The sequence below is a fragment of the Brassica napus genome, chromosome A5 (genome assembly GCF_020379485.1).
Source record: "Brassica napus cultivar Da-Ae chromosome A5, Da-Ae, whole genome shotgun sequence".
Classification (NCBI taxonomy): Eukaryota; Viridiplantae; Streptophyta; class Magnoliopsida; order Brassicales; family Brassicaceae; genus Brassica; species Brassica napus.
In genome coordinates this window covers 28,195,824-28,327,332 of record NC_063438.1, presented here as the reverse complement: position 1 = coordinate 28,327,332, position 131,509 = coordinate 28,195,824, and the positions used below count along the sequence as shown (strand labels likewise).

Sequence of the window (131,509 nt, the reverse complement as noted above, 5' to 3'; positions counted from 1 at the left end):
TATGATCTTTTACTATTGTTTTAAAATGTCGAACACATTTAAAATTTGCAGTAATTTATAATTAACTCTCTTTCATGGTACATGGGTATCGTTTAGTTTTTTGTCAATTAATTTAGTAAACTTCATAATACTCCCTAAATTGGTTGACTACCACTATAAAATCGCTATTCTCTAGAAAAACGGAAACAACAAAGGTTTTCAAACCTCTTTGACCTTATCATATGTTAGTGAAGGATGCAATTATGCATTAAAAAATTTCAACAATTTTTTTAAATTTTTCTCAAAATCTATGGGTTCCCTACGAAAATATTGAATTTTCGGTAAATCTTTATATACTGAAGCATATGATCTTTAGTGTTGTTTAAATTTCTAAACACATTTTACATTTGTATTAATGTATATTAAACTCTCTTTCATGGTACATGGCGTCGTTTAAATTTTTTGTCAATTAATTTAGTAAAACTTCATAATACTCCTAAATTGTTGACTAACCACTATAAAATCGCTATTCTCTAAAAAACGGAGACAACAAAGGTTCCAAAACCTCTTTGACCTTCATCATATGTTAGTGGGATGCAACTATGCATTAAAATAGAATTTTATTTTTTTAAAATTTTTCTCAAAATCTATGGTTAACTCTACGAAATATTAATTTTCGGTAAATGCTCTATATACTGAAGTCTATGATCTTTACTGTTGTTTTAAAATTTCTAAACACATTCTATATTTGTATTAATTATATTAAACTCTCTTTCATGGTACATGGGCATCGTTTAAATTTTTTGTCAATTAATTTAGTAAAACTTCATAATACTCCCTAAATTGGTTGACTAACCACTATAAAATCGCTATTATCTAGAAAAACGGAGACAACAAAGGTTCCAAACCTCTTTGACCTTCATCATATGTTAGTGAAGGATGCAACTATGCATTAAAATAGAATTTTCAATTTTTTAATTTTTCTCAAAATCTATGGGTTAACCCTACGAAAAAATTGAATTTTCTGGTAATGCTCTATATACTGAAGCCTATGATCTTTAGTGTTGTTTAAATTTCTAAACACATTCTGCATTTTTATTAATGTATATTAAACTCTCTTTCATGGTACATGTGCGTCGTTTAAATTTTTTGTCAATTAATTTAGTAAAACTTCATAATACTCCCTAAATTGGTTGACTAACCACTATAAAATCGCTATTATCTAGAAAAACGGAGACAACAAAGGTTCAAACAAACCTCTTTGACCTTCATCATATTAGTGAAGGATGCAACTATGCATTAAATAGAATTTTAAATTTTTTAATTTTTTCTCAAAATCTATGGGTTAACCCCTACGAAATATTAATTTTCGGTAAATGCTCTATATACTGAAGCCTATGATCTTTAGTGTTGTTTTAAAATTTCTAAACACTTCTATATTTGTATTAATTTATATTAAACTCTCTTTCATGGTACATGGGCATCGTTTAATTTTTTGTCAATTAATTTAGTAAATTCATAATACTCCCTAAATTGGTTGACTAACCACTATAAAATCGCTATTATCTAGAAAAACGGAGACAACAAAGGTTCCAAACCTCTTTGACCTTCATCATATGTTAGTGAAGGATGCAACTATGCATTAAAATAGAATTTTCATTTTTTTTATTTTCTCAAAATCTATGGGTTAACCCTTACGAAAAAATTATTTTCGGTAAATGCTCTATATACTGAAGCCTATGATCTTTAGTGTTGTTTTAAAATTTCTAAACACATTCTACATTTGTATTAATGTATATTAAACTCTCTTTCATGGTACATGGGCATCGTTTAAATTTTTGTCAATTAATTTAGTAAAACTTCATAATACTCTATAAATTGTTGACTAACCACTATAAAATCGCTATTCTCTAGAAAAACGGAGACAACAAAGGTTCCAAACCTCTTTGACCTTCATCATATGTTAGTGAAGATGCAACTATGCATTATATTAAATAGAATTTTCATTTTTTTTAATTTTTCCTACAAAATCTATGGTAAATGCTCTATATACTGAAGCCTATGATCTTTACTGTTGTTTTAAAATTTCTAAACACATTCTAAATTTGCAGTAATGTATATTAAACTCTCTTTCATGGTACATGGGTATCGTTTAAATTTTTTGTCAATTAATTTAGTAAAACTTCATAATACTCCCTAAATTGGTTGACTAACCACTATAAAATCGCTATTCTCTAGAAAAACGGAGACAACAAAGGTTCCAAACCTCTTTGACCTTTATCATATATTAGTGAAGGATGCAATTATGCATTAAAGTAGAATTTTAATTTTTTAAAAATTTTCTCCCTACGAAATATTTAACTTTTCGGTAAATGCTCTATACACTAAAGCCTATGATCTTTACTGTTGTTTTAAATTTCTAAACACTTTCTATATTTGTATTCTGTATATTAACTCTCTTTCATGGTACATGGGCATCGTTTAATTTTTTGTCAATTAATTTAGTAAAACTTCATAATACTCCCTAAATTGGTTGACTAACCACTATAAAATCGCTATTCTCTAGAAAACGGAGACAACAAAGGTTCCAAACCTCTTTGACCTTCATCATATGTTAGTGAAGGATGCAACTATGCATTAAAATAGAATTTTCAATTTTTTAATTTTTCTCAAAATCTATGGTTCCCCTACGAAATATTGAATTTTCGGTAAATGCTCTATATACTGAAGCCTATGATCTTTAGTGTTGTTTTAAAATTTCTAAACACATTTTACATTTGTATTAATGTATATTAAACTCTATTTCATGGTACATGGCATCGTTTAAATTTTTGTCATTAATTTAGTAAACTTCATAATACTTCATAATACTCCCTATTGGTTGACTAACCACTATAAAATCGCTATTCTCTAAAAAACGGAGACAACAAAGTTTCAAACCTCTTTGACCTTCATCATATGTTAGTGAAGGATGCAACTATGCATTAAAATAGAATTTTCATTTTTTAAAAATTTTCTCAAAATCTATGGGTTAACCCCTACGAAATATTTAATTTTTCGGTAAATGCTCTATATACTGAAGCCTATGATCTTTACTGTTGTTTTAAATTTCTAAACACATTCTACATTTGTATAATGTATATTAAACTCTCTTTCATGGTACATTGGGCATCGTTTAAATTTTTTGTCAATTAATTTAGTAAAACTTCATAATACTCCCTAAATTGGTTGACTAACCACTATAAAATCGCTATTCTCTAGAAAAAACGAGACAACAAAGGTTCCAAACCTCTTTGACCTTCATCATATGTTAGTGAAGGATGCAACTATGCATTAAAATAGAATTTTCATTTTTTAATTTTTCTCAAAATCTATGGGTTACTAAAAAATTTAATTTTTCGGTAAATGCTCTATATACTGAAGCCTATGATCTTTAGTGTTGTTTTAAAATTTCTAACACATTCTACATTTGTATTAATGTATATTAAACTCTCTTTCATGGTACATGGGCATCGTTTAAATTTTTTGTCAATTAATTTAGTAAACTTCATAATACTCCCTAAATTGGTTGACTAACCACTATAAAATCGCTATTCTCTAGAAAACGGAGACAACAAAGGTTCCAAACCTCTTTGACCTTCATCATATGTTAGTGAAGATGCAACTATGCATTAAAATAGAATTTTCATTTTTTTTGAATTTTTCTCAAAATCTATGGGTTAACCCCTACGAAATATTTAATTTTTCGGTAAACTGCTATATACTGAAGCCTATGATTTTAGTGTTGTTTTAAAATTTCTAAACACATTCTACATTTGTATTAATGTATATTAAACTCTCTTTCATGGTACATGGCATCGTTTAAATTTTTTGTCAATTAATTTAGTAAAACTTCATAATACTCCCTAAATTGGTTGACTAACCACTATAAAATCGCTATTCTCTAGAAAAACGGAGACAACAAAGGTTCCAAACCTCTTTGACCTTCATCATATGTTAGTGAAGATGCAACTATGCATTAAAATAGAATTTTCATTTTTTTGAATTTTTTCAAAATCTATGGGTTAACCCCTACGAATATTTAATTTTTCGGTAAATGCTCTATATACTGAAGCCTATGATCTTTACTGTTGTTTTAAATTTTCTAAACACATTCTACATTTGTATAATGTATATTAAACTCTCTTTCATGGTACATGGGTATCGTTTAAATTTTTTGTCAATTAATTTAGTAAAACTTCATAATACTCCCTAATTGGTTGACCAACCACTATAAAATCGCTATTCTCTAGAAAAACGGAGACAACAAAGGTTTCAAACCTCTTTGACCTTCATCATATGTTAGTGAAGGATGCAACTATGCATTAAAATAGAATTTTAATTTTTTAAATTTTTCTCAAAATCTATGGGTTAACCCCTACGAAAATTTAATTTTTCGGTAAATGCTCTATATACTGAAGCTATGATCTTTACTGTTGTTTTAATATTTCTAAACACTTTCTATATTTGTATTAATGTTATATTAACTCTCTTTCATGGTACATGGGCATCGTTTAAATTTTTTGTCAATTAATTTAGTAAAACTTCATAATACTCCCTAAATTGGTTGACTAACCACTATAAAATCGCTATTATCTAGAAAAACGGAGACAACAAGGTTCCAAACCTCTTTGACCTTCATCATATGTTAGTGAAGGATGAAACTATGCATTAAAATAGAATTTTCATTTTTTAATTTTTTATCAAAATCTATGGGTAACCCCTTACGAAAATTATTTTTTTTTCGGTAAATGCTCTATATACTGAAGCCTATGATTTTTAGTGTTGTTTTAAAATTTCTAAACACATTCTACATTTGTATTAATGTATATTAAACTCTCTTTCATGGTACATGGGCATCGTTTAAATTTTTTGTCAATTAATTTAGTAAAACTTCATAATACTCCCTAAATTGGTTGACTAACCACTATAAAATCGCTATTCTCTAGAAAAACGGAGACAACAAAGGTTCCAAACCTCTTTGACCTTCATCATATGTTAGTGAAGATGCAACTATGCATAAAATAGAATTTTCATTTTTTTAAATTTTTTCTCAAAATCTATGGGTTAACCCGTACAAAATATTTAATTTTTCGGTAAATGCTCTATATACTGAAGCCTATGATCTTTAGTGTTGTTTTAAAATTTCTAAACACATTCTACATTTGCAGTAATGTATATTAAACTCTCTTTCATGGTACATGGGTATCGTTTAAATTTTTTGTCAATTAATTTAGTAAAACTTCATAATACTCCCTAAATTGGTTGACCAACCACTATAAAATCGCTATTCTCTAGAAAAACGGAGACAACAAATGTTTCAAACCTCTTTGACCTTTATCATATATTAGTAAACGATGCAATTATGCATTAAATAGAATTTTGATTATTTTAAATTTTTCTCAAAATCTATGGGTTAACCCCCACAAAATATTTAATTTTCAAGAATTGCTCTATATACTGAAGCCTATGATCTTTACTGTTGTTTTAATATTTCTAAACACATTCTACATTTTTATTCATGTATATTAAACTCTCTTTCATGGTACATGGGCATCGTTTAAATTCTTTATATACTGAAGCATATGATCTTTAGTGTTGTTTTAAAATTTCTAAACACATTTTGCATTTGTATTAATGTATATTAAACTCTCTTTCATGGTACATGTGCGTCGTTTAAATTTTTTGTCAATTAATTTAGTAAAACTTCATAATACTCCCTAAATTGGTTGACCAACCACTATAAAATCGCTATTCTCTAGAAAAACGGAACAACAAAGTTTCAAACCTCTTTGACCTTTATCATATATTAGTGAAGGAAGCAATTATGCATTAAAATAGAATTTTAATTTTTTAAATTTTTCTCAAAATCTATGGGTTAACCCCTACGAAATATTTAATTTTTCGGTAAATGCTCTATATACTGAAGCTTGTTATCTTTACTGTTGTTTTAATATTTCTAAACACTTTCTATATTTGTATTCATTTATATTAAACTCTCTTTCATGGTACATGAGCATCGTTTAAATTTTTTGTCAATTAATTTAGTAAAACTTCATAATACTCCCTAAATTGGTTGAATAACCACTATAAAATCGCTATTATCTAGAAAAACGGAGACAAAAGGTTCCAAACCTCTTTGACCTTCATCATATGTTCAGTGAAGGATACAACTATGCATTAAAATAGAATTTTCAATTTTTTAAATTTTTCTCAAAATCTATGGGTTAACCCTACGAAAATATTGAATTTTCAGGTAAATGCTCTATATATTGAAGCCTATGATCTTTACTGTTGTTTTAATATTTCTAAACACTTTCTATATTTGTATTCAATTATATTAAACTATCTTTCATGGTACATGGGCATCGTTTAAATTTTTGTCAATTAATTTAGTAAAACTTCATAATACTCCCTAAATTGGTTGACTAACCACTATAAAATCGCTATTTTCTAGAAAAACGGTGACAACAAAGGTTCCAAACCTCTTTGACCTTCATCATATGTTAGTGAGGGATGCAACTATGCATTAAAATATAATTTTCATTTTTTTGAATTTTTCTCAAAATCTATGGGTTAACTAACCCCTACGAAATATTTATTTTTTCGGTAAATGCTCTATATACTGAAGCCTATGATCTTTACTGTTGTTTTAAAATTTCTAAACACATTCTACATTTGCAGTAATGTATATTAAACTCTCTTTCATGGTACATGGGTATCGTTTAAAATTTTTGCCAATTAATTTAGTAAAACTTCATAATACTCCCTAAAATTGTTGACCAACCACTATAAAATCGCTATTCTCTAGAAAAACGGAGACAACACAGGTTTCAAACCTCTTTGACCTTCATCATATGTTAGTGAAGGATGCAACTATGCATTAAAATAGAATTTTACTTTTTTAAATTTTTCTCAAAATCTATGGGTTAACCCCCTACGAAATATTTAATTTTTTGGTAAATGCTCTATATACTGAAGCCTATGATCTTTACTATTGTTTTAAAATTTCTAAACACACTTTACATTTGCAGTAATGTATATTAAACTCTCTTTCATAGTACATGGGTATCGTTTCATTTTTTGTCAATTAATTTAGTAAAACTTCATAATACTCCCTAAATTGGTTGACAAACCACTATAAAATCGCTATTCTCTAGAAAAACGGAGATAGCAAATGTTTCAAACCTCTTTGACCTTTGTCATATATTAGTGAAGGATGCAATTATGCATTAAAATAGAATTTTAATTTTTTAAAATTTTTCTCAAAATCTATGGGTTAACCCCTACGAAATATTTAATTTTTCGGTAAATGCTCTATATACTGAAGCCTATGATCCTTACTGTTGTTTTAATATTTCTAAACACTTTCTATATTTGTATTCATGTATATTAAACTCTCTTTCATGGTACATGGGTATCGTTTAAATTTTTTGTCAGTTAATTTAGTAAAACTTCATAATACTCTCTAAATTGGTTGACTAACCACTATAAAATCGCTATTATCTAAAAAAACGGATACAACAAAGGTTCCAAATCTCTTTAACCTTCATCATATGTTCGTGAAGGATGAAACTATGCATTAAAATAGAATTTTCAGTTTTTTTAATTTTTATCAAAATCTATGGGCTAACCCTTACGAAAAAACTTATTTTTCGGTAAATGCTGTATATACTGAAGCCTATGATTTTTAGTGTTGTTTTAAAATTTCAAAACACATTCTACATTTGCAGTAATGTATATTAAACTCTTTTTCATGGTACATGGGTATCGTTTAAATTTTTTGCCAATTAATTTAGTAAAACTTCATAATACTCCCTAAATTGGTTGACCAACCACTATAAAATCGCTATTCTCTAGAAAAACGGATACAACAAATGTTTCAAACCTCTTTGACCTTTATCATATATTAGTGAAGGATGCAATTATGCATTAAAATAGAATTTTAATTTTTTAAATTTTTTTTCAAAATCTATGGGTTAACCACCCTACGAAATATTTAATTTTTCTGTAAATGCTCTATATACTGAAGCCTATGATCTTTACTGTTGTTTTAAAATTTCTAAACACTTTCTATATTTGTATTCATTTATATTAAACTCTCTTTCATGGTACTTGAGCATCGTTTAAATTTGTTGTCAATTAATTTAGTAAAACTTCATAATACTCACTAAATTGGTTGACTAACCATTATAAAATCGCTATTATCTAGAGAAACGGAGACAACAAAGGTTTCAAACCTCTTTGACCTTCATCATAAGGATGAAACTATGCATTAAAATAGAATTTTCAGTTTTTTTAATTTTTATCAAAATCTATGGGCTAACCCTTACGAAAAAACTTATTTTTCGGTAAATGCTCTATATACTGAAGCCTATGATTTTTAGTGTTGTTTTAAAATTTCTAAACACATTCTACATTTGTATTAATGTATATTAAACTCTCTTTCATGGTACATGGGCATTGTTTAAATTTTTTGTCAATTAATTTGTTAAAACTTCATAATACTCCCTAAATTAATTGACTTAACCACTATAAAATCGCTATTCTCTAGAAAAACGGAGACAACAAAGGTTCCAAACCTCTTTGACCTTCATCATATGTTAGTGAAAGATACAACTATGCATTAAAATAGAATTTTCATTTTTTTGAATTTTTATCAAAATCTATGGGCTAACCCTTACGAAAAAACTTATTTTTTCGGTAAATGCTCTATATACTGAAGCCTATGATTTTTAGTGTTGTTTTAAAATTTCTAACACATTCTACATTTGTATTAATGTATATTAAACTCTCTTTCACGGTACATGGGTATCGTTTAAATGTTTTGCCAATTAATTTGGTAAAACTTCATAATACTCCCTAAATTGGTTGACTTAACCACTATAAAATCACTATTCTCTAGAACAACGGAGACAACACAGGTTTCAAACCTCTTTGACCTTCATCATATGTTAGTGAGAGATGCAACTATGCATTAAAATAGAATTTTCATTTTTTTTGAATTTTTCTCAAAATCTATGGGTTAACCCCTATGAAATATTTAATTTTTCGGTAAATGCTCTATATACTGAAGCCTATGATCTTTACTGTTGTTTGAAAATTTCTAAACACATTCTACATTTGCAGTAATGTATATTAAACTCTCTTTCATGGTACATGGGTATCGTTTAAATTTTTTGCCAATTAATTTAGTAAAACTTCATAATACTCCCTAAATTGGTTGACCAACCACTATAAAATCGCTATTCTCTAGAAAAACGGAGACAACACAGGTTTCAAACCTCTTTGACCTTCATCATATGTTAGTGAAGGATGCAACTATGCATTAAAATAGATATGCATTAAAATAGAATTTTAATTTTTTTAAATTTTTCTCAAAATCTATGGGTTAACAACCCCTACGAAATATTTAATTTTTCGGTAAATGCTCTATATACTGAAGCCTATGATCTTTACTGTTGTTTTAAAATTTCTAAACACATTCTACATTTGTAGTATTGTATATTAAACTCTCTTTCATGGTACATGGGTATCGTTTAATTTTTTTGTCAATTAATTTAGTAAAACTTCATAATACTCCCTAAATTGGTTGACCAACCACTATAAAATCGCTATTCTCTAGAAAAACGGAGACAACAAATGTTTCAAACCTCTTTGGCCTTTATCATATATTAGTGAAGGATGCAATTATGCATTAAAATAGAATTTTAATTTTTTTAAATTTTTTTCAAAATCTATGGGTTAACCCCTACGAAATATTTAATTTTTCGGTAAATGCTCTACATACTGAAGCCTATGATCTTTACTGTTGTTTTAATATTTCTAAACACTTTCTATATTTGTATTCATTTATATTAAACTCTCTTTCATGGTACTTGGGCATCGTTTAAATTTTTTGTCAATTAATTTAGTAAAACTTCATAATACTCTCTAAATTGGTTGACTAACCACTATAAAATCGCTATTATCTAGAGAAACGGAGACAACAAAGGTTTCAAACCTCTTTGACCTTCATCATATGTTCGTGAAGGATGAAACTATGCATTAAAATAGAATTTTCAGTTTTTTAATTTTTATCAAAATCTATGGGCCCCTTACAAAAAAACTTATTTTTTCGGTAAATGCTCTATATACTGAAGCCTATGATTTTTAGTGTTGTTTTAAAATTTCAAAACATATTCTACATTTGTATTAATGTATATTAAACTCTCTTTCATGGTACATGGGCATCGTTTAAATTTTTTGCCAATTAATTTGGTAAAACTTCATAATACTCCCTAAATTGATTGACTTAACCACTATAAAATCGTTATTCTCTAGAAAAACGGAGACAACAAAGGTTCCAAACCTCTTTGACCTTCATCATATGTTAGTGAAAGATACAACTATGCATGAAAATATAATTTTCATTTTTTTGAATTTTTATCAAAATTTATGGGTACCCTACGAAAATATTGAATTTTTCGGTAAATGCTCTATATACTGAAGCATATGATCTTTAGTGTTGTTTTAAAATTTGTAAACACATTCTGCATTTTTATTAATGTATATTTAACTCTATTTCACGGTACATGTGCGTCGTTTAAGTTTTTTGTCAATTAATTTAGTAAAACTTCATAATACTACCTAAATTGGTTGACTAACCACTATAAAATCGTTATTCTCTAGAAAAACAGAGACAACAAAGGTGTCAAACCTCTTTGACCTTCATCATATATTAGTGAGGGATGAAATTATGCATTAAAATAGAATTTTCATTTTTTAAAATTTTTCTCAAAATCAATGGGTTAACAACCCCTACAAAAATATTAAATTTTTCGGTAAATGCTCTATATACTGAAGCATATGATCTTTAGTGTTGTTTTAAAATTTCTAAACACATTTTGCTTTTTTATTAATGTATAGTAAACTATATTTCATGTTACATGGGCGTCGTTTAAAGTTTTTGTCAATTAATTTAGTAAGACTTCATCATACTCCGTAAATTGGTTGACTAACCACTATAAAATTGCTATTCTCTAGAAAAACGGAGACAACAAAGGTTCCAAACCTCTTTGACCTTCATCATAAAATCGCTATTCTCAGGTTAGTCTACCAATTTTAACCACTAAAAAATCGCTATTCTTTGGATTTACTTTTTCGTTTTATTCTTGGTTTCTTGTGATGATGGTTCATGTTTTCTTAATGGTTCATAACATTTCTAAGCCAGTGTGGGTTTTAGCTGAATGTTTACACCTTTTAAACTCTTTTTCATGAGCAATTTGCTAAATGTGTCTTTGATGATAAGTTCCATATCGGTCCTTATCCACATTACAACTATATGGTTAATGAATTTGGTTTGAGAGATTTTGGATAGATACTATAAATCATGCAAATATGGTATAACTGCGATTCTGGACCCAAACTAAATGACTTATGCAAGGTTGAATCTGTATATATATATTGTTTGGTAAAAGGTTAAATAATTATGTCAATTTTTAATTTGTGACAGAAATTACAAAGATAATTTATATCATAGAGCGAAAATTTAAACTAAACATCAAACACTAAGATGACAATGAAACAAACATGTAGTAATAGCGGAACAAAGTCGAAAAAGGCAGCTAAGAAATGTCTTCGGACCAACGAATCTGTATATATTTGTTGTAAAAAAAGAACATGTACAAAGCGTGAATTTTTTTTTTTTGCTTTGGATTGATCGGTAACAAGATGCGATGACGGTTGTTGGCTCAGAAAAATGAGGAGCAAAGGCTTAAGTAAGAACAAGATGCGATGACGGTTGTTGTCAAGTCATGGTCTGGTCCTCCTCCTGGATGGGCTCAAAAATGCAATATCGGCATCTATCGTGATAAGAGTCAAAAAAGAAGTGGGGCGGCTTGGGTTTTGAGAAATTAACAAGGCAAGGTCTTAATACATAGTCGTCGTGCCTTCTCGAACATCCTATCTAAAGAAGAAGCGAGTTTACATGGTCTTAGATGGGCTATCGAGAGTATGCACGATCATAAACTCAACAGACTTATCTTTGCGCTGGATGATGACACTTTCACGAAGGTGATTCTAAGACCCAAGGCGTGGTCAAACTTTAGATGCCAGCAGTTGGAGCTTATGGAAAAATTAAGCAAATTGGAGTGGTGGAAATTGGTGAAAGAGGATAGAGTAATTAATAGAGGAGCTTTACTCATTGCTCAATGTGTGATACAACTTGTTATGCTTAATCTTATGTAGCTGCAGGTTCGCCGTTTTGGATGGCAGGCTTCTTTGAGAATGAGGAAATTGATCCCTCTATTTAGTTGGAACTTTGAGTGGATGGCTGTCAAGATTTTTTTGGGATGCATCAATGGTAGTTTGTGATTGATCTTGGATATGGCTTTATTTTTTAGTGGAAGTTTTAGTATGCTTGGCTGTTTTGAGCATCTTAATCTGGATATATTTTGTTTATGTCACTCTTCCTTTATGTTTCAAGCTTTCAAATTAATCTATCAGATGACCAAAAAAAAGGATTGATTGGTAACATTCCAATTCCCAAATGTAGATTCAAGTAAGGTCTATGAGCATGCGTATGGGTAAATTTACATCCGGATCCGTGGCGCAATGGTAGCGCGTCTGACTCCAGATCAGAAGGTTGCGTGTTCGATTCACGTCGGGTTCAAACCCCCTGAAACTAATTCCGGAATATCTTTTTGCTATGTCTTGTTTTGAGGTGACTGATCTCATCTCTGTTCCTCCTATCTGTAGCTTCCATAATTCTTCCACTTCAGTTCCCTGAGCATAACGATGGACCGGTTTTGGGCTGATAAAGGGCCTTTGGTACTCTCATAGGCCCGTATGTTTCTTAAACCCTTCAACTAGTTACGGAACCCCCTTGATTAATACGCAAAGGCCTTTTTTTTCTTTACAAAGAACCACCGTGATCATCTGTTGACTTCTTGATTTCAAAAAAAAAAAAATCTACTTACTAAATTCGATAGATTGAAATACTAATAATTATATTAAATTTCAATCTCATCCACTTGCAGTAAAAGATAATGTTAAACAAGTAAAAATATTTGGATAAAAAAATAAAATAAAATACAAACTTTCCTTTGCGCAATGCAGAGAATTAAATGAAAAAAATTTAAGATCGGTTTGTATGAAAATAACTCTTTAAATCCCAACATCAGAAGAACAAAAAAAAAAAAAAAAAGACAAACAAACACATCGGAGGAGACGAATAGGCATTTGTAATAAAAAAACAACAGAGTTCGGACATTTTTGCGATCTCTTGTTTTCCTGTCCAAAAGGTAGCAAGTTTGTGGGTTTCTCGGATCTGGGATTCGCCCCCCCCCCCCCCCCCCCCCACCCAATTTGATGTTTCTGATTCTTCTTCTTCAGACATTAAATTAGGTTCTGTTCTTCGCCGTTTTTGCTTGTAATAATAATCATTCGGTTAGAATTTTGCGACAAAATATTCCAACCTTGAAGTTTCCTATGGATTTGCGGGTTCCGATTCTCTTCTTCTTCTTGAGTACAATATGCTTTCCTTCTGTCTTGGCTTCATCTTCCCCTGTGGACTTTTCCGTCTGCAATCACGAATTCGAGCTCTTCCGCTTCGATTTAGACTCCAAATGTCCTTCTTCTCTCCATCCAGCTCCTCCTATCCAGGTACTACTACGATTAAAAAAGATTGAGGCTTTGCTTTGAGACAAAATGTTTATGTGTTGTAGTAAGCAAATTATGATGATAGCATAATCAAAGTAGGTGTCTTTGGCTCTCCCAAGTGGGTAAAAATTGGATTTGAAGCTTTGTTTGTAACTAATAGCTGTGTCTCAATTGCCAGGTAGATGGAGAGACACTTGACAGGTTAATGGGTTTGAACTATGATGGGAATGGTTATATGTCTGTTCTCTTTTATGCTTCCTGGTGCCCTTTCTCACGTGTTGTGCGTCCTAAGTTTGATATGTTGAGTTCCATGTTCCCTCAAATACAGCACTTAGCTGTCGAGCATTCTCAAGCACTCCCATCGTAAGCCACCCTTCTCTTTCTTGAAACCACACTACATACTCTCCTCCATACTACTTAGTATAGATAAGGAAGTTGATTAAGTGACTCACATTGAGAAAATGGTTATTTAATCTTATATATTATTATTGCTTCTCAGATTATTCATAATTTTTGCAGCATATAGGATCAGTATGTTCACAAGATTATTATGTTAAATGAATGTTATATGTGTTTCCTGTTACTTTATCTTACATTTTCATTGCATTTGATTTATATCTGTTGATTACAAATCTAGGTTAGCTAATTCATCATTACCCTCTCTGCCTTGTTTAATTTTCTCATTAGTGGTTTTTTATAGGTTTCATCATGTGTTTGGTGTTTTCGTTTGTCTTGCTAACTGATTTCACTAATTAATTTTGTTGCAGTGTGTTTTCAAGGTATGGTATCCACAGCTTACCTTCAATCCTGATTGTTAATCGAACTTCAAAGGCACGTTACCATGGTCAAAAGGATCTTACATCCCTCATTGAGTTTTATGAGGAATCTACAGGTGAGATTCACCACACCAAGTCTTTGCTTGTGCTATTTTTTATCTCAGTCAATAATAACTGAATGGCTCTTTCGGTTTTGCCAGGTCTCAAGCCTGTCCAGTACGTGGCAGAAGCTGAACCAACAACCAGCTTAGACTCCACCGATGGTAACCTGATCACATGGTTACGCAAAGGGACATCGATCAGTGAAATATTCAGACAAGATCCGTTCTTGGTTCTATCTCTGCTGTTTATCTGTTTACAAATGGCAATCCTCGTCTTCCCCATAGCAGAATCACGAATGAAAGCGTTGTGGGCTTCTTACGTTTCCAATCTAAACCTGGAAAGGTTTGGAGAGATTAGTCAACTGTTCAGCCGTGCTCTCCACATGGTCGATGTGAGGAGGCTATGGTTGAAACTTAGACTCGTCAAAACAAGGAACTTTCATGAAAGAGCAATGAACGCTCAAGCCTGGGCGTCATCGCTTGCATCTGTGTCTCTTGGCCAAACTTCATCAGACCAATCCTGATCCCTTGAAGAGATCCTTCTAGTATTTAAGCGTGTTCTTGAAACCTGAGAGTTTCCCTTTACGTGGAATGTTATATTGACTTTCTGAGTTAATTTGTCTGCATCAAAAGCATGTAAATCCAGGAACAGCTTTGCTTCTGCCTGTGAATATCTTTCTTTCTCTCTTTTTTTGTTTTGTTTATGAATCTGAGATGTATGTTTTGGCCTCATTTCTTTTACTGAATAATTTTTGTTGAGTCAGCTAAAGTTTATCTGAATCTTCAGGGCAACTTTCTTTTGTAATGTTTGTCAGAGTTCGGTTGGCTTCTCAATAGACACATGGTATGGTAAGCCATGATCATGTGCAATGGAACATTACTATACAAAGGTGCAATATTATCAACAGTAGGATGAGATGAAACACGTCAAAGACGAGTTATTCCCAAAACTATAGAACTCAAAAATAATATAGTTTGATCTATGGGTAGTGTGTTCACATCAAACTATGTAATTCATCCATTCTTTTATTACTAGTGGCATTAAGCACACAAGATTCTTAGTAATCCCCTTATAGCCTTATTACAAACATGATATCATCAGCAAAACTTAAACCTTATCCAAAACTAATTAACTTTCTAGCTAAGATTTGAAAACATACTGATTTAACAAACTATTATTAAGAAAGTAACAAATGGTTATCAAAATCAGTTGGAGAAGTAAGAAAGGGAAAAGATATGTTTTACTGTTATTAACAGGAAAATCTAGGATAAAAACTATTTGATTGATTGACTAGTAATAATAATATGATGCACTAACTGAAAATCCAGTGATCCGAAGGATAGTTTTGAGTTTATCAAAACATTAAAATAGTGGAGAAGACTTGATCATGGAGGAAGGATTAAAGGAGCTTGTCAAAGAAGGCAAATCAATAGCTCTTGAAACAGGTCCCAAGTGGACCACTTGTTGCTTTGTCATCACTTCATTGCGTTAGATAAGTTCCAATTCACTTTCGTCACCCACATCTCCAAAATAATGCATTCAAAAATAAATCCATTTACATCTCTTGTATAATATATGTATGTCAACTTCAACTAATATCAACCCATGTCTATATACATGATATTTTTGTCCCATAATTAAGAGGTTACTGATAATACTATCATACGCGTTTTCAAGAAGCTTTTTCAAAGCATTTTGTGTGTATTTATAAAACATCCTATATACGTGTAACTTGGAAGAAAAAAATTAAAGAAGAGTCTCAAATCTTGATTCATTTTCTAGTGAACATATTTCTCAATAATTAATATTTTTAATTATGCATCCAAAATTCTCAAATCTATTAAAGGATCTTGAAACCACTTCCACAAGGGAGAAAATACCTAAGCCCACTTGGCTCCAATAATTCAAAAGATCTCATTTTCTCACATTAATGTCAAACAAATAAAATCTTCTCTTTCTCTCTAGAACTCCTGGAAACCCTGATCAAAGCTCCAATGACATCATCTCAAGGAGACATGGATCTTGAGGAGTGGGAGTTACTCCCAAAAAGCTATTTAAAGGATCTTGATCATGATGAGGATCATCAAGAAGCCATGATACTGGATTGCTTCCTCTCCCCATCTACTCAAGATCCTCTCCATAAGATAGAGTCTCCTCCAATATCCAGAGTTGTCCCCACAAAGCTCCTCCAAGTCCCCATAGCTTGGGAACCCGTGTTGGATCACGAGAATAAGAAGATGCCCGGTCTTGACCCGGATCCAACACAGACCCTTTGATGGAGTCTGTCCCGTCACCAAGAGTATCCTTCAAGAAAACGAAGGAAACTGAATTTGCCGACATGAAAATTGACCCACCAGCGAGGATCATGAGTCCTGTGCCTTTGATAGATGCTGCGAAGCCCTCTGATTGCGAAGGAAGCGATGACTTGCGAGTTAAGAAAGAAAATGATGATGTGACGAGTGAACATGGTGGTGAGAAACTGAACTTATGGAAGATTGGTCTTAATGGGATCGGAGCTGTTTGCTCTTTTGGCGTTGCAGCAGCTGCTGCTACAGTATGTGTCTTGTTCCTCGGACACAACAACATCAAAGTTTGTAAGAACAAGAACCATAAGCTTAGGTTCCAGATTTACTCCGATGATCACAAGGTAACTTGAACATTTTATGAAAATTATATTAATTAATTAATTAAATGGAGTTTTGTATATTAATAAGGTAACTCCACAAGCTTAGGTTCCAGATATGATGCATCTTGATTAATTATTAGAGATGTGAAAGCTAAGGGAGTGGTAGATTTGGATAAAAACCTATAATTATTTTTGTGATGTTAGTGATATATGAGGATTATAGTTGGTAATTGTCTGCTGGTTATAATTGGGTAATTGTTGTTCTAGAAACTTTGATTAGATTAGATGATTGTTAACTTTTTGATTAAACTATAGAAATAGGTTTTGGATATTTTAAATCCAAGTAAATGAATATTGATAAGGTGAAGCTTACGTGTTTAAGTGAACAATTATCTGTAGTTGAAAAAGACAGATTCTTCTTTGTAGCTTTATACGTTTCGTAATCCGATTGTTTCTAACTTTATAGCTTGTGCCAAACGTCAAAGTTTACTTTTAAGAAGAAAATTTCTTCGTTTATTAAATGCTAACAACAGACCCAAATACCTATAACACGTATCAAACTTTTTGATTAAAAATGTGTTACTTATTTAATGGTGGTTGTAGAGGATGAATGAAGCTGTGAATCAAGCAACAAAGGTTAATGAAGCAATCTTTGCAATGAAAGGTGTTCCTGTCGTAAGAGCTCAAATATCTTTTGGAGGTTACTATGGACTTTGAATCCCAACCGTTCATAATTCTCTTTCGAATCAAGGGATGAGATCGAGTCTACCCTCATCTACCAGCTTCATAAGTTCAACGTGCATGCATGGTCATTGTCAATACATTTTGTAAATTTTGTTAAAATCCAATCTGTTGATAGATCATTGTAAAATTTCATGTAATATTTTAATCGTTGTGAAATAATTTAAATATCTTTTGTGATTTGTTTGATTTAGTATTTCGATTCACGTAGTTTTTTTTTTGTTCTCTCCAAACGAAAGCATTTCATGACTAGATGAGAAAGTTTGCTATTCTATATGCCATAGTAGGGCTGTGAGTTTGAACTTAACATAACCAAAATTTCCGGTTAGTTCAGTTTGATTTGGTAGTTTTTTTTTTAAATTCGGAGTTCGGTTACCAAATTAACCAAATTTTAAACCGAATTTCAACAAAATTAAACCAAAATATAACTGAAATCAAAAAATTTGGTCGAATTTAAAATAAAACCGAACTAACTGAATAATAGCGAATCGAACCAAATTTTATTTTGGGTTAGTTAAGATTTATATTGAATTGAACTTATCAAAAACTAAATTATCCGAACCGAATTTACCTAACGCCGCAGGCCTAGCCATATGGTGTGCCAGACGGGTTAAAAGTTAAAACTTTGTGTTTAGAAAATTCCGAAAAATTGGAGGGTCGTTCTCAAGGAGGCCCAACCACACCCCCTTGTTAGGTCCATTACCAATCCTTACAACAGCACAATAACTTAAAAAAGAAAAATAGTGAGCAGTGAAAAAAATTCATTACCATTTGCCCACTGGTCGGGAAAAAGGACAGAAAAGTAAAATTTTAACTGGTCTAAAAATCGTACCGTCGATTTTTATAATCGAACGGTTCACAAAGACCGCTCCATTGACTGCCATAGAGATGAAATATAAGACAGAGATGCCCTAAGCCGTGAAGTCACAGAGAGAGAGAGACACACACAAAGGTTTCGCCAGACTCGCCGGAGAAATTAGCGACTACGGTGGTCAGAATCTCCAGTCCCTTCTTCGCCGGAAAAATCATTGATCTCTGTGAGTAAATTGCATCTTCTCAGTCTAAATTAATTTCTCTTTTGAATTTCCAGTTCTTGAATAAGTTTTAAAAATCCTCTCTTTATTACACTAATAAACTCTGTTTCGTTTCAGACAAATTCTTCAGCTGAGACAAATCGGACAAGAAGCTCCAAAAATGTCGTCGTTAGAACAAGAAATGTTCTTACAGTGGGGAAACAAGAAGAGAATGAGACGTCTAAGAGCCTCCGCCAACAAGGACAACAAACACATCTCGCAACGCCAATCTAACTCATCATCTCACGAGACCTTCCTCTTCCACTCCTCAAGATTCTCCAGGTACACAAAGGTTTCATCTTTTTCCCTTAATCGAAGCCAAGACTCAATTTTTTTTAATTGGGTTTCTTTCTTTGTTAGAGGATCAGAAGGGGCAATACTCAGATCCGGAGGATCACTACCAGAGAAAGAGAAAGAGGAGAGGTATTACACTACGAGAGGCGTTGTTGATACCAACGGAGAAGACAGCAACGGCAAGGGAGAGGAGAGCATGTGGCCGAAGCTGTTTGTGACGCTGTCGAGCAAAGAGAAGGAAGAAGACTTCATGGCTATGAAAGGCTGCAAACCTTCGCATAGGCCTAAGAAGAGAGCCAAACTCATCCAAAAAAGCTTACTTGTAAGTTTTTTCGAAGTTCAATTTTGTCCTTTCAAAAAAAGAGTTTCTTATCGTTTTGTGTTTACAGTTGGTGAGTCCTGGAACATGGTTGGCTGATATGTGTCCAGATAGATACGATGTTAGGGTCAAGAAGAGCTCTAAGAAGGTATTAACATCATAAAACGTTTTTATTTCAGCATTTTACAGACAATCCTCTATAATTTAATATTATAATAGCTTAAGAAATGATGTTATGTGTGTTTGTGTTGCAGAGGAGAGCAAGAGGATTAAAAGCAATGGGGAATAATATTGATAGCGATTCAGATTGAGGAGGAGCTTGAAGATTATTTTAGCTAATAGATATCTTTTGCGTATTGACTTTAGATTAACTTTTGCTTTGTGGTGTTCACTTAAAGCAATCTCTTATAAAAGTAGTTTCTCTCAGTTTGATCATTTTGAACTACAAGGAAGCATTATTTCTTTGTGGGCAATGTATGTATGCGCTTGTTGTTGTTGTAACTTGCACACAATCTTATTGTAACTTACTACTGTTTCAAATAATGTATTTTTGGTCCCATCTTTTGACATAATGTTCTTTTATTTTACGTGGAACATTGACAAGTATGCGGTTGTTTGTGCTGTATTCTAAGAATCAATCTAAGCTTTGACCGGAAAAGGATTAAAGAAGCTTATAAAAATGGCTTTTCCTTGTCTTCTACTGGTACCATAAGCATATGCTGAATTGAAAATCATACATGAGTTCCATCTAATACAAACTTCACAAATCTACAATTATAAACCTTTTTCATGTATCAAGTTTTGTTCTAGTCTTCTTAAGATATTTACAAGACTGAAGAGTTGTTCATAACAAGATGAAAGAGTGTGTAAAGAAGAAAGAAAGCCTTCTTTGTACTAGTAGTAGCTGCAGAAAGCTTATACTTCTTTGTTTCAGCAAAAACTAATTGGAAACAGACTTGGCAGCTTGAAGCATTTCCACTATCAGTGTCTTCACATCCCTGTAAACATCAAAGAGTTACTCCATGAGTTTTGGATCGCTATGATAGTAAAACAGTATCAGTAGTTTTAACAAAAATGTAACACATGGCAGTCTTACTTTCTGTCTTGTGCGCGTCTTGGGAACGGAACTCGGAGCTTGAAGGTGTTCCCTTGAAGAGTAGCCTGTCACGGAGAAGAGAACATATGTTTATGAACTAAAGGATGAAAAAAGGGTTTTGGTGTTTAGAAAACACACCTTAACATTGAAACCAAGGCTGTCCAAATCAAGCATCAAGGCGCTCTCCACCTGATATTTAAGAAGGTTTTATTGTGTATGTATATGAACATATCAATCTGGTAAAGATGGTGGCGTCTAAGACAAACAGCACTAGGCTCAACTAGATCACATAGAATTAAAAGGCATTTTCATATGGTTATGCATGACTAAGGTTAAGATACTGAGAATTACTTACAGGTATGGATGTCGTATGGTGTACAATGGCTATGGTATCCTCTTCATGGTCCTTGTTCATGTGTGACTACCGAAATGAAAAATGAGTTGTTAGTATGCATCCACTGCTATATGTTGATGAGATAATGTGATTGAGATATACCGTTACAGGCTTTGCAAACTGAGCTATAGGATCTACTTTGGCTGCTTGGTACTCCTCTTTGTTGAATTCTAAAAAAAAAGGAGATTTCAGAGAGAAAGCAAAATCATATAAACTGGATTTGCATAAGACAGTATATATTAAGAGGATGAAGCAACCTCCAGATCCTAGAAAAGCAGTTGCAACCCCTGAGACAAATCTGACAACTTTTGGTTCAATTCGCATAAAGCTGAAGTCTCCAAAATCAACCTTCACAAGAAAAAGTTCCGTTCACTTATTGAGAGATGTTATATTACATTGTCACTTTCTAGACATTGCAAGATAGGATGTTTACCCAGAAAGCATTGGGATGCTTGGCTAAATAGGCAGATCGAACAGCCGCTTGGTCTTTGTCAGAAACCTACATAATGCACACAACAACCATTGAAGCTTAAATTTAGATGTGTATAAACTTATAAAGCAACAAGGCAGAAACACATACCAACACTGCATCACCGTGTAGGGTGATCCTCAAACCGGTCCTATCCTCTGGGTCTCTAGCAACCAGTAGTGAGCATTTTGGATTAGCTATCAGATCCTGCAATCAGAGAAGCTGAGTCACTAATCCACACATTGTAAGTTTGTAAACTACAGCTCCAAAATGCAGCAAAACAGAAATGAATGATCTGATACATGGTTAAAATAAGCAACAAAACCTTTGTATGGACAGCCAAGCTACTAACTGCTAGAATCGGAGAACCATCAGCATCACATGCAAAATCAACCATTGATCCTGAAGGATAACCCTCATACTTCTGCACCATAGGAGGATTACACATTAACTATATTATTCTGCATCAGTAATTAGAATCCTAGAACCTCAAATCTGATAAACCAATGTTCATATAAGAATAGAAACTAATTGCTCACCTGAGAGAAAGTGGAAAGCATACCACAAACACTACCGTTAAGCACTGTTCGTATTTCCTCAACAGGAGAAAGACGAGCAGCCTTAGCCTGGAAAGGAAACGAGACAAAACCGCTTATCAACTTGTTTTAACAACACATTCACATCCACGCCTTGATACTAAAATATGTGCATTACTGTGTTACCTCATGAGCTTGAATCAATTTGAAAACATCTGTCTCACCGCTCACACTCCCCGGTGATACAGCCTGATTGATATATGATACAAAGTTTACAACTTTTTCCGAATATTGAGCTCAAAAGCTACCCAAATACATGAAATCATCAGACAAATCATCATTCACCCGATCTACTCAATCATAAAAATGTTATTTTTGCATAAAAATTCAAACTTTTCTGTCTCTAATCATAAAAATGTTATTTTTGCAGAAAAATTCAAAATTTTCTGTCTCTAATAACGAAAAGATGAACCTGGGAAGAAGACTGAGCTGCTGAGGCCATCACGGTGAGAGAGGAGGAGAACTTTCTACGGCGAACGGTGGAGATCGATTTTGGATGGATAAGACATGTAGGAGAGAAGAATCTAGCTCCTGTGATTAAAGGCGTTGAGAAATGAGCAACCACCGACTTCATCTTCTTCTCCCCCACGAAACCTTCGATGGTTCGTTTGGTTTACACGTCTTCTCTACTGTGCGATGAGACACAACAACAACCCCTCACAGTCCGGTTTGGTTTCAATCTTCAAATTTCCGGTTTAATTTGGTATTAATTTTTTTTTATCAATGTTCCTTTCGGTTTACAAACAAACAACGTTCTTTTTGGTTTACACTTCTCTACAGTGCGATGAGACAAGAAGTCACAACCCCTTACAGTCCGGTTTGGTTTCAATCTATTTCTAAATTTCCGGTTTGTTCTGGTATTCAAATTTTAATGATGTTCCTTTCGGTTTACAAACAAACAAATTACACAAACTGAAAAAAAAAACAATAATCAAACGAAGAGACGTGTAATATATAATCAAATCAAAAGGAGTAAATTTGACGATCATCGCCGTAAAAGTTAATCGGAGTGAGTATTGCTGCGATCGGAATCGAAGCAGAGGTAAGAGCCGAGAGAGGAAGCGAGGCGGCGGAGCTGGAGGAGAGGGATGCAGAAGATGAAACGGAGGACGGTGGCGCGAGGGAGTCTCTCCGGGTTACAAGCTACGTATTGCCATAGATCCGTCGATATGTTCACTGTTGTCTCCACCAACCTACTGTTCAGCACCATCTCTATCTCTCAAAATCTCAAAAGTTGATCGAGTTCTGTTCTGTTTTTTTTTGTTTAATTACCGAACTCACGGTCTGAAAACAGAGGAAAATAACAAATAAACCCCTCTATTTTTGCAAACCTTTCAAATAAGTCCTTAAAGAAATTAAAGTTAATTCTGAAACCCATTTATCCACTATTCTAAAATAAAAATTAATCAGTTTGGGCTAATCTTTGAAGGTACTACATATTGTTCAGTTCCAAATATCAGCCAACAAGGATCAAGATGATCTACTTCAATGGTCTTCAGCTCAACACAGGAAAACTAGGTTTGTTTATTTGAAAAAATAATATCGTTTGAATTGTTAATTTTTATATCTTATGTCATGTATAGTCAATGAAAGCTTGAAAAGAAACAATAATATAATAACAGTTTGATTTAATAAATTAAATGAAGAAGTTGGTATACATGTCATAATTAGAGTGTGCGTTAATGAATAAAAGCTAAAGCACATAGAATCTTATATATATAAGTTTTTTTTATCAAAAATTATGTCAGTTTTGTTGTATAAAATATATAATAGATAATATATTGAATAACTTCGTCAATATGATAACTTATTCGTCAATGTAATCATGTCAATTACTACTTGATCCATAAAGACTATATTTGTGACAAAAACTTTTTAAAAGATATCCTAGAAAATTTTTCTTTGTAAAATATAACATTTTTCTTTTAGAAAAAATCCTAACTAAGACTCACACTCTCTTTTTTCCTCTGCTTGCTTATGCTCTGCAATATATTGATGAACTCTTAATAATAGTCTCTATCATCTTTCCTGGCTCATCGAGTGTCCTCCCATAATTGTAAGTGACTTCAAATCTCTATAAAAAAAATGTGGCCATGTAATGTGGTATTATTATCTAAAATTACCTAAGACATGTTATAAGGAAGTCAAATTTCTTTTACTAGACCTACAAAGCTACTAACAGTTTTGAAAACTATGGTCCAAATTTTGTTTTTATATTATGTGTCCTGAAAGTAATGTTTTACCTGCTTTAATACAAGGACGAGCCTGGTCTCATCCACTATTTGTTTTTGCTTCCATGTATTTAAACCAGTCTGCTTTGCTCCAACCAAAAAAAAAAGAACCAGTCTCCTAATGTTATCTTCTGTAAATCTATTTTTTTCTATGATCAAAACAATTTGATACGAAAACAGGAAACAAGGATCCAAGAGAGAAAAATAAAAACATTATATTACAAATAATTAATGATATATAATCGTCATTATTATTAGATAAATAATAATCCTTTCGTTTCAGAAAGATCTATATTCTAGAAAAAAATATTATTAAGCAAAAAATAGTGATATATAATCGTCATTATTATTATTAGATAAATAAAACTCCATCCATTTCAGAAATATCTATATTCTAGAAAAAAAAATATTATTTCAAAAAGATACATGTTTTACCATTTCAAATTTTCAATGTATTATTTAATGAAAAATTATAAATTTTAAAAACGTTAATGATGTTTATTGAATTTTTGTCGGCTAAAAGTTATGAGAAATTATTATTCACAAAAACAATGCATTTCAATAAAACTTTAATGTATTTTTTTAATATATGTGAAAATTCTTAAATATGTATCTTTTTGAAACGGAGAGAGTATTTTTTACAATTGTTTATACCTAAGGATGTCGTATTTAACACTCCTATCTATCGTTTGTTAACTCTAAATATGCTAATTGCTATTTATATTTTGGTTAGGATTTAGGAAAGAAAAATAAAAATACTTTTTTACAAAATAAAAGTGTTGAGAATTTTAGGAAAAAAAAAGAGAGATTATTATCACATAATTTTGTTTGGGAAAAAAAATTGGGGACTCACATCAGTTAGAGAGACACTATGTGCTCAATATTATTGGCAATGCTGCCTTCACATCGTATACTGGCCCTACATCACCTGTGGACACTCAGTCCAGCATCCAATATGATATATAAAGACACACAAAACACTTCAAGTAACTGATGTGGGATAAATGTAGGAGAGATTAATGAGAATTGAGTTGCTTTCTGCTGGGCTGGGCTGGGCCGATTTGGTTTCATTTCAATTTTTTCATCCAATTAGGATGAACAAGGCATGATTGATTCAGTTTCCAGAGGAACGAGAGAGTCAATGGCTGCTACTACTTTCAATTTAATGTTCTCCGTAGTAATCGTTTTCAACTCAAAGGAGTAATCAATCCTCCGAAGAGATTTGATAGAACAGTGTATTCGAGGATAAACCTAAATAAGATTCGATTAGATCCAATATGCTTAAAATATTCCAAAAGAAGCAATCGATCAAAGAAACTTATTATTTTAAGAGTTAGCTAGATCTTGATACGTGCATCCACACAGATTATTTTAAGATTTAACTAGTTGTAAGTATTTTAGTATTGTTTCCTAACTCTATAATAGATGTTATTTGATATAATTTTATATAATATTTGAATTATAAATTTTGATTGCCTCACTTATTAACCGGTAAATTTGGTTCAAACATTGAATAGACCATTACTTTCAATCTAGAATTGTATAGATTGTTTAAATGTTGTATCTTAAGAAAGATTAAGAGATTGTACAAATTTTGTCATTAGCATCCATGATAAACGAATAACTGATATATAACTTATTGAATTCATCATTTTATAAATGTTATGTCATCTGAATTATAATTTTCTCAGGTTGTTTATTTGGAAAAGTAATGGGCGGTTGGATTGTTAGTTTTTATATCTTATGTTATGTATAGTCAATGAAAGCTTGAAAAGAAACAATTATATAATAACAATTTGATTTAATAAATTAAATGAAGTAGTTGGTCAATATGTCATAATTAGAGTGTATGTTAATGAATAAAAGTTAAAGCACATAGAATCTTATATATGTAAGTTTTTTTTTGCTAAAAATCATGTCAGTTTTGTTGTTTAAAATAAATAATAGATAATATATTGAATAACCCATTTATTCACTATTCTAAGATAAAAAAAAATAATCAGTTTGGGCTAATCTTTGAAGGTACTACATATTTTCAGTTCCAAATATAGCCAAGAAGGTTCAAGATGATGTACTTCAATGGTCTTCAGCTCAAATAATTGATTCTCAGAATCCTTATTGCTGGTTTCTCTTGGGTCTTTAAGGAATGATCAAAGCTTTGTTCCTATTCATAGCAGACGTTCTAGCTATTCAGTTCATTCTGACATGAAGGCTTATCTTCAAGGCTGCATTTGGGCAGTTCAAAGCTAATTATAGTCTCAGTTTTTTTATAATACTATACTTGATGTTGAAGATAGAGATCTCATTGCTGCGGTTAACTGGCCTCCTACTTAGCCTCCTGCTTAACGGTTTAATGGTAATGAAAGTATTATTTTCAGGGAAAAAAAAAAGATTCTCCTCCACAGGTACTCTAAAAAGGATTGATACTGTTGAATGACTTGTTTGCTTTTATTATATCAAAAAATAAACGTTGCAAAGGAAGAAAACTGTAACATATCTTTCATAGTTCAAACTTCTTTGCATTTGCATTGTTTCAGGAGAGTGAAGAAACATAAAGAAAGCAGCCAACACTTATTAAAAAAAAGGAAAATCAAATGTGACTTGGTTGGATTCTGGTGGTGGTTACTGGTTTTGAAGGAAGCCTTTGGCTTCTAAATAAGCGATGACTTCCTCTGCCATAGCTACAGGGGAAGGACACTCTCCTTCCTTCTCTTTCAGCTCTATCTATTTCATTTGTTTCAAAACATACCAACAAACAAAAGAAACATATTCACACACGTGGATTTTGAGTGATCCTTGGTGAATAATTATATATATTCACATGGATCATACCTCACAATTCAAGGGAGATTCATATGGATCATCAATCCCTGTGAAGCCTGCACAAGAAGCCTTTTGTTAAAATATTCAAATGATATGGCAGCAATGTGCTATCTTCTGTTACTCTATGGAAGCTTCTGTTAACTCACCTTTGATCTTTCCTGCACGTGCAAGCTTATATAAGCCTTTAGGGTCTCTTGCTTCACACAATTGTAGAGACATATTCATGTAAACCTAAAGAGTTTATGCCACACAACATCAAATAATATGTTTTTTAAGCTGAAAAGTCTGAATGTGAATGGCTTGCCTCGATAAAAGATGAGCCCCGCATCATTTCCCTACAAGCGTCACGGTCTTTCCTATATGGCGATATGAGGCTAGCAATGCAGATCAAACCAGCATCAGCAAAGAGTTTCGCTACTTCTCCTGCGTTTAATACACATAATGGTTTGGTTTACAAATACTATGAGAGCCCTTTTAAGTATTTTTATTTGTGCTCATAACCTTCTTAGGATTCAGACTTACATATAAACCTAATTCAAATGATAATATGCAACTATGTACTTACCAACTCTGCGTATATTTTCCACTCTATCCTCTGCCTTGAAACCGAGATCTTTGTTCAAGCCATGACGAAGGTTATCCCCATCAAGGATGTAAGATAGCTTTCCCCGGGTGTACAACTCTCTACTTAGCGAGCAAGCCAACGTGCTTTTTCCTGCGTAAGTTTTACGCTTAGATTTTAAATATGGAGAAAGATTATATGTAACATAAGAATTAACTTTAGACATTTACAAAGCATCTTAGGTTATTCAAAGATAAGATTGCTGTTAAGGAGATTGACCTGAGCCACTCAGCCCTGTGATCCACACCACACAACCCTTCTGGTTCAGCAGCTTCTGCCTTTCAGTTTTCCCAATGGGTGATTCTTGCCAAAATATGTTTGTCGACATTCTCAAAACCCTTTCCTAATGATCTGATCTACCACCAGAAACTGCTATTAAGCTGCAAAGACACGTTCAAAAACAATTAAACATGACCAGTCTTCTTGAAATTTCACAAAGATATAATAATGTTGTTCCTTTGTTTACCTTTTGCTTTGTTCCTTCTCTATTTTTTTGGGGGTCATTGCGAGTGGGAAAACGAGAACCGACATTAACGGGAGTGGCAGACAGTTGGAGACAACAGTGGGACACATGGCAGTAACAAAGACTCGGTCCCTCGAGACTTGTTACGTTATTGGGCACATTATTTGGGAAAATAATAGGCTAAAGCCCATTCAAGGCTGCAGTCAAGTTTCCTAAATTGTTACGGTCAATGTTCTTACCATATATTTTTTTCTTTTTGTAAAAATGTTCTTACCATATTTAATGGATTTAATATCTTCTTTTGGAAAGTGCAAGGGAAATAAATCTTGGTGGAAATCTACGTAAAATTCAATTAATTAGTGGAAGCATAAATCATGGAGGAATCTTTTTCCAAAAGATTCTTTGATGGTGGAATCTTGTAATTCTTAACTAATTCTCTAAAGATTTTGATTCGATTACTTAGAAAGAATGTACATATGGGAAGAATATTTACAATAAAAGCTGAATATTATATGTGTAAGAAATGTATACGTTTTTCTTTCGTTTTGCTACAAGCTCACTAAGTGTATACGTTTATTTTGTCACTGCTCACAGAAGTGTATACTTTATATAGATGTAGGGGGGACTAATATAAGTTAATAACACGTAAAGATCTCATTTACAAAAAAAGACACGTAAAGATCTCATGACATGCAAGATTCATTACTATGAACTATGTTCAAGTGTATGGATATAGAAATACTTTATACTGAATTCTACAATATTTATGTATATATATGTATGTGTGTTTGTGATAATTGTTTACTTAAAAAAAGACATACTGCTGTGACAATTCAAAATCAGGATCAGTTATGGGGTTACCATATCATTTGGATTATTCATTTTCCTTATACAAATTCTCATTTATGTGCCACCATAAACAGTATCATTTTCTTCTTCTAGTTTATGAAGCATATATACACAAACACAAACACGAAGTGTGTAGGTATCTCTCTCTATATATATACACACTTGCAATACCAAGAATCACATTTTCCAGTAGCTTTCTTTTCAAAGTCGAATAAACCAAAAATTAAGAACACCATGAACGCTTTAGCGGCAACCAACAGAAACTTCAAGCTTGCTTCTAGGCTTCTTGGTTTGGACTCAAAGCTCGAGCAAAGTCTTCTCATTCCCTTCAGAGAAATCAAGGTCCGTTTTCTGTTTTCTAACCGGTCTGATTAAAGATCACTAAACCGGAATATAACCAATTGTTGCAGGTGGAATGTACCATACCAAAAGACGATGGAACTCTTGCATCATTCGTTGGATTCAGAGTCCAGCATGACAATGCAAGAGGTCCCATGAAAGGTGGCATCAGATATCATCCAGAGGTTTGCTTTCATTTAAACCAAAATAATTAACTTCGATTATGGTATGAACTAAACCGGATTTTGGTTATTGACAAGGTGGAACCGGATGAAGTAAACGCATTGGCACAGCTCATGACATGGAAAACAGCTGTGGCTAAGATACCTTACGGTGGAGCCAAAGGAGGGATTGGTTGTGACCCGAGCGAGCTAAGCATCTCAGAGCTCGAACGTTTGACACGAGTTTTCACACAGAAGATCCATGACCTCATTGGTATTCATACCGATGTTCCTGCTCCTGATATGGGAACCGGTCCTCAGGTTTTGTAAATACCATCATTTAAAATCTTATTTCTTGTACTTATGTGTTGATGTTGTCTGAATATAATCATGCATTGTGTTAAAGACAATGGCGTGGATTCTTGATGAATACTCGAAATTTCACGGACATTCTCCAGCTATTGTGACCGGCAAACCCATTGTAAGTGCCTGTTCTAACAAGATTTAGGTCTGTTTGGTTTATATGGTTATTGAGGATGGATGTTTTGAGCAGGATCTTGGTGGATCACTGGGGAGAGATGCTGCTACAGGAAGAGGAGTGTTATTCGCAACAGAAGCTCTACTCAATGAACATGGAAAGAGCATAGCTGGACAGAGATTCGCCATCCAAGTACTTAAAGATGATAAGTTTTCAGTTGCTTGCGTAGGAAGGCACTCATATATTCTCTGTTTTTTAGGGTTTTGGAAATGTTGGTTCTTGGGCGGCGAAGTTGATAAATGAGAAAGGTGGGAAGATTGTGGCAGTGAACGATGTGACAGGAGCAATCAAGAACAAGGATGGAATCAATATCTCTGGTTTGCTTGAGCATACCGAAGAAAACATAGGAGTCAAAGGGTTTGATGGTGCTGATGCCATCGATGCTGATTCAGTTCTTGTTGAAGATTGTGATATTCTTGTCCCTGCAGCTCTAGGTGGCGTCATCCACAGGTCTTTGATAGTTTCTTGCTACACAAGTTAACCTTTTTCTATGGACCTTCATTTTGAAACTCTGAGTTTGTTTGCGTGTAGGGAAAATGCAAATGAGATTAAAGCAAAGTTCATCATTGAAGGTGCTAATCATCCAACTGATCCTGAAGCTGACGAGGTTTGCAAATGTGATTCTTTGTTCTAACTCTGTGACAGAGACTAAATGTGTTATCCTTCTCTGCAGATATTGAGGAAGAAAGGTGTTGTGATTCTTCCAGACATATACGCAAACTCAGGAGGAGTCATTGTAAGTTACTTCGAGTGGGTTCAGGTACGACACTCAAACCAATAAGGCAGAACATATAACTCAATCGATCAAAACACTGATTCTCGTACTGTCTGTGTGTGTATGTGCAGAACATACAAGGATTCATGTGGGATGAGGAAAAGGTGAACAAGGAGCTAAAGAGTTACATGACTCGTGGCTTTAAAGATCTGAAAGATATGTGTAAGACTCACTCATGTGATCTCCGTATGGGAGCTTTCTCCCTAGGTGTTAACCGTGTGGCTCAAGCTACCGTTATCAGAGGCTGGGGATCATGAGACCCCCCTTGGGAGTTCAGTAATAAGAACTCATACAATCCTTACCTATTGTTGATTTTCTCTGTAATCTTTAAAAAAATTCTATCAGTGGAAGCTAATTAGATGCATTTTTTAAAAAACTCCATTGGTTAAAGCAAATAGAGTATGAGAAGAATTTAGAAACTAAAAACAAAAAAAAAAACTTTAGAGTATGGAAGTTTGATTTTTGATGACTCTTGGCTGGTGTTTGCTTGATTTAATCTTTCTGTCCAGTCTCATGTAATATTTCAAATGTTTAGTAGTAGTCTTAGATCATTTCTTATTGGAGTTGAAACATGTGTGCACCCATTTTTTCTATGTCATTTTGAGTTTTGACTTGACTAAAATAAGTTCTTGTTATGTACAAGACTGGCCGAAGACCAAGTGCAAGCAGTGCACCCGCTCCATGGCCCAGTGAGCACATAAGGTTTTTTTTTATCATTTGTATAACTTTTCACCAATTTATAATTAACAAATAAAATATTATAATTAATATTAAATAGTAGTTAATATGAGTCAATGAATATATTTATCAAACTTCTTCTTTCTCTTCAAAAATTGTTCATATTTCCAAGTGACAATGCAATTTCAAATATCTCAAAATCGTTGATTCTTCGAAGATTATTGAATACGTGCATCTTCAACTGAAAATTGACATAAACAAGATTATTTTCTGTAAATGATCTGCTGTTTTGTTTACTGTCCTATTGTATTTTTTCTATTGAAAAAACTCAAGATTTTTTTTGTTTGGTTCTTTGATTCTTCCAAAAGAAGATGATTACACGTATTAATCCAATGCAAGAGCATATAAATAAAGGTCTGAAACTGATAGAACATTATTCTTTAACTTAAAGCAAAGATTAAATAACATACCCAATAATACTTAACTAGTACTACTTGAGAGACAGAACGACAAACAACCCTAATGACTTATTGATAATAACACTATACCGAAGAAAACAAAAGAATCAAATTTCTCTATTGGAATCACAAAATAGCAAGAGCACAACTACTTGACATGTAGTCGTTATAGAGGACAGTCTTTAATTTGGTGCATGCAAGCACATATGGCTTAGCTTCAATCTATTAAACATTGGACTCAGTTTCTCTTCATTCTCCTCTTTGACAAATAATCGATACACTCTTTTTCCATCGGGAAGGTCGAAACAGTTGTCGTATTTCACCAAACAGGCTTTTCCTCGATACTTAACCAATCTATCAACAACTGGATTTACTTGGAGTTCGTCAGGTAGGTCGATTAGACCAAACCGTACCGAACCCAAATTGAATGTCACAACCTTATATTTGTTGGGATCGACAAAGGACCAAACCGTTCCGAACCCAAATTGTATGTTTGGGCCCTAATATTAAGTAAAAACCTCAGTTAAAATAAAATTGATTACCATTTTACTGAAACGTATATAAACATGTTCTACTACAAGTATATTACATGTACGATTTAAAACGGTTACAATCATTACTGTGATAAATATATAATCGTTTCAACTTAATCTAAGTAATTATACATTTCATGTTTGATGCCTCTTTTTATAGAATAGATAGATGATTATGTATATAGTTTTTTTTTTTTAACTTTTATATTATGTTTATAAAATGATGATAAATTCTTTTTAATAATATTTGGAAAAAAAAAGTATTTAACCCAGCAAAAAAATAAAATAAAAGGCAATTTAATTTTTTTTTACATCTCTTTATTTTGGAAACACTTATAATTTTAAAGTTTCAAAAGTGTGTGCGCCAAAATGGGGTTTACAACCTGAGTGGACATGCGTTTAACTTTTAATGAATTCAAATATAATTAATTGGGCCATGTATTGGGCCGTATAATTAATCAATTCTCAAAGCCCGCGGCCCATTGTGAAAGCATCGATTCCACCTCATCTCTCTCCCCATCCCTTTCTCCGCCGCTCACACTTTCGAATTTACCTCTTATACTTTAAATGGAATCGCCGGAGGAGGAGCGGAGGATTTGGCTCAGCTACAATCTACCGTGCGCGCGATTGAACTTACATTCAGGTTTCGCTTCTTCCTTTATACTTACGCATCAACCTTTGTTTCCTCGCTGATCTGTTTGGATTCCTAATACATCGAAGGAAGCTTAGGATGTGCGTGCGTTTGCATTTCAAATTGAAGTGTTTATGAGTTTTTGTGAATTGATAGCGTATACACAAGTAACTTGACGTTAAGTTACAGCTGTTTGACTCAAAATGTGTGTGTTTTTGTACTTCCAGAGAATTCTCAGGTGGCGTCTGCTAGGTTTCAGGCTGCTGCAGCTATTAAAGAAGCAGCTATTAGGGAATTGAGTTTTCTTTCTATTAGGTGAGCAATCATGCTTCGCAATGTAGTATTTTTAGGTTAATGCCTTTCAGTGAGTCTTGGTTTGATGAGCCATCTCTATGCTTTCGGGTTTTGCAGGCTTAAATCCTCTCAGACTCAGTCCACACTCTCAAGCCTATTCGAATCTTATTTGCGATGAAGCATCGTTCACTATTCTTGTCTCCGAAGTGGTAAGTAAGCACTCGGTAAAGCTGTGCTTACACTACTGTGTCTTACGAGTGATTAGGTTTATAACAATGTCACTGCAACTGTATTTGTGTATACAGGGACTCTAGTGATGGTGATGACCTGGATGAAAGAAGGGCCAGTGAGGTAGCTGTAGGTGGTGGTGGAGTAACGCTCAAAGTCACCGCCAGAATATGGGAACCAGAAAAAAAAAAGGGAAAAGCTAGCGATCTTCAATGGTATCTGATCATTCAAATGAAGATCTTGGAGACACCAAGAAAGAAAAGGAGTAGATTAAGAAGAAAGGTGTGTTGCATGAGATGAAGAGTGAGTTACAAGAAAGGATTATGACCGGTCTTGTGGGTTAGCACCAGACTTTCCTATTACAACAGAAGAGCTTATTACCACATTATTATCTAATCAAGTTAAAGCCATTGGGAGACTCAGAAAGCTTCTTACAAACTAAACTTCCACTAGGCACATTCCCCGTGAAGGTAAAATACTCTCTGTTACTGTCAATTCTACGTTCTATTCTGGTATAACGAGTGTGCGGTTAATGACTGACGTTCATGTTTTTTCTCAGGCCATTCGAGGAGGAAGGTAATACATCTTTGCCGCTGCATTTTTTTATTTATGTAAAAAATTGATAATCAGCTGACATCTTGTTCTTTCCATCTACAAGTGTTAAGCAGGTGAAGTTTTATGACGATGATGTGCGTTACTGGCAACTGTGGCGCAAACGCTCTGCAGCTGCTGAATCTCCATCTGCTGTCAATCTTCTCACGTCCGGTTTCACCTCTCTGGTAAGTTCATTGCCCTTTCTCTAATTTTGGATCATGGCTTGTTTGACATATTGAATCCTGGAAAGACCTCCTTAGTTACTAGTGCTGGAAATGTGTAGACTATGACAAGTTAATATCTCTGTGTGTGTGTTCAAACAGGCTTCTACTTTTCCGAATTATTCTGCTCCAACGTTCCTCCTTTCTTTGCAGCAGGGAGTTCCTTTCAAGATCATCTGGTAATGATGGCCCTTGAGTTGCATTTGGTTCAATTGACGGTGTCATTAGGGTTCCAAAATTGAATGTTTATTTTGTTTTTTTCTGCTGATTTTAAGGTTAGAGCTATAGGTGCTGATCTGTGTTAATTTCCCTGAATGTTTACCGTCTTGTAGCTTGCACGTAGATATACAGGTGGCCATAAATGATCAATTTATTGCTTGATTAATTTCATGGCATCATCTGGCGAGGTAACTACATATTCTCTCAACTTCCCATTCTTTAGTTTAGAGAAAACATACGCAAGGTCACCTGCGATGCTTGACTGACATGTTAAAAAAAAACGGTATATTGGAACATTTTCTTTTCGTTTCGTTTCTTAACATCGATTTCTATTAAGTGAGGAGTCATACAATTTAAAGATCTACCCTTACTTTGACATATGATAAATTACTCAATAGAAGTTCATTTGTCTTTCATAATATGTCTTTCATAATTCTCTGTTATTCATATTCAATACATGATACCAGCCATTCTCTATCTACTTGCAATTGCTATTCATGCAGCCCGTGGGAGTCAGAGAAGGCTGATTTGTACGAGAGGCAGACATACTACAGAGATAAGAGGATATCACGTTAGAGAGGAGAAGTAACAAGCACACAGCAAAAGTCACTTGTGCCAGATAAGAAGGGGTGGCTTGTGGAAGAGGTCATGACTCTCCACGGAGACTATTTCAATCTCCATCTTAGATACCAGATGGAAGAAGTGGCAGCGTCAAAACCAAATACAACTTATGTGCGAGTATACTTTGGGATTGAATGGCTAAAGAGCAGCAGTAGACATCAGAAAAGAGTGACAAAGAAGGAATATAGCAGCAGGCAGACAACAGCAGAAGCATGTAGCATAATATATATATATATATAGACTTTGGTCTGAGAAATGGAGGAGGGCCATTGTAGCGCTCAAGCTCAAAGCAACCCTTATTCTTCTTTACGTCATATAAATAGCTGACGTGTTGTTTGTAGAGTTTTTTCTTTTTTTTTTGTGATTATTGTGGTGATGCTCTGCCTTCGAAAGTGATCAAAATTGTAGTCACCTCGTGTGTTTGTTGTTCAATGCTAGGGCTTCTTGTAATTTTATCTCGGCCTATCTTGTAATAACCCAATCTTGTAATAACCCAATACCAGATTGTATTGCCCATTGGGCCAGTTTCTAATGAAACAATGTTAACAAAAAAAAAAAGTGCTAGGGTTAACGGTGGTCTAGTATTTCAAATTTGGAACTTGAGCTCCTCTTTCTCCACCTCCATTTCACAGATCCTCTCCACCTCTATCTTTAGAAAATTCTTCGAGATGGGATCAGCTCACAGCCAGGACGATCTAAAGATCTATGAATCAGACGAGGAAGAAGAAGAGTTGGTGGATGGTGATCGTCGTCTAAAATCTCCTTCATCACTAGACGAAGTTGAATCAAAGCTCAGAGCCTTGAAGCTGAAATACCCATCAACGGAGCAAGCACCTCCGAACTCCTCGGTTGATCTTTTGCGCTACATCAATGGAAACACTCCCAAAGCCAAATGGGTCGCAGCTGAAAATTCCACCTCTTACTGCTTCGTCAAGTCATCCCCAGAAGATGGAGGAGGAGATTCGGAGAAGGAATGGTGGGTTCTGAAGGTCGGGAGTAAGATCCGAGAGAAGGTCTCCAATGAAATGCGATTGAAGGCATATAAAGATCAAAGAGTTGAATTCGTTGCTAATGGTGGATACTGGGCGTTGCGCTTCACCAGCAGAGGAGAAGACCTCACCACCGCCTTTGTAAGCAGCTTTAACAGTTGCTTGTTTGAGAACAATCATGGTGTTGAGTTGAACGAAGCCGGTTTAGCTAGCATCTTTGAGGAAGATTTCATTGGGTGGGCCAATCCTGAAGCTGCTGATGATGATTCCATGTGGGAAGAAGCTGATGATATTTTGCTTAAGAGCCCACAATCCGCAACTCCACTGGACCTTACTAAGGCTTTTGAGGAAGCTGCTACGACAAGGAGTGAGGAGGGCATACATAGCTTAGCTCTAGGTGCTTTGGATCATAGCTTTCTTGTGGGTGATTCTGGTATTCAGGTTTTCAAGAACATGAGGCAAGGGGTGCATGGGACAGGTGTTTCTGTTAACTTTGAGGCTGCTTACGGCTCAGCACGGAAGAATAAGAAGGCTCTTCTCATGAGAGCTGAGACCAACTTGTTGCTCATGAGTCAACAAGCCCCAGGAATCCATCAGCTTGATATTGAAACTGGCAAGGTTATTTCGGAATGGAAGTTTGAGAAAGATGGAGTGGACATCTCTATGAGTGACATTACTAATGATGGTAAAGCTGCTCAATTAGACCCATCTGGATCTACCTTTCTTGGTTTGGATAAAAATAGGCTTTGCAGATGGGATATGCGTGACCCATATGGGAGGGTTCAAGATCTCGCTACTGCTACTGCGAATAATGCCCCCATAGTCTTGACTTGGGCTCAGGGGCATCAGTTTTCTAGAGGGACTAGGTTCAGTTGCTTTGCAGCTACTGGTGATGGCTCAATTGTTGCTGGCAGTTTTGATGGACAGATTAGACTCTACTCAGAAAGCAGCGCTTTTAGGAGGGCTATGACGGCTTTCCCTGGACTTGGTGCGCCTGTGACTCATGTGGACGCTACTTACGATGGGAAATGGATAGTTGGTACAACTGATACATATCTGATTGTTATCTCTACCCTTTTCACTGATAAGGCTGGTAAGACAAAGACTGGCTTTGAGGGTTCCATGGGAAATAAGATGGCTGCACCAAGGTTGCTGAAGCTAACACCTCTCCACGCCCATTTAGCTGGATCCAACAACAAGTTCCGCAATGCTCAGTTTTCATGGGTAAGCAAAACTCTAGTTGATGTTTATATTTCTCTTATATTTCTGACATTCTTGCTTTGCATGTCTTGTTCATAGTAAAGTGCAAGTCTTTACTAAAACCACAGCTGTCTATGTGATTTTTGCCTCTTTTCACTTGAAAGAGTAGGTGTCTTTTTGCTGGAATGCGTAGCTGGATTTGTGACTATGAAAGTGTTTCTGTCTAAATTAACTGTTGAGGAAGTTTATTACTTAGTTGAAGTATAGTTTCCCAACATTTGACTTGTCTTTTTCAGTTTGTCCCACAGTTTTCAAATTACAGGTTATAGTGTTTTTTTAGTCCATCTTAGGTTTATCCTCTGGTGGTAAAATTCAATATTTATACAGGTCACGGAGGATGGAAAAGAAGAGCGTCATGTGGTGGCAACTGTTGGCAAATTCAGTGTGATATGGAACTTTCAGCAAGTGAAGGATGGATCTCACGAATGCTACCATGAGCAGGAAGGGCTGAAGAAATGCTATTGCTACAAGATAGTCCCTCGAAATGAATCTATTGTGGACAGCCGTTTCATGAACGACAACTCTGCAGTCTCTGGTTCACCTGAAGCGCCTCTGGTCATTGCAACTCCCATGAAAGTCAGCTCTTTCAGTTTATCCAGCAAGAGAGGAAGGAAGCAAGCAAGTGCTTGACCATCAGTTTATAAAAATTATTATAATTGTAATAACTTGGTATAAACAAGAGTTTGTTGTTAATTATTAATAATGTAATACAAAAAAATATAATATATTAAAACAATGGACAATATAAATGAGATAACTAAAAAAATCAGTTTTTTTGTTTTTGTTTTTGAAAAAAATACATATAGTGCTTATGACACAAAATTGCCAAATAGCTAAAATATATAAATGGGATATATCTTAAAGATATATATATATATATATATATATATATATATATATATATATATATATATATATATAATAAGAGCCTATTCAAAAAGAAAATAAATATATCACATAGAACTGTTTGCCAATAAGAGATTGGTTAATGGAAGATTATCTTAAGGCAAATATATGCAAAAAAACAATATAAACAACTAGAATGAATTTTAAAATATGGCTTACATATTCTTAAGAATTAAATCCAATTATAAAATATTGTCAAAGACTAAATTACATTATTTTATAATTTTCGAATTTTTTTTATTAAATTTAAACAACACTTAATTAAAATATTATATTTTATTAGTTAGAGTGTATGTTATAAAATCACCTAGTAGTGTTTTGCTAACCTCACTTTTTAAAAGATAAAAACTCTTCTATGTTCCTGTCACATTTGCAATACAAAACTAACGTTAACAAACATAAAGAAAATGATTAATATTAAATCAAAATTTAAAATTACGTGATATAGAAAAATATTAAATCAAATAAAAAATAAAATAGAAACATCTTTAATAAACGACAAATATAACAACTGAAATATACAATTCGCGCATATCGCCTAAAAATCTATAGTTATGTTCTAAACTCCAAATTTTTATATAATATTTTTTTTCCTTTTTTGTAAATATGATTTCATTTTCTATTATATGAATATTTCTTTTTTATTATATATGTTACTGAAAAAGTTTAGAAAAAAAACTAAATTTAAAATTTTAATTGACATAATTTTATATGAAATGGGGTTGTATTATATGAAAATTTGGAGATATGTTGTCTACTTGTATTTATGATTCCTCGGTGGAGATATGTTGCTGGGGATCTACTTGTTCATTTGAAAGGTACCTCTGAAAACGGCGAGCTTGTGTTTCGCAATCACTTCTGATTCTAATCACTTTAGTACAATCACAGTTCAGATTCAACAACCTTAAGGATAGCTTAAAGATAGAGGGATGTTCACATGGAGATGTTGAGACCTACGTACCTTGATCACTATGATTCTCTCTTGCTTTCGTGAGCTAGTCTTTTCATGTTCATTGTGTTACCGGATTTATCAATTTCGGTTAAGTTATTAAATATTTTTTAATAATGATAATTATGTATGATATTTTAATTCAATAAAGTAGTTTTGTAATTAATCATTGTAAAAATTAACGTGAGTGCAACACGTAAAAACTCACTTTCTCAAATAACATTATAGAGATTTTACTAAGGTCAATATATAATAAAATTTTGAGCAAAATAAGATTTTACCAAGGTCAATATATAATAAAATTTTGAGCAAAATAAATTTTAAGGATTCTAATTATTGATGCATGGCTATATCTCATTTACCGTAATTTTGGATCTAGTGCAGAAGAACGAGGGTTATCCTTCAGGGTCAATGGTTGATTTTGCATGTGATACTGATGATTCTCCAATTATGGCATTCATTAGCTCCTCGATCCACTCACTAAAAAGTTTGGGAAAAAGTTCGGGAAAATCAAGATTCAGAAGAAATGCAGTGTGTATATCACATGGTATAGAGATTTAATAAAAAAGAATGGCGTGAAAATGACGGACAAAATGGTATGGGAGTTAGAGAAGGAGCGTAATAACAACATGGTTCACACTATCAAGTTCCATGTTATCAAGTAGTCTTACACGTAGTTGACATGGTGTTACCTGTTTAAAACTAGTGTTTATGTTATCTTATATGGTTAAGCTGTCGAGTCTAAATCAAGACTTTGTGGTGGTTTGTTGAGTCAATATTTAGCTGTTGTTATGTGTTATTCAAGTTAAATCAAGACTTTGTGAAAGAGTATGTAGTTTCTGAATCTTTTCATCCATTCTTTTCAATCTAGTATTTGTTAAGTATTCAAGTTAATATAAATTTAGAATATCTACATGAGCATATATGAGATGAAAATAAATCATGATCAAAGTGCTTACGATTGAGCTAAAGAATTCCAAACATCCCAAAGGCTAGGACCAAGCATGTCCATGACCTGGAAATAATATAAATAGTTCTTAATGAAAAATACCTTATTAATCTAAACGTGTAACGAGGCTCTCGTACTAAAAGCTTACCAGGATGTAAAAATCTCCTTGACGACCCTTATGATGTACAGCAGGAATTCCATAACAGCTATTGAGCGTACTTTACAGCAGATTAAAAAGGAGAAAGAACAGATCAGTAGTGACGAATAAGGAGAAGAGAAAATTTAGAGAATGCAACTCTTACTTGTACACTTGCCACTCGTAAGGTGGGCCAAAATTGCATCCTTTACTATTTCGGTGTTCAAGTTTCAGAGCTACCTGAACAGGTTTTCAAAATATCACACTTTTGGTCTAACACCCATGATTTTGAAAAGGTTTTTTCTACTAATACCTCAATTGCATCTGCTCCAATCCTACCACTGCCACCACTCACCCTCCTGCCAACATAAACTTGACCAAGTCCACCCTTACCGAGTTTCCTCTCCGTCTTATAAACAGGAGAATTTCCAACTTGTACCTATATATATATAAACGTTATACATTTTACAATAAATATAATAACAAAACTAATTATGAAAAATGTTCAACATAAATGTTATCTAAAGAAAAATGTCTAACACTAATTGTTAACAAAAAAACTAAACCGATTTTAATATAAATTAATTAACAAAATAAATTACACAAAATAATTATAATAAAATTAATTAAGGGAGAAATATGATCAAGACATATTTAGAGTTCTTAATTATTTTATAGTTATCATTTTCTCTATCAGAGTTACGTAGAAACGTCATAATTTCATAAAAATTGTAAAACAATGAACTTTAAAATTTGGATTAAAAAGTGACAAATTATGAAACTATAACAATTTAAAATCAAATTGAATTACATATTGATAATCCATCGGTTCAATTGGTTAGTTTCGGTTTTAATATTTTTTAAAATATGGATACTTTTAAAAGCCTAAATCGAATTATCAGATACCGCAGATTCGGATCGAATTTAAAAACATGGATTTAAATGCAAAAATATTTTAAATACACAAAATTCTTTAAAAAAAAAAAATAATTTTGAACCAACATATTCAGAACCCATAGTTGTTTTCCTCTGAATAAGAATATATCCAATTCGAGATGACACTTACATTGTTCTTCTGTTTAGTAGGATTTGACAATATTAGAAAATCAAACAGCTGTTTTGGCTGTGATGGATGATAAATAAAAATCAATAACTTGAGACCAAAAGATTAAAGCCTTTTCTCCGATTTATATGTTCATTAAAACAATAAGGTATTAAACAATATGCTCTTCAATTCTATTAATAATAATGTATCTCATCTGTTTTATTTTTCATGTTACTTTTATCTTGTACTTGCTACATACATACAAGAGAGAAGTTTCATTTCAATACACATAAGGTTGGCTCCTGGTTGAGGTTTTACCTTTGGATTGTACTGAAACTAAAGCTTCACGTAGTAATAAGGCTTCATAGAGAAAATCATCCCTGAAACCTATAGCAAGGGCGAGAGTAGACTCGGCGTTTACTCAACAAACGGTCCGACCATAGCATATTGATGCAATGTACAGATTTTTCGCCCATTTGTCCTGAAAGTCACAAGTAAAAGATTCAAGTCAGTACATTGAGCAAACCAATGGGGGAAAGAAACCAACATTAGCTTTTTTATGTGTCTTTGTTTATTGTAAAGAGTTATATGGCTAAGAACAAACCTTGACATGGGTGCTTGGGAAAGCAGAAGTGCGAAGAGTCTCTTGGGTTTCATCGGTTATTTTTCGTTTAGGTATGCTCAATATGAGAGCTGCTTGATCCGCTGTTGCAGCCATTGATGTTATCCTGAATCCACTCTCCCACCTTCTATGGATTCCTTCACTTGGGTACAAAAAGTCCAGCTCCACAACCTTATAACATAAACAACATTAATACATTATACCGCTTCAGAAAAAAAGAAAGTGCCTCAGGGGTTATAAAGAGATTGGAACCTGTTCGGAATAGCCTGAGTTTCTGGACATTACTATACCCCAACGACTCCCAGCAGTGGTCATGGAGGTTACATGAAACCCTTCTTTCCACTTTTTGTTTATCCATTTGAATGGGAATGAGTCGCTGACTTTGTAAGATTGCTGGGTATATGGAGTTCCTATCACATTTACATGAAGTAGAATTAAGTAAAACGGATTCATGTCCCATAAGGAACACTAAGACACCAGGTATGGATACCAACCTTTTGACATAACGACCAACGAGCTCCCGTTATTAGCACCAGCTATGGAACTGATATAGTAGTTCTTTTCCCATTGTTCCATGATCCAGTCCTGCGACACAAACAGTTAGGTGGTGGATTCAGAGCATAGGTCTTAAAGATTAATGCTATTTACCTTGTGCAAGAAGACTGTGGACAATTCATACACTTGAGAGCTGAACCCAGTCCCAGCATCCATGATAAGGGCCCAGAGATTAGCTGCTGATGCTACACAGCTGATGTAAAGGCCATCCTCGTTACCTTTCTCTACATGCTGAGGCAGCCTTGTCTCCGCAACATTGTAATGATATCTACCAAAGAAGGAACTCAATTAACGAAGCTTTCAAAAACCTTTATACTCCAGATATGAGTGATGAGCAATCACTCAAATGTGTAGTAGTTACCTCTGTTTCATAGGACGACGTGCATTATAGACTGAAATCCACTGAGTAGCAGGACTGCCGATTCTGATTTTCTTCCTCGGCTGTTCATCCTCTTCCAAATTGATAAGCAATCTTCCTCGTTTTTGGCCAACCTATTCATCCAAAAGCAAACGTGATAAAATACTTAACAATAGTGATAATAAGCATAGGAGCCAAAGAAAGCCCCACCTTCAGAGCCCCATCAATTCTAATCGGTCTAGATACAGCACACGGCTCGATGAGAGAATCAAAAATCGAGATAAGCTTGGCGTAGTTAGGCTCCTCGTCAAACTTCATGTTGGTAACTACCTCGAGGAAAAGCTTGAACGGGGGAGGACAGAAACAGCACATCAGTTCAGGAGATGTTGACATCTTTTTCTTGCACACAAGAAAGCTCTTGTTGTCACCCTGCGTACAAAGACCATATAAAATTGAGTAGAACTGAAACTTCAAAGGCTTTTTGGTTGTGAACATAGCGATAGAAAACTCACCTGGTACCCTTGCCATGGCAACCTCCCCCGCATCAAAAATATTAATGTATAGGCCAATGATTCCAGATCATCCCTCCGACTTCCGGTACGACCAAGATGTGCATGACAACTTGCATACCGTATCGTTCCCCTGAATTTGAAGTAAAATATAGATGTAAGCAATATGAATTTGTGTGTACAAAACAAGTAGGAGGCAAGATGCAGCAACCAACAATACCTGAATACATCAGGTCTTTGATCATATTCAACATGCGGGCCAGAGTGTGAATCTTTCCATCTTGATGCTGAAATAAATGATTATATATGTTAATAACGATTACAAATATTTCACGCACATACAAAATAAGTTGAGAAACAAAACATATCAAGATGTTTGTAAGCATATTGCAGAAACTCACCTAGACCAAGATCGATAAGGTATAGTTTCTTCTCGTCTGCTGTTCCAGGCTGACCAAGTAAAAAGTTTTCTGGTTTCACATCTCCATGCACAAACCTTGTTTGATGTAGGGATTCAACATGGCATGACAGTCGGCTCAACGGTAGTAACTGTAAGGAATTCTTTGGAAACAACAAAAAAATCACACTAACCCCTTCATATGCAGTTTCTCAAGAATAGATATCGCTTCCACTGCAATGCACGCTACCATGTTTGGTGACATCCTACACATACGACAATAAATTCAGAATATCTAATGAAAATAAATCATGATCAAAGTGCTTACGATTGAGCTAAAGAATTCCAAACATCCCAAAGGCTAGGACCAAGCATGTCCATGACCTGAAAATAATATAAATAGTTCTTAATGAAAGATACTTTATTAATCTCAACTTGTAACAAGGCTCTCGTACTAAAAGCTTACCAGGATGTAAAAATCTCCTTGACGACCCTTATGATGCACAGCAGGAATTCCATAACAGCTATTAAGCGTACTTTACAGCAGATAAAAAAGGAGAAAGAAGAGATAAGTGGAGACAAATAAGAAGAAGAGAAAATTTAGAGAATGCGAGTCTTACTTGTACACTTGCCACTCGTAAGGTGGGCCAAAGTTGCATCCTTTACTATTTCTGTGTTCAAGTTTCAGAGCTACCTGAACAGGAAAAGAAGAAAAAAAACGTTTTAAGAATATCACACTTTTGGTCTAACACCCATGATTTTAAACAGGCTTTTTTTTCTACTATACCTCAATTGCATCAGCTCCAATCCTGTCACTGCCACCACTCACCCTTCTGCCAACATAAACTTGACCAAAGCCACCCTTACCGAGTTTCCTCTCCGTCTTATAAACAGGAGAGTTTCCAACTTGTACCTATACAAAGTCAGTAAATTAATTAGCATAGCTAGCAAACCACATACCAACAAAAGATCTAAAGAGTTCCAAGATGATGAATGAAGGTGAAAAAAAAAAACAATATAATGAACTGAAAAACATATGATGTCACAAGGTTAACAGAAGTTACCCTTTCAGGGACAGGACCCATACTGGAATCTTCTTCCATGCCTGCTATTTTCTCTGGACTGCCGCCTTCAGCAGCAAGATCCTTATCAGCTGCCCCTAAGACACCAGCAGCTGGAAGAACCTCACAAGGCTCAGGCTCTAAGTCAGTCAACCTGATACCCCTCCCCCTACCGGCAGCAGCAGTTGTTGGTCTAGGAGGTACAGCCGCGGCTTTAGCTAAAGCAGCATTCCCTCTTCCTCTACCACCACCTCTTCTCCTTGTTGTAGCAGTCTGAGGAGGAGGAGGAGGAAGTAGGATGTTTTGAAGTAGCTGAGGGTTAGGCTGATGATCTTCAATGCGTCTCGATCTCCTAGCTCCACTTCTTAACTCTCGCATTCTTACTCCATGTCACAAAAATCTTATTTTTTTCTGTCATTGAGTTGTGTAAATAAACAGTTCATCAGATGTTACAATCTACAAACAAAAGATGGACCAACACAAAATCCACAGACATATATACAAAACTTAACATAGATTCGAGGAGAAGCTATCTGTAACACAATTTGATCAGTATCATAAAAATAAGCTCGATCATCTTCCAAAGTCACGATCTTTCGAATCGAAGATGCCAAAAGTCTATTTTACCAGAAGATCGATTCTAGATTAGATTATACTTCGATTGATAAAGACGATCGGGCGATGAAGAGAGTGGAAGAGGATCGATCCAGAAGAAACAAAAGAAGAACTTTCAGATCTCCTCCTTGAGTTTTAAAAAGTGAGAAACCGATTGATTAGCTTCCTTGTCAATCAATCCTGGAGTGACGATTTTGAATGTGAGAAAGAAAGCTTCTGAGCTGTTATGAAGTGAGACAGGTAGAGAGAGAGAGAGAGAGAGAGAGAGGTGGTTGCCTTGCCGCTAGATTTAGTTAGGGGCTGTTAATAATGAAGAAGAAGAGGATTGATGAATTTTTGGTTTAAAAATACGGTAACTACATGAGAGGAGCCTTAACCGGGTTCCTGAACCGGCTTCAGCCCATTTTGACTTCCTTAACCAAAAAAAAACAATACAACTTCTTTAGCAATTAGCATAATACAAGTGGTATACAATACATCCTTCTAACAAAATCACCACAATCTCAATCTTGCTTACGGTTTTAAACCGTGTGTACGTACGTACATGTTACAAACATCATCAAGATCAATGCATATGCTTAAACAAAATTGATATTCATGATAATTACTCTTAAGCAAAAAAACATGAGGGACATACATAAGTTTGTATGTAGTGTTTTAAGTAAAAAAATCATAATTCATATGTACTAATAAGTTTAGTGGCAAATTAGCAAATCCTTTTTTTATTTTAATTTATTACAAAAGGACCTCTTAGCATAAAAAGGCAAATCAACGTCGGTTTCAAAATCTAGTGCGAGGAAAAAACTGCCCATTAAGGAGAGAAAGAGCCTTATCTTGTTTGGTTTGATTTGGTTTGCATTTTGTCGCCTTATGTTTAAGGAAGAAGACGAAGAATCCAAACAAAAGAAGTGAACTTTCTTTCTAAACCTCCCACAAGGCTCTCTCTGGGTTTTTCGAGGTTGCGTTTTGCTTCATCTCCCGATAGCTATCAGACGTTTTCTCTAAGGCTTTTACTGCTTTAAAGCTTTTACCTTTTCGTTTTGTTGATACTCTCGAAATGGCTGGAGCCTCCTCTTCTTCTGATAGCTTCCCTCTTCTTGGTATGTTCATTTTTCACTCAAAGACAACTCTTTTTTTTTTTCATCATAGAACTTGTCTTAAGCTATTGATTTTTGTATCATTGGATTGTTTGTTTGGAACTATTGATTTTGATGATGGGGATTGTATTGTCATCAGCACCTTTCATAGCTTGTCTTTTTGGATTGATTGGTGTCCACTGATGATAAAAGAAAATATATGTTTTTTTTTTTTGCTCCTTATATACTGACTTGGCTCTTGTATCTAATGATCGGCGCAGAAACATCAGATTGGTTCCAGGAGTTGTCTTTAGGTTCTGATGCAAGTGAAGTCCCTAGGAACCATTATAAGGTTCTACCTTGCTGCTGTTTTGATGCTCATTTAATGCAATAATTGCATATGAGGGTGAGCTTATTTTTTTTTGTTGTTCACTGACCTGACTGTGTTTTGTGAGAAGGGTTCTCTTCAGCAACAGTATGGACATGTACCTTCTGGTGCGTATACTGCTCCATCTTCTCATGGAAACGAGAGAAGGCCTAGCATGAATGGTGGAGACCCGTTTGGTTCATACCCTTGGGGTTACCATACTTCTGTTGGCTACCAGGATCAGAGTTTTGGTTATGGCGACAACAACAATTCAAATACCCTTTCACATCTCATGATGGTATGTTGTTTCTGTTTCATCTCACCTTACAGATCTTCTAGAATGTATGTTTTGTTCCCTTCTTCCTTTAGGGTTGAGGCAATGTTCTTTCTTACTTACAGGATCCACACAATTCAAGTTTTGACCAGTTTGGATACAATGATCATTTGTATTCAAACCATGGATTGTATGGACTTTACGGTAACGTAATCGACTCTGGTCATGCTTATGGAACGTTTGGTTATGACTCGTGGAAGCTCGGGAGAGGATGGTATCCTGTTGATGGTTATAGAAAGACCAGAAGCTTCAACTACGGTCGTGGCTACACTGAAGAGAAAGCAGATAGGCTAAATGAGCTTTGTAGAGGACCAAGAAACAGTGATGTTAAAAAGAAAGACGCTCCAGTGGCAGTAGATCTCCATCGCTTCAACGGAGAGAACTTCCCTGAAACATTCACCAAAGAGAGGTTCTTTGTGATTAAGTCATACAGCGAAGACGATGTTCACAACAGTATCAAGCATGGCGTGTGGTCCAGCACGCCAACTGGCAACAAGAAGTTGAACGCTGCGTATTACGAAGCACAAGAGTGTTGTCCTGTGTATCTTCTCTTCTCGGTGAGTAACGAGGAGAGTTCATGCTAATGTGTTATTCTCTGTTGATTGGTTTTTATCTTGCAGGTGAATGCAAGTGGGCAGTTTGTTGGTGTTGCGGAGATGACAGGTCCTGTTGATTTCAACAAGACGGTGTAGTATTGGCAGCAAGATAAATGGATTGGTTGCTTCCCTGTGAAGTGGCATATCATCAAAGACGTACCAAACAGTTTCTTGAGGCACGTAACGATTGCTAATAACGAGAACAAGCCCGTTACTAATAGCAGAGACACTCAAGAGGTTTTGCTGAACTTCCCTTAAACCCTTCTTAGACCATTTTAAAAAAACTGTAACGCTCATGATTTGGTTGCAGGTGAATGTGGAAGATGGAGCCAAAATCATAAAGATATTCAAGGAGTATATGAGCAAGACATGTATACTTGATGATTTCAAGTTTTATGAGACGAGACAAAAGATGATCAGAGATAAGAAGATCAAGCAAAAGAAACAGGTTACACACTTCTTTAAACCTTTGCTTCATCTTAAAACCCTTCAACATGTGGTTGTGGATTCTGATTTGTTTTCGGTATACAGGTCCCTGATGGAGCTTCTGTAGAAACGATTCACTGAAATAGATGAGAGAAAAGATGATGACTTTTTAATTAAAGAACACTTAGTTTGGATTGTGTTTGTTATCTTCAGGCTTTGGATTCCTGAGAACCTTAATATATATAGCTTCTATGCTTTTCAAAACATATTGTGTTTTGTTCCTTTTGTATAAAGGACGCACCATCTGATAAAAACCAAACTCAACTCATGATTTGCTCTTCAGTCTTCTCTAGAGTTCATATCAGAGCATTGATAAGGTTCTTTCTGTTTATTTATCTGTTTACAGTTAGAGAAACCAAAGTTCAATGTAAATATACTAGATTCCTACATGAACTTTCCAAACGACGGCGTTTCTGAGTCTAACCGGCTAACCGCTACGAAGAATCTTTGTCCCCAATTAAATTTCTATCTCAGTCCCTAGACTTTTGTGTAAATCTAGTTTCATCCCTCAAAATTAAAGATTGTCGCATCGACCCAATTGGCTAAAACGTGGCAGAACCGCCGTAGAAGCTCCGAAACGACTTTGTTTAAGAGTACAAAAAGGTATTTCAAAATAGGTTACTCTCGCACACAAGAGCCAAAGCCTTCTCTCCTCCCTTAAACAGCAGCAAACTATAACAACAGTGACGGCAAGAGCTAGTAGGCGTACAGATCGTCACCGGAGAATACGATGCAGCCTTATGGAATCCAGTCGATGCTCAAGGAAGGTTACAGACATCTCTCTGGTCTAGACGAGGCCGTCATAAAAAACATCGAAGCTTGCAAGGAGCTCTCCACCATCACCCGCACTTCTCTCGGCCCCAATGGTATTCTTTCCTGGATCTAATACTCTCGATTGAAATGATTCCATTACAGCGTTTTTGTTTAACTGTTCTAAGTAGGATCTTTAGTGTAAAAAACAACACTTGTTTTCAGTTCTGTCGGAATCTGAATGTCTTCTGTCTCATTTCTGTCGCAATCTGAATGTCTTCTCTGTTTCACTTTCGCAATGTTTCGGGATCTTTAGTGTAAAAACAACACTTGTGTCAGTTCTGTCGGAATCTGAATGTCTTCTGTTTCAGTTCTGTCGGGTCTGATGTCTTCCCTGTTTCATTTTCGTAATGTTTCTGGATCTTTAGTGTAAAAACAACACTTGTTTCAGTTATGTCGGAATCTGAATGTCTTCTGTTTAGTTCTGTCGGAATCTGATGTCTTCTCTGTTTCATTTTCGTAATGTTTCTGGATCCTTAGTGTAAAACAACACTTGTTTCAGTTCTGTCGGAATCTGAATGTCTTCTGTCTCATTTCTCTCGAATCTGATGTCTTCTCTGTTTCATTTTCGCAATGTTTCGGGATCTTTAGTGTAAAACAAGTAAACAACACTTGTTTCAGTTCTGTCGGAATCTGAATGTCTTCAACTGTTCTAAGTAGGATCTTTAGTGTTAAACAGCACTTGTTTCAGTTATGTCGGAATCTGATGTATTATGTTGGAATCTGAAGTCTGTCTTTGTTTTTTTTTTTTTGATGTTTCAGGGATGAACAAGATGGTTATTAACCATCTAGACAAGCTCTTTGTCACAAACGACGCTGGGACCATTGTGAATGAGCTTGAGATTCAGCACCCTGCCGCGAAGATCCTTGTCTTAGCAGCCAAGGCTCAGCAAGAAGAGATCGGAGACGGAGCCAATCTGACAATCTCCTTCGCTGGTGAGCTTTTGCAAAATGCTGGAGAGCTTATCAGGGCGGGACTGCATCCGAGTGATATCATTACTGGATATAACAAAGCAATCACTAAGGTTTGTGAATTTAAATTTTGTTGTGTTAGTGATGGTGGTGACTAATGCTATTGGTTTACTATGTTCAGACTGTTGAGATTCTTGAACAACTGGTTGAGAGTGGTTCTGAGACCATGGATGTGCGTAGCAAAGATGAAGTGGTGTTTAGGATGAGAGCTGCTGTTGCTAGCAAGCAGTTTGGTCAAGAAGAGATCATATGCTCTCTCGTTGCTGATGTGAGTGTTCCTGTTTCGTTCTCCAGTTTGTATCTTTTTTTATATTGTTTTTAGCTGATGGGTGTACTTGTTTTTTTTTTACAGGCGTGCATTCAAGTATGCCCAAAAAATCCAACAAACTTCAATGTGGATAACGTCCGTGTTGCCAAGCTCTTGGGAGGAGGGTTGCACAACTCTTGCATTGTCCGTGGAATGGTCTTGAAAAGCGACGCTGTGGGTAGCATCAAGCGAATGGAGAAGGCAAAGGTGAGATCACTTTCTTTTGTGCTTTGATAGCTTAATGTCCCTGAACACTTTTTGTTATACTTTCTTCAGGTTGCGGTGTTTGCTGGGGGAGTTGATACTACTGCAACAGAGACAAAAGGAACTGTGTTGATCCATAGTGCTGAGCAGGTTTGTTTTTTAAGGATGACTAATATATTTTCTGAAGGATGGTTGTATTTTAACACATTTGTTTCTTGGTTTTATAGCTAGAGAACTATGCAAAGACAGAGGAGGCTAAAGTTGAGGAGCTGATTAAAGCTGTAGCTGAATCAGGAGCCAAAGTGATTGTTAGTGGGGGGTCAGTTGGAGAGATGGCATTGCATTTTTGTGAGCGTTACAAGTATGTGTAGACTCTAATGTTTTCTTATTTCATTTAGATGCTGCTTGTGATATTACTAATATAAGAACTTTTTTTTGGTAGGATAATGGTTTTGAAAATCAGCTCAAAGTTTGAACTGAGGCGTTTCTGCCGCACAGCTGGGGCTGTTGCTCACGTAAGTGTTTCTCATTCACATTCTATATGATTTATGGTAATTTTAATTAATACTTTAATGATTATCGAACAGTTGAAACTAAGCCGGCCAAGTCCTGATGATTTGGGATACGTTGATTCCATAGCAGTGGAGGAGATTGGTGGTGTGACAGTAAGTAGTACTCCTTTTTTTAAATCAGTTTCTTTCTTTCTTTCTTTCTTTTTGGTTAATTTATATTTTACCTTTCATTGACCAGTATGCATTGTGATGTCTTTAGGTCACTATTGCAAGAAATGAGCAAGGTGGTAACTCAATCTCCACAGTGGTTTTGCGTGGAAGCACAGATAGTATCTTGGACGACCTTGAAAGAGCTGTTGACGATGGAGTTAATACATACAAGGTAAATCTTTATTCCATGTCTAAATTTCCATTTTTCTAAATATTATTTTGTAATCTTCTTCTCAGGCCATGTGCAGGGACAGCCGTATCGTTCCCGGGGCTGCAGCTACCGAAATAGAACTGGCTCAGAGGTTGAAAGAATACGCCAATGCAGAAACAGGGTTAACTTTCTTTTTACTTAAGCCTCTGATTATATCATTTGAAATATTATCATTGTAAAAAACTTTGGTTTTATTGTGACTGTTCAGGTTGCACAGTCATGCTATCTTAAAATACGCAGAGAGCTTCCAGTTTGTACCCCAAACCCTTGCTGACAACGCTGGCCTCGATGCGATGGAAATCATCGCCTCTCTGTACACTGGACACGGGTCTGGAAACACAAAGCTAGGCATTGACTTGGAGGAAGGTGCTTGTAAAGATGTTTCAGAGACTAAAGTGTGGGATCTTTTTGCAACCAAGTAAAGTTTCATCATCCATTAGAAAGTATATTTTTTATTACTGTTTCATTTTCTCTGTGACTAAAGGGACAAAGTGTCTCTGTGCAGGTTGTTTGCTCTTAAGTACGCTTCTGATGCTGCATGCACGGTACTTCGCGTAGACCAGGTATGCACACCTGATTTAATATTCTAGTGAACCAGTCTCATTGTAGTTATATCACTAGATGTTGCTCCAGCACATAAATTAAAAGAATCTTCTGCGGCTAACATATAAACGTTGTTTGGTTGCAAACCATTAGATTCAACATTCATTTTCCATTGCATCGACCTCAATGAGTAGTGTAAAGCCTGTATGTTAATACTCGTCTGGTGTATGTAAAATGTGCAGATTATAATGGCGAAACAAGCAGGTGGACCAAGGAGAGACTTAGCAGCAGCCGCAGGTGCAGGTGCAGATGAAGACTAGACTGTATAACAAAAGAAATACCCTCTTAGTTAAACTGTTTCTTCTGTAACCTTTCTTCGTTTTAATTCTTTGATATCTTTTTGGTACTCTCTTAGTTTGAGTTTTATGGTCTTTGTGTACACTCACCACCAACTCAATGTTTTGTCACTTGGTTCTTTTATATTAGTCAGTGACTCAATGTTAAGACTGCTAAGACATTTATATTTGATTTATAGTATCAGATTTTAGAACTGTGACAAATTTTCGATGATATAAAAAACAAACGAGTATTTGAACAAGATCCACACCACACAGTAAACATAAGAACACAAGAGAACGTACAAATTGAACCTAAGCTCTAAGTTCTAAGCTGATTTTTTTATGTTCATCCCTTAGGCTTCAGGTAGGAACAAGGTGAGGAGGCATCATCATATCATCATTCAGATGCACCCACATAGCAAACCCTGCAACTGCAACAGAGAAGAAACTCAATCCCCATCTCAACACACACTTGCTCCTTGCCTTTCTTGAGACTGTTTCAGTCTCTCCTGTCATAACTTTGGCCTCAGAGTCCAAATCTGACTTCGGTTTCTCACAGATATCTTCCGTTGGAGTACCAGTAGTAGTACCAGAGGTATCATATATTGATGATGACGAATAGCTTTCACTGTACCGCTGCATCTGCTGTCTGTTCTCCACTAGCTCAGTGAATGGATCTTGTGCGAAACCGTGCTTGTGATGGTTTGAACACACGTCTCCTGATGATTGTCTCTTCCTTGGCTTTCCTCTTGAACTTCTTGAGCGATTGGTCCAAGAGCACATTGATTCGTTAAACTCAGAGCTTCTGTTCCTCTGATGGAACATAACCGACTCCATGTCATAATCTTCAACGCCAGGAAACTGAATCTGAAAAACCAAAGTAGCAGATTAATAAAACCTCTTTAAGAAAGAATACACAATGGAGATAGTTCTTACTTGGCTTCCATCTCTTGGACTCTGGACCACAGAACCGGTCTCTCGGTTATAGTCAGCATAATACACCAAAGGAGAGCCTGAGACAACAGTTCTTCCACTGGCTACACCGTTAAACAAAACATCTTCCTCTTCTTGTTCATTAACATAACTCCCACTATGTGCTCTCAGCCTTGGTGTAGACTTGATTGATTCTGCATTGAACTTTGGTTCTGCTGACTCTCCTATCAATCTTTCTGCTGTACTCATGGTCTCATAAGCCGCCACTTTCACAAAATACATCTCATCTTTCAAGTGTTTCTCCATCTCTTTGTATATAAGCTCCAGCTCAGAGCAAATACTCTTCGGATTCAAATACTTCATCAGAAAGTTAAGCATCTGCACAGCCAAAAGCCGTTTCTGAGAATCCCCCTCAACAACACCTAACTCCAAAATCCTCAAACCAGACTTCACCAAGAGCCTCGCATACGCCTCAACTATAAAGGGATTGTGCTTAGCTAGAGCTATCACAAGCGCCATATGAGCCTTAGCCTCACTAGAAGTGGCTTCAAGAGCAACAGCCAAGCTTTGACAAACGCTGTTCACCACTTCACTAGAAGCAAACCGCCAGCTGTCACAATCCACAAGCGACTTCAAGCAGAGAGCAGACCCCAAAGCAAGATGCTGCTGGTGCTGCGTATCAAGAAGAGACTCAGAGAGAGGCTTGCAGAGAGAATGAATCACGTTCCTCTTCTTGTCTTCCGGTGTTGCAGGATCAACCCCGTATCTAGCCATAGCAGCCACCGCCTTTGAGCAAGCCTGTTGAACACCTAAGGAGCCCTCGCAGGAGCTTAACGTCCTTATAATAACCGGCATGATGGTGTCCACGTGTGGAGCGAGTTTTACTCCGTGAGAACGAGCAAGGTCTTCAAAGAGAGAAACCGTGTAGCCACCGGACTCGGAGCCAATCTCTTTGGTCTCGGAAACTTGAGCGAGAAACACATGTATCACTTTTGGGTTCAAGTCTTTCACAATGGTTCTCAAGTTGCTCATTGCAGTCTTGTTAGTGTCTGGATCTTTGTCGAGGTTAGCCAGCTCTTGTCTAAACGCTGAACCAAGGTTTCTCCCCATTATTGTTTCCTCCTGAAAACAAACGCCACAACGAAGTCAACAAGAAGCCATCTTATGTGACATTGTCCTTAGAGATGTGCAATCATTTGAATATAAGATAAGATTCGTTTACCCTAACAATCAATGAGTCTAAACCATATCCTTATAGAGAAAACAAAATCTCCAATAAACCAATAATCAATTCCCCAAAACAAAAAAAGTAATCGACTTTCTTTGCTAAACCGAACAAAATTATCATTTTACTGATGAATTTTGAATTTCTGTTGATGTTTGAGTAAACCCATTACTTAAATGTCGTAAAGGTTCAGTCTTTATACTATGATAAGCATCTTGATCTGTGAACATGAATATCATCGAAAGGAAATGATATCGATTCGTTGCGATTAATTCACGAAAAGGGTCTTCTGGGTTCGAATCAGAAACGTGTATAAATGAATAGAAGAAGAGAATCAGTAACGCTAATCGACAAGAAATGGTATGAACACAGTTGATGAGTAACGAAGAACGAAGCGTACCAGTGTATGATTGAACCCCAGGAACTTCAAAGTCTTCAGATTCCACAAGAGAGAAGGCTCTTTCTTCTCTTCTCTTCTTAGTTCTTTACGATGCGACGCGAAGAAAAGGATTCAACTTTTTTTTGAACGTTGAGAGTTTGGTGAGACGGGCGGGTTTATGGTAACTCTCCGTAATTTTTGGGTCTTAACCAAACTTGCCCCTTTATTTTTCTGTTTTTTACTTGAATGGTGGCAATATTTTCAAATTATCAGTGTACCGCCTATGCGATTGGTCAAATTTTCATTAATCGTCAATTACTTAAAAATGGTCTGAGAATTTTATTTATTTTAACTGAAAAGGTGGTTATTAGTAGGTTAATTTAATGATGTTTATTAATATTGGAAGTATATGAGCCAGTTGAAACTAATTAATATAAAAAGTGTGTTACTTTGGAGATTTAAACCCAAATGTAACGAACATGGGATTGATAAAGTTAACCGTTTGTTTTAGGTGGTTTTTGTATAGTCCTGTAGGTTGTGGGTTCTTAGAGTTATTTTATAAGAAAAATATTTATTTTCACAATTTTCTTTATAATTTAGGAAAATATTTATTTTATAAAATATTGTTTAATTAGATTTCCTACTTTATGGGGGGTATTGTCCAGATAATTTTTCAATATTTTTATGGAAATGATGGTCAATTTGCATTAATTTCATAAAATTATTATTATCAAATGATTTATATTTCCTTAGTTCATTCCCTAATTTTTCGTCCAAATACAATGTCTGGTTTAATTAGGCAATAAGATTTTGACTAGAATAAATAATTCCAAATGCAATAAATAGGTAAAATATTAAAACTTGTTGGTAAAAAAAGAATGGTCAGAAATCAAATAACTGAAAAGGCTGTAAACTTGTAATTATTAAAATTAATTTACAGTCTCGTAGTGTCAAACATGGTAAACAGGTCTGGGAATTTTAACCTGGACTCGAAAATCCGAACCGGAATCGACTCTAAAATACCTGACGCAGAACCGAACCGAAAATTTACAAATATCTTTTGGATCTAAATTTTTTTTACCCGAAAGAACCGGAACCGAAAAGAACCGACCCGAATAGACCCGCACCCGAAAAGAACCGAACCAAATAGATCCGATCCGATAAGAACCGATTTGTACCCGACTTAAAAACATGTATATCCAAAACTATGATTTTTATGTGTTCTATTTTATATATTATTTTATTATTTAGTTGAAATATCTTTTGTTAACGACATTTGTTATTATTTTGTAATATTTTTTAAGTAATATGAAGGTTTAAAATGTAAAATTTAGAGTTTAAAAATATTTTATTTTAATTATTAATAGTTTCATTTAAGTTATTTTGTAGAAAAATTAAATATATATGATAAATAATTAAATATAGACTAAATTTAATAGAGTTGGGTATGTCATATCATTTTCAAATCCTAAATACCCGAACCCGACTCGGGTTAAAATTATGGGTACTTTATAAGTATTTTAATTATAGACTCGAAGCGATCCAGATCCGAGAAAAACCGACCTAGACCCGAACCAAAAAGTTTTAAGTATCTATTGGATCTAAATGTTTAGGACCTGAAAGATCCGGACCCGAAAGAAACCAGCATGAACCCGATCCAAAGACCCGAACGTCCAGGCGTAGTAAACACTGTAAAACAAAAATTCATTATGACTTTTAGTTTAATAACTAGTTAGCTTCAGTGTTCCAAAAAGAAAACTAGTTAGCTTCATTTCGTATGGTCATGCTGTAAGACTAAGACCATTTGAGTTCGTTCACATGTCTCTGACAGACTGACACAATAGCTTGTTTGACTCAGAAAACTCTTCCATCCTAATCTTAATCTACACCTTGTTTGCACTCTTGCCCTGTCTTGCTTAAGTTTTCATCCGAGTGCATAGAGAAATAAAATCTGAAGCTAAGAAGTTAAAAACTAGATTACAAAGCTGAAAAACTTAGAAGAAAAAATCAACCATAAGTAGTTATTGTGCCACATAATTACTTCGCTCTTTTATAGGCAAGTATCAACCACTAACTAGTAATCATAATCAGTATGTTTTAATAATCTCTCACGAGCTCCACTAAACAATCATGTTATAACTTTTATAATCTCCATCAGTCTCCCCTCTGTATAAATACGCACACAAGTGGTTAGTTCTAGATTAATCATGTTAAACATAAAAGCCACTTATCTCAGACAAGCCTTTTACTCAAAACATAAAGCTCATCACAGTCTTTTGACGAGTTGAATTTTCAATTTTTTTGTAAGTTAATCACATTGACAAAAACATGATCTGTAATTTGCAGACAATTATGACTATGATGTGAATGGAGTCTAACTTGGTTGGAATATATTTCAAATACTTTTTCATGTGTAATTTTTTTTTTTGAACGGAATAAAAACCTAAATTATCCTATTGATCTTCTCATGTCTTCAATATTATTATCATTATCTTAATGAAAGTTTAAACAAACAGTTGTATGCTCTATATTATTCTTGTCATCAGTCATCACCATCCAAATACAAATCTATGGATAGACATTGGTTGATGAAAACACAAATTACAGAATATAACATGGCTCAGAATATCTAAAGTACAACACCTAAAAGTCTAATAACAATAAAGCATCTTATATAATTTTTTAAAAACATCAAAGCAGGAGGAATAATCAACGCAAACTCTTTGTGTCCAGAAGTTTTGTTCAAAAAGCATAAATGATATTAAATGCAGTGGAAAAGAAAAAAAAAGAAAGATAACAACATATTCATCACACACTCCAGCCCAACTAAAACTTTTATATAAACAGTACCTCTCTTTCTTTCTTTCTCAACCATTCAAACAAAGAAAAAATGAGTCAACACAACATCCTCGAAGCTCTTAACGTCCGGGTCGTGGGCACGGGCGATCGGATCCTAGTCCTAGCCCACGGGTTCGGCACAGACCAGTCCGCTTGGCACCTCATCCTCCCTTACTTCACTCAAACCTACAGAGTCGTCCTCTACGACCTCGTCTGCGCCGGCAGCGTCAACCCCGACTACTTCGACTTCAACCGTTACACGACCCTCGACCCCTACGTGGACGACCTCCTCAGCATCATCGACTCCCTCGGCATCCAAACCTGCGCTTACGTGGGCCACTCCGTCTCCGCCATGATCGGAATCATCGCCTCCATCCGCCGCCCGGAGCTTTTCACGAAGCTCATCCTCATCGGAGCCTCGCCGAGGTTCCTCAACGACGAGGACTACCACGGCGGGTTCGAGGAAGGGGAGATAGAGAAGGTGTTCTCAGCCATGGAGGCTAACTACGAGGCTTGGGTTCAGGGATACGCGCCGTTGGCGGTTGGAGCCGATGTTCCCGAGGCGGTTAGAGAGTTTAGCCGGACGCTGTTCAACATGCGTCCGGATATCTCTCTGTTCGTCTCGAGGACGGTGTTCAATAGTGATCTCAGAGGCGTTCTTGGGTTAGTGAGAGTGCCTTCTTGTGTGATTCAGACGGCGAAGGATGTTTCTGTTCCGGCTTCGGTGGCGGAGTATCTCCGTGCTCATCTCGGTGGTGATACGACGGTGGAGACGCTGAAGACTGAAGGTCATTTGCCGCATCTTAGTGCTCCGGCGCAGCTAGCTCAGTTTCTCCGGCGTGCACTTCCTCGGTGACTTTAATTTTTCATTTTCTTTTAATAGATAAAAATAATAATTGGAGGAATATGGTTTTGTGGGGTCCACGTGGATAACGGAGGGTCTCTATTGGTGGAGGACAGTATGGTATTGTCAAAATCTAGAGATAAGAGCAACTCCAATGGTGTTACTCACCATTGGAATCCTTAACAATAGAATAATAGTTTTTTTACTTTTTTGAATAGGTAAGGATCCTAATCAAAATACTAAGTCCAATGGTGTTCCATTATGAATCCTTAGAAATGAACATGTATCCTTGTCATATTTCTCAGTTCACTTAAAAGAAGATCATAATTATAAGGACAATAGCAAAGATCATTGTAATAAAAATTACCAGAGTGGTTGTAGGAGTTAAGGTTGCAGAGATTGTTGGCCTCCTTGCTGAACTGAACCTTGGTGTTGCCTCTTCCGAACTGTTTGACCAAGAAACAGTCCAGAACAACGAAGGTGAGCCATTAAGCCCTGCTTCATCCACCCTGCACGTTTCTCCCTGTTTTTGGCCAGTGAGATCCAGAAAACGGTTCTTGAGCTCCACAGAAGAACATTCAGTCCATTGGTTTTGTCCTGGAACTTACATTGCAATCAAGTGCAATCAACCGAACTTCCAAGAGCAAGCTTTCATCTCAAATATACAGAAGATGCACTATGTAACACGTCTTTCAGGTTCTAATGAATTCCAAAAATGCAAAACATATACAGTTCTTGGTTCAAAACTATTCATCAGTCAATTTTACAGTATATATACAAACACTACTCATCGCATGAAAAAAAGAAACAAAGAGTAGGAACTTTCTTAAAGCAGCAGATATGCTTAACACTATGGACTTTAAAATGTGTAAAAGAGCAAACTTTCATCTCACATATAAAAGTTAAATGATTCCCACGAAAGCATATAGTAGACGTATACAGTTGTTGTTTCCGGTTCCAAAACTATATTCATCAGTCAATTTCACAGTGTAAACAAACGTTCCTTAATGAAAAAATCAAAAAGGAATGAACTTTTTACCACAACTTGTAGTTCTTAGAGTTATCCTCAGCAATGCTTTCGATGAACTTGAGCTCTTCATACAAGTCGTGATCAAGCTCCTCCAGTACTAAGCGCCTGAAGTGCCACACCTTCAAAAAGGAACAACAAGAACAAGAAGAGTTACAATCTAATCAAATCAAACTCTTTTAGAAGAGTAGTACTAGGGCAAAGAAGAAGGATCAGTTACGGTGTAGTTGCCGGAGTTTAAGCGGAGAGCTTCTTCCGTGAGTCGCAGCGTGCGAGGAGAACGCTCGTCGGAGCGGTAAATCGCCCGGAAGTAATCCATCGTCTCCCGGAAGTCTTCCTTGTAAGCGATCGGAACCACCGGGTTCGGACCATCGTCCTGACTCAACGGGACAACGTCAGACCACTCCGGGCGCTCGCTCAGTGGCACGGTCGCGTCGGAATCCACTCCATGACGACGAAAGGATTGAGAGGCGATGGAAGGGAAGTGGGGGAGGGGAGAAGAGAGGATGCCACGTATTAAGGATTTCTCTTTTTTAATCCTTAACTAAGAATTAATTCTTAAGTTTTTTCATTATTTTAATCAAATTTAATTATAAAGCATTAAGGATTTTTGTCTAAGGATTTGTTAGGATCCAGCGTTGTAGATGGTCTAAGATTGTTCACTTGACACGTGTTGAACGCATTATTACTTCACTTTTTTGAGTGTTTTGAATTTTGGTTTAGTTAGTTAATCACGAGTTTAAATAAAATAATACTGCTAATTGTCAGTGGATTTCGCAGAATCACTAACTATAAAAAAATTAAGAACGTAATCTTATCTTACTTTTACGCTTAACATCTCCAGATTCTTCACCCATATTGTTTGTTACTATAAGGTTTGGTCGTTGGATGTAATAATCTCTTAGCCTCAACAGCTTCCAATGTGAAACATGCATGTTATTAGATTGCGCTATCTACGTGATGGAGACAGAACATAAAACGACAACTAGCAAAAATCAATACTAGAAAACTCTTAAAGCAATGTGCATACGAATTGACACTCTCAACAAATCGCAACACTCAATTTCAGGACATACAGATAAGGTTAATTAAATTATTAAACTTTCAAAAATATTATCAAAAATATCTACGGAGTAAATATATTATCGGCATGGCTGCATCATCGTCAGTTTCTTCGCCGGCTCTTTGTCTCGCAGGTCGAGTCGCTATAGTCACGGGATCGTCCCGAGGAATAGGCCGTGGTATAGCCATCCACCTTGCGGAGCTTGGAGCTAGGATCGTTATTAATTACTCCACTAGTTCTACTGAGGCCGACAAGGTTGCGGAGGCTATTACCACCAACTGTCCAAATAACGATGAAGCAGGAGAAGTCACTGGAAAACGTCCACGTGTTATAGTTGTCAAGGCCGACATATCAGAGCCTAATCAGGTGAAGTCGCTTTTCGATGAGGCTGAACGAGCCTTTGGGTCACCAGTTCATATCCTGGTTAACTCTGCCGCAATTGCTGATCCCAATCACTCGAGTATTTCAGATACATCAGAAGAACTCTTTGATCGCATTTTCAGGTTAATTATATATTCTTTTATTTCTTATAACCATTCAGGTAAATTAGTTAGATAGTTATATTTCTTTAATCTTATTACCAGACTGCTTATTACTTCACACTCTTATAACGAAGTTTCTAAGAATTGTTTTATCAAATTATGTTGTTTTTGATGATAGTGTGAACACAAGAGGTGCGTTTTTGTGCGCTAGAGAAGCAGCCAACAGGGTAAAACGTGGAGGAGGTGGCCGGATCATCCTCCTCACATCTTCTCTTGTTCAATCCTTGAAACCATCCTTTGGCTCATACACGGCTTCCAAGGCAGCCATAGAAGCCATGTCCAAGATTCTTGCAAAAGAGCTCAAAGGAACGCAAATCACAGTGAACTGTGTCTCTCCAGGACCGGTCGCCACAGAAATGTTTTTTGCTGGACTGAGCAATGAGATGGTGGAGAAAGTAAAGGCTCAGAACCTATTTGGTAGACTTGGTGAGACCAAAGACATTGCTAATATTGTTGGATTCTTAGCCAGTGACGCTGGGGAATGGATTAACGGACAAGTCACTATTGCTAATGGTGGCTCTATCTTGTAAAGAAAGAAAGGTTAGTATTTTCATAAAAAAATTACCCTCTCGAATGATTGATGGAAGTTGTAACATGAGAAACACCAAGGACCCGACCAAACAATTAAACATAATCGTATTCATAGTACTCTGGAGATGGTTTTCTAATCTGACTAGGAAAATTACATTATCCTTGACAAATAAATATTAAAGAAAAAAAATCAATGTAGCCATTGTAACTACATTTGGGAAGAATCCTTGTTATTTCAGCAATGTCCATATGATCTCTCATCTCATGGAGTTTCACTTGATGGACCAGCGAATTTATTCAGCTTATGTGATATATCATTGGCTATTTGTTCGATCATGGCCGCTTCATTATCCCTAAAAAGCAATAAAATGGCTACACTCGTTGCAAGTTCATGACATTTCATCAAAAACATGAGAGAAACCAATCATGGCATAAATATTCGTCTTACCACAAGTGGCAACAACATTATCAAGAATTCGATTATATAAAGAAGTGATAAATAAAAATAACTAACCAGTTTGTTGAATGATAACCAGCTATTGTTGCCACTTTAGCCAAAGCTTGTCTCCATCTCACTATGTCATCCTTAATTTTTCCTGCACAAGTTTTCCTAAAGACCCTTCCGAAATGCCCCGTCAGCTTTTTAACGTCAGACGGATCAACTTCATAGAATATAACCATCACTATAAGACCCAAATCTTTCCTACAACTCATGATCTCCGCCAATTCGTTCAGACACCATGTCGAGGAAGCATAGTTTTTAGAGAGCAGGACAATAGCGATTTTCGATCCTCTGATAGATTTTATGAATCTAGGACCAATTGATTTCCCTCTCTCGATGTTATTATCAACAAATGTGTCGATTGCTTCTCTCTTGAACTCTTTTAGAAGATGGCTGAGGAAGCCTCTTCGAACATCTGCACCGTGGAAGCTTGGGAAGACATCGTACGTGCAGTTGAGATGGAATGATGAAGTGGTTAAAGCGAAAGCAGAATGATCTGCTATTGAATAATATTGACGTAACCTGAAATTACTATAGGCCATGAATAGCATTGTACCAAAAAGTGTGAAGAGGACTCTATCTAGAATGTATTTTTTTAGAGAGGTTGAAGCCATTAGACTTAGATGAATTAAGGAGCGGATAAAAGATCACACAAAGGTTTCCAAAGTGCAACTTGCAGAATGAAATGGAGAGGAATTTATTTGGTCAACTCATGGAAAGGGATCTTATTGTAGCTAATCATGCAAGGTTAACTCTCTAATCCTTGATTTTAAAAAGACTAACGAATGTCAAAGTTAGTTTGTTAGCCAAAAGTCAAACAAAAACAGTGTATTATTTTGTATTTTTATCAGTTTTTTTTAACTTAAAAGGGTTAAACCGCCCTTACCCCTGGTGGATGGAGGTACCTACAGCCCACGGGTGGAGACACAAAAAAACAGCGCATTCTTATTTTTTTATCCGTTTTTGTAACATTCTTTTTTGTATTTTATCCAATGGAACAAAATATCAAATGATTGATGAACAAAGAATCAGTCATATACAACAAAATAAAAACATATGTAAATCTCTTTATGTAATAAGAAGAAACATCAAGCCACTAATCACCAAACCAAACCTAACAATGGAACTATAGCTATAATCATAATGTCCAGACGATGGCTTTCCAATCTGAATAGGAAAAACGCATTGTCCTTGAGAAATATTCTGCGTTGTAATCGTTGCAAGCCCTTCGAAATCACACGCTTGAGCTTCTTGGTTTTGCACTTGAAAATACATATATATTAAACGCGTAAGAAGCGTTCCCATTAGCATCAAGATTCCCACAAGAAGATCCGTAACCCAAAGCAGTACAATCAGAGAGCGAACACGCGTAGTTTATGTTATCACCAAGCTTACTGATATTACCACGACCGTTCGGATTAAACATGCACCACTGGTTTAGCAAGTACTGAACGTTTTGAGCTCCGGTCAAGAACTTTTTCTGACCTTGTCCTTGTAAATCAACCGGGAATTTCGGTTGTCCATCGAACTTAAATATCCCCCAGTGACGCTCGAAGTTTCCCGGTGCAACGCTCTTAGCATCTTCATCGATAAATCCAAAAAGATAAACCTCGATATAACCTTTACGCATAGGAGTACCTATGTTATTAGCTAACCGGGGAAGCAAACCGGAATAAAACCGTTCCGCGTTTGCAACGTTTGCGTTCTTGTCACCATCCGTAGGCCAACCGACTTCTCCAACGATCACTTCCATATCGCCGTGATTCAACGCGTTTAAAGACGCTAAAAGAGTGTCGAAGCTAGCGTCGAAGACGTTCGTGTAGATAACGCCGTTATCGTTAACGGTGTTTTGGCCGTCGAAGAATGCGTACTCGAAAGGGAAGTCGCTGCTTAAGTAGAGACTCAAGAAAGGGTAGATGTTGACGGTGAAAGGAGCTTTGTTCTGTGCGAGGAAGTTGACGATGTCTGTCATTTCTTGGAGGATGTCGGAACGGAATCTTCCTGCGGATGGGACTTGGTTGTCCGGGGGAGAGTTGTAAACGTCGGCGTTTAAGGGAACGGTGGCTTTGATGTAATCTCCGATTCCGGCTTCGTTTAAAGCGGTTTGGATGTTGACGAGTGCTGGATACGTCAGGTTTATGAATGATCCGTTGTATGATGTCAAGAACGGCTCGTTCCCTACGGCAACATATCTGCATTTAGAAAAATATACAAAATTAAGTAGTATTATTTACAAAAGTTTTTCGTTCCACACATGTAATGTAACTATGCGTACGTATACGTAATTTTGCACACAAACAAAATTATGCATCAAGTATTTCTCAGCTTACAAACTAAAACATACATTGAAGAAAAAGTAATAGTTTTATAACGTAAACATGGTTGCATGCTAATTTGTTAATTACCATGACAATGCTTTTTAAGTCCTATTTCATTGATTCATGATATTTTGTGTTAAATATAAATAATTATTATGGTATGTGCCCTATTTGACGTTGATACGATGAAATGTACATGTGATCTTTTACATGGTATCATGTGTTTGCATCTTTTGCAATAAAGAGGGATTAAAAAGAGATTCAGAAAATTTTCCAGAAAAAGTTTTGATCATGTGCAATAAATACATTACACACATGAGCCCATGACGGTCCATGCATATTTGGATAAAAAGGGGAAATAGGGATCGGATATACACACATGATTGGTTCATGTATGCATAAACCAACCTCAAATAATTCACTTGCATAAGCATGCATACTATATTATGTTCTTTAAAGAGATCTATTAAACAATGCATAAATTGATAAATGAATGATGTGGTGCTCAACCAACTACATAACAGGTTAGCAACTAATATAATAGAAAACATTTCAAATAATTCACTAATAAATAATCGACCAATAATGGTATTTTACAGATAAGTAGAAGAGAATAATATTTTTTTGGATTATCCAACTAGTCAACACTCAAAACCAACGTGTAAAGGATTGGAGCTCATCTCAGTTTGTCTAATCCATTATTATTGTCAACATTTCTTGTCTTTTTCATCATTTTACTTTTTTTGGTTAAACGTTAAACTTCGAAACTACGCATAACAGAAGAAATTTCAAATGAAGAAAACTTACTTGATCTTAACGCCGTCGTTGAAGTTGAACCTAGAGACGTTTCGTTGGACCCAATCCTTAGCTCTTTGATAGGTTCCCATGGTTTGGAGCAGATCATTTGGGATGGCCACCATTACTTCGACGCCTGAGCCGGCGAGAGCTCCCATCGTGTCAGTGTCGGCATCGAACAGCTTCACTTTCTTTATGTTGTTGTCTGTAAGCATCCTAACCACCGTCTTTGGTGGCAGCTGATGACTCGCCATTGTTCCCCAATTTACTCCCAGAGCAGAGACGCCTCCGGAGGAAAAGCAGACGGTGGAGATAACGATGAAGAAAAAGGCAGAGCTATTCATGGGACTCCGTTTCTGCCGATAATACATTTTTTTTCAATTCTCAAAAAAAAAATGTTTCTATTTGTTTCCGTGTGATGATAATATTGTGAAAACGATGAGAAATAAATAAGACTTCATGTGGGCTTTCTGTTCTTTTGTAGTGGTTTGAAACTTTGAATAAAGAAAGATATATTATTTAAGATGATAGAGAGATCTGAGTGAGCGAACGGAAGAAGGAAGAAGAAATCAAATAGAATAGGTAAAAGAGACTATTAGAGGGAAGACGAAAGAAACAGAGTCCAAGACCGGCCTTTGAAACAAACAACCGACCATAAAATAATACTCATAATAAACTATATTAACATAAAAACAAAAATACGTAACTTGCAGGTTCACACGCTGGACTAGAGAAGTATTAAAATGGCAGGTTAAAATCGCTATCGTGGTTATATGATTACGAAACGAATCCTCTTAGTTAGGTCCATTCGATCGACATGAACGAAGTATATAGTTTACAAAAATACTATAGTCTCTTTTAATGGATGTAGATATACCAAATGATAAATGAAATATTCGCATAAGATAAAATTTAGTGCTGAGAGTTACTTTCAAAATGTAGTGAGAATCAAGCCATTTACACAAGGATGAATGATGTGAACTGAAATTTATACGCAGTGTTAAAGAGGTTTCAATTTTACTTTGATTTGGTTCGTGAAAATTGGCACCCACTTCTTTTTGGGTTTGATTACGACAAATAAGGAAAAAAAAGACAAGTGGTCTCAAATTTCGTTAGCTGAGTCGACAGAACTCCAAAACATTATATGAAAAAAATGTACAAAAAGATATTAACATAAAAATAATAATACAAGCCTCAAATACCGGATATGTATAATAACTATGATGTATATATTGGCTTACTTAATTAAGAAAATGTTTTATTATATTTTCCACAGTCGTCGAGTACGTACAAAATGAACTTACGAGAAGAAATCCCGATGATGTATGCAAATTAAAACTCCAATTAAATACCAGAAACATCCAAATATTAGGCATGACGATAGAGATTCTTGATTTGGTAAATTGGTAGCCCATTATAAAATAATGAAGAAACACACCTATTAATAGAAGCATAAACTAGTTACGGTTGGTCCATATAAGCATCTTTTCATGAATAAAATTTATTGTAATTTGTGAGAGATGTTAGTATATATATGCTTTTTAAGTAGATTTTGTATTAGATATTATGTTTTACATTTCTTGTATACCAAATATTTACGCCGATTGTAAGGGTAAAGTTTATAGAACAAATATTTTAACATTTCTAAAGATTATAAATAAACTTATAATAATCAAAATAAAAACAACCACTAGGCACTAGTTAAGCAGTTGACATGAAAAAAAATTGACACACGGGAAGAGAGAGAGAGATTACAGTCAGTGGACAATTATGATGATGCTGACTTCTTTTTTTTCGTCAAACGAATACTATAAGGGAATGCTGAATATCCCCTCGGTCGAACGTAACCTCAACGCGCTATGTCAGCGCGTCATGGTTATTAGCTTGTTCCATAGTTTTGGGCCTAAATGTATGGGCCATAAAATCTATAAGCCCATGGAGCTGTTCTAACAAAACCGCCAAGTCATTTCAAGGGCGATCAAAGAGGTATTCCGTCGAACAGTTGGTGAGCGCAAAATGAAAGGAAGCAAGGCGAATCTCTCTACACTAGCGGAGAAATGCAAAGTCAGTTCCCGCAACTCTCTCTATTGCTTTTGTATCGATTTTGAAAGTTATCGTGTTGATGTCTTCTCTGCTCCATGTGCAGACTATAATCGTTTCGAACTGGAAAGGGTATCTAAACACCATCAAACCTGAAGATAAAGCTAGGTCCTTTGCTACTTCTTCTCAGTATTAATCTTAGTTTCAGCATCTTTTTATCAATATCCATCATGGGTTTCTGCTAAATTGTATTTTCGAAGTTAGTATTTTTTTTTTTTGGATCATGGGATTATGCAAAATTGTATTTTTAAAGTTGAGTATTTTTGGTGATCAGTATCATACATACTTCAAAGGTTAAGTACGTGATGAGACGAGGAAAGCCTTATCTCTGGGTTCCTGAATCTGAACCCCACAATGTCGTAAGCTGTCATTCTTTTAACTGTTACATTAAGCTCACATGCTCACTGTTTTGGTTAATAAGTGAGCTTTGTTTTCTGAGGGTTTAACATGTGTTTAAATTTTCATAATTCTACTCCTTTTTGGACAGAACATAATGTTTGATGAACGTGGATCCTTCTCCGTTGCTCATCCTTATCCTGGTCCCCTTGCAGCTTTGTTGAAGTCAAGAGGAAAGGTTTGTGTGCTTATATTCTCACCGTTCACTGTCTTCTTTGCATTACAGCTTCTTTGAATCTTTATCTTTGCAGGTTCCAAACCGGGTTGCTCTTACTGGAGAAATCATCCCTGTCAAGGAGAAAAGGGTAAGACTTTATCTATGGGACTTCTAGTTTTAACTGTTCTTTATAATCTTCTTCTTCATCATGCTTGTTTGTCTTTTTGATATAAGATCGAGGCGGTGAATAAATATGTGGAGGAAGCTATACAATCAGAGATGAGAGCGATTAGTGAGACCCCATATTCGGTACGCAGTATCTTGAGTTCTTCCGACCACATGTATGCCTCCCGGTGCGAGAGTCTTAAAGCCCTTGTCGATGGTGGCAGTGAGAAATACGTTATCTACAAGTTTGTTCCCAGGTACACAAGCTTAAACTAAACTATTCTATCGGTGTTGAGAGAATAGTAGGTATTAATGAAAGATAGTCTCTCTGTTTATTGAATCTTGCTTCATGTAATTGTCTCTAAGAGGTAGAACCGATCACTAAGATGTCTTATGATTGCAAAAGATGATGAATTTATTCATATCAGTTGTGATGATCTGGTTGTATTCTCAGCTCGTGTATGTTTATCGACGCAAATGGTGCTAATAGAGAAATAGACTTGAAGGTCTTGGAGCTGTCAAAAGCGGATCCATTAGGTAATGAACTAAAAGACTGCTTGATGTCAAACTATGGATCAAGTTCTGTTTTATGCTAATACGTTAGTTTTCATTTAATCCACAGGGGCTTGGTCTACAAATCTTGTGGATGGAATCAATAAGGACGAATCGAGAAGACGTGCTTTGATCCTTTTCTGCTTATACTATCTCGATATCAACGCAAGGGTATAAAGTTTACATTTTATGTTCTTGGATCTCTCTAAATAGTATATGTCCGTTTGGTTGTTTACTGTCTCTTTTTCTTGGCGATTAGGATGCTTATATGGTATCTGTGGATACGAAAGGATTTGACTTGCTGGGGAAAGTACCAAGTGAGGAAGAAGCTGGAGATGAGTATCAGTGGAGAGAGTTTAGGTTTGAGTTTGAAGAAGAGACGAAAGACGTTGAAGCTTTCTGCCACCAGCTTGTGGAAATGGAACAAGAGGTTGTGAACAAGTTCACTGACCATACCGGTTTGTAATTTCAGTTATTTTATTTAGAATGACGAGCCGAACCGGTTTACACTTTTAGTTAAATGACAACGTATTATTGAAGTTTGCACCGGTTTGATACGGTTTAGTTTCGATCTTGTGACGCTTTACCAATATAAATCCGGTTCGACCGTAAGAGTTAATGATTCTTGAATGTCTATATGAAGTTAGGAAAACTTCTCTGTATATATGAGCTAATAACAATGAATAGTGCGTTACATTATCCTCAAGAATCTTGATTCAAAGATGTATCTTTAACCCTTTGGTTAAATCCCTTTCAGTTCCAGCTAAAACCATTCAAGTCGAACTGTTTCGGCCGCGTTGTACAACAGTTTTCAACATGTGTGTTAAGATCTAGCTCTGTCTTTGTGCTTTGTGTTTCAAGCTTATGATCCTCGCTCTTGTCATTGAATCTTTCGTCTTTATTATACTCATTGCTGCCTTGCTGATGACCTCTGTGTCCGTGCATCCCTACTCCCATTGTCAGTGTAGCTGGACTTCTCTCTGAATATGAGACTCTTTGTTCTGCGTCCGTAACCATTGTTGAAAGATATGGATTTCCTCTCAAACCTTCATTCCACGTGAGCTCCATTCTTTGGAACAATGGTTCTTCAATAACCTCTTTCTGCTCGGATGTTGAATCACCAAGATATGTTCTTAGCCCTAGCATTTTAGGGTTTTTCTGAGCTCCCTCGCTCGATGTCAAGCAACTATCCTGTGGATAAGCTGTTTGCATCTGTTGTGGGCATAGGTTTTGAAACTCTTTTGGGTCTAGGAAGCTAGTGTTTGGGTACTCTGCTGATACTTTGGATACTAACTCCGAGAGCTGAACTTTGGCAGCTTCGATCCCAGCTGGACTCAGGTTCTGTCTACCGAGAGTCTCTTGTGCCTTCTCCAAAACTGATTGCAAGTACTTCCCTTGAGCCTCTATCCTGAGCTGCAAATGTCGCTGTACCTGACTCAGTTTTAAATACGATATTTAAAAAAACTGAATGCTTACAAACTTATCCTCTATTGAATGCTACGCAATCCTATGATGTTCACTTGGTATGAATCTGAGAAAAGCATCTCTAACAAACAATTAAAAGCTACTTCTAAGGGTTTCTTGGATTGCAAGGAATCTTTAATGTTTTGGATGGGAGTTAAAAAGTGTTGTATGAATAATGATACCTCAAGTTGCTCATGAAGCCTTCTTTGGACCTCTATTTGCATTTGCAGTGCTTCACCTATAGGTGAGTTCCTGGTTGAAGATAGATTAGGTCATTTGATGATCAAACTAATAATGAGTTAGAAAACCATATAGACAAAACGTTTAATATTGCGTACTTGTTTGGCTGTGGTCCAATGCTTAAACTCTCGCTTTGAATTTCATCTGCATCAGGGCTCTTTTCTTCTATCATGGTCATCATACCTATAAGGGTCATGTTATGTTTAGATCTTTGGTTGAGGATGTAGAGTTTTATATGTTCTTTCTGTTTATATGATTATTAAATAAAATTCTTACCTATTTTGTTTAAGCCGCTGTTAGCTTGTCCGTTGAGATTCTTGCTCAGTCTGTATTTCTGGTAGCCAATTTTATAGAGTTAACAACTCTTCTGAATCCAAAAAAAGGGATGAACCAAGCATATATGTGTATGTATCAAGTATTGATGGCTTACCTGGAGATGACTTTTGAGATGGTATAAAGTAAGCCCTGGAATACCCATGACTTTCATGATTGTTTTAGGAGTAGCTTCTGCAACAAGTTACCAAACAATATTATATCTAAAACCTATGTGCTAGCAAGCCAAAGATGAATAATTCACTTGCTAACTCACTGTCAGCTCCACCGAGTTGATTAACTGCTTCAATGAATCTCTCATGAAGATCAGGAGTCCATTTTAAGCGTGGCTTTGCATCGGTTGAAAGGATGAGACCAGAATCTCCTGGACTATTCCCTCCTCTAAGGAATGGATGTCTCTCAGAAGGTAAGTGCATTCTTGAAGAAGAGAGGATACTCTTTCCTTGGTGCTGGTTTTGGTAATACATAAAGTCTGTACACAAAAAGGTCAAATGCAAGTTTAGTTATCACCACCTGGAGATTGCATTAAATAATGATTTTTGTCATGATTCATCTTTTGTTTTACCTGACACGATCTGAACTCTTCTCTCGGAATTTCCAAAGGGTGTAAACTCCAACAACTAAGGAAGATGTTTTTGTTGCTAAGTCTTACTTGTTCTTTATATTTTATCAGGTTGCTTTGGTGCAACTTTGCTTTATATAGGAAGTTGAATGGAGAAAAAGGAGGGCAAATTAGAGAAACGATGATTAAGGTATGGAATATGAATAACTGGTCCAATCGATGCTTTGTTAGTTGTGTCCTTATCGTTTCAAGTGTTATATATGCTTTTGTTTCTAGATGATTTTTTTTCTTTCTTTCATGTATTGATTGATTCCTATGGACTACAACTTTTCAACCCCAATTAGATACCAGAATTGATCCACAATTAATGCATCATATGCGCATTCTCTAGCCATTCTGGCAGAGGGAAGTATCTTATTCCCTGATTTTTTTTTCCTAACTTTTATTTGTTTACTTGGCTGTGGAATCAACTCTTTTCTTATTCCTTGATATTTTCATAGTCACAGCTCTAACCTTTCTCTCTCAGAATATTCTCAATGCTTTTCATTCGTCTGGATTGTTTTTGTTCTTTGTTCATAGAGTAATTTTCTTTCTCTAGGTACATTATGATGAGTCTAATGATTTTGGCAAGACTTTTAGTCACATGTTACTGATGTTAAAAGGGCTTATCTAGCTATGTTTGAAGAATGTTATTTGTTTACAAATACTTTTTTACTCAGTCGAGTAAGTAAGCCTTTAGTTTAAGATATCAAACAAATGAAAGTTTTTGTTGGGAAATTTGTTTTGCTTTAAAAGATGATAAGGAATATTTTCATATTATCTCCTTCAACAAGTTTAGTACATATTCTCTCTACACAGTATAAAATTACTGGAGGGTCCCATTTCCTTAACATTCTTTGATTAGCACAAACCATTTGGCCCCTCCATGCCTGTGTATTATTATGTTTGTATATTTTCCTGTCTAGTCTGATCTAATAGCTACACCAATCTCTCGGGTGCATGTGAGTGTTTGCATTTATATGTTCATACATATTTAGAACTGAAACATCACTACTTCTATGCTTGGCTTTTTTTTTTTGCTATACTTTCCTCCCAACTATTTCAATGATTTTTAGTTTTCTTGAGTTTTCAAAAAGTTTATGCGTGCATATATATTACCATCAAGACTTTGCATCTTCAACAGAATAAGGCCATAGAGAAAGATATATAGAGATTGTGATTGCCAAATGTTAAAGTTGTGTATGCTACTACTACTCTATCTGCAAATGAGAATATATCCAGTTTTGAGTCCCACATTAGCTAAATGAGTGCTAGGATATGGTCTATATTATTCATAAGGGAAAAGGTCGAAAAACAAATATTATGTTCCTTGGAATGATATCTTTGCATTTATTTTATACCGAACCAAACTTTATAGGCGATATCTCATGGTTGTGATTTTTCAATACACTTTATTCGGTGTTTGGGGAAGGAAGAACCTATCATAACCTTCAGTTAAAAGCATTTGAGCATATTACCAAAATAGTTGATCCCCATGTGGGTGAGAATATGCTTTTCATGTTGTGAGTTGCAAGTCTCTAAAAGTCTTACTTGAATGAATCTCATCAAACTCACTCCTCTCATATTATGGTTTCTTTTTCTTTTTACCAAAATTTCAGTTTAATTACAGTGCTTTTTGTAAAAGATTATAAAGTGAATTAGATCCTAACCCAGTCAAGACATTCTTGATATTATTTCACTTTTATTCACTGCAGGTCATACTTTTGAGTTCACAGCTAAATGTTGCTCATGAAATATTACAGTTCTTGATAATAGTTATATACACTCTTTACCCTTTTGAAAAGGCAGTATAGAGAGTGAACAGAAAGAGAGAGGGAGAGTGGGTGATAGAGACTAAATGTTCTTCCTTGTACGTTCATTTAATAGATTCTTGTTCTAGTTTACGACTAAACTTTATTCTTATTGATGCTTTGAAGCTCTCGCGTAGGGAGCATACTTGTACACGTGGGCTACATTCGCCTGGAAAATAAATAAATACCCACGGAATTATATTCTTTTGCTTGTGAAAACAAAAATAAAAATATAAAAGAAAATAGAAAGTGGGTTCTCTTGCTGAGATTCTGCAGAATGAGAATCAGAAACTCCGAAGAAAAAAAAGGTTTATAAAGGTGAGTCGCACTCTCAAGTCAAGAATCTTTGTTATTCATCTTAAACCTATAGTAATAAAAAAATAGAAAACGAAAAGAGAATAGTTATTCAAGGTTCGTTTTCTTGCCACTTATAGCTAGTCTTGTTTCATTACTTGTTAACATCACTGACTAGAAGAAGATTAGGCTTCATCTCAATTTTGTTTCGTTATTGCATTGTTTTTGTTTGCAAAAAAGGCTTTCAATATTGCATTGTTTGTTCATCGTGACATATTGTATCAAGTTCATAAATCACTGCACTGAACCTCTCTCGCTAACCGCATTCGTTTTTTATCCAAATTGAATTTTAACCAGTACATTTAATTATAAACATACTTTAACTTTAACATTCCTCGTGGTCTTAACCTTAAAGTTTGAATCTATAGCTGCAAGCTTGCGAATGTTGTAGTTACAAGTATTATTTATTTACTAGTATATAATTTCTGTTGTTCGATTACTTTATTTATTGTAGCTTTCTGGGGAATAAAGATTCCGAAGATAACCTGGTTAAGCAAAAACTTTGAGCTTTTCGCAAATTGTGTTGTGTGTTATAAACTTTGGCTTCGCATCAGTTTTCACCTGAACGTTGGGGCTTTCTATCTAACCTTTATTTAAAAGAAATTTTTGTTTAGTTAAATATTGAAAAACGAACCTGACGGATTCTGCTCACTAATGGCTGGACCGGACCGGTATGTAAGGAACGACATTGAAAACATGACAGTAACTGATTTGGATGTCTATAAAATGAAACTAGACTAAGCCGCAGATGATCTGAGGAATGTGCTCTGCGTCGGACACAATGGCGGATTCAGGACATAACGTCAGAACCAGTTGTCACCACCGTGCCGGTCCTTTTACTAAAAAACTGGTATTTATTTCAGCTTATCACAGAAATTTTATTGCTTACTGAGAATTTTTTGCAGAAAACTAATGAATCGACTATGGTTCCGTTCATCAGGGATAGCTTCTCCATGATAAGAAGAGTTTCTTCTATAGCTACACAAATTCATTTTCCTAGTTACATGATGTTTCCTAAAATAAAATACTAATAATTAATATCTCAATGACATATTTGTTTGCCTCGCAAGAAATTGACAGAAAATTATTGCTTCAAACTTAGAAACTGTGCTTATTTAGTAAAAAATACCTACTTAGGGTTATTGTATTTTAATGGATTTGAAAATCCAAACTAAATCTAGTCCTATTGGTTTTAGGATTAGTAAAAATACGTACCTAGGGATTATTGTATTTTAATGGATTTGAAGATCCGAACTAAATCTAGTGCTATTAGTTTTATGATTTTTAAATCTGTATTAAAATCATGTGTTATTGGTTTAATGATTCATAAATTCTATATCAAATCAAGTGTTAATTAATTGTACGGATTTACTAATATATTTGATTTTATAATGGGTTTGAATGAATTTGTTTAATTTTTTTTGGTTAAAAATACAAAGACTCAAATCCGAAAAAACCCTCCGGATTTACATATTTTACTTGGATTTATAAATATTATATAGATTTCTAAATCAATCAAAATATATAAACCAGTAACAAATAATATTAGATTCTCGAGTTTTCCCCTAATTTTTTTAAGTTCACTCTTATTGACGTTTAATATTTTCATTCTTGAGATTCAAGAACATCATTAAATGTACAGAACGACAGTTTCCTTTTGGAAGCAAAATAGAAAAATTCTTATTTCCAAAACCATGAAGTTTTACTTTTTATTATATTTAAATTAATTAATATATAGACAATTTTTTGTGTGTATAATTGTCCTTACTTGAAACAAAAGAATTCAATCAATGGATTTCCTTTTTTTCTTCATTATTGATTTAACGTTGCACGTTCTTACCATATTAAAACCATACAAAAAAGGAAATTGCGCCTTTATAGTTTCCTTTTCGTTATGTGAAAAAAGGATACTATTTTTCTCCAAGTTCTAAACGGATTCCTATATAAACAAACATAGATGCAAGACTCTAATCACAATTCATAATCTTTCACAAGTTCTCAATCTCACATTCTTAAAACTCTTAAATTTTGTGTTCCCTTACAAGTTTTCTTGACAATGGAGAAGATACTTGACGGAAGAACTAATGGAACACTCAAGAAGACCAAGATCGTGTGTACTCTTGGACCAGTGTCCAGGTCTGTTGAGATGATCGAGAAGCTTCTCAAATCTGGTATGAACGTAGCCCGTTTCAACTTCTCACACGGTACTCACGAGTACCACCAAGGAACTCTCGATAACCTCAGAATCGCAATGAAGAACACTGGTATCATGTGTGCCGTCATGCTTGACACAAAGGTAACCTAATCCCCTAAACGTTTCTATATGTGACCTAATAATAATATTCGATTTATGGATTTTAATTTAACTCGGTTTAATTAATCTTTTTTTTAGGGTCCTGAGATTCGAACCGGATTTCTCAAAGAAGGCAAACCGGTTCAGCTAGTTCAAGGTCAAGAGATAACAATCTCAACTGATTACACTTTGCTAGGAGATTCAAACACAATCTCAATGAGCTACAAGAAACTTGCCGAGGATCTCAATCCAGAGGACGTGATTCTCTGTTCCGACGGCACAATCTCTCTGACCGTCTTGTCATGTGACAAGGTTAACGGTCTAGTTCGTTGCCAATGCGGGAACTCAGCAACCCTAGGAGAGAAAAAGAACGTTAACCTCCCAGGAGTTGTAGTTGATCTCCCAACGCTTACGGAGAAAGATCAAGAAGATATTCTAAAGTGGGGAGTTCCTAACAAGATCGATATCATTGCTCTTTCCTTTGTTCGTAAAGGGTCTGACCTAGACCAAGTCAGGAAGTTACTTGGAGAGCACGCAAAGCGAATCATGCTTATGTCAAAGGTGGGTGAAAAAAAAAAGAACATTAACACATGCTTTTTTTTTTTTTTTTTTTTGTAACACATTAACACATGCTTTTTTTTTTATTTTTGGTCAAAAAACACATATGTTTTTATTTATTTATTTATTATTTTTTAACACATGTTTTTATTACTTGTAATACTTACGTGGTGAAGATAATGTCTTGACAGATTGAGAATCAAGAAGGAGTGAGGAACTTCGACGAGATTCTTAAGAACTCTGATGCATTCATGGTGGCTAGAGGCGACCTAGGGATGGAGATTCCTATCGAGAGGATATTTCAAGCTCAGAAGATGATGATCGAGAGAGCTAACGCTGTCGGAAAACCAGTAGTGACAGCAACGCAGATGCTCGAGTCCATGACCAAGTCTCCTCTTCCGACAAGAGCCGAAGCTACGGACGTGGCCAACGCTGTCCTCGACGGCACGGACTGCGTCATGCTCAGCGGTGAAACCGCCGCCGGAGCTCACCCTGAAGCCGCCGTGAAGATCATGGCGAGAATCTGTAAAGTGGCGGAGGATACACTCGACTACGAAGCCGTGCATAAGAAGATTCAAGAAGCTGTTCCGTTGCCTTTGTCTACGGTTGAGGACTTGGCCGCTTCAGCTGTGGCCAAGGCGATGAAGCAGAGCGCTAAGGCGATTGTGGTGCTCACCAAGGGGGGATACACGGCGGCGCTTGTGGCGAAATATAGGCCCAACGTTCCGATTCTCTCGGTGGCTATCTTGGATGATGGAGAGTCGAGGTGTTCGGTGGCGAAACGTGGTTTAATTTACCGTGGAATCGTTCCGGTGGTGGCGAACAGTGGCTCGACGGAGGAGGCGACTAAGTTTGCGATCGAGTTTGCAAAGGAGAAGGAGATCTGTAAGGGTGGAGATTCGATTGTCTTGGTGCAGTACATCGATGGTTCCTCTGTTCTCAAGATCATGCTCGTGGAGTAGACAGTGTTTTATTTCAGACATGTGGTCAATTTTGAAGTTTTCAAAAATTTTGGGGTTAAAATTAGAGTCTGAGAGATATGATTTTGGCCGCAATATTCTTAGCTTTTGACATTTTTGATTTTTTGATATTTACGCAGAGAGATTTTTGAATTAATTATAATTTTACTTTGCTCAGATTTAAAATTCATACATCCCAATCATTTCAAACTTTGTGTTTTTGATGTTCAGCGTTCAAAGTTTAAAAGACGTACGTATGTGCATGGATTTAAACGCACGCGCTCTCGTCTGCTTCGATGTTTGCATGGGCTACTTTTGGGCTCTTATGCTATTGGCCCAATGTCCTTGTTAGTCAGCTCGATTGAAAATTCTAAACCAATCAACGCAAAAGCCTTTTTCTCAAGAACCCAAACTCATAATCTAATTCATGGGTTTACAGTGCTGGATTCAATCATTCAACTCATCGTCAAGGGTCAAAAATACGCTCCAGTTCTCCTATGCTCGGAAACGGACGTTACAATGCGTGAAGAATTAACATGGAAACGTATATCTTTATTGAATCTATAATGGCTTACAATAGTATAAATCCTCAAAAGAAATTATCACGGAAATTAAACATCTTCTGCAAACTCTTGAGTGTAGTTACTAATAACTACGTTCCTTGAGACAGAAGACTTAGGGATCTGGAGTTTGTTTTTGCACGAAACCCATCATTAACTAGTAACTAGTGTCATTACTAAGCATCTTTTAATTTATTGTTAGATAATTTAATACCACTATACTCTAATAAAGTAGTAACTATTAGCCATATGAAACGGCTAATGCGATGCCCAGATTCAGGGAACAACTCACATGCTTCGTGAGCTGTGTTCCTCCACTCGGTTTATTCAGATTCTATACGTTACATGTCCATATATTTTTGTTCAAAAAAACAGGTCCATATGTGCTACTTTATTTTCTGAATAGAAAGGAAAATGAATTTCTTATATTCTCTCCTTCACTCAAATAATGACAAAACTAAATATATTTGGCACTTAATTAACCCCATATATGCATGAACGCTATAGTTGTTGCGCTAGAAGTCAAATATATTGAATATTTCTCGACATGATAAATAATAAATTTACTGAGAGTTTTCAGCTTAATTCTCCAAAATCTTTAGATTCTGCGCTTCACAATCAATTCTATAAATAAATACTGAAAAAACCACAAAGAAATAAATCATAGAAGAATTATATGTGTATCTGTACAAGTTAATCACAAAATAAAACAGTTCGAATTACAAAGCCTTTTTCTCCCAAACTAAAAACTAAGTAAACAACATCTTCTAACTAAAGTTCATTGCCTAGCTAGGAAAACCTAATAAACTTAGGTATATATAAACAGGTTAATTACCTGACTAAAATCACAAAACAAAGTACTCAATGCCACTCTCACAGATTCACAATTAATAATAACCTTCAAATTAGTTTGTAGTCGTCCCAAAAGATCCCTAAGTCATCATCATCATACGACGTCTTGTTACCATCCATCATCGCCTCATTGGCCGCCGAATTCACCATCCTTGTATACGAACATATCTCTGGCGTCGCGGTTGTGTTCATGTCGGAACTTAAACCGGTTTCTTGAGACACACTCACAAGAGAATGCTCCAACTTTATCATGCCGTTGTTATTATTGCCTGAACCCGTCCCGTAAACCAAACCGGATCCAGAACTTGGGACCGAGTGGTAAGTGTGATTGACGGTTTGGGCAGGGAAGTAAGTGTTGTCGATCGCTGCAGTTGGAGGGTGATGGAGGATGGGTTTGAGGTTGTTTTGTTGGCCGGAACCTGACAAGCTTGGACCGGGTTGACCCATGAAACCTGGATCGATGAGAGGAGGGAGAGATGAGAAGTCTAAGAGATGATCAATGTTGTCAAGAGATTCAATCCTTATGAGTTGGTTTGTAGTAGTAGTAATAGTAGTGGGAGGAGGAGCGTTCTTGTGGAAAACCCTACACACCACCCATTCATCCTATAATCATCACACAATTAAAAGTTTGGTTAGTTAAATATTCCTGATTAATGAAGCTCTTAATAATATGTTGTTTTCAAATAATTTTGAACCAATTTGTAAATAAGATCAATTATAAGATAGACATTTACACACAAACACATTATTAGATAAATATTCCCAGACCACCCATTGCACCAAAGCAGATATTTCTCTTAAAGTTTCTAATCAAACTAATAGTTTGAAAAAATAGTTAACAACTTTGTCATACCCTTGAAGATTTAGGGAGATTGTGATAAGAATATATGCCATCAAGACGAAACTCATGCATAACCCAATTGGTCTTTTCACCTTTTGGAGCTCTTCCTCTATAGAACACAAGTGTTTTCTTCATCCCAACAAGGCAACCTTTGCCTCTAAAGATCTCCTTGTCCTTCCCCGTCGCTTTCCAGTAACCCGACAGGGTTGCACGGTTCGTCCTCATACCGGTCGGGTACTTCCTATCCCGCTGGCAAAAGAAGTAAAACTCCTTCTCTCCCATCTTTGCAATTTCTGCACCCCACAAAAAAATCAAGAATCAGAATATTGATGTATGATAAATTTTGAACGGTCAAAATGAAAGTAAAAAAATTGTGGAATTTAACTTACTTGGTAGATCCCAAGGCTCGTTCTTGTTAAGGTCGGCTTGACCAATTGCAGCCGAGGTGAACTGGACGTTGAAGACTTTCTCTTTAAGGTAGTGAGTTATGATCTCTTCATCAGTTGGATGAAACCGAAACCCCGGAGGCAAATCCACCACCTCATGATCTCCTCCTTGGTTCACAACTGCACCTACTTCTTCCACCATCTCTATATATGTATGTTTAAACTTTAAACAAGAAAGATAACGATAAGGAAATTCTTGAAAATTAACAAAGTATTAAACGTTCTGAGGAAAGGGAGATCGATCGAGGAATCTATGTGTTTTATTGCAGACACACGTCGGCGTTAAAGAAGAAGGAAAGGCGTTGAAGAAAGATGGAAGAAGAAGCAAAGGTTGGAGAATTTTGAGGAGCTAAACAGTTTCAGGAAAATGAAAATTAAACTATGAAAAAGTAAGAAAATGGCTTTATTTATACACAAGAAAAATAAGAGCTATGAAATTAAAAAAAGAATAATTAAAACCAAGGATTGTTTATTTTCTTTTCTTTCCGTATTTTTTGGTGATGTAGTAAAGACACGTAAGCGCTAAGCAACTTTTTCAGTTAAGGGATAAAGGAAGAGATAATCGCATATAGACGAGATTAGAGATTACACTTGCAAGAGCAGCGGCAGAGAAGACAAAAACCTAACCAACCACCTCTTCTATACCATGAAGATAAATTTCCAAACCAAAGAGGAGATGAATTGTATAAAAAAAAATTGATTTTTTCTATTCTCAGCTTTAAAAGTTTGAACAAAACAGTATCTTAATTTCGTAAAAAAGAACAATATCTTCAAATTGGTGAATGTCAATATTAAGGATTGAAAATAAGTTTCAAAGGGTGATTGACTGTCAATTATAAACTGCCGCTGTAGATTTTAAAATTTCGGCCTGTGTAATTAATCCATCAATAGATATATGTATTTAATATTTTCTATGACTTCTTGTAGCATGACAAGAACTAGTCCTTACCTATGGAACTAAATCAATCAATATGAAAATATAAATGGAACAACTTATTGACGAACTATCATGATATGATGAGCGAAAAAACTAGTTGACATTACAGAAACTACTAGTTGGTTTTTGTGGATATGAAGCGAAAATACAATTTTTTTAATCCAACAATGCTAGTTAGTTCTTAATAATAATTCTTCTTGAATTGTTCTTTGGGTGCTTTTAAAAAAAGTTTCAACGATAGGATACCTAATCTCCTAACTAACTTAACTGTCTAATTGTCTCTATTCATTATTTACCACTATATTGAATTGTCTGAATGTACGTACATACTCAAATATTATAGATGAAAAATAACGTTTCGTCAGCTTCGCAATAGATTCATGATACTCATATGCTGATATGCTATGCATGCTTCATAGTGATTTTAAATTCAGATAAACTTAAACCAAAGCAAATGAATTTTTAGATAAACCAAACAAATTGAATCCAGGCTATTCTGTCTGAATTATGAAACCAATGTGACATAAAAACAAAATTGCACGTAAAACCAAGAAACGGGGTAACAAAATCTTTTTAATACTTCTGAAGAAAACTTCAACATTGACTTCATAAAACTTTATAAAACGGTGAGACAGTTATTTCTTAGAATCGATCAAAAAATACTTTAGATCCCTACACTACTTGGATAATAGTAGTATATGATATACAAATGGTATTATATATCGACCTCAAGTTATGGAATAAAATCTTGAAAATAATGATAATAAACAAGTACTATTGTAACATTTTCTATGTATTCTTCTTCTTCTCTTTTATATAACTGTGTACGTAAAATAATGTATATGTATAAATCCTCTCGTATTTTATGAATCTGCGCGTGGACCACATAGTAGGTTATTAAAATATGAGGGCGTAGCTTAAGAGATTGACTTTTGATTCCAAGGGAAAAGTCTTTAAAGTGAAGGAGCCTCCCGCATGATTTGGTGACGACATCTGACGTAAATTATGACATCACCATCGCTCCTTATTGGGTCATGTGGACCCACCAGCCCAAGCCTTTTACGGATTATAAGCAGCATGAAAAATGATGATTCACCAATCCGTTGTGTGCAAGTAACTATAGAGATGATCTTTCAAGGGCTATAAAGAAAGAATAATTTGGATTTCATATCCACGTGGGTTTACAAGACACCGCAAGTATATGTGTGTATTATCAACCATGGTCCATGGACGAGGACGAACCTTTTAATACCACTTGTGAAAACGATTTTAAAGACTATATATATATATATAACATTCACATATGTCATTATATACTTCTCAGAAAAGGTTTAAAAGAAATTAGCTTTTTCATTCTCAACATGCGTGTCCATATAAGTGAATGATATATAATTACCTCATAACTGAACTGCAAAAGATAACATTATTTCAATATATATAAAGCTTATATATCATATGATCCCCTACAATACTTTGGAAATTTCATACTATAACAATTCCTATGTTTAACCATATATCATGGTCCCTAATTCGTGTAATATGTTTTGAAAACACCATCCTCTCTAACCTTTATATGGAAGAGGAGGACTCATCAAGTTCCTGATTCATAAAACTAGATTGTTGAACCATACTATGATCCAAATGATCTATGCTATTATATATTGTAACTAAAGTTGTTGATCATCTTCTTGGAAGTGCTCGTCGTTTCTTCTGCATAATCCATTCTTTCTCTTTTGTTTCCGATAAAGCTGGTCTCAGAACTAGGAGGGCTTAACCGAGGTAACTTTTGATCCAAGTAAGGGTTTCCGTAGATGTTAGGGTTTGAGAAATTTTCAAACATGAAAGAAAACTCTTGTTCAGTATGATGTTCCGGAGTTTCGTTTAGAAAGTTTGTGAGGAACGTCAAATCTGTAGCGTCTAATAAGTTCGAGAAAGAAGACTTCTGGCGTTTAAGTGTTTGATTGTTTTCCAAATTTGGCAAGAGGGTTTCGCTGACTATGAATGGTTCTTTGTCATTTTCCTCATGTTCTTGGTTGCTTGTATCAGTAGCAACATGTGGTGGTGACAGTGAAATGTGTAATTTCTTGTAAATCCGGCAAAGAACCCAATCATCCAGCTGCAAGAGAATAATGAATATAAAACTAGTAACTATTATAGGGCTAAAATTATTAAAAACAAAGATAAGTGTTAAATAAAGCAATTTTATTAAAAATGGTTTATTGATATATCAGGTATATAATTAAACCGAATAAAAAATAAAATAGTCGGTATCAAACTTTAAAATCAATTTGCTTTGTAGTTGAATCAAAATCACCATTATTAATAACCTTTTTTATTTCCTCAAGTATTTGCAAAATCTTACCCTCATAGAGTATTCTCTAGATTTCAAACTCCTGTCTCCAAGATTATTGAATTGGCTGTCGCTCGAATGGTCCACTCTTTTGGGCGATAGGGTTTCAGCAAGTCGATATTCATGCATGATCCAATTGGTTTTAACACCTTTTGGAGGCTTTCCTCTATAAAACACAAGAGCTTTTTTTATACCAATGTTTTCATTAACTCCACCGTTTGGTACCGCAATTAATTTATCTGTTCCGGTGGCTTTCCAATACCCTGACGCAGCTGCTCGGTTTGGTCTTACTCCGTTTGGATATTTCCTGTCCCTCGGACTGAAAAAATACCATTCTTTCTCTCCAAAGGGAGCCTTAGCTGACACAAAATAAACAACATGTTATAACACTTTTAAAAATGTCAATAAAAAGAAATATGCGTACACAAGTTAATGTATATTTTTTTTTATCACAAGTTAATATATAACTGAATAATATTGGTTGGTTACCTGGTAAATCCCATGGATCAGATTTATAGATATCGACATCTTCGATGACCGAAAGCGGGACTGGTAAAGAGGAAACCTTCTTCCTTAGGTAATGGAGAATGAGTTCTTCATCAGTTGGATGAAATCGAAACCCTGGTGGCAAACTTGATCTTGGATCCTTGCTTATCATTATTTCTTTGTATGATCTTAAGAATCTTATATATATGGAATTTTGAAGAGACGAGAGATCAACAGAAGAGAAAGACTGTTTTGATTATGGTGAGGAGCAAAGAGCCAAACGAGGCAAAGAAGAAGTGAGCCAAAGATTGAAATTTTTTGTAGAGCAGGTTGCTAGGCAATTTATGGAGCGTGGAGTTTTGTCTTTTAGTACTACTATATGTATATTTTTATTAAATATATTAGGAATTCAAAACAAAAGAAAATACAGAATCTTATTTTATATAAAGTTAGAAAAGGTCCAAAAACAAATGTTAAAGTAGTCGATTAAAAGAAATAAACCAGTTCAAATTATTTTCCAACCAAATAAAATATTTTCTTTTTTTAAGTTATCAGAATTTATTTATGACGAGAAGCTAGCAAATATCGTCATCAGAATCGAGCATGTGTTATGAACAGAAACTAGAATAAATAATATATATCTTTGTCAAATTCGTGGTGTTTTGTGCATGTTGTTTATCTATTCTCATAATATAATATTTATCATTTAAGTCTAATTAGACTTTTATGTGAGGAAATAGTTTTTTTTGGTGCACCATGTAAGGAATAGCTATTTGTATGTACTTTATAAAGATTGACTAGTCAGGAAGTTCGTACTATTTGGACTTCAAAATTTTAAAATATGCAATCCAAATTAATTAAAATTTGTAGTGGTATATAATATGTTGGGATTTTTCCATTTTAGCTATTAAATCCAAAAAAATCGTATATAAAATTTCTGAGAAGTAGTCTTTCATTCTTTTCCTAAAGAATAGAAAAGCGTCTATAAGGACAAAAGTATGAAAAAAATGTTCCGTTTTAAACCCTTTAATCAAAAAAGAAAAATGTTCCGTTTTTCAAATATTTAGATAGTCGTATAAACTTATTTGTGTCGTTGTATTGGGTATGAATAATTGAAGAGTTCTGTTGGAGAAGTGGACCCTAACGAGAAGCTGTGTCCTCCGAGATCTCAGCTGATTGGTTAGTTTTACTTTTGTCCTAACCATATCCACGTAAGGCCAGATGCGGCTGCTGACGCAAACATCATATACTACTCTATTATTTTGAGAAAAGTTGATAATTTAAGGGAAAAAAAACATTGAATGAATTTGTTGCAGTACACATGTTTATATCGACTTCAACTTGCATACAAGGAGATTATTTTCCTCTCTGGTTGTAGAATTAAGGATACGAATATTATGAGACTGGTAACTAGCTGGTTCATTTTGTTTGGCTTGTTTATTATGTTTAGAACATGATATTGAAATTAAAATCGGTGAACATTGAAATATTATCATATTCTTTGATATCCGATGCCAGCGGCTTTATATGATTTATGAATTTTCCCTATAACAATTATCTTCATTGATAATGAAAAAAAAATGTATAAAATAATATAAATGTTAAATCCGAAAGGGATTTTTCCTTTTTCTTTCAAACAATAAGAAAGATCAAAACAACTTTATAATGAAAACAAACATATATAAGACAATTGTTTTCTGCATACTCTTTATTTTTTTGATATATCATCATGGGCTTGTCCAATTGTGCACTAATATGTATAAGTAATATATATGCGAGCATAGACTTGAAAATGAATATAAAACATTTTATTTTTCTCATCGGATCGGACCCAAGTTGTATATTCTCTCTTGATAATTTTATATTGCGTATATAATTTTTTGAAATATTTGATATAACTTATATATATATATATATATATATATATATATATATATATGATTGTTAAATTATGAAGAGTATCTACTAACTAAAATGCAATCGAACCTAAAAACTGTTTGATAATTTGTTTTATGTTGTTATCGACCAAGTCGTAATGATAAAAACCAATATGTTGATCGGATAGGATGAGATAAGAACTATCACAAAACTATGAATAAAATCCAAAATTTAAAAGTAACCTTCGACCACTGCCTCTTGAACATGTGTGACTAAAGGACAATAATTTGTTGACAAAAAACAATAATTATGGCTTAATGCTAAAATATAACTAATTACGTGTTTTCTCTACTGAAGCAACTATTAAACAAATCTTAATTTGATATGTTTCTTGGTGGGATGCAAACCAAATTATAATTTGAATCTCCCCAAAAAGAAAACGTGGAATCATAAACACCCACATGATCTGCTAATTAACCTTTACTTTAAAAACGTAATGTAATAAGCTAATGAACTCCACTAGATTAATGTATTAAACATACATAATTCAGATAAATAAAGTTCTTAAATGACAATGACATGCCACGGCGGCATTCACACACATGCAAACCACACGCTAAGCCAATTTCCACCAAAAATACTTTTGATTTTGATTTCTTTCCCCTAAAATTGTATGTACGCGTCAGTTGTTGTTTTTTCAGCTATTCATATTAATAATGGTGCGATAAAGTAACCAATAATTGAACCTTTTAGTTTACCGAAAGGTATGACATGACTGTCAATTATAAGTTAAAGAAATATTTAAGGGGTAAAATATTAACATTTTTATCACATAATTTTCAAATATACCACTTTGCAAAAAGAAAATATCTCATATATAAATAATATTATGCCAAAAAACGTTAAAGGTATTACAATGACCTGATAGTTGATTGATATAAGGTATCTGGCATCGTAACAATATGAAAAGGGATGAGTTAATCTGCTCCTTACTTGAGTTATTATTCAAAAAGGAAAAACAGTATATCAATCTTCTGAAGTTCCAGTGTGATTAAAGCCAAATGGTAATGAATTAAGTTCCACATTGTTTTCAACGTGAAACTCTTAATTATTATTAGAAATAAAGGCCTCACAAGTAACAAACCTAACCAAGACTACTCTTATATTGCGAAATTCGTGGACGAGAATTCGACAACTACGTTATACCTTTATCTTTATGATCTTCTTATTTTCAAGCTTTTGCATCGTACATGTAGTGTCATTTCATTAGTCAAACAATGTGACAACAACGTTAGAAAACTTACTGATTGTGAATACTATACATGCACGAACGCATAAGCATAAACAAAAGATAAGCAAGCAATCGTAAAGAAAACCAACTACCAAAAAAGTAGTTGTATGAAAGTGTTTTAAATAATACAAAAATACTTCGGAGTGAATTTATCAAACGTGACTTTTGTTTCATTTGTTGAAAATGGAGTTTGTCATATGCCAGTAAGGCATGCATTAAACTACACAAAGTTTGAAATTACTAAAATCTAAGTCTCCCTCAAATAAACATGGAAAGTTAAATATTCAACAAGCCAGCAACCACACGTGCGACTTACGATTCCTCTATCAAGCGTCAACATTTTGCACCTAGCTAGGGTTATAGGTGAACATATTAAAAGTTACTGTACGGATTGTTTGAATTTTTTTAAAAAACAACTATAATAAACGTTGCGGCTACAATGACGAATAGAGGTAGATTTGAAAAAGTAAACCATTACAGACAGACGAGACGAAATTTTTGAATATAAACCAGTGAATAATTGTTCTTTAATATTTCATTACATATACATGGACCATTGTAAATTTGAGAACGATTTACATGGACCATTTTAAGAAAATATTATACATATAATTATGGGTGTGGAACTGTGGATCCCTCATAAAAAAATATCTAACAAAATTAGTTTTCGATTATCTGCAATATGTGTGTCTTAGTGTGGTGTGTAACGAAAGCTTACTTGTTCTACTGGAATTTGAACACTTTTTTTTTTTTTAACCAAAAAAAAATTTGAACACTTTTTTTGTCAAGTTTCCAACCACTCACATATCAACATCTTATACTTTTGTATAAAATTTATTTAACCGTATGTCTTATCATCAAATTTATCAAATGACTTTTTAACACCCTTATTATAAATAACAATGTATCGTCGACAATGAGTATTGAATAATCCAACCTTCAATATACAAGCTATACAAGGCTACTCAATCTATAATATAATGAAACCTTTAACTACAAATGTGGAAATTATTAGTCAGAAGACGTTTGTTTGAAGCGACCAGTACGTAATACATTGATAAGGAACCAGATCGTTTGCAATCCTTATATAGTCTATATATTGCTTTACCTGATTTGAGTTTTCATGGGACTTTCATGGCTCATTACAACTTTATCAGCATAACAATGGTCAATGGTATTACTTTAAGTTCAAAAAAAAAAAAACAATGGTATTACTTTGGTCGGTCATCAAAGTCAAGTTGAAGTTGGTGATATGAGATTAGGTTTGAATGGATGGGCGTGTAAATGGTCATAAATCAAAATAGTTCAGTTTATTTACACATCTAACGTATAAGTTCCAAACTATGATACCTTTGAATTGTCAACGCTCATCTCCAATTCTTTTGGCACACACTTATCTAAAAATCTTTAGAATATTCTTTTGTTCCAAAGATACTTTAAAACAGAGAGAATTCCAAGGAAACATATATATTTTTATGGGTATCTATTGGGATTTGGATATGAACTACATATGGAAAAATATAATAAATATTGAATTACAAATATTAAAATAAATCAATCCATTCCCAATGATTGTAGGTTTCACAAAAAGAAAAGAGAACTCAACATGGACCAACTACTAAATAAAATTCTCAACAGTCGAGAGAAAAACGTTCAATAAGTGAAACATTTATACGAAACCGAGGACACGTGTGCAGTTTAGTTTACAAAAAAAAATAAAGACAAGTATATAATAAGAATAGATAGTAAGTAAACAATTAGGGGGCAGATTTTCTTCTTGTAACATAGTTTTTTGCTGGACGAGACAAAAAAACTGAAACACTCTCTCTTATCCTTTCGAAGAAGAAGAAGACTTCACCGGATTTCTGGCTCGGCCAGCGTCTGTTGGCTCTCGAGCCACGGCGTTGAGCCTGTTCTAGTGTTTTGTTTCTTTGTATGGTCCTCGGTCTCCTTGTTTGTGAGATGAAGCAACGGTTCGCCGGTTGAGCTACGGTTCGATTTAGGCGTGTGTGGCCCAGATCTGAAGATATGATGATGCAGAAGTGACTCTTTTTATCCATCCAGTGGCTTCCTTCTCTGATGGCTCAGATCTATCCGCCTTTCATCCATTGTGTAGGCGAGTGAAGCGCGTGAAGACGGCCGTTCTTGGTTCTCGGACCGAATCGGTCCGTTTTTGTTGCGGTGGTTAAGAGAATCTTATGGCTCTTGTCTCTGTTGGTTGTGGGCTCTGTTCTGGCTTTGTTTCCTGCAAGTGAATCGGGGGTTTTTTATTTATGTGTTTTTAGTGAAGTCTGGATATCATGTGGTTCTTGACCTCTATATTAGGAAATTATTATGCTCTCTTTTGATTTTTGGTCCTAAGCTTGTAGTGTTTTCGAGTGTGTAATGAAGGTGTGAACGCTTTCCTGTTTGTAACTACTGCTTCGGTGTGGTCGTTACCGGGTCTGACCTCGTTTATCTCCAGATCTGTTGAGATTGGAGTGTTCTTTATAGGACTTTTATGGAGGTGTTGCTTGGATGCAATGAAGTTGTGTCGCAGCCGTATCCGGAAGAAAGTATGTTCTAAGTATGGTTCTATCTTACCGGGTTATAAAGTCTGGTTTCTTTGAGGTGGAGAGGAGTGCTCTCGGTGTTGGTAGGTGTTGGTAGAGGTTGAAGTTATCGTTTGGTCAGCCGGACAACGATATATCTCGTTCAGAGACTGGTGCAAGCTTAGTGTACTATTATCATGGTGGGTTATGTAATTTCCTTTTGTCGGAGTGTATGTGTTTGTGTTCTTGTTTTTGTAAATCACTCCCGGTGTGGGTTTTAGGTGCCTTTCTTTGGGCTTATGTTTCTGGGGATATCTTTGTTTTCCGCCAGTTTGTGTATCAATCGTGTATCTCTTCGTTGAATGAATATTTTCAGACGGAAAAAAAAAAAAAAACAATTAGGGATTATGATGATAACAAAATTTTGAAGTAGAAGAAAAGATTGGGGAAGATTCTGGGAGAAATCAAAATAATATAGGTTTTGTGCAAATTCCCAAAACTTGCCACTATACTCATAGTGAGGATACGGCCTCTATGGCGCTTCCTAGTGGCCACGCAGCTTCCACGGCGTGCTCTCCGTACTTCACTTTCTTCACTAACGTTATAGTCTGTGATGGCTTCAATCCTATTTACAACAAAAATAATTAAATTAAAAGATTAAACACATGTCAATTAAACTACGGATGCAACTGTAGAAACTCAAATACATTTTGAACAGTGCAAGGTAGGCAAAGAACCGAACCGAACTTGGTTGGTTTTCACTACACACCAAAAACTGGGACCAACCGGAACCGGACCATTGATGATAATAACAAAACTATATGCATTTCATCACTCAATTATATTACACGACACAAAAATTTCAAAAATCTAACACATTCCAATTACTATGTGCATGCCTATCATATATTACTAACCATTATCATGATCATTTTATACTATCATTCTCATGGTAGGCACAAGTGTAAATTAATTTTTTTTTTGGTTCGAGGAGTTAAAAGAAAAGAAGTTAAGAGTAGCTTACCGAATCCATCAACTAGGAGAGTATATTGGTAAACAAGATCCAAGCACAAGTAAGGAATATTATCTTCCTCCACACGTGGGAACTTCGATTTGCCTTCTCCCATTTTCATGTTACACGCTTGGCTAGCTGCTTTCTCAAAGTCAGCTGGACGAACAGTAGCCACAGGTTGCGTCGGGTCAACAAAACCAGCCTGCCATCACCACCATTGGTTTAAAGCATAACAAACAGTGTGATGTTAGTCACTAAGTCTTAAAAGGAGATAAATATTTACCTCTGCGGCTCTATCAAAGAAAAATGATGCAACAAACATATTCTTTTGGCCACCACCGCCTCCACCGTTCCAAACTCCACCGAATGTGCATTTCATGTGTGTACACACTGAATCATTGACTTTGAGTGCGTTAAGAGCTACTCGCCTGCATTCGTCTAGACTTGCACCAGATGAAGAAGCTGCGGCTTTGAAGGCTTTTCCTCCATACTTGTAAGTACCTGAAAAGAATCATATGTTCCATAAGTAAAGCTACCATCATCAAGGTGTGAAATAGTTAAGGGCAGAACATGTGAAGAGGATACAACACTGATTACTTTGTCTATTAAAAAACAAAACTACATGGAAAGAAGGTGTAATGTGATGAGGATAGGATGCAGAGAGTGTTCCTCGATAAATTAATAACGTCTCTCACTCACCATCATAGCCGGTCACAATGCAGGGGTTGTTAGAGCCCTCAGAAACTTTCAGAATTTCCGCTCGGGCAGCCAATAACCCGTAATGTAGGTAGCTGCAATCAACAAGCCAAAAAGATATTGCGTTTAAGTTGAAAGGCAAAATAAAGTCTGGTTTCACGTCTCACAATGATCAAATGGGCACAAAAGCAATGACAGCTGACCAACCTGTGAACATATAGAAAATACTTCCGTCCCTTGAGATACATTTCTCTGACATAAGAATCCTCGCCTTGTAGTGGTTTCGGTGCAGTTGCAGCATCTTCCTCTGATATAGCATATGCCATTTGAACAGATCCCCCTCCGAGATCAACCACTCCAACGGTTTCTGAGTAAGGCTTTCCCAAAGTCTTTAGCAAGTAGTTGATGGTCACCTTTAAGAATCGACAATTCATGGAAAAAATGAAACTTGTTAGTTGATTTCAGGTTGTTTTAAGATAGAAAAAAAAATATATTCAGGGAGATCAGTCCTCGTTGTTACTATACAAGCACCCAAGATTTCAGTCGTACTATAAAATAATGAGAATAGCACTGGATTTAACATGAGTGTTACACTAATATATAGAAAAAACCCGACAACATACCCACTGGTAAGAACCTTCCTGAGTACCATCCAGAACAGTAACTGCATTTGCCTCAGTCTTCAACCTGCTTCTATCTTTCAGTAGCTCCCTAACCTTAAAAACAAAATTACATTTTCAAGTTTAAAAGCTAGACAAACAATAAAATATTTGTAGACATCATATGAACAAAAGTTACCGCTTCCAAAATATTTTCAGAAGCTTTGTGACCCAAAGCCCTCAAACCAGCAGTTGCCTGGACAAGATATAATGCAAAACAGAGTAAATGATAACATGAATAGCTTCAATTATCATTATCTGCAAGGAACTCGCTTCCATACCCCAACTCTGACAGGAGTCTTAGGACGCAACTCATGTGGAACAGAAGCCTCTGCTTTGTCAAGAAGAGATACCAAAGAGTTTGCTGATTGCCTAGGATCATTAGGATACGCACTCAACCCTGGTTTTAGCTGAAATCATATCATAACAATAGTTCAGACTCAAACAACTCTAACCAAACGCACAATAAACAATGCGTTCTAAAAATCGGTTTACACAGCCCCTAAACGTCTGCCGCATCGGCCATAAACAAAACATTTTTCAAAAAATAGTCAAAAAATCAGTTTAGTCGTGGCATAATTAATAATCTCATATAAATCGCCTAATTAACAGATTTCTTAAACATCGGTGGTTTGGACGTCCCCCCTAAACCAAGCTTCCGCCTAGTCGGCAAATTGGACATAAACCAAACATTTTTCACAACGATATTTCAAAAAATATTCAAAAAACCAATTTAGTCACCCGCATAATCAACATTTTTCAAAACAATATTAAAAAAAAACTCAAAAATCAGTGTAGTCGCTCGCATAATCCAGTAATCTCGTATAAATCGCCTAATTAACAGATTTCTTAAACATCGGTGGTCTAGACGGCTACCTAAACGTCCGCCTAGTTGGCAAATCGGACATAGACCAAACATTTTTCACAACAATATTTCAAAAAATATTAAAAAAAATATCTATCAATAATCTCATATAAATCACCTAATTAACAGATTTCTTAAACATAAGCTTCCGCCTAGTTGGCAAATCGGACATAGACCAAACATTTTTCACAAACAATATTTCAAAATTATTCAAAAAATCAATTTAGTCGCCCAGATAATCAATAATCTCATATAAATAAATCGCCTAATTAACGGATTTCTTAAACATTACATCGCAGTAGACAAATTGTATTATTGATTACAAACAATAATAGGAATCATCAAACATCCTTCTAAAGCTTATTAAGATCAGTTTTAGCAATGCAATACCTGAAGGAAGAGCTCGAGCTCATTCTCCAAAGGAACGAGATCCAAATTCTCATCAAAACAGTAAACATGCACGCGGCTCCCCGAGCTCCCCGCGTCGAAGATCACTGCGTACTTCCTCGAATTCGAGCCTCCTCCTTCGCTACTTTTCAACGCGTACTCCTCGATGACGGAGGTCGACGCCCCCGGCATCAACAGAATCACGAGAGTGATCAGCACGACGGGAATCGAGATCAGGAGGAGGACACTGCGATGCCGATGGATCTTATCGGAGAGTGACTCGTGCCTCCCGATCGCTCGCTTCGCCGTCATTTTCCCGCCGTCGATCGAGAGAAGGCTCTGGTGAGAGTCTGAGGTAGGGGAAGTGGCGAGTCCTGACTCGAGCAGCTCGGAGGCGGAAGGGGAGCGGTAGCGGATCTTGTTGGCGGTGGCGGAGGACGCCGATGTCTGCGGCGGATCCTTTGACGGATCCAGATCGGCGGTGGATTGCGAGAGATGTTTCGAATTCAACTTCTGCTTACAGATCTGTTACGTTGACGATTTAACGATTTTGTTAAGAGAGTGGTGTAACATTCACGAAAAGCTAATTGCATTTAGTGTAAAGTTTAGACGAAAACATAATTAAAGTTTTAACTAACGTCATTAGGGGGCATCTGGTTTGAGAGATTTAACCGAACCGAATTGAAGTCAACCAAGCCAAACAAATCCCAGCTAAACCGAAATGCGATAGTTCCAACGGTTTAGAAGCATTGGAGGATGAATTTGATGTAGTATTTTTTTTCTAAAATCGATTTTTAATGATGATTTTGGTTGAACTATAAAGTTATTGTGATTTAGATAGTATTCTAAAATCTTATAAATTTGGATTCTTGATTTCTAATTTAAGAACTTACTAGAAATGGAGTCCTCGCACATTAAAAACTTACTATGGATCCTCGAATATTAAAAACTTACTAGAAATGGATCTGCATATGTGAGGATATTTGTTTTTAACTTGTTATAAACAAATATTTATTTTGTATAAATGGAAGTATATATATTTTACAGTTTATCTGTATTAAATAATTATTTGATATAACATTTCTAAACATAATATTTTCATAGTTTATATTAAGTAATTTATTTTATTTTTTGAATCGTCAACCTTATCATCCATATCTTTTTAATATTTTTTGTCTATCCGCACCAATGTAATTTTTATTTTTGTATGGATCAAATTTTAAGTATAATAAATAATTATATATATATATATATATATATATATATCAAAAATTGTGTGCTATATATTTCATAGCCTTCAAGTTTTACCATATAAGATTTGCATTGGACTGTTACTTATATGGAAATATATTTAAAATCATATATTTATATATTAATTTATATTTTATTTATAAATAATTTGAATGACTATAAAACGCTAAAGTTATATAAAATGATAAATTTTGCTATTCTTAAATCAATTTAGGTAACTTTATAAATTTTGTCGGGTGGATTAGTTTGAAAATGAATTTATGTATGTTTTATGAGCATTTGAACCGAGAAAAAAAATAATAAATGCTAAGAATTAGAATAAAGTAAATTGTCATTCATAAATCAATTAAGGTAACTTTATAAATTTTGTTGAGTAGATGAATTAACATTAATTAGTTTGAAAATGAATTTATGTATGTTTTATGAGCCTTTGAACCGAGAAAAAAATAATAAATGCTAAGAATTAGAATAAAGTAAATTGTCATTCTTAAATCAATTAAGGTAACTTTATAAATTTTGTTGGGTGGATGAATTAACATTAATTAGTTTGAAAATGAATTTATATATGTTTTATGAGTCTTTGAACTGAGAAAAAGATAATAAATGTTAAAATTAGAATAAAGTAATTTGTCATTCCTAAATCAATTTAGGTAACTTTATAAATTTGGTCGGGTGGATGAAGTAACATTAATTAGTTTGAAAATGAATTTATGTATGTTTTATGAGTCTTTGAACCGAGAAAAATATAATAAATGCTAAAAAAAAGAATAAAATAATTTTGTAGTGGTATAAAATGTAATTAACAATTTCTTTTAAAAGTAAGTTAATATTTTAAGTTATATTTTAATAAGATAGATTTAAATCCAACTCAAATCACAACATATTTCATAAAATCTAGAATTTAAAATATTTTTTGTAACAATAAAATTTAAGTATATTTTAGTATCACAAATTTGATAACAGTAATTTATCATTTCTAATAAAAATCAATTTGAAAACATTTCATTAGGTTCTCGAAACCACTTAGGGGATGAACTGAACTGAACCAATCCAAACCAGTAATTGATAATCTAATGCTTATCAACCGGAAGAGTGTGTGAATGATATATGCACAAAACGGATAATAGTTGACATCCGCAACAATTCATAATATAAAGCTTGAATCTAAACAATGATAAGGTTTCTCCTTATTTTGGAATGGAAAAACCTTCTGAATCTTTCTACATCCCAAAACCGGTAAAGTATTGAACCGGTCTTGTCTCGATTGGTTTATCCCCTCAGGCTTTCTTCTGTTTCTTCTGCTGCGGTGTAGGTGGCGGGAAGATAGTACGGAAGACCAACGCAGCAGATAAAGCTCCAACGAAAGAACTGATCCAGTACACGTAGAAATGGTCCCAAGTGTTGTGAGAGCTGTACATGTATGCCCACCCAAACGCCTGCATTGCAAACACACAAGACGTATTTAAATACATAATAATATCATAACGTGAAACCAATGGATACTTACAATGGCAGGATTCATGGCTGGTCCGGTGTATTTAGAGCCAGCAACAACGAAGCAAATGGTTGCGAGAGCGAGCAAGAAGGTCTTGGCGAGTAATCTTCGTGGACCCCTGATGATAATAAGTAAAGCCGCAAAGGTAATACCGAAACTTAAGATGGTTTCTGCAATAGCTCCAGTGTGCACATCAACCTGAAGGGAAGGTCCAGATATCATGTGCTTGTACTTCTCTGGTATGAACTCCATGATGGCCAATGCACCTCCTGCCGCACCAGCTGCCTGGTGGAATCACCAAACGAATTATCTCACATTTTCATTTACAAGGAATAAGAAATTTATTGTTTCTAAAGCAAAAAGGTGTAAGAACCAAGAATCGGTGGAAAGAAGGATCATCAAACTGAGTTACAAAATCATCAATACTTGATCCTACCAAGAGGCATTAAAATGTTTTTTTGATTCAATTTAATTCTCTTAAGGAGCACATCTTACTCCTTGGTAAATTAGTTTTACTCAAATTAACAGTCTTTCTATCTCTTTATGTTATACAAAGAAACACATGGACAAGCAGCAAACTTCAGAAAATTAAAAAAGAACAAATAAAGAACAAATAAAGAAAGATGCAAGAAGAAGAAAAGTTTTTTTTTTCAGCTTTAATAAAGTGGAAAACACATGAATCAACCAAAACAATTTTTTTTAAAGAATCTGATTGTGTTCTTGTACAACATCAAAACCCCCACAACATTGACCAGATCAAAGCGAGAATATACTAACAATAAAAATGATGTATGATGCAGTTGAGAAATAAAAGGTAGAATTTTCACTTCAAAACAACATAGATTTGGTGTTTCAAATAAAAAAAAGTGTTTTAAAAAAAAAACAACATAAATTTGAGATTCAGACACAACTAGATTTGAGATTCAGTGGAGACAAATCTCACAAAAGCATATACTTTATAGATTTGAGATTCAGACACAACTAGATTCAAACTTCACAGAGACAAAACACAAGCCTATGTAAGGACAACACAGATCGCAGAACTAAATCTTCAGACACAAAATCCAAAAACTCTGAAATTTTTTGGATCTTTAGCTTAGAAGTATACCTGAGCAGGTAACCTGATCGCCAAGGTGAAAAGGGTATCTCCGGGGACACCGGCGGCATAAAAGGCGGCGTTTCCGGTAGGGTTAAAGCTAGCGCTACCGAAGACAACGGTGAAAATGGAAACGTAGAAGAAAATCAGAAACGTGGTGATGGCCAACGGAGCCCAAGCGATTCCCTGAAAACCGGCGGCGGAGATGATCTCCGTCGTCTGTAAACCGAACGTCGCGGAGAGGACGACCCAGGAGAAGGTCATTAGCATATCCCCAATCGCTGACTTCACAACACCCATTCTTTCTCTTCTTCCTCTTTGCGTGTGAGTGAGTATCGAGAAGTCTTATGTGTTTCGGGATCGGAGTAGTTGGCCTTGTATGGGCTTTCAGAAGATTTGAAGAGCTTTCCTCAAATAGATATTTTATTTTATTTGTTTATTTATTTTTATAAATGACAATGAAGATATCTTCTTTGTATGATTCACCTAACCAATCGTCTTGCAAAAATACAAACTAGTACGATTTATTTATTAATGTTTTGTTGAAATTATATGTGTAGTTTAATATTTTTATAATATTCTTTCATCAAAATTCATGGGTTCTATATTAGTGATTTAGGTCTTCTTTCATATTAGAGTTCTCTTTTGATGATTATTGTCTCTATATTTGGTGTTATTGTTTTTAGTTTCCTGACCAAAAAAAAAAAATTGTATGGACTCAAGGTGACCATACTTTTGAGGACTCATGAGCATCTTTGGTCTTTATCCTTTGGTCTTATATCAGGGACTGTATTTTGGAACTGAGTTAGTAGAAACGGGCATATCGAAATTTCATTTTATAAACTAAACTTTAATAGGGTCAAATACATTTTGAATATTGTGATCACAAGGCAACCGATGTTTTGTAAAATTAGATGTGTAACTTTTGTTGCGGATTTTATGTTTCATTATGTATGTTTCGGATTTTGATTCAACATTATGTTTCTTCTTTTTGAGTCAAATAATTTTTTGGATTTCAGGCACATGATTAATTAGGCCTAAGAATCCTTGTGTCAATTGAGTTACCATATGGTAGTTTGCTGACTTTGTTCTGCAATGAGTAAATGATTTCTGAAAACAATAAAATAGTTCCCAAATTACACTAGTCAAATTTGTAAACTGGTCAATATACACCATTATTGTCATATGTTTTTCAAACATTAAATGTCTTTCAAACAAAATACCATATCTTCCATATATCGTTCTCTTCATTTTCCTATAAATAGTAGTGAATGTTTTTTTATGATGACACAAAAACTAAAACATATATACTAGAAAGCTGAATATTCCGGCTCCTAAAAAAAGGTGACAATGAGGTCTACAAAGGGAAAGCAAAAGATCGAGATGAAGAAGGTTGGAGCCTATGCAGCCCGAAAGATTACGTTCTCGAAACGTAAATCTGGACTCTTCAAGAAGATGAACGAGATCGTTTCACTATGCAATGTGGAGACAAGTTTTTTGGTCTTTTCTGATTCCGGAAAGCCTTACACATTCGCATATCCGTCTCTGGAGGAAGCGGTTGGCCAGTTTAAAAACCCTTTAAGACATGAACCATCCGCAACAATCAATACCAGACCGCTGGTGGAAGCTTATAAGAGACAGAAGAACCAGGACCTCATGGAAAGGTACATGGATCTCGTTGAGGAGCTTGAAATAAATAATGAGAAGGAAAAGATTTTGAAGAAAATTATAAAGGAAAATAAGGAGAAAATATTGTGGAATATTCCTCCGGCCGAATGTTTGAGCGTGGAAGAGAAGAAGTGGATGCGCCAAACGTTTGTAGGTTTACATGTTTTCTTGAGCGATATGGCCTTGAAATGTTTTGGAAATGACGGTGACGGTTCATCTTCTAGTCAAGAGAGTCGTGGTCGTGATGGCGAAACCTATGCATGAAAAAACTTGATTTGCTGTTTTTATTTTATTTGAATTGCTGTTTTTATTTGTCCTTGTATTGGTAGACTATTAGTGATAGCATTGGTGATGATGAAACTATTCATCAACGTCTCTCTATTTCTATAGTCAATCGTATTCATTACGAACCAAATATCATATATAATAATCTAATTATTAAGAATAAATCAACATTGTTTTCTTATAATGGGTCTCTTGCATAGATTACACACCCTAAAGGCCTAAACTGATGAACAAAAACATTTATTGTTTTCAGGATTCTTGTCAATCGATTAAAAGAATTATCAAAAGATGGAGATACCAACCTGAGATTTGTTGTCATATATGTAAGTTTTGAAGGCCTCATCAACAAATGTTGCTTTCAGATCTTCGGTTTCGCAGACAGATTTTTGGTTGAGACAAAAGTAGATTGAGAAATTAATAATTCAAAGGTCGAAATTGAATTAAGAATATTTAGAATTGAAAGAATCTAATAGAGGGTGGTGTAATAATCAATCGATTTAAGAGAGAAAATCTAATTTCATATTTTTTGGAGTAGAAATGGCCGAGCGATTCACTATCGAAAGAGGTAAGAATCAGATGATATATTTTCTCTCTAATAGATCAGACACGAGACACTGACAGACAGAAAGACTTCTCAGAGTATCGACTCGTCAGATCAAAATTTGGTCTGGCTAAAATGAGCGGTTGACAAAAAAAGAAGAGAAAACCTTATCCCTTTTCCTTTTCCATTTCCATTGACCGAGGAAAAAATATTAAATGAATGAAACGACATCGTCTCTTTTTGGACAGTTTGCTGGTAATATAAAAGCCTTGTGCAATATTATATTTATTTTTGGTTGATCCAGCCCATTTAATAACCAAATTTCATGTATGTTATTTTTTTTGCCAACTTTTTATTTATTAAGATAACCAAGTGATTACATAGTTTTTACACAATTCTAGCATCAGAGCCGTGCCTCACTATAGGCTGCCAAGCATCTGCTTGGGGCCAAAAATCAGAATAATAGTTTTAGGGGCTAATTTTGTTGCATGGGTCGCCTATAATACAGTTGGTAACCGTCGTCATTATTACTCTAGGGTCACGTGTTCAAATCCCAGCTGTAGAATTTTAAACATTTTTTTTGAAATTAATATTTTATCGTCCAAAAAAAAATTCTTCTTAAGAGCCCACAATATTCATGCACGGCACTGTCTAGCATCTATGGCTAATACATCAACATTTGTAAATGACTCTTTACTTGGTACCAAAAATTAAAAGAACAAGATTTTGACATTCCATGGATAACGTGTATCAGTGAGAACGTTTTGGTGATACACCTCTTGGTGATGGTTTCTTCAGTGTAGAACTGATGATGTAACCCATCAATTAGTAGTTTGCAGTCTGAGATAAAAGTAACTTGATCATAGCAAAGATTCTTCATCTGCTGCACTGCCATTGAAAGAGCTATTGCTTCTGCCTCCAAAGGAGAGTTTGTTGGGTTGATGGAAGAAGAACCTTGGAGTTTTTGAATGCCTTCTCGACTATATAAGGACCATCCAACTTTATCCCACTTCTTTATCATTCTTCCAAGAGGCATCAACCAAGCAATAATATTTTGTGGAGGTGGGTAACACATCATGAATTATTCAAAAAAAAAAACATAGATTTGAGATTCAGACACAACTAGATTTGAGATTCAGTGGAGACAAATCTCACAAAAGCATATAATTTATAGATTTGAGATTCAGACACAACTAGATTCAACTTCACAGAGACAAAACACAAGCCTATGTAAGGACAACACATATAGCAGAACTAAATCTTCAGACACAAAACTTCATAATACTCCCTAAATTGGTGGACTAACACTATCAAATCGCTATTCTCTAGAAAAACGGAGACAACAAATGTTCCAAACCTCTTTGACCTTCATAATATGTTAGTGAATGATCAAACTATACATTAAAACAAGACTTTCATATTTTTGAATTTTTCTCAAAATCTATGTGTTAACTCCTACGAAAATATTGAATTTTCGGGAAATGCTATATATACTAAAGCCTATGATTTTTGGTGTTGTTTTAAAATTTCTAAACACATTCTACAGTTATATTAGTGTATATTAAACTCTCTTTCATAGTACATGGGCATTATTTTAATTTTTTGTCAGTTAATTTTGGAAAACTTCATAATACTTCCTAAACTAGTGGACTAACCACAATAAAATCGCTATTCTATAGAAAAACAGTGACAACAAGGGTTTCAAATCTCTTTGACCTTCATAATATATTAGTGAATGATGAAACTATGAATTAAAACCGAATTTTCATATTTTTGAATTTTTTTCAAAATCTATGTGTTAACCCTACGAAATTATTAATTTTTTCGGTAAATGTTTTTTATACTTAAGCCTATGATCTTTAGTGTTGTTTTAAAATTTCGAAACACATTCTACATTTTTATTAATCTATATTAAACTCTCTTTCATGGTACATGGCCATCATTTTAATTTTTGTCAATTAATTTAGTAAAACTTCATAATACTCCCTAAATTGGTGGACTAACCACTATAAAATCACTAGTCTCTAGAAAAACGAAGACAACAAAGGTTTCTAACCTCTTTGACCTTCATCATATGTTAGTGAATGATGAAACTATGCATTACAACAAAATTTTCATATTTTTTAATATTTCTCAAAATCTATGTATTAACCCCTACGAAAATATATAATTTTTCGGTAAATGCTCTATATACTGAAGTCTATAATCTTTAGTATTGTTTTAAAATTTCTAAACACTATCTACATTTTTATTAGTGTATATTAAACTCTCTTTCATGGTACATGGGCATCGTTTTAATTTTTTGTCAATAAATTTAGTAAAACTTCATAATACTTCCTAAACTGGTGGGCTAACCACAATAAAATCGCTATTCTCTAGAAAAACGGAGACATCAAAGATTCCAAACCTCTTAGACCTTCATCATATGTTAGTTAATGATGAAGGTATGCATTAAAACTAAATTTTCATATTTTTGAAAATTTTCTCAAAATCTATGTGTTAACACCTACAAAATTATTGAGTTTTACGGTAAATGTTTTTTATACTTAAGCCTATGATCTTTAGTGTTGTTTTAAAATTTCTAACCACATTCTACATTTGTATTAATGTATTTTAAGCTCTTTTCATGGTCTAATGGACTCGTTATAATTTTTTTTATCAATTAATTTAGTAAAACTTCATAATATTCCCTAAATCGATGGAATAACCACTATAAAATCACTATTTGCTTGAAAAACAGAGACAACAAAGGCTTTAAACCTCTTTGAAAGTCATCATACGTTAGTGGAGGATGTAACTTTGCATTAAAACAATATTTTCGTATTTTTTGAAATTTTCTCAAAATCTATGTGTTAACAACCCCTATGAAAATATTGAGTTTTTGGTAAAAGTTTTATATACTGAAGCCTATAATCTTTAGTAATGTTTTAAAATTTCTAACCACTTTCTACATTTGTATTAATGTATTTTAAGCTCTTTTCATGGTCTAAGGGACTCGTTATAATTTTTTATCAATTAATTTAGTAAAACTTCATAATAATCCCTAAATCGATAGAATAACCACTATAAAATCACTATTTGCTTGAAAAACGGAGACAACAAAGGCTCCAAACTTCTTTGAACGTCATCATACGTTAGTGGAGGATGCAACTAGGCATTAAAACAATATTCTCGTATTTTTTTGAAATTTTCTCAAAATCTATGTGTTAACCCCTACGAGAATACTGAGTTTCTGGTAAATGTTTTATATACTGAAGCCTATAATCTTTAGTGTTGTTTTAAAATTTCTAACCACATTTTACATTTGTATTAATGTATTTTAAGCTCTTTTCATGGCCTAGGAGACTCGTTATAATTTTATATCAATTAATTTAGTAAAACTTCATAATACTCCCAAAATCGATAAAATAACCACTATAAAATCACTATTTGCTTGAAAAACGGAGACAACAAAGGCTCCAAACCTCTTTGAACGTCATCATACGTTAGTGGAGGATGCAACTATGCATTAAAACAGTATTTTTTGAAAGTTTCTCAAAATCTATGTAATAACCCATACGAAAATATTGAGTTTTTGGTAAATGTTTTATATATTGAAGCCTAAAATCTTTATTGTTGTTTTAAAATTTCTAACCACATTCTACATTTGTATTAATGTATTATAAGCTCTTTTCATAGTCTAAGGGACTCGTTATAATTTTTTATCAATTAATTTAGTAAAACTTCATAATACTCCATAAATCGATAGAATAACCACTATAAAATCAATATTTGCTTGAAAAACGGAGACAACAAAGGCTCCAAAACTCTTTGAACGTCATCATACGTTAGTGGAGGATGCAACTATGCATTAAAATAATATTGTCATATTTTTTGAAATTTTCTCAAAATCTATGTAATAACCCCTACGAAAATATTGAGTTTTTGGTAAATGTTTTATATACTGAAATCTATAATCTTTAGTGTTGTTTTAAAAATTTTAACCACATTCTACATTTGTATTAATGTATTTTAAGCTCTTTTCATGGTCTAAGGGACTCGTTATAATTTTTTATCAATTAATTTGGTAAACTTCATAATACTCCATAAATCGATAGAATAACCACTATAAAATCACTATTTGCTTGAAAAACGGAGACAACAAAGGTTCCAAACCTCTTTAAATCGTTCTAATTTTTTATCCATTAATTTAGCAAAACTGCAAATACTCCCTAAATCATTAGACTAACCACTATAAAATTGCCATTCCTTAGAGAAACGGAGACAACAAAGGTTCCAAACGTCTTTGAACTTCATCATATTTTATTACATGATTCAAATATGTATTAAAACAGTATTTTCAATTTTTTTTTTTTTTCAAAATCTATGTGTTAACCCCTACGAAAAGAGTGAGTTTTCGGTAAATGCTCTATATATGAAGCCTATAATCTTGAAATTTGTTTTAAAATTTAAAACCACATTATACCTTTGTATTAATGTATGATAAACTTCTTTTCATGGTACACGGACATCGTTCTAATTTTTTATCCCTTAATTTAGCAAAACTGCAAATACTTCCTAAATCATAGGACTAACCACTATAAAATTGCCATTCCTTAGAGAAACGGAGACAACAAAGGTTCCAAACGTCTTTGAACTTCATCATATTTTATTACATGATTCAAATATGTATTAAAACAGTATTTTCAAATTTTTTGAATTTTTCTCAAAATCTATGTGTACCCCCCTACAAAAATAGTGAGTTTTCGGTAAATGCTCTATATATGAAGCCTATAATCTTTAAATTTGTTTTAAAATGTAAAACCACATTATACCTTTGTATTAATGTCTGATAAACTTCTTTTCATGGTACATGGACATCGTTCTAATTTTTTATCCATTAATTTAGCAAAACTGCAAATACTCCCTAAATCATTGGACTAACCACTATAAAATTGCTATTCCCTAGAGAAACGGAGACAACAAAGGTTCCAAACCTCTTTGAACTTCATCATATATTATTACATGATTCAACTATGCATTAAAACAGTATTGTCAAATTTTTTGAATTTTTCTCAAAATCTATGTGTACCCCCCTACGAAAATAGTGAGTTTTCGGTAAATGCTCTATATATGAAGCCTATAATCTTTAAATTTGTTGTAAAATTTAAAACCACATTATACCTTTGTCTTAACGTATGATAAACTTCTTTTTGTACATGGACATCGTTCTAATTTTTTATCCATTAATTTAGCAAAACTGCAAATACTCCCTAAATCATTAGACTAACCACTATAAAATTGCTATTCCTTAGAGAAACGAAGACAACAAAGGTTCCAAACCTCTTTGAACTTCATCATATTTTATTACATGATTCAAATATGTATTAAAACAGTATTTTCAATTTTTTCAATTTTTTTTCAAAATCTATGTATTAACCCCTACGAAAATAGTGAGTTTTCGGTAAATGCTCTATATATGAAGCCTATAATCTTTAAATTTGTTTTAAAATTTAAAACCACATTATACCTTTGTATTAATGTATGATAAACTTCTTTTCATGGTACATGGACATCGTTCTAATTTTTTATCCATTAATTTAGCAAAACTGCAAATACTCCCTAAATCATTAGACTAACCACTATAAAATTGCTATTCCTTAGAGAAACGGAGACAACAAAGGTTCCAAACCTCTTTGAACTTCATCATATTTTATTACATGATTCAAATATGTATTAAAACAGTATTTTCAATTTTTTTGATTTTTTTTCAAAATCTATGTGTTAACCCCTACGAAAAGAGTGAGTTTTCGGTAAATGCTCTATATATGAAGCCTATAATCTTTAAATTTGTTTTTAAATTTAAAACCACATTATACCTTTGTATTAATGTATGATAAACTTCTTTTCATGGTACATGGACATCGTTCTAATTTTTTATCCATTAATTTAGCAAAACTGCAAATACTCTCTAAATCATTAGACTAACCACTATAAAATTGCTATTCCCTAGAGAAACGGAGACAACAAAGGTTCCAAACCTCTTTGAACTTCATCATATATTATTACATGATTCATATATGTATTAAAACAGTATTGTCAAATTTTTTGAATTTTTCTCAAAATCTATGTGTACCCCCTACGAAAATAGTGAGTTTTCGGTAAATGCTCTATATATGAAGCCTATAATCTTTAAATTTGTTTTAAAATTTAAAACCACATTATACCTTTGTATTAATGTATGATAAACTTCTTTTCATGGTACATGGACATCGTTCTAATTTTTTATCCATTAATTTAGCAAAACTGCAAATACTCCCTAAATCATTAGACTAACCACTATAAAATTGCTATTCCTTAGAGAAACGGAGACAACAAAGGTTCCAAACCTCTTTGAACTTCATCATATTTTATTACATGATTCAAATATGTATTAAAACAGTATTTTCAATTTTTTTGATTTTTTTTCAAAATCTATGTGTTAACCCCTACGAAAATAGTGAGTTTTCGGTAAATGCTCTATATATGAAGCCTATAATCTTTAAATTTGTTTTAAAATTTAAAACCACATTATACCTTTGTATTAATGTATGATAAACTTCTTTTCATGGTACATGGACATCGTTCTAATTTTTTATCCATTAATTTAGCAAAACTGCAAATACTCCCTAAATCATTGGACTAACCACTATAAAATTGCTATTCCCTAGAGAAACGGAGACAACAAAGGTTCCAAACCTCTTTGAACTTCATCATATATTATTACATGATTCAATATGTATTAAAACAGTATTGTCAAATTTTTTGAATTTTTCTCAAAATCTATGTGTACCCCCCTACGAAAATAGTGAGTTTTCGGTAAATGCTCTATATATGAAGCCTATAATCTTTAAATTTGTTTTAAAATTTAAAACCACATTATACCTTTGTATTAATGTATGATAAACTTCTTTTCATGGTACATGGACATCGTTCTAATTTTTTATCCATTAATTTAGCAAAACTGCAAATACTCCCTAAATCATTGGACTAACCACTATAAAATTGCTATTCCTTAGAGAAACGGAGACAACAAAGGTTCCAAACCTCTTTGAACTTCATCATATTTTATTACATGATTCAAATATGTATTAAAACAGTATTGTCAAATTTTTTTAATTTTTCTCAAAATCTATGTGTACCCCCCTACGAAAATAGTGAGTTTTCGGTAAATGCTCTATATATGAAGCCTATAATCTTTAAATTTGTTTAAAATTTAAAACCACATTATACCTTTGTATTAATGTATGATAAACTTCTTTTCATGGTACATGGACATCGTTCTAATTTTTTATCCATTAATTTAGCAAAACTGCAAATACTCCCTAAATCATTAGACTAACCACTATAAAATTGCTATTCCCTAGAGAAACGGAGACAACAAAGGTTCCAAACCTCTTTGAACTTCATCATATTTTATTACATGATTCAAATATGTATTAAAACAGTATTTTCAATTTTTTGAATTTTTTTCAAAATCTATGTGTAACCCCTACGAAAATAGTGAGTTTTCGGTAAATGCTCTATATATGAAGCCTATAATCTTTAAATTTGTTTTAAAATTTAAAACCACATTATACCTTTGTATTAATGTATGATAAACTTCTTTTCATGGTACATGGACATCGTTCTAATTTTTTATCCATTAATTTAGCAAAACTGCAAATACTCCCTAACCACTATAAAATTGCTATTCCTTAGAGAAACGGAGACAACAAAGGTTCCAAACCTCTTTGAACTTCATCATATTTTATTACATGATTCAAATATGTATTAAAACAGTATTTTCAATTTTTTTGATTTTTTTTCAAAATCTATGTGTACCCCCTACGAAAATAGTGAGTTTTCGGTAAATGCTCTATATATGAAGCCTATAATCTTTAAATTTGTTTTAAAATTTAAAACCACATTATACCTTTGTATTAATGTATGATAAACTTCTTTTCATGGTACATGGACATCGTTCTAATTTTTTATCCATTAATTTAGCAAAACTGCAAATACTCCCTAAATCATTGGACTAACCACTATAAAATTGCTATTCCCTAGAGAAACGGAGACAACAAAGGTTCCAAACCTCTTTGAACTTCATCATATTTTATTACATGATTCAAATATGTATTAAAACAGTATTGTCAAATTTTTTGAATTTTTCTCAAAATCTATGTGTACCCCCCTACGAAAATAGTGAGTTTTCGGTAAATGCTCTATATATGAAGCCTATAATCTTTAAATTTGTTTTAAAATTTAAAACCACATTATACCTTTGTATTAATGTATGATAAACTTCTTTTCATGGTACATGGACATCGTTCTAATTTTTTATCCATTAATTTAGCAAAACTGCAAATACTCCCTAAATCATTGGACTAACCACTATAAAATTGCTATTCCCTAGAGAAACGGAGACAACAAAGGTTCCAAACCTCTTTGAACTTCATCATATTATTACATGATTCAAATATGTATTAAAACAGTATTGTCAAATTTTTTGAATTTTTCTCAAAATCTATGTGTACCCCCTACGAAAATAGTGAGTTTTCGGTAAATGCTCTATATATGAAGCCTATAATCTTTAAATTTGTTTTAAAATTTAAAACCACATTATACCTTTGTATTAATGTATGATAAACTTCTTTTCATGGTACTTGGACATCGTTCTAATTTTTTATCCATTAATTTAGCAAAACTGCAAATACTCCCTAAATCATTGGACTAACCACTATAAAATTGCTATTCCCTAGAGAAACGGAGACAACAAAGGTTCCAAACCTCTTTGAACTTCATCATATTTATTACATGATTCAAATATGTATTAAAACAGTATTGTCAAATTTTTTGAATTTTTCTCAAAATCTATGTGTACCCCCCTACGAAAATAGTGAGTTTTCGGTAAATGCTCTATATATGAAGCCTATAATCTTTAAATTTGTTTTAAAATTTAAAACCACATTATACCTTTGTATTAATGTATGATAAACTTCTTTTCATGGTACATGGACATCGTTCTAATTTTTTATCCATTAATTTAGCAAAACTGCAAATACTCCCTAAATCATTAGACTAACCACTATAAAATTGCTATTCCCTAGAGAAACGGAGACAACAAAGGTTCCAAACCTCTTTGAACTTCATCATATTTAATTACATGATTCAAATATGCATTAAAACAGTATTTTCAATTTTTTGAATTTTTCTCAAAATCTATGTGTAACCCCTACGAAAATAGTGAGTTTTCGGTAAATGCTCTATATATGAAGCCTATAATCTTTAAATTTGTTTTAAAATTTAAAACCACATTATACCTTTGTATTAATGTATGATAAACTTCTTTTCATGGTACATGGACATCGTTCTAATTTTTTATCCATTAATTTAGCAAAACTGCAAATACTCCCTAAATCATTAGACTAACCACTATAAAATTGCTATTCCCTAGAGAAACGGAGACAACAAAGGTTCCAAACCTCTTTGAACTTCATCATATTTTATTACTTGATTCAAATATGTATTAAAACAGTATTTTCAATTTTTTTGATTTTTTTCAAAATCTATGTGTTAACCCCTACGAAAATAGTGAGTTTTCGGTAAATGCTCTATATATGAAGCCTATAATCTTTAAATTTGTTTTAAAATTTAAAACCACATTATACCTTTGTATTAATGTATGATAAACTTCTTTTCATGGTACATGGACATCGTTCTAATTTTTTATCCATTAATTTAGCAAAACTGCAAATACTCCCTAAATCATTGGACTAACCACTATAAAATTGCTATTCCCTAGAGAAACGGAGACAACAAAGGTTCCAAACCTCTTTGAACTTCATCATATATTATTACATGATTCAAATATGTATTAAAACAGTATTTTCAATTTTTTGAATTTTTCTCAAAATCTATGTGTACCCCCCTACGAAAATAGTGAGTTTTCGGTAAATGCTCTATATATGAAGCCTATAATCTTTAAATTTGTTTTAAAATTTAAAACCACATTATACCTTTGTATTAATGTATGATAAACTTCTTTTCATGGTACATGGACATCGTTCTAATTTTTTATCCATTAATTTAGCAAAACTGCAAATACTCCCTAAATCATTAGACTAACCACTATAAAATTGCTATTCCCTAGAGAAACGGAGACAACAAAGGTTCCAAACCTCTTTGAACTTCATCATATTTTATTACATGATTCAAATATGTATTAAAACAGTATTTTCAATTTTTTGAATTTTTTTCAAAATCTATGTGTAACCCCTACGAAAATAGTGAGTTTTCGGTAAATGCTCTATATATGAAGCCTATAATCTTTAAATTTGTTTTAAAATTTAAAACCACATTATACCTTTGTATTAATGTATGATAAACTTCTTTTCATGGTACATGGACATCGTTCTAATTTTTTATCCATTAATTTAGCAAAACTGCAAATACTCCCTAAATCATTAGACTAACCACTATAAAATTGCTATTCCCTAGAGAAACGGAGACAACAAAGGTTCCAAACCTCTTTGAACTTCATCATATTTAATTACATGATTCAAATATGTATTAAAACAGTATTGTCAAATTTTTTGAATTTTTCTCAAAATCTATGTGTCCCCCCTACGAAAATAGTGAGTTTTCGGTAAATGCTCTATATATGAAGCCTATAATCTTTAAATTTGTTTTAAAATTTAAAACCACATTATACCTTTGTATTAATGTATGATAAACTTCTTTTCATGGTACATGGACATCGTTCTAATTTTTTATCCATTAATTTAGCAAAACTGCAAATACTCCCTAAATCATTAGACTAACCACTATAAAATTGCTATTCCCTAGAGAAACGGAGACAACAAAGGTTCCAAACCTCTTTGAACTTCATCATATTTTATTACATGATTCAAATATGTATTAAAACAGTATTTTCAATTTTTTTGATTTTTTTTCAAAATCTATGTGTACCCCCCTACGAAAATAGTGAGTTTTCGGTAAATGCTCTATATATGAAGCCTATAATCTTTAAATTTGTTTTAAAATTTAAAACCACATTATACCTTTGTATTAATGTATGATAAACTTCTTTTCATGGTACATGGACATCGTTCTAATTTTTTATCCATTAATTTAGCAAAACTGCAAATACTCCCTAAATCATTGGACTAACCACTATAAAATTGCTATTCCCTAGAGAAACGGAGACAACAAAGGTTCCAAACCTCTTTGAACTTCATCATATATTATTACATGATTCAAATATGTATTAAAACAGTATTGTCAAATTTTTTGAATTTTTCTCAAAATCTATGTGTACCCCCCTACGAAAATAGTGAGTTTTCGGTAAATGCTCTATATATGAAGCCTATAATCTTTAAATTTGTTTTAAAATTTAAAACCACATTATACCTTTGTATTAATGTATGATAAACTTCTTTTCATGGTACATGGACATCGTTCTAATTTTTTATCCATTAATTTAGCAAAACTGCAAATACTCCCTAAATCATTGGACTAACCACTATAAAATTGCTATTCCCTAGAGAAACGGAGACAACAAAGGTTCCAAACCTCTTTGAACTTCATCATATTTATTACATGATTCAAATATGTATTAAAACAGTATTTTCAATTTTTTGAATTTTTCTCAAAATCTATGTGTACCCCCCTACGAAAATAGTGAGTTTTCGGTAAATGCTCTATATATGAAGCCTATAATCTTTAAATTTGTTTTAAAATTTAAAACCACATTATACCTTTGTATTAATGTATGATAAACTTCTTTTCATGGTACATGGACATCGTTCTAATTTTTTATCCATTAATTTAGCAAAACTGCAAATACTCCCTAAATCATTAGACTAACCACTATAAAATTGCTATTCCCTAGAGAAACGGAGACAACAAAGGTTCCAAACCTCTTTGAACTTCATCATATTTTATTACATGATTCAAATATGTATTAAAACAGTATTTTCAATTTTTTGAATTTTTTTCAAAATCTATGTGTTAACCCCTACGAAAATAGTGAGTTTTCGGTAAATGCTCTATATATGAAGCCTATAATCTTTAAATTTGTTTTAAAATTTAAAACCACATTATACCTTTGTATTAATGTATGATAAACTTCTTTTCATGGTACATGGACATCGTTCTAATTTTTTATCCATTAATTTAGCAAAACTGCAAATACTCCCTAAATCATTAGACTAACCACTATAAAATTGCTATTCCCTAGAGAAACGGAGACAACAAAGGTTCCAAACCTCTTTGAACTTCATCATATTTTATTACATGATTCAAATATGTATTAAAACAGTATTTTCAATTTTTTGAATTTTTTTCAAAATCTATGTGTAACCCCTACGAAAATAGTGAGTTTTCGGTAAATGCTCTATATATGAAGCCTATAATCTTTAAATTTGTTTTAAAATTTAAAACCACATTATACCTTTGTATTAATGTATGATAAACTTCTTTTCATGGTACATGGACATCGTTCTAATTTTTTATCCATTAATTTAGCAAAACTGCAAATACTCCCTAAATCATTGGACTAACCACTATAAAATTGCTATTCCCTAGAGAAACGGAGACAACAAAGGTTCCAAACCTCTTTGAACTTCATCATATTTTATTACATGATTCAAATATGTATTAAAACAGTATTTCAAATTTTTTGAATTTTTCTCAAAATCTATGTGTACCCCCCTACGAAAATAGTGAGTTTTCGGTAAATGCTCTATATATGAAGCCTATAATCTTTAAATTTGTTTTAAAATTTAAAACCACATTATACCTTTGTATTAATGTATGATAAACTTCTTTTCATGGTACATGGACATCGTTCTAATTTTTTATCCATTAATTTAGCAAAACTGCAAATACTCCCTAAATCATTAGACTAACCACTATAAAATTGCTATTCCCTAGAGAAACGGAGACAACAAAGGTTCCAAACCTCTTTGAACTTCATCATATTTTATTACATGATTCAAATATGTATTAAAACAGTATTTTCAATTTTTTGAATTTTTTTCAAAATCTATGTGTAACCCCTACGAAAATAGTGAGTTTTCGGTAAATGCTCTATATATGAAGCCTATAATCTTTAAATTTGTTTTAAAATTTAAAACCACATTATACCTTTGTATTAATGTATGATAAACTTCTTTTCATGGTACATGGACATCGTTCTAATTTTTTATCCATTAATTTAGCAAAACTGCAAATACTCCCTAAATCATTAGACTAACCACTATAAAATTGCTATTCCCTAGAGAAACGGAGACAACAAAGGTTCCAAACCTCTTTGAACTTCATCATATTTATTACATGATTCAAATATGTATTAAAACAGTATTTTCAATTTTTTGAATTTTTCTCAAAATCTATGTGTCCCCCCTACGAAAATAGTGAGTTTTCGGTAAATGCTCTATATATGAAGCCTATAATCTTTAAATTTGTTTTAAAATTTAAAACCACATTATACCTTTGTATTAATGTATGATAAACTTCTTTTCATGGTACATGGACATCGTTCTAATTTTTTATCCATTAATTTAGCAAAACTGCAAATACTCCCTAAATCATTAGACTAACCACTATAAAATTGCTATTCCCTAGAGAAACGGAGACAACAAAGGTTCCAAACCTCTTTGAACTTCATCATATTTTATTACATGATTCAAATATGTATTAAAACAGTATTTTCAATTTTTTGAATTTTTTTCAAAATCTATGTGTACCCCCCTACGAAAATAGTGAGTTTTCGGTAAATGCTCTATATATGAAGCCTATAATCTTTAAATTTGTTTTAAAATTTAAAACCACATTATACCTTTGTATTAATGTATGATAAACTTCTTTTCATGGTACATGGACATCGTTCTAATTTTTTATCCATTAATTTAGCAAAACTGCAAATACTCCCTAAATCATTGGACTAACCACTATAAAATTGCTATTCCCTAGAGAAACGGAGACAACAAAGGTTCCAAACCTCTTTGAACTCCATCATATATTATTACATGATTCAAATATGTATTAAAACAGTATTTTCAAATTTTTTGAATTTTTCTCAAAATCTATGTGTACCCCCCTACGAAAATAGTGAGTTTTCGGTAAATGCTCTATATATGAAGCCTATAATCTTTAAATTTGTTTTAAAATTTAAAACCACATTATACCTTTGTATTAATGTATGATAAACTTCTTTTCATGGTACATGGACATCGTTCTAATTTTTTATCCATTAATTTAGGAAAACTGCAAATGCTCTCTAAATCATTGGACTAACCACTATAAAATTGCTATTCCCTAGAGAAACGGAGACAACAAAGGTTCCAAACCTCTTTGAACTTCATCATATGTTATTACATGATTCAAATATGTATTAAAACAGTATTGTCAATTTTTTGAATTTTTCTCAAAATCTATGTGTACCCCCCTACGAAAATAGTGAGTTTTCGGTAAATGCTCTATATATGAAGCCTATAATCTTTAAATTTGTTTTAAAATTTAAAACCACATTATACCTTTGTATTAATGTATGATAAACTTCTTTTCATGGTACATGGACATCGTTCTAATTTTTTATCCATTAATTTAGCAAAACTGCAAATACTCCCTAAATCATTAGACTAACCACTATAAAATTGCTATTCCCTAGAGAAACGGAGACAACAAAGGTTCCAAACCTCTTTGAACTTCATCATATTTTATTACATGATTCAAATATGTATTAAAACAGTATTTTCAATTTTTTGAATTTTTTTCAAAATCTATGTGTAACCCCTACGAAAATAGTGAGTTTTCGGTAAATGCTCTATATATGAAGCCTATAATCTTTAAATTTGTTTTAAAATTTAAAACCACATTATACCTTTGTATTAATGTATGATAAACTTCTTTTCATGGTACATGGACATCGTTCTAATTTTTTATCCATTAATTTAGCAAAACTGCAAATACTCCCTAAATCATTAGACTAACCACTATAAAATTGCTATTCCCTAGAGAAACGGAGACAACAAAGGTTCCAAACCTCTTTGAACTTCATCATATTTAATTACATGATTCAAATATGTATTAAAACAGTATTTTCAATTTTTTGATTTTTTTCAAAATCTATGTGTTAACCCCTACGAAAATAGTGAGTTTTCGGTAAATGCTCTATATATGAAGCCTATAATCTTTAAATTTGTTTTAAAATTTAAAACCACATTATACCTTTGTATTAATGTATGATAAACTTCTTTTCATGGTACATGGACATCGTTCTAATTTTTTATCCATTAATTTAGCAAAACTGCAAATACTCCCTAAATCATTAGACTAACCACTATAAAATTGCTATTCCCTAGAGAAACGGAGACAACAAAGGTTCCAAACCTCTTTGAACTTCATCATATATTATTACATGATTCAAATATGTATTAAAACAGTATTGTCAAATTTTTTGAATTTTTCTCAAAATCTATGTGTACCCCCCTACGAAAATAGTGAGTTTTCGGTAAATGCTCTATATATGAAGCCTATAATCTTTAAATTTGTTTTAAAATTTAAAACCACATTATACCTTTGTATTAATGTATGATAAACTTCTTTTCATGGTACATGGACATCGTTCTAATTTTTTATCCATTAATTTAGCAAAACTGCAAATACTCCCTAAATCATTAGACTAACCACTATAAAATTGCTATTCCCTAGAGAAACGGAGACAACAAAGGTTCCAAACCTCTTTGAACTTCATCATATTTTATTACATGATTCAAATATGTATTAAAACAGTATTTTCAATTTTTTTGATTTTTTTCAAAATCTATGTGTTAACCCCTACGAAAATAGTGAGTTTTCGGTAAATGCTCTATATATGAAGCCTATAATCTTTAAATTTGTTTTAAAATTTAAAACCACATTATACCTTTGTATTAATGTATGATAAACTTCTTTTCATGGTACATGGACATCGTTCTAATTTTTTATCCATTAATTTAGCAAAACTGCAAATACTCCCTAAATCATTGGACTAACCACTATAAAATTGCTATTCCCTAGAGAAACGGAGACAACAAAGGTTCCAAACCTCTTTGAACTTCATCATATTTTATTACATGATTCAAATATGTATTAAAACAGTATTGTCAAATTTTTTGAATTTTTCTCAAAATCTATGTGTACCCCCCTACGAAAATAGTGAGTTTTCGGTAAATGCTCTATATATGAAGCCTATAATCTTTAAATTTGTTTTAAAATTTAAAACCACATTATACCTTTGTATTAATGTATGATAAACTTCTTTTCATGGTACATGGACATCGTTCTAATTTTTTATCCATTAATTTAGCAAAACTGCAAATACTCCCTAAATCATTAGACTAACCACTATAAAATTGCTATTCCCTAGAGAAACGGAGACAACAAAGGTTCCAAACCTCTTTGAACTTCATCATATTTTATTACATGATTCAAATATGTATTAAAACAGTATTTTCAATTTTTTGAATTTTTTTCAAAATCTATGTGTAACCCCTACGAAAATAGTGAGTTTTCGGTAAATGCTCTATATATGAAGCCTATAATCTTTAAATTTGTTTTAAAATTTAAAACCACATTATACCTTTGTATTAATGTATGATAAACTTCTTTTCATGGTACATGGACATCGTTCTAATTTTTTATCCATTAATTTAGCAAAACTGCAAATACTCCCTAAATCATTAGACTAACCACTATAAAATTGCTATTCCCTAGAGAAACGGAGACAACAAAGGTTCCAAACCTCTTTGAACTTCATCATATTTATTACATGATTCAAATATGTATTAAAACAGTATTTTCAATTTTTTGAATTTTTTTCAAAATCTATGTGTAACCCCCTACGAAAATAGTGAGTTTTCGGTAAATGCTCTATATATGAAGCCTATAATCTTTAAATTTGTTTTAAAATTTAAAACCACATTATACCTTTGTATTAATGTATGATAAACTTCTTTTCATGGTACATGGACATCGTTCTAATTTTTTATCCATTAATTTAGCAAAACTGCAAATACTCCCTAAATCATTGGACTAACCACTATAAAATTGCTATTCCCTAGAGAAACGGAGACAACAAAGGTTCCAAACCTCTTTGAACTTCATCATATATTATTACATGATTCAAATATGTATTAAAACAGTATTGTCAAATTTTTTGAATTTTTCTCAAAATCTATGTGTACCCCCCTACGAAAATAGTGAGTTTTCGGTAAATGCTCTATATATGAAGCCTATAATCTTTAAATTTGTTTTAAAATTTAAAACCACATTATACCTTTGTATTAATGTATGATAAACTTCTTTTCATGGTACATGGACATCGTTCTAATTTTTTATCCATTAATTTAGCAAAACTGCAAATACTCCCTAAATCATTGGACTAACCACTATAAAATTGCTATTCCCTAGAGAAACGGAGACAACAAAGGTTCCAAACCTCTTTGAACTTCATCATATGTTATTACATGATTCAAATATGTATTAAAACAGTATTTTCAAATTTTTTGAATTTTTCTCAAAATCTATGTGTACCCCCCTACGAAAATAGTGAGTTTTCGGTAAATGCTCTATATATGAAGCCTATAATCTTTAAATTTGTTTTAAAATTTAAAACCACATTATACCTTTGTATTAATGTATGATAAACTTCTTTTCATGGTACATGGACATCGTTCTAATTTTTTATCCATTAATTTAGCAAAACTGCAAATACTCCCTAAATCATTGGACTAACCACTATAAAATTGCTATTCCCTAGAGAAACGGAGACAACAAAGGTTCCAAACCTCTTTGAACTTCATCATATTTATTACATGATTCAAATATGTATTAAAACAGTATTGTCAATTTTTTGAATTTTTCTCAAAATCTATGTGTACCCCCTACGAAAATAGTGAGTTTTCGGTAAATGCTCTATATTTGAAGCCTATAATCTTTAAATTTGTTTTAAAATTTAAAACCACATTATACCTTTGTATTAATGTATGATAAACTTCTTTTCATGGTACATGGACATCGTTCTAATTTTTTATCCATTAATTTAGCAAAACTGCAAATACTCCCTAAATCATTAGACTAACCACTATAAAATTGCTATTCCCTAGAGAAACGGAGACAACAAAGGTTCCAAACCTCTTTGAACTTCATCATATTTTATTACATGATTCAAATATGTATTAAAACAGTATTTTCAATTTTTTTGATTTTTTTCAAAATCTATGTGTAACCCCTACGAAAATAGTGAGTTTTCGGTAAATGCTCTATATATGAAGCCTATAATCTTTAAATTTGTTTTAAAATTTAAAACCACATTATACCTTTGTATTAATGTATGATAAACTTCTTTTCATGGTACATGGACATCGTTCTAATTTTTTATCCATTAATTTAGCAAAACTGCAAATACTCCCTAAATCATTGGACTAACCACTATAAAATTGCTATTCCCTAGAGAAACGGAGACAACAAAGGTTCCAAACCTCTTTGAACTTCATCATATATTATTACATGATTCAAATATGTATTAAAACAGTATTTTCAAATTTTTTGAATTTTTCTCAAAATCTATGTGTACCCCCCTACGAAAATAGTGAGTTTTCGGTAAATGCTCTATATATGAAGCCTATAATCTTTAAATTTGTTTTAAAATTTAAAACCACATTATACCTTTGTATTAATGTATGATAAACTTCTTTTCATGGTACATGGACATCGTTCTAATTTTTTATCCATTAATTTAGCAAAACTGCAAATACTCCCTAAATCATTAGACTAACCACTATAAAATTGCTATTCCCTAGAGAAACGGAGACAACAAAGGTTCCAAACCTCTTTGAACTTCATCATATTTTATTACATGATTCAAATATGTATTAAAACAGTATTTTCAATTTTTTGAATTTTTTTCAAAATCTATGTGTTAACCCCTACGAAAATAGTGAGTTTTCGGTAAATGCTCTATATATGAAGCCTATAATCTTTAAATTTGTTTTAAAATTTAAAACCACATTATACCTTTGTATTAATGTATGATAAACTTCTTTTCATGGTACATGGACATCGTTCTAATTTTTTATCCATTAATTTAGCAAAACTGCAAATACTCCCTAAATCATTAGACTAACCACTATAAAATTGCTATTCCCTAGAGAAACGGAGACAACAAAGGTTCCAAACCTCTTTGAACTTCATCATATTTTATTACATGATTCAAATATGTATTAAAACAGTATTTTCAAATTTTTTGAATTTTTCTCAAAATCTATGTGTACCCCCTACGAAAATAGTGAGTTTTCGGTAAATGCTCTATATATGAAGCCTATAATCTTTAAATTTGTTTTAAAATTTAAAACCACATTATACCTTTGTATTAATGTATGATAAACTTCTTTTCATGGTACATGGACATCGTTCTAATTTTTTATCCATTAATTTAGCAAAACTGCAAATACTCCCTAAATCATTGGACTAACCACTATAAAATTGCTATTCCCTAGAGAAACGGAGACAACAAAGGTTCCAAACCTCTTTGAACTTCATCATATTTTATTACATGATTCAAATATGTATTAAAACAGTATTTTCAAATTTTTTGAATTTTTCTCAAAATCTATGTGTACCCCTACGAAAATAGTGAGTTTTCGGTAAATGCTCTATATATGAAGCCTATAATCTTTAAATTTGTTTTAAAATTTAAAACCACATTATACCTTTGTATTAATGTATGATAAACTTCTTTTCATGGTACATGGACATCGTTCTAATTTTTTATCCATTAATTTAGCAAAACTGCAAATACTCCCTAAATCATTAGACTAACCACTATAAAATTGCTATTCCCTAGAGAAACGGAGACAACAAAGGTTCCAAACCTCTTTGAACTTCATCATATTTATTACATGATTCAAATATGTATTAAAACAGTATTTTCAAATTTTTTGAATTTTTCTCAAAATCTATGTGTACCCCCCTACGAAAATAGTGAGTTTTCGGTAAATGCTCTATATATGAAGCCTATAATCTTTAAATTTGTTTTAAAATTTAAAACCACATTATACCTTTGTATTAATGTATGATAAACTTCTTTTCATGGTACATGGACATCGTTCTAATTTTTTATCCATTAATTTAGCAAAACTGCAAATACTCCCTAAATCATTGGACTAACCACTATAAAATTGCTATTCCCTAGAGAAACGGAGACAACAAAGGTTCCAAACCTCTTTGAACTTCATCATATTTATTACATGATTCAAATATGTATTAAAACAGTATTTTCAAATTTTTTGAATTTTTCTCAAAATCTATGTGTACCCCCCTACGAAAATAGTGAGTTTTCGGTAAATGCTCTATATATGAAGCCTATAATCTTTAAATTTGTTTTAAAATTTAAAACCACATTATACCTTTGTATTAATGTATGATAAACTTCTTTTCATGGTACATGGACATCGTTCTAATTTTTTATCCATTAATTTAGCAAAACTGCAAATACTCCCTAAATCATTGGACTAACCACTATAAAATTGCTATTCCCTAGAGAAACGGAGACAACAAAGGTTCCAAACCTCTTTGAACTTCATCATATTTTATTACATGATTCAAATATGTATTAAAACAGTATTTTCAAATTTTTTGAATTTTTCTCAAAATCTATGTGTAACCCCCTACGAAAATAGTGAGTTTTCGGTAAATGCTCTATATATGAAGCCTATAATCTTTAAATTTGTTTTAAAATTTAAAACCACATTATACCTTTGTATTAATGTATGATAAACTTCTTTTCATGGTACATGGACATCGTTCTAATTTTTTATCCATTAATTTAGCAAAACTGCAAATACTCCCTAAATCATTAGACTAACCACTATAAAATTGCTATTCCCTAGAGAAACGGAGACAACAAAGGTTCCAAACCTCTTTGAACTTCATCATATTTTATTACATGATTCAAATATGTATTAAAACAGTATTTTCAATTTTTTTGAATTTTTCTCAAAATCTATGTGTAACCCCTACGAAAATAGTGAGTTTTCGGTAAATGCTCTATATATGAAGCCTATAATCTTTAAATTTGTTTTAAAATTTAAAACCACATTATACCTTTGTATTAATGTATGATAAACTTCTTTTCATGGTACATGGACATCGTTCTAATTTTTTATCCATTAATTTAGCAAAACTGCAAATACTCCCTAAATCATTGGACTAACCACTATAAAATTGCTATTCCCTAGAGAAACGGAGACAACAAAGGTTCCAAACCTCTTTGAACTTCATCATATTTATTACATGATTCAAATATGTATTAAAACAGTATTTTCAAATTTTTTGAATTTTTCTCAAAATCTATGTGTAACCCCTACGAAAATAGTGAGTTTTCGGTAAATGCTCTATATATGAAGCCTATAATCTTTAAATTTGTTTTAAAATTTAAAACCACATTATACCTTTGTATTAATGTATGATAAACTTCTTTTCATGGTACATGGACATCGTTCTAATTTTTTATCCATTAATTTAGCAAAACTGCAAATACTCCCTAAATCATTGGACTAACCACTATAAAATTGCTATTCCCTAGAGAAACGGAGACAACAAAGGTTCCAAACCTCTTTGAACTTCATCATATTTATTACATGATTCAAATATGTATTAAAACAGTATTTTCAAATTTTTTGAATTTTTCTCAAAATCTATGTGTACCCCCTACGAAAATAGTGAGTTTTCGGTAAATGCTCTATATATGAAGCCTATAATCTTTAAATTTGTTTTAAAATTTAAAACCACATTATACCTTTGTATTAATGTATGATAAACTTCTTTTCATGGTACATGGACATCGTTCTAATTTTTTATCCATTAATTTAGGAAAACTGCAAATGCTCTGTAAATCATTGGACTAACCACTATAAAATTGCTATTCCCTAGAGAAACGGAGACAACAAAGGTTCCAAACCTCTTTGAACTCCATCATATATTATTACATGATTCAAATATGTATTAAAACAGTATTTTCAAATTTTTTGAATTTTTCTCAAAATCTATGTGTACCCCCTACGAAAATAGTGAGTTTTCGGTAAATGCTCTATATATGAAGCCTATAATCTTTAAATTTGTTTTAAAATTTAAAACCACATTATACCTTTGTATTAATGTATGATAAACTTCTTTTCATGGTACATGGACATCGTTCTAATTTTTTATCCATTAATTTAGCAAAACTGCAAATACTCCCTAAATCATTAGACTAACCACTATAAAATTGCTATTCCCTAGAGAAACGGAGACAACAAAGGTTCCAAACCTCTTTGAACTCCATCATATATTATTACATGATTCAAATATGTATTAAAACAGTATTTTCAAATTTTTTGATTTTTTCTCAAAATCTATGTGTACCCCCTACGAAAATAGTGAGTTTTCGGTAAATGCACAATATATGAAGCCTATAATCTTTAAATTTGTTTTAAAATTTAAAACCACATTATACCTTTGTATTAATGTATGATAAACTTCTTTTCATGGTACATGGACATCGTTCTAATTTTTTATCCATTAATTTAGGAAAACTGCAAATGCTCTGTAAATCATTGGACTAACCACTATAAAATTGCTATTCCCTAGAGAAACGGAGACAACAAAGGTTCCAAACCTCTTTGAACTCCATCATATATTATTACATGATTCAAATATGTATTAAAACAGTATTTTCAAATTTTTTGAATTTTTCTCAAAATCTATGTGTAACCCCTACGAAAATAGTGAGTTTTCGGTAAATGCTCTATATATGAAGCCTATAATCTTTAAATTTGTTTTAAAATTTAAAACCACATTATACCTTTGTATTAATGTATGATAAACTTCTTTTCATGGTACATGGACATCGTTCTAATTTTTTATCCATTAATTTAGCAAAACTGCAAATACTCCCTAAATCATTGGACTAACCACTATAAAATTGCTATTCCCTAGAGAAACGGAGACAACAAAGGTTCCAAACCTCTTTGAACTTCATCATATTTATTACATGATTCAAATATGTATTAAAACAGTATTTTCAAATTTTTTGAATTTTTCTCAAAATCTATGTGTACCCCCTACGAAAATAGTGAGTTTTCGGTAAATGCTCTATATATGAAGCCTATAATCTTTAAATTTGTTTTAAAATTTAAAACCACATTATACCTTTGTATTAATGTATGATAAACTTCTTTTCATGGTACATGGACATCGTTCTAATTTTTTATCCATTAATTTAGCAAAACTGCAAATACTCCCTAAATCATTAGACTAACCACTATAAAATTGCTATTCCCTAGAGAAACGGAGACAACAAAGGTTCCAAACCTCTTTGAACTTCATCATATTTTATTACTTGATTCAAATATGTATTAAAACAGTAGTTTCAATTTTTTTGATTTTTTCAAAATCTATGGGTTAATCCCTACGAAAATAGTGAGTTTTCGGTAAATGCTCTATATATGAAGCCTATAATCTTTAAATTTGTTTTAAAATTTAAAACCACATTATAACTTTGTATTAATGTATGATAAACTTCTTTTCATGGTACATGGACATCGTTCTAATTTTTTATCCATTAATTTAGCAAAACTGCAAATACTCCCTAAATCATTGGACTAACCACTATAAAATTGCTATTCCCTAGAGAAACGGAGACAACAAAGGTTCCAAACCTCTTTGAACTTCATCATATATTATTACATGATTCAAATATGTATTAAAACAGTATTTTCAAATTTTTTGAATTTTTCTCAAAATCTTGTTACCCCCTACGAAAATAGTGAGTTTTCGGTAAATGCTCTATATATGAAGCCTATAATCTTTAAATTTGTTTAAAAATTTAAAACCACATTAAACCTTTGTATTAATGTATGATAAACTTTTTTTCATGGTACATGGACATTGTTCTAATTTTTTATCCATTAATTTAGCAAAACTGCAAATGCTCTCTAAATCATTGGACTAACCACTATAAAATTGCTATTCCCTAGAGAAACGGAGACAACAAAGGTTCCAAACCTCTTTGAACTTCATCATATTTATTACATGATTCAAATATGTATTAAAACAGTATTTTCAATTTTTTGAATTTTTCTCAAAATCTATGTGTACCCCTACGAAAATAGTGAGTTTTCGGTAAATGCTCTATATATGAAGCCTATAATCTTTAAATTTGTTTTAAAATTTAAAACCACATTATACCTTTGTATTAATGTATGATAAACTTCTTTTCATGGTACATGGACATCGTTCTAATTTTTTATCCATTAATTTAGCAAAACTGCAAATACTCCCTAAATCATTAGACTAACCACTATAAAATTGCTATTCCCTAGAGAAACGGAGACAACAAAGGTTCCAAACCTCTTTGAACTTCATCATATTTATTACATGATTCAAATATGTATTAAAACAGTATTTTCAAATTTTTTGAATTTTTCTCAAAATCTATGTGTACCCCCTACGAAAATAGTGAGTTTTCGGTAAATGCTCTATATATGAAGCCTATAATCTTTAAATTTGTTTTAAAATTTAAAACCACATTATACCTTTGTATTAATGTATGATAAACTTCTTTTCATGGTACATGGACATCGTTCTAATTTTTTATCCATTAATTTAGCAAAACTGCAAATACTCCCTAAATCATTGGACTAACCACTATAAAATTGCTATTCCCTAGAGAAACGGAGACAACAAAGGTTCCAAACCTCTTTGAACTTCATCATATTATTACATGATTCAAATATGTATTAAAACAGTATTTTCAATTTTTTGAATTTTTCTCAAAATCTATGTGTAACCCCTACGAAAATAGTGAGTTTTCGGTAAATGCTCTATATATGAAGCCTATAATCTTTAAATTTGTTTTAAAATTTAAAACCACATTATACCTTTGTATTAATGTATGATAAACTTCTTTTCATGGTACATGGACATCGTTCTAATTTTTTATCCATTAATTTAGCAAAACTGCAAATACTCCCTAAATCATTGGACTAACCACTATAAAATTGCTATTCCCTAGAGAAACGGAGACAACAAAGGTTCCAAACCTCTTTGAACTTCATCATATATTATTACATGATTCAAATATGTATTAAAACAGTATTTTCAAATTTTTTGAATTTTTCTCAAAATCTATGTGTACCCCTACGAAAATAGTGAGTTTTCGGTAAATGCTCTATATATGAAGCCTATAATCTTTAAATTTGTTTTAAAATTTAAAACCACATTATACCTTTGTATTAATGTATGATAAACTTCTTTTCATGGTACATGGACATCGTTCTAATTTTTTATCCATTAATTTAGCAAAACTGCAAATACTCCCTAAATCATTAGACTAACCACTATAAAATTGCTATTCCCTAGAGAAACGGAGACAACAAAGGTTCCAAACCTCTTTGAACTTCATCATATATTATTACATGATTCAAATATGTATTAAAACAGTATTTTCAATTTTTTGAATTTTTCTCAAAATCTATGTGTACCCCCCTACGAAAATAGTGAGTTTTCGGTAAATGCTCTATATATGAAGCCTATAATCTCTAAATTTGTTTTAAAATTTAAAACCACATTATAACTTTGTATTAATGTATGATAAACTTCTTTTCATGGTACATGGACATCGTTCTAATTTTTTATCCATTAATTTAGCAAAACTGCAAATACTCCCTAAATCATTAGACTAACCACTATAAAATTGCTATTCCCTAGAGAAACGGAGACAACAAAGGTTCCAAACCTCTTTGAACTTCATCATATTTTATTACATGATTCAAATATGTATTAAAACAGTATTTTCAAATTTTTTGAATTTTTCTCAAAATCTATGTGTACCCCCCTACGAAAATAGTGAGTTTTCGGTAAATGCTCTATATATGAAGCCTATAATCTTTAAATTTGTTTTAAAATTTAAAACCACATTATACCTTTGTATTAATGTATGATAAACTTCTTTTCATGGTACATGGACATCGTTCTAATTTTTTATCCATTAATTTAGCAAAACTGCAAATACTCCCTAAATCATTAGACTAACCACTATAAAATTGCTATTCCCTAGAGAAACGGAGACAACAAAGGTTCCAAACCTCTTTGAACTTCATCATATTTTATTACATGATTCAAATATGTATTAAAACAGTATTTTCAATTTTTTTAATTTTTTCTCAAAATCTATGTGTTAACCCCTACGAAAATAGTGAGTTTTCGGTAAATGCTCTATATATGAAGCCTATAATCTTTAAATTTGTTTTAAAATTTAAAACCACATTATACCTTTGTATTAATGTATGATAAACTTCTTTTCATGGTACATGGACATCGTTCTAATTTTTTATCCATTAATTTAGCAAAACTGCAAATACTCCCTAAATCATTAGACTAACCACTATAAAATTGCTATTCCCTAGAGAAACGGAGACAACAAAGGTTCCAAACCTCTTTGAACTTCATCATATTTTATTACATGATTCAAATATGTATTAAAACAGTATTTTCAAATTTTTTGAATTTTTCTCAAAATCTATGTGTACCCCCTACGAAAATAGTGAGTTTTCGGTAAATGCTCTATATATGAAGCCTATAATCTTTAAATTTGTTTTAAAATTTAAAACCACATTATACCTTTGTATTAATGTATGATAAACTTCTTTTCATGGTACATGGACATCGTTCTAATTTTTTATCCATTAATTTAGGAAAACTGCAAATGCTCTGTAAATCATTGGACTAACCACTATAAAATTGCTATTCCCTAGAGAAACGGAGACAACAAAGGTTCCAAACCTCTTTGAACTTCATCATATGTTATTACATGATTCAAATATGTATTAAAACAGTATTTTCAAATTTTTTGAATTTTTCTCAAAATCTATGTGTTAACCCCTACGAAAATAGTGAGTTTTCGGTAAATGCTCTATATATGAAGCCTATAATCTTTAAATTTGTTTTAAAATTTAAAACCACATTATACCTTTGTATTAATGTATGATAAACTTCTTTTCATGGTACATGGACATCGTTCTAATTTTTTATCCATTAATTTAGCAAAACTGCAAATACTCCCTAAATCATTAGACTAACCACTATAAAATTGCTATTCCCTAGAGAAACGGAGACAACAAAGGTTCCAAACCTCTTTGAACTTCATCATATTTATTACATGATTCAAATATGTATTAAAACAGTATTTTCAAATTTTTTGAATTTTTCTCAAAATCTATGTGTACCCCCTACGAAAATAGTGAGTTTTCGGTAAATGCTCTATATATGAAGCCTATAATCTTTAAATTTGTTTTAAAATTTAAAACCACATTATACCTTTGTATTAATGTATGATAAACTTCTTTTCATGGTACATGGACATCGTTCTAATTTTTTATCCATTAATTTAGCAAAACTGCAAATACTCCCTAAATCATTAGACTAACCACTATAAAATTGCTATTCCCTAGAGAAACGGAGACAACAAAGGTTCCAAACCTCTTTGAACTCCATCATATATTATTACATGATTCAAATATGTATTAAAACAGTATTTTCAAATTTTTTGAATTTTTCTCAAAATCTATGTGTACCCCCTACGAAAATAGTGAGTTTTCGGTAAATGCTCTATATATGAAGCCTATAATCTTTAAATTTGTTTTAAAATTTAAAACCACATTATACCTTTGTATTAATGTATGATAAACTTCTTTTCATGGTACATGGACATCGTTCTAATTTTTTATCCATTAATTTAGCAAAACTGCAAATGCTCTCTAAATCATTGGACTAACCACTATAAAATTGCTATTCCCTAGAGAAACGGAGACAACAAAGGTTCCAAACCTCTTTGAACTTCATCATATTTATTACATGATTCAAATATGTATTAAAACAGTATTTTCAATTTTTTGAATTTTTCTCAAAATCTATGTGTAACCCCTACGAAAATAGTGAGTTTTCGGTAAATGCTCTATATATGAAGCCTATAATCTTTAAATTTGTTTTAAAATTTAAAACCACATTATACCTTTGTATTAATGTATGATAAACTTCTTTTCATGGTACATGGACATCGTTCTAATTTTTTATCCATTAATTTAGCAAAACTGCAAATACTCCCTAAATCATTGGACTAACCACTATAAAATTGCTATTCCCTAGAGAAACGGAGACAACAAAGGTTCCAAACCTCTTTGAACTTCATCATATATTATTACATGATTCAAATATGTATTAAAACAGTATTTTCAAATTTTTTGAATTTTTCTCAAAATCTATGTGTAACCCCTACGAAAATAGTGAGTTTTCGGTAAATGCTCTATATATGAAGCCTATAATCTTTAAATTTGTTTTAAAATTTAAAACCACATTATACCTTTGTATTAATGTATGATAAACTTCTTTTCATGGTACATGGACATCGTTCTAATTTTTTATCCATTAATTTAGCAAAACTGCAAATACTCCCTAAATCATTGGACTAACCACTATAAAATTGCTATTCCCTAGAGAAACGGAGACAACAAAGGTTCCAAACCTCTTTGAACTTCATCATATTTTATTACATGATTCAAATATGTATTAAAACAGTATTTTCAAATTTTTTGAATTTTTCTCAAAATCTATGTGTACCCCCTACGAAAATAGTGAGTTTTCGGTAAATGCTCTATATATGAAGCCTATAATCTTTAAATTTGTTTTAAAATTTAAAACCACATTATACCTTTGTATTAATGTATGATAAACTTCTTTTCATGGTACATGGACATCGTTCTAATTTTTTATCCATTAATTTAGGAAAACTGCAAATGCTCTGTAAATCATTGGACTAACCACTATAAAATTGCTATTCCCTAGAGAAACGGAGACAACAAAGGTTCCAAACCTCTTTGAACTTCATCATATGTTATTACATGATTCAAATATGTATTAAAACAGTATTTTCAAATTTTTTGAATTTTTCTCAAAATCTATGTGTTAACCCCTACGAAAATAGTGAGTTTTCGGTAAATGCTCTATATATGAAGCCTATAATCTTTAAATTTGTTTTAAAATTTAAAACCACATTATACCTTTGTATTAATGTATGATAAACTTCTTTTCATGGTACATGGACATCGTTCTAATTTTTTATCCATTAATTTAGCAAAACTGCAAATACTCCCTAAATCATTGGACTAACCACTATAAAATTGCTATTCCCTAGAGAAACGGAGACAACAAAGGTTCCAAACCTCTTTGAACTTCATCATATTTTATTACATGATTCAAATATGTATTAAAACAGTATTTTCAAATTTTTTGAATTTTTCTCAAAATCTATGTGTACCCCTACGAAAATAGTGAGTTTTCGGTAAATGCTCTATATATGAAGCCTATAATCTTTAAATTTGTTTTAAAATTTAAAACCACATTATACCTTTGTATTAATGTATGATAAACTTCTTTTCATGGTACATGGACATCGTTCTAATTTTTTATCCATTAATTTAGCAAAACTGCAAATACTCCCTAAATCATTGGACTAACCACTATAAAATTGCTATTCCCTAGAGAAACGGAGACAACAAAGGTTCCAAACCTCTTTGAACTTCATCATATTTATTACATGATTCAAATATGTATTAAAACAGTATTGTCAAATTTTTTGAATTTTTCTCAAAATCTATGTGTACCCTACGAAAATAGTGAGTTTTCGGTAAATGCTCTATATATGAAGCCTATAATCTTTAAATTTGTTTTAAAATTTAAAACCACATTATACCTTTGTATTAATGTATGATAAACTTCTTTTCATGGTACATGGACATCGTTCTAATTTTTTATCCATTAATTTAGCAAAACTGCAAATACTCCCTAAATCATTGGACTAACCACTATAAAATTGCTATTCCTAGAGAAACGGAGACAACAAAGGTTCCAAACCTCTTTGAACTTCATCATATTTTATTACATGATTCAAATATGTATTAAAACAGTATTTTCAAATTTTTTGAATTTTTCTCAAAATCTATGTGTACCCCCTACGAAAATAGTGAGTTTTCGGTAAATGCTCTATATATGAAGCCTATAATCTTTAAATTTGTTTTAAAATTTAAAACCACATTATACCTTTGTATTAATGTATGATAAACTTCTTTTCATGGTACATGGACATCGTTCTAATTTTTTATCCATTAATTTAGCAAAACTGCAAATACTCCCTAAATCATTGGACTAACCACTATAAAATTGCTATTCCCTAGAGAAACGGAGACAACAAAGGTTCCAAACCTCTTTGAACTTCATCATATTTATTACATGATTCAAATATGTATTAAAACAGTATTTTCAAATTTTTTGAATTTTCTCAAAATCTATGTGTTAACCCCTACGAAAATAGTGAGTTTTCGGTAAATGCTCTATATATGAAGCCTATAATCTTTAAATTTGTTTTAAAATTTAAAACCACATTATACCTTTGTATTAATGTATGATAAACTTCTTTTCATGGTACATGGACATCGTTCTAATTTTTTATCCATTAATTTAGCAAAACTGCAAATACTCCCTAAATCATTGGACTAACCACTATAAAATTGCTATTCCCTAGAGAAACGGAGACAACAAAGGTTCCAAACCTCTTTGAACTTCATCATATATTATTACATGATTCAAATATGTATTAAAACAGTATTTTCAAATTTTTTGAATTTTTCTCAAAATCTATGTGTACCCCCCTACGAAAATAGTGAGTTTTCGGTAAATGCTCTATATATGAAGCCTATAATCTTTAAATTTGTTTTAAAATTTAAAACCACATTATACCTTTGTATTAATGTATGATAAACTTCTTTTCATGGTACATGGACATCGTTCTAATTTTTTATCCATTAATTTAGCAAAACTGCAAATACTCCCTAAATCATTGGACTAACCACTATAAAATTGCTATTCCCTAGAGAAACGGAGACAACAAAGGTTCCAAACCTCTTTGAACTTCATCATATTTTATTACATGATTCAAATATGTATTAAAACAGTATTTTCAATTTTTTTGATTTTTTTCAAAATCTATGTGTAACCCCTACGAAAATAGTGAGTTTTCGGTAAATGCTCTATATATGAAGCCTATAATCTTTAAATTTGTTTTAAAATTTAAAACCACATTATACCTTTGTATTAATGTATGATAAACTTCTTTTCATGGTACATGGACATCGTTCTAATTTTTATCCATTAATTTAGCAAAACTGCAAATACTCCCTAAATCATTGGACTAACCACTATAAAATTGCTATTCCCTAGAGAAACGGAGACAACAAAGGTTCCAAACCTCTTTGAACTTCATCATATATTATTACATGATTCAAATATGTATTAAAACAGTATTTTCAAATTTTTTGAATTTTTCTCAAAATCTATGTGTACCCCCCTACGAAAATAGTGAGTTTTCGGTAAATGCTCTATATATGAAGCCTATAATCTTTAATTTGTTTTAAAATTTAAAACCACATTATACATTTGTATTAATGTATGATAAACTTCTTTTCATGGTACATGGACATCGTTCTAATTTTTTATCCATTAATTTAGCAAAACTGCAAATACTCC

At 33.4% G+C, this 131,509-nt stretch overlaps 22 protein-coding genes, 1 non-coding gene and 3 pseudogenes across 31 annotated transcripts; 13 read left to right on the top strand and 13 right to left on the bottom strand.

Moving 5' to 3' along the window:
- Nucleotides 1-12,598: 12,598 nt before the first annotated feature.
- On the top strand, nucleotides 12,599-12,670 carry TRNAW-CCA. The gene has a single exon. It is a non-coding gene; the product is annotated as a tRNA-Trp (tRNA).
- Nucleotides 12,671-13,153: 483 nt separating this feature from the next.
- LOC106435471 (5'-adenylylsulfate reductase-like 5) lies at nucleotides 13,154-15,316 on the top strand. The gene is made up of 4 exons (XM_013876371.3): nucleotides 13,154-13,662; nucleotides 13,838-14,022; nucleotides 14,427-14,551; nucleotides 14,636-15,316. The coding sequence occupies exons 1-4, from the start codon at nucleotides 13,489-13,491 to the stop codon at nucleotides 15,058-15,060; spliced, it is 909 nt and encodes a 302-aa protein (XP_013731825.2). The 5' UTR covers nucleotides 13,154-13,488; the 3' UTR covers nucleotides 15,061-15,316.
- A 1,001-nt stretch (nucleotides 15,317-16,317) lies between these two features.
- Nucleotides 16,318-18,086, top strand: LOC106435462 (annotated as a pseudogene).
- A 596-nt stretch (nucleotides 18,087-18,682) lies between these two features.
- LOC106435457 lies at nucleotides 18,683-20,151 on the top strand. Of its 2 annotated transcripts, none has more exons than XM_013876350.3 (5): nucleotides 18,683-18,941; nucleotides 19,056-19,259; nucleotides 19,338-19,593; nucleotides 19,661-19,738; nucleotides 19,845-20,151. In XM_013876350.3, the coding sequence occupies exons 2-5, from the start codon at nucleotides 19,099-19,101 to the stop codon at nucleotides 19,899-19,901; spliced, it is 552 nt and encodes a 183-aa protein (XP_013731804.1). In that variant the 5' UTR covers nucleotides 18,683-18,941; nucleotides 19,056-19,098; the 3' UTR covers nucleotides 19,902-20,151. The 2 variants fall into 2 exon arrangements, with proteins under 2 accessions (XP_013731804.1, XP_048636190.1); XM_048780233.1 differs by having other exon boundaries at nucleotides 18,819-18,906; nucleotides 19,055-19,259.
- A 106-nt stretch (nucleotides 20,152-20,257) lies between these two features.
- LOC106418607 lies at nucleotides 20,258-22,814 on the bottom strand. Its single transcript, XM_048780231.1, has 12 exons — nucleotides 22,558-22,814; nucleotides 22,272-22,334; nucleotides 22,089-22,175; nucleotides 21,875-21,973; nucleotides 21,661-21,756; nucleotides 21,514-21,579; nucleotides 21,338-21,428; nucleotides 21,183-21,250; nucleotides 21,042-21,107; nucleotides 20,825-20,875; nucleotides 20,687-20,751; nucleotides 20,258-20,588 (listed from the first exon to the last, which is right to left on the bottom strand). Exons 1-12 carry the CDS (start codon nucleotides 22,717-22,719, stop codon nucleotides 20,531-20,533), a joined length of 972 nt encoding a protein of 323 aa, XP_048636188.1. The 5' UTR covers nucleotides 22,720-22,814; the 3' UTR covers nucleotides 20,258-20,530.
- Nucleotides 22,815-26,853: 4,039 nt separating this feature from the next.
- LOC106417713 (adenylyl-sulfate kinase 3) lies at nucleotides 26,854-28,403 on the bottom strand. Of its 2 annotated transcripts, XM_048780232.1 has the most exons (7): nucleotides 28,288-28,403; nucleotides 28,041-28,201; nucleotides 27,765-27,914; nucleotides 27,504-27,622; nucleotides 27,346-27,430; nucleotides 27,209-27,255; nucleotides 26,854-27,100 (listed from the first exon to the last, which is right to left on the bottom strand). In XM_048780232.1, exons 2-7 carry the CDS (start codon nucleotides 28,147-28,149, stop codon nucleotides 26,999-27,001), a joined length of 612 nt encoding a protein of 203 aa, XP_048636189.1. In that variant the 5' UTR covers nucleotides 28,150-28,201; nucleotides 28,288-28,403; the 3' UTR covers nucleotides 26,854-26,998. The 2 variants fall into 2 exon arrangements, with proteins under 2 accessions (XP_048636189.1, XP_013713941.2); XM_013858487.2 differs by lacking the exon at nucleotides 28,288-28,403 and having other exon boundaries at nucleotides 28,041-28,281.
- A 496-nt stretch (nucleotides 28,404-28,899) lies between these two features.
- LOC106443238 (probable glutamate dehydrogenase 3) lies at nucleotides 28,900-31,365 on the top strand. The gene is made up of 9 exons (XM_013884810.3): nucleotides 28,900-29,475; nucleotides 29,544-29,657; nucleotides 29,733-29,954; nucleotides 30,040-30,114; nucleotides 30,187-30,303; nucleotides 30,371-30,621; nucleotides 30,703-30,778; nucleotides 30,845-30,931; nucleotides 31,018-31,365. Exons 1-9 carry the CDS (start codon nucleotides 29,230-29,232, stop codon nucleotides 31,201-31,203), a joined length of 1,374 nt encoding a protein of 457 aa, XP_013740264.3. The 5' UTR covers nucleotides 28,900-29,229; the 3' UTR covers nucleotides 31,204-31,365.
- Nucleotides 31,366-36,008: 4,643 nt separating this feature from the next.
- On the top strand, nucleotides 36,009-38,452 carry LOC125609165 (protein CYPRO4-like). The gene is made up of 2 exons (XM_048780230.1): nucleotides 36,009-37,636; nucleotides 38,000-38,452. Exons 1-2 carry the CDS (start codon nucleotides 36,092-36,094, stop codon nucleotides 38,300-38,302), a joined length of 1,848 nt encoding a protein of 615 aa, XP_048636187.1. The 5' UTR covers nucleotides 36,009-36,091; the 3' UTR covers nucleotides 38,303-38,452.
- Nucleotides 38,453-40,411: 1,959 nt separating this feature from the next.
- LOC106417949 (casein kinase 1-like protein HD16) lies at nucleotides 40,412-41,438 on the bottom strand. Its single transcript, XM_048779173.1, has 5 exons — nucleotides 41,424-41,438; nucleotides 40,926-41,051; nucleotides 40,779-40,852; nucleotides 40,625-40,694; nucleotides 40,412-40,542 (listed from the first exon to the last, which is right to left on the bottom strand). The coding sequence occupies exons 1-5, from the start codon at nucleotides 41,436-41,438 to the stop codon at nucleotides 40,483-40,485; spliced, it is 345 nt and encodes a 114-aa protein (XP_048635130.1). The 3' UTR covers nucleotides 40,412-40,482.
- Nucleotides 41,439-41,778: 340 nt separating this feature from the next.
- LOC125575196 (casein kinase 1-like protein HD16) lies at nucleotides 41,779-46,055 on the bottom strand. 2 transcript variants are annotated; one of them, XM_048780228.1, is made up of 18 exons: nucleotides 45,672-46,055; nucleotides 45,373-45,570; nucleotides 45,163-45,327; nucleotides 44,886-45,011; nucleotides 44,719-44,792; nucleotides 44,565-44,634; nucleotides 44,427-44,482; nucleotides 44,293-44,364; nucleotides 44,103-44,197; nucleotides 43,922-43,988; nucleotides 43,705-43,834; nucleotides 43,403-43,621; nucleotides 43,196-43,326; nucleotides 42,928-43,102; nucleotides 42,774-42,864; nucleotides 42,532-42,689; nucleotides 42,262-42,450; nucleotides 41,779-42,138 (listed from the first exon to the last, which is right to left on the bottom strand). In XM_048780228.1, exons 2-18 carry the CDS (start codon nucleotides 45,535-45,537, stop codon nucleotides 42,079-42,081), a joined length of 2,043 nt encoding a protein of 680 aa, XP_048636185.1. In that variant the 5' UTR covers nucleotides 45,538-45,570; nucleotides 45,672-46,055; the 3' UTR covers nucleotides 41,779-42,078. The 2 variants fall into 2 exon arrangements, with proteins under 2 accessions (XP_048636185.1, XP_048636184.1); XM_048780227.1 differs by having other exon boundaries at nucleotides 45,163-45,570; nucleotides 45,787-46,055.
- A 534-nt stretch (nucleotides 46,056-46,589) lies between these two features.
- LOC125609164 lies at nucleotides 46,590-48,839 on the top strand (annotated as a pseudogene).
- Nucleotides 48,840-49,212: 373 nt separating this feature from the next.
- LOC106416532 (T-complex protein 1 subunit theta) lies at nucleotides 49,213-52,953 on the top strand. The gene is made up of 13 exons (XM_048780229.1): nucleotides 49,213-49,499; nucleotides 50,206-50,468; nucleotides 50,537-50,683; nucleotides 50,768-50,929; nucleotides 50,999-51,076; nucleotides 51,154-51,287; nucleotides 51,369-51,441; nucleotides 51,514-51,591; nucleotides 51,698-51,820; nucleotides 51,886-51,980; nucleotides 52,068-52,277; nucleotides 52,365-52,422; nucleotides 52,645-52,953. Exons 1-13 carry the CDS (start codon nucleotides 49,364-49,366, stop codon nucleotides 52,720-52,722), a joined length of 1,635 nt encoding a protein of 544 aa, XP_048636186.1. The 5' UTR covers nucleotides 49,213-49,363; the 3' UTR covers nucleotides 52,723-52,953.
- A 2-nt stretch (nucleotides 52,954-52,955) lies between these two features.
- On the bottom strand, nucleotides 52,956-55,440 carry LOC106416534 (protein SINE2-like). Its single transcript, XM_013857449.3, has 3 exons — nucleotides 55,299-55,440; nucleotides 53,677-54,795; nucleotides 52,956-53,607 (listed from the first exon to the last, which is right to left on the bottom strand). The coding sequence occupies exons 2-3, from the start codon at nucleotides 54,781-54,783 to the stop codon at nucleotides 53,101-53,103; spliced, it is 1,614 nt and encodes a 537-aa protein (XP_013712903.2). The 5' UTR covers nucleotides 54,784-54,795; nucleotides 55,299-55,440; the 3' UTR covers nucleotides 52,956-53,100.
- A 2,411-nt stretch (nucleotides 55,441-57,851) lies between these two features.
- Nucleotides 57,852-60,753, top strand: LOC106435377 (strigolactone esterase D14). 3 transcript variants are annotated; one of them, XM_048780224.1, is made up of 2 exons: nucleotides 57,852-59,095; nucleotides 60,652-60,753. In XM_048780224.1, the coding sequence occupies exon 1, from the start codon at nucleotides 58,168-58,170 to the stop codon at nucleotides 58,969-58,971; it is 804 nt and encodes a 267-aa protein (XP_048636181.1). In that variant the 5' UTR covers nucleotides 57,852-58,167; the 3' UTR covers nucleotides 58,972-59,095; nucleotides 60,652-60,753. The 3 variants fall into 3 exon arrangements, with proteins under 3 accessions (XP_048636181.1, XP_048636180.1, XP_048636179.1); XM_048780223.1 differs by having other exon boundaries at nucleotides 57,852-59,099; nucleotides 60,637-60,753; XM_048780222.1 differs by having other exon boundaries at nucleotides 57,852-59,104; nucleotides 60,642-60,753.
- Nucleotides 59,200-60,565, bottom strand: LOC106450673 (protein farnesyltransferase/geranylgeranyltransferase type-1 subunit alpha-like). 2 transcript variants are annotated; one of them, XM_048780226.1, is made up of 3 exons: nucleotides 60,207-60,565; nucleotides 59,999-60,108; nucleotides 59,200-59,556 (listed from the first exon to the last, which is right to left on the bottom strand). In XM_048780226.1, the coding sequence occupies exons 1-3, from the start codon at nucleotides 60,303-60,305 to the stop codon at nucleotides 59,538-59,540; spliced, it is 228 nt and encodes a 75-aa protein (XP_048636183.1). In that variant the 5' UTR covers nucleotides 60,306-60,565; the 3' UTR covers nucleotides 59,200-59,537. The 2 variants fall into 2 exon arrangements, with proteins under 2 accessions (XP_048636183.1, XP_048636182.1); XM_048780225.1 differs by having other exon boundaries at nucleotides 59,200-59,562; nucleotides 60,207-60,531.
- Nucleotides 60,754-60,889: 136 nt separating the features above from the next.
- LOC106435371 (NADPH-dependent aldehyde reductase 2, chloroplastic) lies at nucleotides 60,890-62,246 on the top strand. Its single transcript, XM_013876247.3, has 2 exons — nucleotides 60,890-61,552; nucleotides 61,710-62,246. The coding sequence occupies exons 1-2, from the start codon at nucleotides 61,137-61,139 to the stop codon at nucleotides 62,119-62,121; spliced, it is 828 nt and encodes a 275-aa protein (XP_013731701.2). The 5' UTR covers nucleotides 60,890-61,136; the 3' UTR covers nucleotides 62,122-62,246.
- A 138-nt stretch (nucleotides 62,247-62,384) lies between these two features.
- On the bottom strand, nucleotides 62,385-63,166 carry LOC125608713 (probable disease resistance protein RPP1). The gene is made up of 2 exons (XM_048779172.1): nucleotides 62,637-63,166; nucleotides 62,385-62,475 (listed from the first exon to the last, which is right to left on the bottom strand). Exons 1-2 carry the CDS (start codon nucleotides 63,164-63,166, stop codon nucleotides 62,385-62,387), a joined length of 621 nt encoding a protein of 206 aa, XP_048635129.1.
- A 451-nt stretch (nucleotides 63,167-63,617) lies between these two features.
- Nucleotides 63,618-66,790, bottom strand: LOC125609163 (annotated as a pseudogene).
- Nucleotides 66,791-67,691: 901 nt separating this feature from the next.
- Nucleotides 67,692-69,741, top strand: LOC125609162. Its single transcript, XM_048780221.1, has 9 exons — nucleotides 67,692-67,801; nucleotides 67,884-67,945; nucleotides 68,112-68,196; nucleotides 68,325-68,411; nucleotides 68,485-68,538; nucleotides 68,625-68,812; nucleotides 69,010-69,092; nucleotides 69,178-69,278; nucleotides 69,367-69,741. Exons 1-9 carry the CDS (start codon nucleotides 67,754-67,756, stop codon nucleotides 69,571-69,573), a joined length of 915 nt encoding a protein of 304 aa, XP_048636178.1. The 5' UTR covers nucleotides 67,692-67,753; the 3' UTR covers nucleotides 69,574-69,741.
- Nucleotides 69,742-69,750: 9 nt separating this feature from the next.
- Nucleotides 69,751-71,923, bottom strand: LOC125574938 (myb-related protein 2-like). Of its 3 annotated transcripts, none has more exons than XM_048780218.1 (7): nucleotides 71,710-71,923; nucleotides 71,401-71,616; nucleotides 71,242-71,318; nucleotides 71,088-71,145; nucleotides 70,910-70,994; nucleotides 70,754-70,823; nucleotides 69,751-70,538 (listed from the first exon to the last, which is right to left on the bottom strand). In XM_048780218.1, the coding sequence occupies exons 2-7, from the start codon at nucleotides 71,609-71,611 to the stop codon at nucleotides 69,861-69,863; spliced, it is 1,179 nt and encodes a 392-aa protein (XP_048636175.1). In that variant the 5' UTR covers nucleotides 71,612-71,616; nucleotides 71,710-71,923; the 3' UTR covers nucleotides 69,751-69,860. The 3 variants fall into 3 exon arrangements, with proteins under 3 accessions (XP_048636175.1, XP_048636176.1, XP_048636177.1); XM_048780219.1 differs by having other exon boundaries at nucleotides 69,751-70,532; nucleotides 71,710-71,807; XM_048780220.1 differs by having other exon boundaries at nucleotides 69,751-70,520; nucleotides 71,710-71,807.
- A 3,657-nt stretch (nucleotides 71,924-75,580) lies between these two features.
- Nucleotides 75,581-78,729, top strand: LOC125609159 (pyruvate kinase, cytosolic isozyme-like). Its single transcript, XM_048780215.1, has 3 exons — nucleotides 75,581-76,206; nucleotides 76,303-76,764; nucleotides 76,953-78,729. The coding sequence occupies exons 1-3, from the start codon at nucleotides 75,967-75,969 to the stop codon at nucleotides 77,721-77,723; spliced, it is 1,473 nt and encodes a 490-aa protein (XP_048636172.1). The 5' UTR covers nucleotides 75,581-75,966; the 3' UTR covers nucleotides 77,724-78,729.
- Nucleotides 78,730-78,923: 194 nt separating this feature from the next.
- On the bottom strand, nucleotides 78,924-81,753 carry LOC125609161 (NAC domain-containing protein 46-like). The gene is made up of 3 exons (XM_048780217.1): nucleotides 80,363-81,753; nucleotides 79,986-80,266; nucleotides 78,924-79,735 (listed from the first exon to the last, which is right to left on the bottom strand). Exons 1-3 carry the CDS (start codon nucleotides 80,559-80,561, stop codon nucleotides 79,181-79,183), a joined length of 1,035 nt encoding a protein of 344 aa, XP_048636174.1. The 5' UTR covers nucleotides 80,562-81,753; the 3' UTR covers nucleotides 78,924-79,180.
- A 1,016-nt stretch (nucleotides 81,754-82,769) lies between these two features.
- Nucleotides 82,770-84,596, bottom strand: LOC106435325 (NAC transcription factor 47). Its single transcript, XM_013876204.3, has 3 exons — nucleotides 84,196-84,596; nucleotides 83,719-84,065; nucleotides 82,770-83,472 (listed from the first exon to the last, which is right to left on the bottom strand). The coding sequence occupies exons 1-3, from the start codon at nucleotides 84,362-84,364 to the stop codon at nucleotides 83,011-83,013; spliced, it is 978 nt and encodes a 325-aa protein (XP_013731658.2). The 5' UTR covers nucleotides 84,365-84,596; the 3' UTR covers nucleotides 82,770-83,010.
- Nucleotides 84,597-88,872: 4,276 nt separating this feature from the next.
- On the bottom strand, nucleotides 88,873-94,109 carry LOC125609160 (apyrase 1-like). The gene is made up of 10 exons (XM_048780216.1): nucleotides 93,515-94,109; nucleotides 92,541-92,669; nucleotides 92,399-92,455; nucleotides 92,224-92,316; nucleotides 91,808-92,013; nucleotides 91,604-91,695; nucleotides 91,188-91,405; nucleotides 90,917-91,106; nucleotides 90,297-90,517; nucleotides 88,873-89,124 (listed from the first exon to the last, which is right to left on the bottom strand). Exons 1-9 carry the CDS (start codon nucleotides 93,821-93,823, stop codon nucleotides 90,405-90,407), a joined length of 1,407 nt encoding a protein of 468 aa, XP_048636173.1. The 5' UTR covers nucleotides 93,824-94,109; the 3' UTR covers nucleotides 88,873-89,124; nucleotides 90,297-90,404.
- Nucleotides 94,110-95,748: 1,639 nt separating this feature from the next.
- On the bottom strand, nucleotides 95,749-97,727 carry LOC106435291 (aquaporin SIP1-1). The gene is made up of 3 exons (XM_013876173.3): nucleotides 97,366-97,727; nucleotides 96,270-96,542; nucleotides 95,749-96,198 (listed from the first exon to the last, which is right to left on the bottom strand). The coding sequence occupies exons 1-3, from the start codon at nucleotides 97,651-97,653 to the stop codon at nucleotides 96,040-96,042; spliced, it is 720 nt and encodes a 239-aa protein (XP_013731627.1). The 5' UTR covers nucleotides 97,654-97,727; the 3' UTR covers nucleotides 95,749-96,039.
- Nucleotides 97,728-98,703: 976 nt separating this feature from the next.
- On the top strand, nucleotides 98,704-99,285 carry LOC106435306 (MADS-box transcription factor 23). Its single transcript, XM_013876182.3, has one exon. The coding sequence runs from the start codon at nucleotides 98,704-98,706 to the stop codon at nucleotides 99,283-99,285; it is 582 nt and encodes a 193-aa protein (XP_013731636.1).
- Nucleotides 99,286-131,509: the final 32,224 nt, after the last annotated feature.

Excerpts from the sequence above, each read along its gene's own strand:
- LOC106435377 (XM_048780224.1), top strand. The coding sequence starts at position 58,168 with ATGAGTCAACACAACATCCTCGAAGCTCTTAACGTCCGGGTCGTGGGC.
- LOC125609159 (XM_048780215.1), top strand. The coding sequence starts at position 75,967 with ATGGAGAAGATACTTGACGGAAGAACTAATGGAACACTCAAGAAGACC. Across the intron at positions 76,207-76,302 it reads CCGTCATGCTTGACACAAAG|GGTCCTGAGATTCGAACCGG; the intron begins GTAACCTAATCC and ends TCTTTTTTTTAG. Across the intron at positions 76,765-76,952 it reads GAATCATGCTTATGTCAAAG|ATTGAGAATCAAGAAGGAGT; the intron begins GTGGGTGAAAAA and ends ATGTCTTGACAG.
- LOC125609160 (XM_048780216.1), bottom strand. The coding sequence starts at position 93,823 with ATGACGGCGAAGCGAGCGATCGGGAGGCACGAGTCACTCTCCGATAAG. Across the intron at positions 92,456-92,540 it reads AGACTCCTGTCAGAGTTGGG|GCAACTGCTGGTTTGAGGGC; the intron begins GTATGGAAGCGA and ends TATCTTGTCCAG. Across the intron at positions 90,518-90,916 it reads TCTCCTAGTTGATGGATTCG|GATTGAAGCCATCACAGACT; the intron begins GTAAGCTACTCT and ends TGTTGTAAATAG.
- LOC125609165 (XM_048780230.1), top strand. The coding sequence starts at position 36,092 with ATGGGATCAGCTCACAGCCAGGACGATCTAAAGATCTATGAATCAGAC. Across the intron at positions 37,637-37,999 it reads GCAATGCTCAGTTTTCATGG|GTCACGGAGGATGGAAAAGA; the intron begins GTAAGCAAAACT and ends ATATTTATACAG.
- LOC106418607 (XM_048780231.1), bottom strand. The coding sequence starts at position 22,719 with ATGAAGTCGGTGGTTGCTCATTTCTCAACGCCTTTAATCACAGGAGCT. Across the intron at positions 21,429-21,513 it reads AGCATCCCAATGCTTTCTGG|GTTGATTTTGGAGACTTCAG; the intron begins GTAAACATCCTA and ends TTTCTTGTGAAG. Across the intron at positions 20,876-21,041 it reads ACCATACGACATCCATACCT|GTGGAGAGCGCCTTGATGCT; the intron begins GTAAGTAATTCT and ends CTTAAATATCAG.
- LOC125609162 (XM_048780221.1), top strand. The coding sequence starts at position 67,754 with ATGAAAGGAAGCAAGGCGAATCTCTCTACACTAGCGGAGAAATGCAAA. Across the intron at positions 67,802-67,883 it reads CACTAGCGGAGAAATGCAAA|ACTATAATCGTTTCGAACTG; the intron begins GTCAGTTCCCGC and ends CTCCATGTGCAG. Across the intron at positions 68,412-68,484 it reads TGTTGAAGTCAAGAGGAAAG|GTTCCAAACCGGGTTGCTCT; the intron begins GTTTGTGTGCTT and ends TTATCTTTGCAG.
- LOC106417949 (XM_048779173.1), bottom strand. Across the intron at positions 40,853-40,925 it reads TTGGAGCAGATGCAATTGAG|GTAGCTCTGAAACTTGAACA; the intron begins GTATTAGTAGAA and ends AAACCTGTTCAG. Across the intron at positions 40,543-40,624 it reads AAGGAGATTTTTACATCCTG|GTCATGGACATGCTTGGTCC; the intron begins GTAAGCTTTTAG and ends TATTATTTCCAG.
- LOC125575196 (XM_048780227.1), bottom strand. The coding sequence starts at position 45,537 with ATGCGAGAGTTAAGAAGTGGAGCTAGGAGATCGAGACGCATTGAAGAT. Across the intron at positions 45,012-45,162 it reads TGGGTCCTGTCCCTGAAAGG|GTACAAGTTGGAAACTCTCC; the intron begins GTAACTTCTGTT and ends GACTTTGTATAG. Across the intron at positions 42,451-42,531 it reads ACTCAGGCTATTCCGAACAG|GTTGTGGAGCTGGACTTTTT; the intron begins GTTCCAATCTCT and ends TTATGTTATAAG.
- LOC106435471 (XM_013876371.3), top strand. The coding sequence starts at position 13,489 with ATGGATTTGCGGGTTCCGATTCTCTTCTTCTTCTTGAGTACAATATGC. Across the intron at positions 14,023-14,426 it reads CATTCTCAAGCACTCCCATC|TGTGTTTTCAAGGTATGGTA; the intron begins GTAAGCCACCCT and ends ATTTTGTTGCAG. Across the intron at positions 14,552-14,635 it reads GTTTTATGAGGAATCTACAG|GTCTCAAGCCTGTCCAGTAC; the intron begins GTGAGATTCACC and ends CGGTTTTGCCAG.
- LOC125608713 (XM_048779172.1), bottom strand. The coding sequence starts at position 63,166 with ATGGCCTATAGTAATTTCAGGTTACGTCAATATTATTCAATAGCAGAT. Across the intron at positions 62,476-62,636 it reads GGTTATCATTCAACAAACTG|GGATAATGAAGCGGCCATGA; the intron begins GTTAGTTATTTT and ends ATTGCTTTTTAG.
- LOC106416534 (XM_013857449.3), bottom strand. The coding sequence starts at position 54,783 with ATGGGGAGAAACCTTGGTTCAGCGTTTAGACAAGAGCTGGCTAACCTC. Across the intron at positions 53,608-53,676 it reads GTCCAAGAGATGGAAGCCAA|ATTCAGTTTCCTGGCGTTGA; the intron begins GTAAGAACTATC and ends TTGGTTTTTCAG.
- LOC125574938 (XM_048780218.1), bottom strand. The coding sequence starts at position 71,611 with ATGTATTACCAAAACCAGCACCAAGGAAAGAGTATCCTCTCTTCTTCA. Across the intron at positions 71,319-71,400 it reads TCAACTCGGTGGAGCTGACA|AAGCTACTCCTAAAACAATC; the intron begins GTGAGTTAGCAA and ends AACTTGTTGCAG. Across the intron at positions 71,146-71,241 it reads ATCTCAAAAGTCATCTCCAG|AAATACAGACTGAGCAAGAA; the intron begins GTAAGCCATCAA and ends ATTGGCTACCAG.
- LOC106435457 (XM_013876350.3), top strand. The coding sequence starts at position 19,099 with ATGTCGTCGTTAGAACAAGAAATGTTCTTACAGTGGGGAAACAAGAAG. Across the intron at positions 19,594-19,660 it reads TCATCCAAAAAAGCTTACTT|TTGGTGAGTCCTGGAACATG; the intron begins GTAAGTTTTTTC and ends TTGTGTTTACAG. Across the intron at positions 19,739-19,844 it reads TCAAGAAGAGCTCTAAGAAG|AGGAGAGCAAGAGGATTAAA; the intron begins GTATTAACATCA and ends TTTGTGTTGCAG.
- LOC106435291 (XM_013876173.3), bottom strand. The coding sequence starts at position 97,653 with ATGGGTGTTGTGAAGTCAGCGATTGGGGATATGCTAATGACCTTCTCC. Across the intron at positions 96,543-97,365 it reads CGATCAGGTTACCTGCTCAG|GCAGCTGGTGCGGCAGGAGG; the intron begins GTATACTTCTAA and ends TGATTCCACCAG. Across the intron at positions 96,199-96,269 it reads CAGCCATGAATCCTGCCATT|GCGTTTGGGTGGGCATACAT; the intron begins GTAAGTATCCAT and ends TTTGCAATGCAG.
- LOC106416532 (XM_048780229.1), top strand. The coding sequence starts at position 49,364 with ATGCAGCCTTATGGAATCCAGTCGATGCTCAAGGAAGGTTACAGACAT. Across the intron at positions 49,500-50,205 it reads CACTTCTCTCGGCCCCAATG|GGATGAACAAGATGGTTATT; the intron begins GTATTCTTTCCT and ends TTGATGTTTCAG. Across the intron at positions 50,469-50,536 it reads ATAACAAAGCAATCACTAAG|ACTGTTGAGATTCTTGAACA; the intron begins GTTTGTGAATTT and ends TACTATGTTCAG.
- LOC106450673 (XM_048780225.1), bottom strand. The coding sequence starts at position 60,305 with ATGGATTACTTCCGGGCGATTTACCGCTCCGACGAGCGTTCTCCTCGC. Across the intron at positions 60,109-60,206 it reads TAAACTCCGGCAACTACACC|GTGTGGCACTTCAGGCGCTT; the intron begins GTAACTGATCCT and ends TCCTTTTTGAAG. Across the intron at positions 59,563-59,998 it reads TCTAAGAACTACAAGTTGTG|TTCCAGGACAAAACCAATGG; the intron begins GTAAAAAGTTCA and ends TTGCAATGTAAG.
- LOC125609161 (XM_048780217.1), bottom strand. The coding sequence starts at position 80,561 with ATGGTGGAAGAAGTAGGTGCAGTTGTGAACCAAGGAGGAGATCATGAG. Across the intron at positions 80,267-80,362 it reads CGAGCCTTGGGATCTACCAA|AAATTGCAAAGATGGGAGAG; the intron begins GTAAGTTAAATT and ends TGTGGGGTGCAG. Across the intron at positions 79,736-79,985 it reads ATCTCCCTAAATCTTCAAGG|GATGAATGGGTGGTGTGTAG; the intron begins GTATGACAAAGT and ends TGATGATTATAG.
- LOC106435371 (XM_013876247.3), top strand. The coding sequence starts at position 61,137 with ATGGCTGCATCATCGTCAGTTTCTTCGCCGGCTCTTTGTCTCGCAGGT. Across the intron at positions 61,553-61,709 it reads CTCTTTGATCGCATTTTCAG|TGTGAACACAAGAGGTGCGT; the intron begins GTTAATTATATA and ends TTTTGATGATAG.
- LOC106435306 (XM_013876182.3), top strand. The coding sequence starts at position 98,704 with ATGAGGTCTACAAAGGGAAAGCAAAAGATCGAGATGAAGAAGGTTGGA.
- LOC106443238 (XM_013884810.3), top strand. The coding sequence starts at position 29,230 with ATGAAGCATATATACACAAACACAAACACGAAGTGTGTAGGTATCTCT. Across the intron at positions 30,622-30,702 it reads CTAGGTGGCGTCATCCACAG|GGAAAATGCAAATGAGATTA; the intron begins GTCTTTGATAGT and ends GTTTGCGTGTAG. Across the intron at positions 30,779-30,844 it reads CTGATCCTGAAGCTGACGAG|ATATTGAGGAAGAAAGGTGT; the intron begins GTTTGCAAATGT and ends CCTTCTCTGCAG.
- LOC106435325 (XM_013876204.3), bottom strand. The coding sequence starts at position 84,364 with ATGATAAGCAAGGATCCAAGATCAAGTTTGCCACCAGGGTTTCGATTT. Across the intron at positions 84,066-84,195 it reads TGATCCATGGGATTTACCAG|CTAAGGCTCCCTTTGGAGAG; the intron begins GTAACCAACCAA and ends ATTTTGTGTCAG. Across the intron at positions 83,473-83,718 it reads CTAGAGAATACTCTATGAGG|CTGGATGATTGGGTTCTTTG; the intron begins GTAAGATTTTGC and ends ATTCTCTTGCAG.
- LOC106417713 (XM_048780232.1), bottom strand. The coding sequence starts at position 28,149 with ATGTCGACAAACATATTTTGGCAAGAATCACCCATTGGGAAAACTGAA. Across the intron at positions 27,623-27,764 it reads GGAAAATATACGCAGAGTTG|GAGAAGTAGCGAAACTCTTT; the intron begins GTAAGTACATAG and ends TATTAAACGCAG. Across the intron at positions 27,256-27,345 it reads ACGTGCAGGAAAGATCAAAG|GCTTCACAGGGATTGATGAT; the intron begins GTGAGTTAACAG and ends CTTCTTGTGCAG.